The following is a 118,375-nucleotide window of genomic DNA, read 5'->3' on the forward strand; positions in this document are numbered from 1 at the left end:
GGGGTCCCCTGAAGCCAGCCCCTGTGAGAGGGAAGAGAGACCATGTCTGTGTGAGGCTATTTGTATGTGTGCAAACAGGGACAAGGTGAGCATATGTGTGTCACAAAAATGACTACACACAAAAATTGTATGCCCTGTCATAGATAAAACAATGAAGGGGAGATTGTGTATGTGCCCACATACTCAACAAATACTGAGCCCCAGCTATACACACAGACATAGTCTCTACCCTGCTCTGAGTGTTGCAGGAATGTGACAGAATGCATATGGATATCTGCGAGTGCTTTTGCTCCTGTTGGTATATTTAAGTATAGTGTATCCCAGATTTATGCAAACATAGGTGCAGCTGAGTGTAGGTGCGTGACAGGTGGACATGTGCTTGTGTATATGAATGAGAGACTTTGCTGCTTCCCCCACATGTCCTTCCCCTTTTCCTTAGAGCCTCTTCCCCCCCAAAACAACAACAACAAAACTGGTAAGAGGGATGGAACCTAAGGTGAGGGAAGCAGGTAGCCTGGGGAAGGGACAGTCATGGAAGTGGGGATTAACCTAGCTTAGATTGCAAAGCAGGAACACTAGCATTTGTCTCCCCCACCACGGTGACTCCCTAAACTGAAGTGGTCTACTCATGGTGTCCCCCTGGTCAAACAGGATGAAAGCATTCACATGCGACGTAGGACAATTAAGTTCGTGAACTTATCCTAGAAAAAGTGCTGAATATCACTACAGTCACCTTTGAAGTGACCCTTGGGAAGCTATGCACCGACACCAGTGCCTAGTCCACCCTTCAAAGCAATTTTGGAACTCTTTCTGGAATGGCCATCAGAGTTGTCATCGTATTACCTTTGATGTCCTGAATGTCATCAAAATGTCTTCCTTTCAATATTTCCTTTATCTTCAGGTAAAGAAAGAAGTCACTGGGGGCCAGATCAGGTGAGTAGGGGGGGTGTTCCAATACCGTTATTTGTTTACTAGCTAAAAACTCCCTCACAGACAGTGCCGTGTGAACTGGTGCATTGTCGTGATGCAAGAGCCATGAATTGTTGGCAAAAAGTTCAGGTTTAACTTTTTCATGCAGCCTTTTCAGCACTTCTTCCAAATAGTAAACTTGGTTAACTGTCCAGTTGACACAAATACAAATTCATAATGAATAATCCCTCTGCTATAGAAAGAGATTAGCAACATTGTTGCAACAAGTCCCCGAACTTCATTATCAGACCTCATATACTACATCCTCCTACAGACACAAAAGCTTCTATTTATTCAACCTGACAGGCAAGATTCTTATACACGTGTACATACTCTATTAGCAGGTGATAGATATATGGTCTGACTGCTGAATCTGGGGAGTATGTAACAGACTCTCCCAGAAAGCTGGTGAAATTGCAATTTCTTTTGGAAGAAAACATGGGAGGAAAATCTTTATGATCTTGGCTTGAGCAAAGAGTTCCTAGATACAACACCAAAAGTATGATCCATAAAAGAAAATAAAGATACATTGAACTGCATCGAAATTAAAAACTTTTGCACTCCAAAAGACACGATAAGAAAATAAAAAGACAAACTACAAATTGAAGAAAATATTGGTAAATCATCTGTGATCAAGGATGTGTATGCAGACTATATAAAGAACACATAACTCAATAATAAGGCAAACCAATTAGAAAATGGTTAAATATGTAAAATAGACATTTCACTAGAAATGACATATGAACGGCTAATAAGCACATGATAAAGTGCTCAACGTCATTAGGGAAATGCAAATTAAAACTATACGGAGGTACAGCTAGGATGGCTGTAACAAAAACGATAGCCAATATCCAGTATAAGTGACGATGTGGAGAAATGGAACCCTCAGCACATTGCCAGTGGGGATGTAAAGTACAACAAAGTACAACAGGCACTTGAGCAAACAGCTCGGCATTTTCTTAAAAAATGAAACTCCTAGGGATTTACCTAAGAGCAATGAAAACATGTGTCTACACAAAGACATGTAAATGTGAATGATCATAGCAGCATTATTTATAATAGCCCAAAAGTGGAAACAACCCAAGTGTCCATCAACTGATGAATGGATAAACAAAATGTGTTACATCCATACAATGGAGAACTACTCAGAATAAGAAAAACAAACTACTGATACATGCTACAACACGGAGGAACCTCAAAACATGCTACGTAAAAAAAAAAACTAGATACAAAATCCTACATATTTATATATTCCATTGATATAACATATCCAGAATATGCACATTTATAGACAGAAAGCAAATCAGTGGTTGCCTAAGGTTTGGGGTGGGAATGGGGATTAACTACAAATGGGAATGAAGAAGTTTTGGGGGGTGATGGAAATGTCTTAAAATTCATTGTGGCTATGATTAACTATAAATTAACCAAAAATCAAATTATAGTCTTACAATGGGTGGATTTTAGGTAAATTTTACTTCAATAAATCTGGTAAAAAATGCAAGTTCCAGGGCGTTCCGGGGATTCTCATTCAGTAGGTGTGGGGTGATACCTGGGAAATCTGCAGTTTTAAACAAGTACCCCCAATGGCTTCTGATGCATGGGGTTCCTTAGGCCACACTTAGAGTACCACTGGTCCAAAGCGGTGGGGGTGGGGGGAGCAGCAGAAGGAAGGCAGACCTGAGGGATAGGGACCCTTCTCCCCGCTCACTTGAGTATCCTCACCTCCCCCAGTGGGCCCTGCTGGTTACCTTTCCTTCTCACCAACTACCAGCAGGTTTCTTTGACATATAGATCCTACCCTTTACTCCCCTGCTCTCCACTGCCCTCAGGTACCCTCCAAATTCTTATCTGCATGGGCACTTTCAGTCTCCTTCTGGGGCAGACAGTGACCTGCCTGGGAGGCAAGTGAGGCAGGGTTGTGGAAGCGCAGGGCCAGATTCTGTCTATATATCCTTTTTTGATATTTTGTTTATCATGGATTTTTTGCATTATTTTTCATTTTAAAACATCACATTAAGATACATTATTTATCTAATTCTTGCCTCAGAGGTGAGGACCTCACCCTAGGCCTGGCCCGGCTTGGAGATTCACTTGGGAGCCCAGACCTTTCCCATCTACCTTTTTTCTCCCCGGCAACAAAGAGAGCAGAGAAGCTGACGATTTATATCAGCCACTGCGCTGGTGAAGCCCTGAGATTGGACAACAGAGCCCAGCAGAAAGGGACTTCCTACTCCTAACTAGGCAACCTACTCTCCTCAAAGAAGAGGAATACCTCAGTTCTCATCTCCAAACTATTTCCTTCCAGATATGATTGTTTAACCTGAAACCCAGGGAAATTTTTAACCGGTCTGTCTTTTCCACAGGTGAGGGCATTTGTACAAGCTGCACCTAGTGAGGTGAAAAGCAGCTGGGCTCTTTTTACACCCCCTCTCCCAATGCACTCAGACTTCAAAAACCATCAATCGTTCATTCAGCAAACACCCCTTGAGCACCTATGGAGTTTCTTCCTAATGTCTCTCCTCCAGGAAGCTTCCCAACCTCAGCACTCACCGCTCCTCTACTGAGCTCCCACAGTCATGTACAGACCCACTCACTGCCTTTCTCCTGTGGCAAATATTCCTGTCCAGGTCTGTCTCCCCTGCCAGTGCCGCCTGCTTTCTATGCACCTAGGACAGGTCGCAAAACTGGAGCTGAAAAATGTGAGCAAAAAATGGAGGGCTCCCCGCTTCCCCTCCGGTTGGCATGGGCCCCATCTGCCGTCCCCTGACCCACACAAGGCTGCAAGGCGCGGCCGACCTGGAAGAGTGCCGTGGGGCAGGTGCTTCACATCCCCGCCTCTAGGACAAGTGCCTGGAGTAGAAAAGATTTTATAACCAAGGGCTGGGCCCCAAGAGCTTCGGGTCTCCCTTCCCCGGCGGCACTCCGCTGTAGGAAAGCCGCTTCTGGGGTAGGGCTGGGGCTGCTTCCCTTTCGCACCCAGGACTCCAACCGGCCGCGACACAGCCGCCCCTCCGTCCAGGGCCACGGGGGGCTTGGAGGAATCGGATGCTTCAGATAGCCAAGAATGACTTTCCATAATTCCAGGACTCGGGCTGGGGTGGGGTGCCCGACAACCCTCGGCGGGGCCAGAGGACTTCAGGACTCGACAGAGGCTCCTGATGCTGTCAGAAGGGCCTGGGGACGAAGAAGGGAGCTAATCCACGGCCCTCACGGGGCTGGTGGCGCCGCCGGAGACCCGCAGTGACAGCAGAGAGCCCAAGCGAAAACCGCCCTCGGCGCACAGGGTTCCTCCCCCTGCTTAGCTACAGCGGCCCTGCTGGGTCGCTTTCTACACACCCCCTACGGGGGAACCTCGGGGGACCAGTTCTGCCTCCGTGTTTGCAAAGTTTGAAAGCGCCGGCACCAGCCCTCTCTCCTCCCCAAAGGTCCGCTGCGCCAGCAGAAGGCCAAGCTCGTGGCTCGGGAACCAGGCGCTTCCTTCGGGAGGGAGCCCCCGGTTCTCACCCCCCACCTTTTCCACAGCTCTCCGGACTGTGGTTAGTTGATGTCCACGGTGTGGTGCCCAGGGCACAGTCCCCAGCGCATGTCGCCGGAGCTCCACCTCGCTGCACTCGGCCACCGACAGGCTAACACTGTGGTCCAGCCGGTGTGCGAGCCCGCGCCAGCGACGCAAGGCCCCCTTGCCCACAGATGCCCGCAGGAGCCGGAGTGCAGCACTCTGGGCAGTCCCAGCCGCACTCGTTGTGTTTTTGGAACCTCCGGAGATTCCAGCGCACACCTAGGACCCGGGATGTATGGAAGTTGATGTCCCCTTGAGAGAAACCAACTCCGGGGCCATTGCAGGCCCTCCTGCAGCCAGTCTCTTGTCCTGGCTCTGGCTGGGGATTGGAGTTTAAGGTACTCAGAGCTCCCGCTGATCTTTCTATCCTTTCCAGGACAGAGATCCCCAAACCCCTTTCCAAAATGCAGTGGACTGGCTTGCCGCAAGGAGCCACTGAGTTAGTGAGCCTAGGCCCCTCAGACTCTCCAGCTGGGGCAGCAGACAGGAACTGGGGGCTGCGACCATGATCATATCTACAGGTGGACCCAGCCCAGCGGCAGGCACTTGACAACTAACTGCAGAGCGAGCTCTTCCTTCCCACAGGTTGAAAAAAGTTCACTAAGCCAAAGCAGCAAGTTCACTAAGCCGGCCTCAAAAAGCTGGGTCCTGGGCGCACACCTCTGCGGCACTCCAGGCAACTGGGTTCCCAGAGTCCTCCCACACCTCAGTTTCAGATGACACAGCCCTAATACCTGGAGCCCTCCTCCCCTAAGTTCCGGGAGGCTTGTACCCTCCCCCTCCCCACACACACTCCAGGCAGTCCAGCTAACTTTCAGCAGCTGGTAAGGAAGCCCCAGCTCTTGGAAGTCCAGCCCCGGCCCCCTACCCCCACCACAACCTCTCCTGGGAACACAGGGAGCACAAACAGAGCCCCGGCTTGAATTCACTATTGAAAACCAACTCGAGACAAATCCCGCGGGAGCGGTGCCTGCGGCACCGCGGGTTTGTCTGCTCCTCCGAATTCCTCCCTGGCACCCGCCCCAAATCTAAGGAGGTTGCCCAATGCCTAGACACCTCAGAGTCTCTGTCTCTTTCTCACCTTTTCCTGGCACGACCAGAACTCAGTCCTCAGACTGGAAAATCCACTCCAGGGCAGGTCTCAAATCCCTGGCTTTTACTAGTGCAGAGACATAAACACCCCCAAAAACACAGGGAGCCAGCCTCAATGCTTAGACATCCTCAGTACCAAAGGACAAGTTCCAGAACACAACAAAATCCCTGACACGCACAGACACCCCCCCAAACACACAGAAATGTACTCCGACATAATAGAAATGCAACACACACAGCAACAGAAATACATACGCCAAGAAATACCAGAAAGACACCTAGGAAAGAAACACACAGACATGTACAGGACCCTAAACTCACATAGACACCCAGGAGCAAATGGGCCTTGACTCCTGCACACAGCCTAACGCGATATTCACACACCAGCTCCCCTAATCCTATATGATATTCACATACCAGCTCCCCTCATCCTATATGCGGTAAGAGGCCCCCCGCTTGGAGAGAAAATTCCCCAGGGAAACACAAGGTCCCCAAGGCCCTTCTGGGAGGGAAGGGGCAGAAAGTGCTTGCTAGGCTAGCAAATGGTAAGACTCTGTAAAGTGGAAACTATTTAACAAAATCCGTGGGAACAGCACCCCCATTCCCACCTCTTAGGAACAGGGAAGTGGTTTAACTAGTTCTGCAAATTAACTCCAGATCCATAAGAGCGCCCTCCCCTTAGCAGGGAGAGGCCAGGTCCCTGAGTTGCTTGGCTGGCCTGGGCAGCCCAGGGAGGGCTGATGGACTCGGGCACACCCCAGGGTGCAGCCTCTGGAGACAACTCCCACCAACCAGAGCAGCTGCCCAAGCTGGGGCCAGGTCCCCCAGCCTCCACTGCCCCTCTATTGGGAGAGTGCCCGCTGGTCACCGAACCTGGCTACGCGCAGGAGATAGGCTTCCAGAGGAAGAAAATGGGTCTGCGTGCCCAGGGCCTGCACCATGTCTCCCGCGTCTGCCCGGGCAGATGCACGCCACTCCTTACCTTTCTTGATCACGGACTGGTCCAGGAGGCTCATTCCTGGCTCATCTATGGCCTGCGAATAGGAGAGGTGGTGGTAAGGGCGCCTGTGGACATAGACTCCTGTCGCTTCCCAAGTCCCTGCTATCCCTGTCCTATCTGCTCGCCCAACGCGCACCACTGTCGCCCGAGGCGGCGGGCGGGACCAGGATTCACCGAGGCTCAGCACCGTCTGCACGGCTGATCAGGGCCCTGGGAACCTCACCGTGCCGTAAGAGAATTTTGACCCTTAGACAAGCAACTCCTCTGCCTCTCTTCGCTCTAGGCACAGGCTGCACCCGCAGACCGGGAGTGGGCACAGATGCCCTACGTGGCCCAGCACCTGCTCGTTTACTCCACTGAGGACTGCCGCCATCAAGGCACCGCGCAGCGACTCAGTGCAGGACCGCCTTAATGGCCAGGCAGTGTCTAACCTAGGACGCGGGACACATCCTCGGGGTCACGAGCGAGAAGCGACAGGCCGGGAGAAAAGTCAGGTTCCCGCGTTCGTCGTTCTGCCTCCAGCCAGAGTCAGCCCTAAATCACCGTGGCTGCTCTGGCCCACCCCGGACCGCCCGGGCCTCACCTGCAGGTCCTCCAGGCCGGGCGGCGCCGCCAGCCCCGGGAGGCCGAGGGGCGCGTCGGCTAGGCCGTGCGCGCCGTCAGCCAGGCTGTGCAGGAGCCGGGGCACAGCGGCGGCGTAGTCGCGGCGCGGGTCTAGGCCCAGAGCGCGGGCGGGCGCCGCCAGCAGGCCGGGCGGCTCCTCGTGGGTGCGGGCGGCAGCGCGGGGCGCGGCCCAGGCAGCCTGTGGAGGCTGCGGCTGTGCCAGAGGCGCCAGGCCGCCGTACGGGTCGCCGGCCAGGTGGGGAAAGGCGGCGGTGGCGTCGGGCGCCTGGCCGTAGGGCAGTGGCGGCTGCGGGTAGGGTGGCGGGAAGTAGGGCGGCTGGAAGTCGGCGGCAGCGGCGGCGGCCGGCGTGTGGCAGAGTGGCGGCGCCGGTCCGTAGGCCGCCTGGGGCAGGGACGACAGGCGGGCCCCGCCAGCCGCGGCGCCCAGCCCGTCGGGGCGCTCCTGGGAAAGGAGAGGGACGCGTTAGGCGACCCACCGGCAGCTGAAAGAGCCCAGCCCGAGAGGACATTCCTCTTGGACAGCTCGCGAGGGTTCAGCTGGCATCCTACCCGCTTCCCGGGACTCGAGGTCAATTCTGAGTGACCCGCGGGCGCGTGAGCCTCAGGCTGAGGACAGCCGTCTCCTGCGCCCACCGTTGTGAGCTGGCGGAGTCCCCGTGGCCCCCTCCCTCCGAGATTTCGTTGGAGGAGGACGTTCAAAAGGTCCAGCACTCAGGCTTCCTGATGTCCCCGCGTCCCCGGACCCGAGACTACTCACCATGGGGGAGTAAGTGTGCACCAGCATGGGGCGTGTAGCGTGGGACGCGAGGCGTGGCGGCAGCGGAGCCCTTGCCCGACGGCCAGCGCTGCGGGAAGAGGCGCGGGACCCTTCCCAGCCCGCAGGGGCGTTACTTGGCCGCGGCGGGGTTCAACCCAGCCTGGAGCCCGGTGGACGTCGAGCCCTCAACTGTGGGCGCCCCCGGGAGAGTCCATGGGGGCCGGACGTGGGCTGGATGGGCGCTGATCGCACTTGGAAAAGTCGGTCAACGGGTACCCAGCGCCCGCCCTTCTTCCTCTGAGCGCAGCCTGCTCCATGCACTCCAGTTATAGTGGCGGGGGCGCGCCAGGCCTCCGCGGGCGCGCATTAAAGAGACACGCAGTGGCTGCTTTCTCCCTTCTCCCCAGCGACTGCTCAAGGGAAGGCGTGGCTTTGGCGCGACCCCAGGAGTGGGTGGTGGTGGTGGTGGGGGCTTGTGACGGCGTGGGGGGCGGGAATCCAACCCCTGAAGGTCTCGGCTGCCTTCTAGGCTCGAAGAATCCCAGCTGCGGTGAAACGGAAAAGGATTGAGGGCTGGGACACAGGGGCCCTAGGTTTGCGTCTGGGCTCTATTGCTACTTTGCCTTTGAGCAAAGCACCTCTCTTTCCTGGCCTCAGCTCCTTGTCTGTAAAACGGATATCAGTCCCTTCTCTGACCACCTCACTAGAGTATGGATGCAGAAGTTTGTGAGCTGTAGACTCAAGCCACCCGGCTCATGTGCACACTTGTGTGTGTGTGTGTGTGTGTGTAGGGGGCCATCACTATCTCTCTTAATGTTTCTGGATCTAAGAACCTCTGAGGGTGCCCACTAAACTCAGGCTTCTCCAGGCTGGTAACTCCCAGTGCCAAACTGGGGTCTGAGGAAGCTGGACACACAATCTGGCTAGAGAGAGTTGCCTGGGATGAGGTTAGGCATGAGTTCCACCTGAGAAGGGCTCAAGATGTTTCTGAAGCCACAGGTTGATTGAGTGGGGGCCTGTTGAGTGCATCTGTGTGTAACTGACACTGTGGACCTTATGCTATGGCGACACTAACACCTACAGGCTGTGTGTTCCATGGCAGGCACTGGCTGGCTGGCTCTCAAGCATGTTCCAGTCTCTGCAGTCACTTCGTCTTTGTTTTTCCCCAAACCCAACCCTCCCCTCCTAAGAAAGAGCGACAGGGGTTAAAGAAAGGGAAATGAGAAGAATGCTAAGGGGAATGAGAATTCAGAAAGCAGAAGGAAGGTGTTTAAAAATGTCAGAAGATGATCAGACCATTGCATAGTAGGAATAGTCACAGCAAACACTACAGAGTGTGCCAGACTCTGTGCTAAGTACTTTGTGAATATTGAGTTATTTAACCCTCTTAACAACCCCATTCTCAGGTGAAGAAAATGAAGCAAAGAGGTGAACTGACTTACTCAAGATCAAGCAGCTAGTCAAGTGGCAGAGCTGGAGTAGTCCACCTCTAGCCACCTCTCTCTGCTCAGAATTCTAGTCTGTGTTGCCTGAGACTCAGGTGCCTAGAATTCAGTCCTGACTTCAATTGACCTGTGATCCTGGTAAGTCCCCTTTTCTCTCTGATCTCAGTTTCTGCAACTTCAACAACGAAAATGTAGGGTAGGGCAGAGGAAACTAGATTTTTCTTAGGCCTCTTTCTAGTGAAGTGGAAGATGAGAACATAAAGGTAAAAATATTGAGGTAGAGGAGAAGGGGCAATAGAAGTGACACCATTAACCCATGGAATGTACATGGAGGAGACTTGAGGGGGTTTGAGAAGGCACATGGCAGATGCAGAGCTCAGGTCTGAGTTATCTCAGCCTGGGTGGGTGGGGGATTTGGGGAATGGGGAATCTAACAGTAGCCAAGGGTTCACCACTAAGAACCTTCTGGAGGGTGGAACCACCAGCTAGAGTGGTGGATGAAGCAGAAATGGGCAATTCTGCAGGCTTTGTGCCCAGGATAGATCCGAGGCAGGAATATGTTTGTCTGTGTCTATATATGGGGAGTGTGGGGGGTGTGAGTCTGTGATGAGGCCCCTCTTCCCCTCACTCTCAACTTCAGCCACACTAGAAGTCAGGTTCTAGGAAAGGTATAGTCGTATGTGTGTCAGTGCATGGCATGCGGGTTGGTGGACCCTTTTGGGAGAAGTCCAGGAGCAGCAAGGCTGATAATGCCCATTCTCAGCTGTGGGGATCCCCTGATGTCTCCAGCAGGCTTGGGAAAGCCACAGTGTAGGGCAGGCTGCCTGTCCACTGACTTCCTTGGGTTCCCTCCCCCTACTTTCCTGCACCCTTCTTGCTTTATTCTCTTCCTTTCTACTCTGGCCCCTCTTGAGTCTTCTTTTCTATTTCCTTTTTTACCCACATCCTTAATGCCAGTTATTTATCCTCACAATTGAAGTTTCTGCCTTTTCTTCCTATCTGTAATCTTCATGACTTAGTTCATCCCCTCTCAAAACTTTAATGTCTAGCTGTCCACTGTTATCTCCCAAATTGTCATCTCCAGTCTGTATCTCTCACTAGAAATCCCGGCCCATAGATGCAATTGTCAGCTGGATACTTCTTGCAGACATCGTGTTGTCACCATCTGAAACTTTCTAAGTCCAAAACTGAAATCAACATCTCCTCCACCCCCACCATCAACGCCACCCTGCTTCTCCTCCTGTGTTCTGTAGTTCCGCAAATGATACCACCATCCTGCAAATTAAAAAGTCATCCCAGACTCTGACCTTCTCCTCCCCCCATAAGCTACTCCTCATGGAGTGTTGTCATGTCTAACCCTTAAAACCTCTCTGCACCCCTCTGTCAGTGCCTTAAGCTACCACACTCTTTCTCATAGACTGACTGGTAGTTCTCAGTGGGGTCCCTGACCAGCATCCCCTGCAACACACGGGAACATGTTAGAAGTGCCAGTTTTTGGGCCCCACCCCCAAAATGCTGAATTAATAACTCTGGGGGAGGGGCCTGGCAATCTGTGTTTTAATGAACCCGTAAGGTGACTCAAAAGCAGAGTAAAGTCTGAGAATCACTGCCTAGATCATTGCACACCGGCTAAGTGGTCTCCTGCCTTCATCCATATGTCTTCTGATCCAATTCCAGTTCCATTTAGCAACAAAAGTGACTAGACCATGTTACCTCCCCGCTGAACACTCTCCTGGGGCTCTCCATGAACCATCTTCAGGGAACAAAGGCTTCAACACTTTAACCACCATTGCAAGCTCTTTGCCGCTGCAACTAATTTTGCTTTCCTGCCTCATGAACTCCTTCCCAAGAAGATGAAACCAGAAACAGAAAATGTGTCCTGCCCTGGGTTTGGTGCATGACATGTACTCAATGAATGCTCAGTGAAGAAGTGACGAATGAATGGATGAGTTTATGAATCCCTCACCGTACTGAGGGATCCTTTAGGAAGTGAGTACAACCCTGGGTAGCTAGACATAGAACCCATGCATCATCTCAGGAGGGTAATCTGATAAATAGTGATTTTGCTTATGGCTACGGGGGAGAAGATGTTCTCCATGGTCTGCTGCTGCTTTGGGGGGCTCCTAAAATCTTCAGGACCCTCTGGTTGCAGACTCTCTTGCCTTTCTCTTTCAGGGCCAAGGGACTCCTCACTCTCTGAAGCATGAAGGTGGACACTGCAGGTTGCCTACTCTTTGGGACAAATACACACATGTAGAAGCCTGGGATGGCATGGGGTACACATGCAGACACCCCTGAACACATGGGATACACAACACACACAGAGAGAATCATGGGAAACACACATACAACATGGGAACACACAGCACATATTGACACATAGGTGTACAAGTTGAAACACATAGACTACCATTTGGCACACTTGGCACATTGCTCTCTCCCCATGCTCAAATCTTTCCCTCTCTTTTCAAAAAGTGAGATTGCATTTGGACTTCATGTTAAGAAAACACTCAGGCCTGCCTCCTTTATTGTTGGCACAACTACACTCCTCCCAGCCTTTGACAACCTCCTACTCTCGTCTGGGCCTGGCTGAGTGCAGGATGGGGGAAATCTGGCACAAGGAGATGTTGAGGCGCCACCTCGTGGTTGGATCTCACAACTGCAGCTCGCGTTTCCTTTTTTCCCTGGCAGCTGCATAACCAGGAGCAAGCTTGGTCTCTCCAAGTTAGCCTAACCCTCCCCGTCCCCCCATTGCCCTGCATTCCGAAGCCCCAAATTCTCTGACCATCCCTTTCTAAAGTATGGAGCTCAGTCTTCCTTGTATTACGAGGTTTTCTACCAGGTTTATCAACCCCACTGCATGAGGGAGAGTACTTGGAGAACAGGGATAACAGCTGGTTGCCACTGTTTTGGAGTAGTCTTCTCTTTTCACTTCCGGTGATCTCAGTCACTCCCATGACTTTTAAGGACCGTCTATACTGATAACTTCAAAACTGTCACTCACCCAGACCTCTCTCTGAGCCCCAGATCACAGAAAGCAACTGCCCACTGGATATTCTGCAAGCAGCACAAATTCACCATTTACCAAAATGAGCCTATACTTTGCACAAACCTGTTTTCCAGTGTTCCCCATGACAGTGAATGGCCTCCTTAACCACTTAGTGGCCCAGATCAGGAATCTGGAATCATCCTTGGCTCTTCATCCTACTTGACTTTCAGTTAATCACCAAGCTCTATGAACTCACGCCTACCTACGTTTTCTCCATCTTCACTGCTGCTGGCTTAATAAGTTCAGATTTACGACCTTTCCTCTGAGCTCCTTGCCTCAGTCGTCCCTCTTGCAGCCAAAATCATCTTTCTAAAATGCACACTGGATCACATTCAATCTGCTCAAACATCACAGTCTTGGCATTATCTCAACCTAAGCTTCTTGACACACACAGCAGGACTTGTAAGGTCTGCTCCATGCCCACTGGTGTGACCTCATCTTCTACACTCCTCACACTCTCTGCTGCAGCAGTAATGACCTACTTGCAGTTCCTAAGCTTGCGTGCCTTTATACCTGCTGTTCCTCTGCTTGTCCACCTGGCAAGCCCTCCTCACACTCACGTCTCAGAGCAAATATTTTCTCTGAATTTCCCTGGACTTATTCAGACAGGCTGAGGAGCTCTTACGCTCCAGCCACACTTTGTTCAGATCCCCCCATAGAAGCAACTGTTCACCCCTTTTGGAGCTCTCTGTTGCCTTTCCTGTTTCCCTTCTAGATTTTAAGCTGCTGAGGGCAGGGCAGGGTCTGTCTTTTCGTATTTTTCAGGGATTTCACGGAATCCATGCTAAGAACATGACTTCCAGTATATCGAATAAATAAATGGATGTTCCTGTCTGTGCACAGCCAACCATAGGTTGGCATTCAGGAAGAGCAGGACTTGTAAGGAGTGAATGCTTGTAGGCTTGAGGGCTTAGGTAGAAAGGAGTCTGCGTCTGGTTCCTGTCTGACAGCTTTGGCTCAGGCCTGGTGAGGCAGTGGGTGCTCTGCTCTTCTACTGAAGTACCTAGGACCTTTCCCTCCTCACTTGACATAGAGCAGAGGTGAACAGCTGGTGGCCTGAAAGCCACATTTGGCCTGCCAATGTTCTGTTGGGGTAGCAGTGATTGTATTTTTTAAAAATCAACATTCAAAAATCAAATTTCACATAAGAATTACGATTTCTGCTTTCTCTTCAAAAATTGGAGGATACAGCAGTGCCACTTGGCAACAAACTGCTGCCATGGATGGGCAGCACTTCATCTGTACACCAGAGACCAGAGCCCCCACTAGGCCTGGCCACATCAATACCCACATCAGCAGCCTTGCTCTAGCAATTAAGGGGGTAGGCTGAGAAGTTGGATGGCCTATGTGGAGTCTTGGCTCTGGCATTTACTACCTGCAACACTCTGAGCAACTCCCCTACCTATGCCTAAGTGTCTTCTTCACCTGTAAAATCAGGGTAATGCCTGCTTCATAGGATTCTTGGGTGGGCTGAGTAACACTTGTGAAGTGTGCCTAGCAGAGCATGTGTCCAGCAAATAGTAGCTGAGAGCTGCTGGAACCTGGGAGAGAAGGTGCAGGACAGACCACACAGGAGCCATCTTGTCACCAATGAACATTTATTGAGTGTCCACATGTGCACAGCTTTGAACTTGGCGATCACAGAACGCACTGGGGGAGGGAAGGGGGGGAGCAAGAAATCATCAGGTGTGTGTGTGGGGGGGTCCCCCTGGGTTCATAATAAAGGTAGTTCCTGCTGGAGCCGCCAGTCGCGTCTCTCTGCAGAGAGGAGTCCTAAGCAGGGGTGGATTTAAAGCCAGGCACCATGACGGCAACGGGGTGCAATCACTAGGGAAACATGCGGCTTTTGGGGAAGTGTCCTTCCTGTTCCTGGCTCCAGCCAGGCCAGATGGCATCAGGGGGACAGGGATCAGATGCTCAGGTGTCCAAGCAGGAATAAGGACAGGCAAAATAAATAACCCCCCAACCCCCATCATCACTCTGCTGCAACACGACACAAAAGCTTAAGAGACCCAGGCCCAAGGGTTTCTGGGTCCCCTCAAGGAAGCTCAGGTGGACGGAGTTTTCCCCACCCCCCACCAGGCCTGTCTGCCCCTAAAAGGATGGGGCACTATAGACCCTGGGTCACTGAAGTTGATAGGAAGAACTGCAATGTCAATGGCCTGAGCCTGCTCTCTGCCCATGAGGGCCAAGGGCAAGAACCAAATGGCCAATTTAAAGGACGTGGACCTGGGAGGCCAAAGGGGCACCACAGCCTAGGGGAGCCCACGCCCTGGCCGGCAGGGCACATGGGCTGAGGCAGCCAGCTCCTGCCAGCCCTGTCCCACCCTGAGGCCTCCCTCTTGTGGGGGAGCCAGACATCAGGCACAATGACACCTAGTGCCCCCCTCCCTGGGGGCTGCTCCAACCTTCTGGGGCCTGGCAGGCACAGCCACGTTGATTTCCAAGACAATCCCTGCCCAACTGGGCCCAGGGGGCGGGACACAGTTCCTTACACTTGAAGGGTGGGCACAATGCCCTTGCCCTTGGAAAAGCCAGAAAGCTGGGGTGTGTGGGTGGGAGTCTGGAGAGGGGGGATCCAGTTTGGGGGCTTCAGGGAAGATGCCTCCTCCCTCCTTCCCTCGCTGCCCGCCCCCAGTGGACATCCCTTCAGGGCTCCGACAGGCATTGCTCCAGGGCGGCCATCCGATAGTGGCTGGCTGTCTCCTCACCTGCCTGCAGCCTCATGGCCTCCCGGCACAGCCGGTTGGCCCGTGCCAACTCAACCAGGACACCCTGATAGGCGGCTACCATCTCAGGTTTGACGGAGTTGGGGCTGACACTGCCTAGCAGCTGGAGCAGCTCCTGTGGCCAGCGGGAGCGCAGGGCAGCGGGGGCCAGCCAGGGCAGCAGTGGCACGCAGCCTGTGAAGGCCTGCATGCCCAGGAACCAGAGCTCCTGCAGATCAGCCCAGATGCCTTCGTAGTCAGGGGACAGGGCCAGCACTGCCTGGTCTGAGCCAGGAGTGGCCCGTGCCACATGGGATTGTGACAGGAAGAGGATGGCGGCCGCGAAGAAACCTCTGGATGCTGGTGTTCCCTGAAGAGCTGGAAGGCAAGCAGGGAGTGGGGGGCATGAAGCAGATGGGCCAGCTGCTTTGCCAGACCCCTACTTTCCCTTCCTGTGCGGGCACATTCAGGGAGCCGAGGTATAGTCTGGAATCAGCCTGCCTAGGTTTGAACCCTGCCTTTGACTTCACTATGCGACCCTGGGTAATTCACTTTTCTGGGTATCGTTTCTTCACTTGTAAAACGGGACCAATAGTGCCAATCTTAGAAAAATCTGCTGTGAGAATTAAATGTAATAATCTTGGAACATTCAATGTCATGGTCAGAACTACCTAAAGTCTGAGCAGTGACGTGAGCAGCGGCTGGGCCTAGGGGCTCCTCAACAGGGTAAGGAGGTTGCGCCAATTTGATTCTTGGGCCAGAAGAGGGCGCCAGAGGGGACTGGGAGCTGGTGACTCGGCTTTGCTTACCTGTGGGCTGAGGCTCACCCCTGCACTGCAGACTCTGCCCCAGAGGCTGTTAATCTAACCTGGTGGCATTTGTGGGTGAACCAGCACTGGGGTTCTACTCGGGCTATGGTGATACAGCTGGGACTGAGCAAGCGCAGGGGCTGGAGAGCAGGGGGTGCGCCTGGTCCACTGGGACTTGCTCATCTTCCAACTGTTGGGTACCCTGCTGGGATCCCCACGTAGGGAAGAGAGGCAGCTGAGGGTATGGGCTTGTTACACCCCGTTCCTGGGCGTCTGCTCAGCTCCCCCAACCTGACAGATGGGGCACATGGAACAGGCAGGGACAGAGGGACCCAAGCAGACACCCACAGTCAAAGTGGGAGACATGGAGGGCTGGCAGGGGCTGGAGGGGCTGCCCTTCCCCCTGCACACGGCCAGAGTAAGGCAGGGCTGGGGAGAAGGTACGTGCAGAAGAGCACCAAGCGCTGAAGCCTGTCACGAGGGGGTGAGGCGCTGAGCAGAGAAAAACCTCAATGGAGATAAGTCAGGTATCTGACTCAAGGCCCTGTTGGGGGCGGCTCCTCCACCTTGGAAACACTGGATTCAGATTCCTTGGGCTGCTGGGAGTAGGCCTGTACTTACACCCACCAGACCTTGCCTTAAAAGTCTTCAAAAGAAAGAGAATGTTATCATTTTGGAAAGAAGGGTGGGGTGACGGATGGAGACATACTTTAGAGTTCGTCTGGATAGGAAAATTCTGTAAAACCATTCTCTGAAAATGGTGACGTGCCCAGAGGCAGCAGGTCCACCCAGGTTGTCTACCCCATCCATTAGGTCTGGGTCCCCAGGACTTACCCGGAGAGGTGCTAAGGAGCCGGGCCATGAGGAGACCCAGGGTGGCCACGTTGGCAGCCAGAAGCAGCCTCCCCTGCTGCTGCACTAGTGCGGGCAGTGACGTCATCAGGGTGTTCATAAGAGACGTGAAGCAGGCATCTCGCCTGAGGAGAGAGGCATGGAAAGATGCGGGGAGGAGGGGGGTTAATACAGAGTCAGACCAAGCCCTGGGAAAACCTGGGATCTTGGGCTCCCAGCTTCATCAGGCCAGGGTTTGGCAAGAAGTTAGGCAACAGGGTGGAGAGTTAATTTTGGGCCCCATTCATGGCATCTGGGGAGCGGAGACTGGGTTATGGCTGAACCAGGTAGATGTGCCCAGAGGAGTTCCAGATGTCACAGCCTTGTGTGGGGTGGCTCTGTCTATTCTGAGACTCTCATTCTAACACTAACAGGGACCCAGGGACACAGGGAAGCAAAGCAGGAGATGAAGATTTGGGGCAAGTGTGAGTAGCCCCCTTTTCCCCCCGCCCACTTCCTCTGACCTCCTCCCGGCCTCACTTGATCAGCCCTGGTGCAGTGACCACGAGGTTGAGGAAGATGTGGCAGCAGGTCTGCAGGCCGATCTCCACACTGTCGGGCAGCACTGAGGTGTCATGGCCGGGGGATGTGAGTTCCCACTGCTGCAGGAAATACTTGCAAAGAAGTGAGGGGGCCCCCTCTTTGATCAGGATCTCCCGGGGCCCATCTTCGACTGTCAGGTGGCACCAGCCGGGCAGAAGGAGCCTGGGGGCGTGGAAGGGACAGAAGTGTGAGGGGTAGGGAGAGATTCCCTGTTTGGGGGCACCCCACCTAAGAAAAATGGAAGTAGGGGAAAAGGACACATCCTCAGAGGTACCGCACAAGAAGCACAAGCTTTGGAGTTGCATAGGCCTAAGTTTAAACTTGGGCTCTGCCACATAGTGTGAGTGTGGCCAAGTGACTTTAACCTCCTTGAGTCTCAGTTTCTTTATCCTGAAGATGTGGATGAGACTTACGTCATAGATTTGCTGTGTGGACCCAATGAGATTTTGGTAAAGAGTACAGAAAAATGCCTGGCACGTAGTAGATACTCAGTAAGCATGAGTTCTCTCTTTCTAGAGAAATCGGGGGTTGACAAGTGAGACTTGGCAGCCTAGGAGTCCTGTGGGAACAAGCCCCCCAACACAAACAGAAATAATCCTCAAGGCAATCTCATGCTGCAGTCAGGAAGCCCAGCATAGCGCAGTCTGGGGGGGAGAGGAGATGTCCCTCTGTTACACTTTTCTTTAAAACAGTGTGGCTGGACAGATTGTAACTACGAACTCACCGGAGAGCATCCCCTGGCCAGGTAGGCCCTGGAGTGGTGGGGGAGATGGCCAGGGTAGCCACCTGCTGAGAGAGGTCATCGGCTTCCTCCGCCTCCTCGTAGAGGGTCTTGGCATAGCGGACGAGGAAGGGCAGCAGCTGGCAGACCTCTTTGCGCAGAGATGAGGTCTCCTCAGCCAGCCAGGCACCCAGGATCCGCACCGAAGCAAACACAAAGGGCTCCTTCTGCTTTTCTGGCCCCACCTGTTGCCGTAGGATCCCCCTTGAGATGGAGCAGGACCACAGCCCCTACCCTGCCTGCACAGCATGTCGACCAGCCTTGGAATAACACAACTAGAAGGGAATTCTGGCCTGGGAGTCCTCCAGAGGCAGGCTCTGTGTACTCAGCACCTAGAACGTGGTAGGGACGCACCCAACAGGGGCCTGGCACAGAGCTAGCCCTCAGGGCATGTCTGCTGAGCTAACTGGACTTCAGGTGACAGGACTCTGCACTCACTGGGACTCAACTTGTATTCCCCCTGCCTCCCCACCTCCAAAGTATCTCAGGGCTAAAAAGAAACTCAGAGGTCCAGAGCCAAGTAACCATTCCCTTTACAGCAGCTCTGACCTGGGAGGCATTAGCTGAACCTCTTCAGAGGCCAGACTCCAGGTAGCCATGCTGCTTTTCCCTGCAGGGTTACAAGTTTGTATGTGCATGTATGTAAAACAATGCTATAGACTGAGCAGAACAGACGGCTTCGATTGTGTGTGTGTGTGTGTACTGGGGGGAGGGCTGTGAGTGGGAGGTTACTGTGTTGTGTGTGCGTGTGTGTGTACTGTGATGAGTGCACATATGGTGTGTGGTATGGTGCTTATGTGGAGGCACGGGGAGGGTGGGGAGGCTCGGTCACACACTACTCCCAGGGAAGTGCATCTTCACTGTCTCTCCATTACTCGGAGGTGCAGGAGTTTCACTTCCCCCTTTCCCCTGGCTCTGGCTCCCCCCCACACTGGATTTCTCTGTTGGCCATTGCACCCTCACCTGCTGCAGGTAGTGGATGACAGCTCCGATGGCTTCCTTCATGATGCTCACGAGCTGCACCTTCTGTGGCTCCTTAAGCAGTGACTGCTCACAGCGGGTGCATTCTTGGATCCCCAACTCCATGAGGGCATAGCAGGCAGTCACCACATCTTCTTTCACCTCTGTGCCTGTCTCCTCCAGTGCCAGCCGTACCTCCACGCACGCCAGATTCACCAGCAGGGCCAGGAACTTGCTCCCGGAGCTGCCCGCTGGGATCCAGTCGGAGCCACAGGCGTGCGCCAGGCGGGCTGCCAGCTTTAGTGCGGGGTTGCGCTGCCAGGAGCTCAGCTTGCTGCCCAGGATGCGTGCCAGCCCAGCCTGCAGATCCCGGAGGCATTCAGAGGGCACGGTTGTCGGGGGCAGAAAGATGGGCAGCAGCTGGCAGAGCTCAAACTTGCTGGCATCCTCAGCTTTCTGGAAATCTTCACTGAGGCCCCGCAACACAGCCAGCAGGTCAGGCTCTGCCTCCTTCCAGCACTGTGTCTCGGCAGCAGCCAGCAGCCCCACCAGGAGTGCCAGGGCCTGGTCAAAGCCATAGCCATGCCCCAGGTATGCCTGACACAGGGCAGACACGGTGCCACCAGCAATGAGGTGCCGGGGCCCACGGGGTGTGCCTGCCACAGCCGTTAGGCACTGGTAGGTGTCATCGATCATGGAACGGCGGGCAGCATCATCAGGGTCCCCCCGGGTTGTGAGGAAGGTACTAAGGATGGGGATCTTGTTCAGGACCTGGGGGTGGGCAGCCAGTTCAGGGTCACTGCAGAAGCAGGCCAGCAGGGCCACACCCAGGGCTCGGAGAACATGGTCGGGGCAGCCATCAGGTGCCTCCTTGGTGGTCAGGAGACGATTGGGGAATGTGAAACCTACAGCATCGAAGATCCGTCGCCGAGTTTTGGCATCGATGTCACCTGCTTTGACTGCCTTGGTCACCTGAGGGGGGGCAGTATGTGCTATCAGCAGGACGAAAAGAACAAGTGGCAAAGACTGTCCCCTGCACCCTGGGGAGTTCAATATTAGCAGGATTACGTTATGTAACGGGACTCACTCTGGGGTTGGGAAGCCTCCCAGAGGTCACTTCATCCAGTTCCTTCCTTCTCCCTGGAGACAGATAAGTATGACCTCTGGGATCCCTCATCTATGATTATTCCGTGGAAGGGAGGTCCAGGCCTCCTCAACTATTGATACTTGTTCTGTCGTCTTATCACTTGGTCAGTTGGGAAGTTCTTTCTGATGTCTAATCTAGATGCGCACAACCTGAGTTGAAAGGGGCTCAGAACTCAGTGTTTAAAATCCTCCAGGGATTTCGAGTCCCTTCTTAATTGCTCTCTCCGGAGAAGTCTCGGATCCATTCCCGCCACCTTCTCAGGGGAAATGGCTCCTGTGTCTCGCTGCTTTGCCTGTCAAAACATTTCCCCTAACATTGCACCTAAACACCTCCTCTGCTGCAGTGTGAGCCCTTGACTCCAGAGCCTTCTCCCTGTTGCCATGGCAAACAAGCAGCGGCTGTTCTCCCTCCTCCCTTTACCCACCCCCCCCACACCAACCCCTCCTTCCCAGCACTGCAGCTCTTGCTCTGCTGTCCCCAGCTTGGGTTCCTCCAACAGGGACAAGCCTGGAACCAGCTCCCTTACCCTCAACCTACCTACCGCCATCCCGGCCATCCCCTGGGACCCCTTCGCAGTCACTTCCAGTCCTGCTACTCTCTCCACCCCCAGAACATTCATCCCCAGCCCTCAAGTGCTCTGCACAGTTACTACCTGCTGCTGCTATCCTATGAGTCAGCTCCCATCTGCTCTGGGACACCCGAGAGCAGACCCAGCCAGCCTCCTGAGGCTCCTAGGGCCATAACCCTCATTCATCCCCATTCTCCTCTTTGCCCCTGTACTCAAGGGAGCAAGAGTCCAAAGATAGGCGTCTTGGTGCCTCCAGGGTTGCCTGCACAACCTATATATCCTCGGGGACTTACTGACCCCATTCCTAGAGGGCCCCACCATCCATCCCTTCCCACCTCCCAATTTTCAGTCAGCTCCTTACTAGCAGCAGGGCTGCAAACTGCTCGCTGTCATTCTTGGCCTCACGGAGGGCTCCCAGGTAGCGCTCCAGGGTGGGGTTTCGGCCCTCTGCCTGGTTCAGAGCTGGCTCGAAATCCGAGGCCATGATGCCCGCCTTGCCCAACTGTGAACACAAGAGGGACTGAGCATCCCACTGCAGAGGAGGGGCGGGGGCGGGGGTGGGAGTGGAAGATGGAGGGAGGGATTAACACACGGAGGGGAGGGTCAGGAGGGATGGGCTCCTCAGGACTGACCTCCCTTTAAGGGGCTGGACCTTCAAATCTTTAGGGATGAAGGGACCCTGGTCCAAGGTCACCTCCGGAAAGTGGGAGCGAAAGGACCATACATCCTGCTGCTCAGTTGGACAGCTCTCCTCACCAATCTCCTGGGGGTGGAGGGGGCTGGCCCCACCGTTCAGCTGCTCTCTGACACCAGAAGCCTGGTTTTATCTCCCTCCACTGAGGCACACAGAGAGGGAGTGGTGCGGACAGACAGGGAGGAATGGAGACGTACAAGGGTGAAGTTCGATTATCCGGACTCAGGCTGACAGGAGGGAAAAGGGCATCCTAGGTTTCCTTTCCCCTCCCTTCTTCAGAAGAGACAGGAGAAAAGCTTCAGCTGAAGTGAGGATGAAGGGCGCTGACCAGGGGAGGCGTGGAGTTCCCTCTGGGGACCCCACCCCTCCAGCCAGGGCTTTCAGTCGCCCCCGCAGGCTCCTTGCCTCCTCTCCTTTCCCTCCCTCGGGCAGAAGCTGCAGCTGCAGCAGCAGCAGCAGCAGCAGCAGCAGCAGCAGCAGCAGCAGCAGCAGCAGCAGCATTAACCCCTTGCGCCCCCTCTCCTCGCCCTCCCCGTCCCGCTACCAGCCTGTGGATGCCGGCAGGGGCTGGAGAAGCAAGGAGGGGTCCCAGGTAGCTCCCAGGACAACGGAGAATCCAAAAGCCGGATAATCGAAGCGGGGCTGCTGAGACGGGGAGATGAGAAAGGGAAGGAGGGTTCCTGGCGGTCACCACCTGTCCCGCCGCAGCCAGGTCACAACACGACATTGATGAAGTCACGACAGGGCGGCGATGAGATCACACTTCACGATGGCGCGGTGATGTCACGGAGAGATCACGGCAAAATCACGACATGGGACAGCCCCAAAGATGACAGTGCAAATTAAAAAAATAGCTATATATTGAAAAGGGCTGTGACAAAATGGAGTCTCGACAGGGCACGATGATGTCGCGATATGGCGCGATGGAGTCACGACAGGGTCCCCGGGGTGTGTCGGCGTCGATCAGCGCCGGCTCGGAGAGGCCCCGGCTGGAATGTAGGGGAGGGCCTCAAGGGGGCTGAGCTCACCAGGCTACGGCCCCGAGCAGCGAAGTCTTCTCTCAGCGCGTTGCTCCGGGAGCCTGGGGCCGCTGCTCACGCCGCGTTGCCCACTCCTGGCTCCAGGCTGCCGCAGCTCCACCCCCACCTCCGCAACGCTCTCGACCAATCCGCGGCGGCTTCACTCCAGGCTCTGGCCAATGGCACGGCGGGGCGCTAAGCCGTGAGGGGTGCTGCCGTTGCCGCCATCTTGCTTGAGGGTACTGCCCGAGTCTGGGGCCCAGGGCTCGCGCAGGGCAGGCGAAGGCGCAGACTGCCTCTGGAGAGCGGGAGGCGACAGCGTGAAGGCTCAGGTTCCTTCGCTCGTGCATAGTTCTACCCCTCCAGCACTGCCCCTCCTCCCCCTCGGGCTCGCGGCTGGGATTGAGCTTCCGGGGGTGGGGGGTGCAGGAGGGCTTGCTTAGCCTGAAGAGTGTATTTCCGGGTTGAGCCCGTGAGGTGGGAGGAGGCGGCGTTTCCGGCCGCGGTCGCTGTCCGGGGAGGCTGAGGCGACAGGGAGCTGTCCGGGTGGGGAGCCTGCACTACCTTCTTCCACTTCCTCCTCCTCCGGGTGAGGGGAGCGAAAGTTGGGGTCCCGACCCCATGGACCGGGAGGAGGCGGAGGCTCCCGAGAGCTGGGGCCCCGCTGTGTGGCCCTGAGCCCGGGTAGGTGGCCGGAGGCGGCTGGCTGCCTGGCCGAGGACCACGAGCTCAGGGGAGGGGCAAGAGGGACGGGCTATTTCTGAGGGTGCACTGGCCGGGTTTTGGGACCCGGAGGTGGCGCTCCTGGCCCGGCTAGGGCAGCCATCTGCTTCTGGCTTTACAAGTGCGGAGCTCAAGTCCCAGGCTGAACCCTGCTGCTGTCGGGCTCGGGCCTGGGCCCGCAGGTCCCTCCATCCCCTGACAGACAGCTCGGGCTCGGGGCGCTGCTGTCCTGCTTGCCTCGGCGTCTGCAGCCTCGCCCTTCGCTGCTGTCTCCGGTGTGTGGTGTTCCCACCGAGATGGTTGATGCAGAACAAGGGGGGCGGGGCTGAGCACGAAGGCTCCTGGACGGTGTGAAATCTGCCTTATTCAGGACTTGGAAAACTGCCCCCCAGAGGGGTCCTGTGGTGGCTGCAGGGAGCACAAAAGTGAAATGAAGTCAAAAGAGGACCCCTCAGGCGGGGTTCCAGGGAAGCTCTGCCCGCTCTCATCTCAGGGTGGTGGTGCCCAGCGGACAATAGATGCAGTAGGTGCAGAGCATTAAGCTGACGCTTGGTGCGTTCTTAGGTGGTTAGCAGACGGGAAGCCAGGACCAAACGGAAAAGACGACCTCCCAGAACAGTCTGTTCGTTTTTTTTCAGCTATTTGGGAAACAACGTCTGCAAATATAAGCAAAGCTATTCATGGCCGTCTGTTCCGTAACTTTCCTAAATATCAGACTTTTTTCAAAAAAGAGCTTTATTCTTGATTGCTCACACCAGCTGAAGAGGCTGTTTCAGACTTGCTCTGTGGTCGTTCAAACATGTCTTATCGCTGTGTACATAAATGGAGTTCCACGTAGGTAGCTGACAGACTGAACTGTGACACATTCCCCATCAACCTGAAGTATTAAGTAAACATTACCCCCTGCTCTGTCTGAACAGCTGCTGCAACAGAGAGTGCTTTTATTTCAGATGTACTGGTAACGCCCGACATGCCAGAACTATTGCAAGCTTTTCTTGATTTTCATTTGTCAAGTATTGTGGGGGTGTGTGTTGTCTTCCCGGGCTGTTACCCTTTGATTTTATAACCAGCCATTTGGATCTTGGTGAAGTGCTGTTGGTGAAGGTGAAGGGTCTCTAGTCCGCAAGCCTTTGACTGGACCCTAGCAGTGATTTGTGCGGTTGGGCCGTTGTAGGTTTCAGAGGAATGACCGGTTTGGTGTTCACAGGAAAACAGCTCTCCCTCTGTCTTATGCCTGGTTTGTAAGACGTTGTACTTCTAATCAGCTTGCTAATCCGTGGTGTTTATTACTCCCGTTTTCAAAACCTATTCATTTGTTCAATGCTCCTATCGCCCACCTGTCATACGCTACATTGATGACACATGTTGAGTCACCTTGAGCTTAAAATCCTTTTGTGGTAGGCAGAAATGTGTTGGATAAGACACATACACACACACACATACACACCCTTTCCATCTCGGGAGGCTAGAGAAGTTGCTGGATATACTTTCTAACGTAGGCTCTATTTCTTAATCTCATGAGCATGTCTCTGGTTGACCCACCACCTTTCCCTAACGTACAACTACAAAACAACTAGAAATAGGAATGGATGGATGTGAAGGAGAAAGATGAGGTCTTAAGGCTCAGTGAAAGCGTTTTGTTGGGGAGGCTGTACCTCAGTTTTGCAGGTGGTGTGTGTCTGTTGCCTGGTATTAGTCAGTTTTGATATCAGACCCATGGAATGCGAATCTCCCTATATGCTAGCCGTGGATGGGGTTGTCAGTCTGTGTTATTTGCCAGGGATGACAGGTACACATTTAGGACAGAAGACTTTTGAATTGCTTCTTCAGAACTCAATCAACCCTCATAATGTTGCCAAAATTTATATAATACTTTATATATTATAGGAAGTTGTGTAAAAGAGAAGAAACTGATGGGAAATCATTTTTTTTTCTTCTGGAAGGGACATAAACAGCCTCTAGAGTTTAGAGTCGCCAGCACAATATCTGGCACATGATAGGGCCTGGGTAAATATTTGTTGAATGTATATATGAATTCAAGTCAGGACTTGCATGTGATTCTAGGTGTCAGGGAGGTGACACTGAACTATAAATTGGATAGGTTTTTAAGATAATAGTGGTGGGGACAATCGCAAACTGGAGAGTGCATGTCTACTTAAAGACAATCACATTACATTTTTTTTAAAAACACAGCTATACAGGTCCAACGTCTTCACAAATAAGAAAGTGTGTTGGGTCAAAGTCACAAAGCTGTTAGTAGTAGAACTGGAACTGAAACTCAGCTCTCTTTTTCAGGCGGCTACCCTTTCCATTCTTCCACATAGATGATTTTACTGTTAGATTAGAAAATAATGGAATATAAAGTGTTCCAGTTTTATAGTGGATTCATTTCACATTTCTTGCTGTGTTTTTATGCTGATAATTACAGGTTATGTCAAAGCTCAGGTTTAAAATTGATGGGCAGAGATGAGCAGTAAAAGGCAAACTTGAAATATTTCCTCCCCCCAATCTATCACAGTCTCTAGCATTCCACATTTTCAGGAATCAATTACTAATTACTTGGCATAAAATTTTTTCTCTTTCTCTTTTTCTAGTGGACCGGTTCCGCCTGTGTGGAAGGCCATGGAGAAGAGGCTGGGAGTCAAGCCAAGCCCTGCTTCCTGGATTTTATCAGGATTTTGTTGGCAGACATCTGTGAAGTGGTTGAGAAACTTGTACCTGTTTTATACTTGCTTCTGCTTCAGTGCTCTGTGGTTGTCAACAGGTACCATTTTCTTTATATATTTAAGATTTTGAAAAAGGGCATTTTGTGTGAGACCTGCAGTTCATTTTAAAGACTAGTAGGAGGCAGAAAAGCAGTGTGCTAATTGACAGAAACGTCCTATTGGTGGACACTTAGTTGGATTTATTTATTTTTGTTTTGGAACTGAAATTTAAATTGGGAGAATTGGAATGATCATTTTGAGATTTGATGAAGGTGTAATGGAAAGAAAAAGGTTTCAGAGTTGGACAGACCTGGATCTGGCTGTTTCCACTTAATAACAATAAAACCTGGAGCAAGATAAAACCTGACTCAGAGCTTGATTTCAGAGATAATACAATTAAAGAATATAGTACAGCACTCTGAACATAGGTGCTTAGTAAATGATACTCTGCTTCCTTTCCTTTCCCAAAGGAATCAATACTTACAGGGAGAATGTGTTCCTTGCTTTTTCCATAGAAAGGGATTATGCTGATAGATTTCATAAAGTATGCTTTCCTCCTAGAGATTATTTTACCAGGCTAGAATCTCTTGCCAGAAAAGAGTTCCAAGAAGGCTAAATTTCAAAGAATATCCTCTTTCTGTCTTTTTTTTTTCTTTCAGTTCTTTTGCTGACATTGTTTTCTTTCAGAGTATGAAATGTGAGAAAATAGCGATTTAAAAAAGACTTCTGAGTATGCTGCCGTTCTGGGCAGTGACCAAAAGCCTTCTGTTGTGAAGACCACTCTCTGGGATAACTAATCAGCCTTTTGCTCCTATAATTACAAAGGTTTCTGTTGCTGTCCTAAAGGAATTGGTGGTCATGATCTTGAGAGTCAAGTAATTACTGTGTTTAGCAATTTCAGTAACATCGGCTTTGGGGCTTTTGTTGTCTTGCAGTGGTGGTTGATGATTGCATAATTGTAGCAGTGGAAATTGCAGTTGACAGAAAGCTGACCTAAATGTTTTTTAACTGGATGATGCTTTGCTGGGACAGCTATTTCAAGCCAACATTTTATGTAAGATCATTTGAATTAAATAAGTAACTGATTTAGTACCACCAGAGTAGGAAGACCACATTTTTTTGAAATGCATCTACCACACATCAGACCCCTGTTTATAAACATTGCATATCTTATCTCATTTAATCTTCATACCCTAAAACAGATAGTTTTATTCTCATTTTATAGATAAGGAAACTGAGGCCCCAAGGGGCAGAATGACTTGACCAAGGTCACACAGCAAGAAATGACAGAGCCAGGATTCTAAACCCAGGTTTGTCCATTCTGAGCTCATGCTCTTTTTCTTCTGCAACTGTGCCTCCCAGCCACAGGTGATCTTTTGGAGGACCAAAGACATTTTTTTTTACCCTGAACTCTTATAAGCAGCTTGTTATTTGAGGGATTCCAAGTACAGAGAAGGAAGAAGCATTTCCGAGTGTTACTGTATTGTTCAACCTAGTACTTGGCTAGACTTAGTCCTATGGGTTCATTGGGCTAGTCTTAGTATTCCTTGAGCTTGGTGCTTAAAAACAGCACTCTAGTGAGTAAATTGAGTGTAAAGGTGCAAAGGTGATATTGTTATAAGTGGTTCTGGTGGAGATTAGATTATACCACTGTCATTTTAGAAAAGTTTGGAGCTTTTACCATGGAAGAACCAAGAACCATGTTTGTTCAAACTGAGGGAACATGCAAACAACGCATGATGGACTTGTCATGTATTTTAATTTATCAGAACTTTCTTATTAATTAAAAAACCTACAATATCCTAACAAAAAATGAATAAAGGACATAGAGAGTACCATAAATAAATAAAAAATTAAAATTGTTTATAAAAATTAAAAAAATGTTCATTCTTACTACTAACCAAAGAGCTGCAGATTAAAATGAGAAAACCTTCTTAATCTATCATATTGACGAAGATGAATGCAAAAATATCTAGGGATGATGTGGTTGCTCTCATATTGTGCTGGGGAGTTTGAACAGAGTTTTTTGGCATAAATATCAAGATCTTTAAAAAAAAGTTCATGTCCTTTGATTTAGTAATTTCCCTTTCAGGATTATATCTCAAGGACATATTTGGATGTGAATGAGAGCATTCATTAACACTCATTTATTCTATGTTGCAAAACATTGCCACAACTGCCCAGCAATAGAAGGGTGGGGAAATTATGGCATATCCACGTGGAATATTATCTAACCTCAAAATTAATATTTTAGAAGAGTAAGTACATGGAAAAATGCTCCTGTGTTAAGTGATAAAAGACACATAACTACATATTCATTATAGTGCCAATTTTGTGAAAAGAAAAAAATATTTTTATATAACAGAAAATAGTCTGAAATAAGATACATAACAAAACGTTTACGTATTTCTTGAATAGTGGAATTATCTCTTTATGCTTTGTATTCCAGATGTTTTTTCAGTGTACATGTATAACTTTATTTTTTTTTTAAACAAGGGGGTGGAAAATCCTACCTGAAAAAGCAACAACAACACAGCAGAAACCTATTGTTGGTAGCCTGAGTCAGTATTTATCTACACATGAGTTTGTTCAGTTTTTACCTGTGCTCTTAAGTTTTCCTTGATAAAATACATTCTTGATTGTTTGCTGTTGTCATTTAGCTCATGTAGTGTATGGATTATTGCTGAAAAACTCATCAGAATCAGGCAGCTCTCCAGTTATTACCATTCCTGTTTGCCACTTAGCAGTTTACTCCCTCTCAGGTAGAGCCCAGGCACACTCTGGCTTACATATGATGAGCTTCTGTTTTATTCCTGCTTTTGGGTTCAATGCTGAAACCCACTGCTAGAAAACAGTGATAACAATTTGATAAAAGATTCTCTGTGTTTTCCTTGTGGGCCATTGAACCACTATTTTAATGTTATTGTTAAATGGCTTGAAAAATAGCATTTTGGACATGGGGATTATCAGTATTTGGAGACAAACGAGGTGACCCCCCCAAATTTGGAAATTCCTGCAATAGACTGTCAGCTTCCTGAAAGTAGGACTTTGCCTCTTTTACTTATGCCAGGTATTCCTAGCAAGAACCAACAGCTGGGCACATAGTAGATGCACCATGAAAATATTTGTTAACTGAGTAAATTAATAAATTAGCAATAAGGGTAACTGTGCTTTGAGAATTAAACTTTAAAGTCAACATAGTCCATCATTTGAGAGTTAAAGTTTAGACTCAACACAATCAGAGCAGAGGTATATGAAGGTACCTTAAGGAGACACAGTGCCTTTGAGACTAGAAGATCTGGTAAAAATAATAACATATTAACAGATCTAAAGAATGTGTACATCTGAAAGTTACGTGTGCATGTGTGTGAGGGATGAGAGGGTCTGAACCGGCCTTGGGAACCTAAAACGAGTCACTGAGGCTAATGTGGGCCTGAAGCTAAAAATTGGCTATGAAAACTTTTACTGATGCTCCCCTGCTTCTGGGAAGTGGATTACATAGTTGTTTTGAGTATAGAGAAAAAGGACTCAATTCAGGACCAGTTTTTGAGAATTCACTAGGAGTCTATACTTTAGGCTAGAGATAAGGGTGATAAAGATGAGTACAGTTTCTTCCCTGGAAGAACTCCCAGTTTAATGAGGAGATAGATACATAAATACTATGATGTCGTAAGTGAAAAGATAGAGAGATGCAGTGCCCAGAGTGCTTCTGAAACCAGAGAGGAAATATTCAGCTTAGAGGTGATGGGGGAGAACTGAGAAATTCTCTCCAGACAAGCTGATGCCTGAACAGATTTTTGAAGGTTGAATTCGAAGGATTCGAAGGGTATTTCCAGGCAATGGGAATGTAAGAACAAAGGCACAAAAGTGTGAAACAGCCTGGTATGTAGCAGAAAATCTGGAAGCAGCTTAGTATTGTGGAATATAAAGAGCAAAGCTTGAATGAGAGCTCCTGAGAGGTAGATGGTAGCCAGGTAATGAAGGATCTGGTATACTATACGAAGAAGCTTTGATTTTAATTTTTTTAGGTAGGTGGTCTGCAAATTTTCTTGATTACGTACTCTAATCCATAAAAAAGTTGAGGATGTACTCCAGTATATGTGTATTTATACATAATAACAAGTACCATTGTACTAATGTCTTATGTGTATGAGATGCCAAAAACAAAAATTTGAAGGGATCTACTAAAAACAAATACGAAGTTTTAATGTTTTTTTTCATACCCCAGTGATTGTCTTGTGCAACTCTTGAAAACACTCTGCTTTGGAGATCATTGCCTTAGGGAATTGGGAGCTATTGAAAATTTTAAGCATAAGAATAATACTGGTAAATTTCTGATCATTTTTGCTGGAATATGGAAGAATGATAATGGTGGGGATGGGAAGAAAATGGAAAGGGGAGGGGGAGGGCAGGGCTGGGGCTAGAGGTAAGGATATCTATTAGGAAGTGAATCAAGTAGTCCAGGAGAAAATTGATGAGGCTGTCTGTCTTCAAGGAACCTCTCGCACTGAAGAGAGAAATTTTACTCAATACGAATCTATTTAGCAGTAGTGTTAAATAGATGGGTAGAATTTAGGAGTTCTGTAGTAAGAGATTAAAGGAGGTCATTTTTTTTTAAGTTGAGATATAATATAACTATTAATATCTAATTCTAGAACATTTTCCTAACATCCCAGAAGAAACCCTGTACCCATTAGCAGTCACTCCCCCTAGCTTCTGGAAACCACTAATCTACGTTCTGATCCTGTGGATTTGCCTATTCTGGACATTTCCTATAAATGGATTCATACAGTGTGTGGTCTTATATCTGGCTTCTTTCACTTAGCATAATGTTTTCAAGGTTCATGTTGCAGCATGTATTAGTATTTCATTCCTTTTCATGGAATAATGAATAATATTCCATTGTATGGCTATACCACATTTTGTTTATGTACCTAGGAGTGGAATTGCTGGATCACATGGTAGCTCTTTAACTTTTTGTTTTCTACGGCAGCTACACCATTTTACATTCCACCAGCAATGTATGAGACTTCCAGTTTCTCCATGTCTTTGCTAACACTTGCTATTGTCTGTCTTTTTGATTATAGTAGAGGAAATTATTGAAGTTTAGAAAAATCAGGGAGGGCTTCATGGAAGAAATGGAACTTTGCTTGTGCATAATACATATCCAGTTTGCCGATAGACACAGTAAGAAACAGCACTGGTAAAACAATGAGATTTGTTTTTATTATTATTATTATTATTATTATTATTATTACGTATTCATTCAACAAGTATTTATTGAACCAGGCATGTTCTTTATTAGGAATCTCTAGCTAGGTCCTTGACTTAGTCTGCCCAGCCAGGAAAGCTTTCTGAAAGAGCGGAGTACATGTGCTGTCCCCATTCTCCCACTTCTGTTCTCTGAATCCAGTGAGGTCTTGACTTCTGCCTAAACCTTGGTTTTCGCTAAGGTTAACCAGTGACCCTCCTAGTTGGAGACCTTCACTTGTTTGTTGCCTTGCTTAACATCTGTGCTGCATCAGACACCTTTGCATACTTTTTTCTTGAGACCCTTTCCTCAGTTGCCTTAAGTTACACCTGCCTTCCAGGTGATGCATTGAGCTTTCTAATTATTCTTCCCTCACTCCCATCTTAGCTTGTCCCTTGAATGTTTTGTTCTTCAGGGTTCTGTTTCTATCCTTTCTTTCTTCAATCTTGTACGCTCTCCCTTGGGAAATCTCATTTCCCCCCAAAATTGTAACCTGTGTGCTCACTACTCCCAAATCTATAATAGTTCATTCACTTCTCTCTGGGCTCTAGACCACATAGTCACCTCAATGTCACACGTCTCCAACTGGATGTCTCATAGCTACCTCTAACTTAACATAGTGAAACTGAACCCATGATCTTTTACCCCCTCTTCCTTCTCTTTAATTTCCTAGTACTGTGAAAAGACCACCTCCACTTGTATTCTGAAGTAGAAATCCCTGAGTCATTCTGTACTCCTTTCTCTCCTCCACATTCAAATCATTGTTCGTGGCGTTCCATCTCATGTTTCCAGGCAGAGTGCTCCATTCCTCTCCCTATGTTGTTATCATTGTGCTTGATGTATTCGATTCAGGTAAACATGAGCTCCTTTGTTTTCCCTGAGGCCCCTGGTTTGAACTTGTTCTTATATTCTCATAGTGTCTGTACATCTCTGTCTTATACCATGTTATACCGTGAGGTTTTATGCTTTGTGAGGAGAGGTTCAGAGTAGGTCTTTCTCTCGAGTGTGACCTACTCTAAGGTGAGGCCTTTCTGGCATCTGCTGCTCTACAGTGTTGATGTGATTTCTTTGCTCTGGCCGAGCTGAAACTCCGAAATGCTCCTACCTCCTTCCCCCAGCACTGCTTGTCCTCTGGTGATTCTGTTTCCCTTTCAGCATCTACTATCTAATAAACTTCGTTCAGGTGGTCTTGCCCTGTGCCTTTACATCCCACCCCTCAGCCTGGCACGGGACCTTCCCAATGGATTTCTGGGGTCCCCTCTTTTCACTGCTCCTTCCTCTCCAGTGTCTCACCACTCAGACTATAGCCAAACTCAGATCTCTGCTTCTTGGGCTCAGTGAGATCCCTCTGTTCTGTTTGGGTTCCGGCTTTCTGTGCCCTGGTTAGGAAGTTGTCCTTTAACAGAGAACTAGGCGATTGTAGGGCTCACTTCAAGTCTTCCTGTCTTAGGGACTGTAGCTTTTATTGCTTGTTAAGTTCTCAAAACAGTTACTTTGTACATTCTGTCCAGTTTTATAGTTATTTATGGTGGATGTAGTCTGGTACCAATTATTCCAATAAGGCTGGGAGCAGAAGTCTACTATGATTACTTGCTTTTGTGTCTGCTTCATGAAACGTACTCATAATTACATACCTAGTGTCTATTACATAGTAGGTAGCAATAACATTTGTTGGGTTAACCTAAAGATAATACTAGAAATAGCACGACCTTGGAATATACATGTTAAGGAGAATCATTCTTTCCTATTTTACTTTCCAATCTTAGCCCATTAAGTGGGCACTTAGCTTCCTAGGAGGGAACAATATTTGGAAGGAAATTTTTGCTCTTTTTTCCCACTTTTTCTCTGGCTTTCTTCAGAGAAAGAGAATGGAAGACTGATTTTTCTGATGGGTGAGGCTGGGAAAGAATCCTGTTGTAAGGAATGGCTAGTCTTTAGGATTTGCATGTGTTCTCTCCCTGCCATACTCTCATTGGTCTGCCCATGCCAGAACAGCCTGCATTTATCCAACTGGGTAAGTTTAATTCAGCATAGGAAAATATTAGAAAGCATTAGAAAGCCCATTTATGATTGTCCATCTAAGCTGTGTTCTCCAGTCACCTGATTGCTTCTTACAAAGGTGATATTGGTCTCCATCTACCTCTAACTGCCATGTTTTATTTTTAAATTAATCCCCAATTCTGGGTGAGATTAATTATCACCCTCAAACCCCACAGAGACTGCAGATGGGACAAAGAAGCTCCTGGCGTGGCAAGAGGTCTTTTTGCCACAAGTTGTCATTCTTTTTGATCTCATAATTGCATGTATTTGCCCCTGGCAGACAGAAGGCACCTGAACTCATTTTCTTCCTTTACCCTTACCCTTTGGTAGTACTTTAAGGGCTGTAGCCCCTGTTGTGTTAGACCAAGTGGTATCTTTTTCCTTTGAGAGAATAATATATTTTGAACATGCATTGGTCTTCAGGAGAAAAGCATTTTCAGGAGACTTTTTAGGTGGCATTATGCCCCTGCTCTTCTTATATCTGTTGGGCACCTAATTTAAGGTAGATGACTAATGGACTATATCTCATTGCAATGAGCCTTTAGCAGGAACTTTTTCCTGCCAAACTGTCCTATATTCTTAACTACATTGCAGTACAGGAAAGTAATACATTATTAATCCTAAATCTGTCTCCTCGGATTGTAGGATAATGACTTGAGTACATGGCAGCTGGGGGAAGGTAGAGTTTTCTGGCTGTTAGCACAAACCATGCAAGCTTTTTGATTCTAAAATTCAGCTAGCCTTGAGCAAGTGTGTATATCTTGTTATATTGCAATTTAATTGAGCTAAGTAAGGCAAATCAGAATCCTCTAAAGTTAGTCTCTTTCCCAGTGAAATGAAGTAATTGTCTCATGCTTAATTACTCTTCAGTGAAAGATACTCATCTTAAGTCCTTCTCTTTTTGCCCTTTAAAAACATTATGCAAACAAAAACTTATTTCCTAACAAAATGAAGAGGGATAAGGAAATAGCATAATTGGGCAGTAAATCCAATTCAATTTTGAAAACTTTTTAAAATTGACTCTCCTCAGGAATTCTTCAAGGGAGAAAATAATAAGGTGGCAGAGGAGTTTATAAAAACAAAGTAATAATTGCAGGGCCAAAGCAAGACCTGTTGGCTTATACTAGAGATTGATAAAAATCTTAGAGACTGTATAAAAATCTTACTAATTGGAACAGCTTCCATTTCAAGGCATTGAGTGGAATTGGCAGGAACATGAGCAAGGACTATTGTGTGGTTAGTGTCTGGACATTTATTCTCAGGTGAGTAGTAGTGAAGAATTTGGGTCAAAATGCATAGCTCTTGGTTTGAAGGCCTGCCTTTTGGACTTCCTTTCTGAACCTTCATCCAAGAGCTTCCTTAAGAAAAGTCAGCCCATGTGGTTAAGATCCTTTAACCACTTTTGATTCCAGACACTACTGGATACATTTTAGAGAGAAGAATTGCCCTTGATCACCAGCTGAGCAAGAGACAAGAGGCGGAGTGGTCAAGAGCATGGAGCATTGATGGACTCGGGAGTCAGACAAGCCTGAATCTGAGTCCTGGTTCTCTTACATACTGGTTGGAGTTACTGAAACCCACCTTTCATCAGGTTCCTCATCTACAAAATGGGAATGACAGTGCCTCTCGTAGGATTCTTGTGAGGATTAAATAAAATGTTCATGCAGAGTGCTTAGCAGAACAGAGGACTCTGTTCTGCTGCCATGACAGCACCTGGCCCTCAGCTCTGGTTCATTTCCTGCATCACTGACGATGTGCCCATGCGGGGCAAGGCCTTGTGCTGGGCCAGGTTGGCTCTGTCTTTTGGTCAGGATAATGTTTTGACTGGAGCTGGATTTGGATTTTGTGTTAGAAGTTACAGAGTTAGTCCCTTCCTTCCTTCAAAATGTGTTTATTGGGTGCCTATGATCGTAGACATTAGAAATGCAGTGGTGAGTAAGACAGACCTGGTCTCTGCCTTCATGGAGTTGGCATTCTGAGATTCCTTTGTCATTCCTAGGGAACAAATTCTTTGTAAGAGGGATGATGTTACTGGTATGTAGAGTTCCACCAAGGAGGCTGAGACTTCCCTAGGGTCCCAAGGTAATTCAGTGACAGGGACCCACTCTTCCTTATAGAATCCTAGGAATGTAGGAGATTAGGCATGTTGATGTCTCAATAGAACAACCTTCTGCTTAGAATTACGTAGGTGAAGCCCTGTCTGCAATATAGTATGTCTCCAGCTTTCTTTCAATCCAGCCCATTCTTCCCACCATTAGTAACCCACATCCCTGAACAAGCAGTGTGGTTATCTGGAGATTTGGAAAAAGTGCTACAGCTGCATCCTTTGCCCCCAATTTGGAAGTGTGTGTCCTCTGGTGATTTCATGGGTATTAAATATACCCAGTCAGTCAACTCTTGAAAATCTATTCTGCATCAGAGTGCTCCTGCTTTTTTAGCATCAGGTTTGTTATGTAGGCCCTTAGGTGAACAGTTACAATGCTTAGCATCTGGCGAACAGCAAATTATGTAATTCTGAACTTCTCTGGTCAATCACAAAAGGAAACTGTAAAATACCCTAAGATAAGAAGGAATTATAATGTCCCTGCATGGTGCACTGACCATCACAGAAGCTGTCCTAGGAGATTCAAAAGCAGAGAAGAATGCTGGCCTGTCTGAAATTCCACCAACCGCAGACTCTGCCCCTAAAGATGGGTGCCCGGTGTAGCTCACTCCAATTTCCCCTTTTAAACTCTCCCAGCAAATGACAGTATTTTAAAGAATGTTCTCTTTCTTCCAACTGGCTTAATATTATGCTTTGATTCTAAACCAAGCAGCACATTTGAGTTTGAAATAAATGTGTGCTCATGGATTCTCTTTTTTAGGTTTTAAGGGGAATGACTAGTATTATCAGACCTGGGAGATGGGAGTTTTATATTGATTTGGTTTTACTTCTGTAGCTTTAATTTCAGAATCAAGTTTAAAAATTTAAAAGGACTGCCATTCTGCCTGTTAAATGGCTCCTCTGGGCTTTTTCTTTCTTTTTTTTTTTTTTTTTGGATACCGTGTTTATTGTCCTGAACTAAGGGCAACCTGAGTCAGCTGGAGGTTTATGGAAGTGGAATGAGTGAGTCTTAATCAGAACAAATGAAGCAGCCTTGTAGAGAGAAGCTGAAGAGCCATATTCCGTTTCAGAAAGCTGAGTAATCTGCATCCTGCTGGGTCAGTCTGTGGCTTTTGGCTTGAAGCAAAGCAGCCCCTGGCTGAAGCAGTGCAGGATTTTCTTCTACCTGTGCATTCCACTTCATCAGTCTCTTAACTGCTTGGTTTTCAAACTCGCTCCCAGCTGTGCTCTCCAGAGTATGCTTAAAGCTGCACCCTGAAATTTCTCACAGTGCACTTTTCAAATAACCATGCATTTGCAAACCACTCCTCTCTGAAAGGTTAAAGGGAGTGCTTGGCCTCTTAAGTTCAGGTAAGCAGACCGCGAGCAGGGTTATTTGCCCAGGATGGTCAAAGCAGAAGCAAAAGTTTTCTGTCCTTTCCATGGAGACTTTTGCTGTCAAGCATACCCCCTTTCCTTTTCCCAAGCTGTTTTGATTGAGCTGTTTCACCTCCACTCGTTCATATTCACGTAGGGTTGCTGCCTTGGCAGCATGGCTGCCTCTGTCAGTGGAGAGGAAGAAGTAAAGGGTGAAGGCCCTTTGTATTGATGTTTTCAGGAGTTTTCCTGTGTGCTTATGGAGAGAGAGAGAGAGGTGTGTGAGAGGGACAGACAGACACACATTGAGACACATTTGGATATCATTATGCCCTGCCCAGAATTAATGTCACCTTTGAAGCAGCAGAGGAATACTGGCATTTTATAGATGAGGAGAAGGAAAGACCAGTTTCTTTATGGTTAGAGAGAATCCATACTAGATAATTTGGTAGTCAGGAATATTGACCATTTTGCCCAAATTTGTATTTCAGTTAGTAGAATGTGTGAATTACAATCAACTTGAAAATGGAGCTATAAGAGAAAGACACATAGAAGTACATGTTATAAAAATGAAGTCTATTAAAAGCCACACGTCTGCAGTAAATAAGCCAAACAATACCAAATTTTCTGAATGTCAGTGCTGCATTATGTTGATGCCTTTAACTAGATTACACATTTCTAACATTTCTGATCCTAGGTTCTTTATATGTGTTGTCTTATATTCGATGCCTTAAAATATGCTTACCAAATTTTAATACCTTCTCTAGGATGTTTAATTCAAATCACTTAATGATAATTAATATCTAGGTATTATGTACATACTATAGGTACATAGCATTCAGGTCACACTGTCTTCAGGTAAATAAAACCGAGTTCCTGCTATCAGGGTTCACACTATGGAGGCAGAGAGAGAAGAGTTAAAACATAAAGTAGTATGACAAGTTCCAAGATGCGCTATGGGAACACAAAGAGTGGGGCAGGGAAGAGCTGAACCCTGTTCTGTAGCAGGCTGGTACACAAGTGATATTCTAATCTCCTTGAACTTCCTTCTCCCGGTTTCATTTGAAGTGGTTTTTACCCCCCAGAACTCTTTTTACTTCTTTATCTCAGAGGGAGGGTTGGAGGGAAGAGTGTGTACAGCACTGTAAAGTCTAGAGAATAAGAGCCCTAAGAAAATTATTTTTGTACAGATACAGATTGGCTCTGATTTCATTTAAATAAACTGGTTCTCAAAAATTCTAAGAATACTAACTACTCACAGTTTCGCTTTCATTTACACACAGATGAGAAAGCATCTGTAGCTCTGCATTTTATTTGCTATAAGCAAAAAGTGGTTTGAGATATTTAAGTATGCGAAGCTCTGTTGTATTGAGTCCTCACATGTCCCAGTTCAGCCCACTGCAGGTTTTTTTTTATGACACTTACATAATACTCCAAAAAGAGATATTTTTAATGGATAAATTGACATAAACTTTTCCTCTATTGGCCACATCTGCTGAAATAACACTTCATGGTTTGCTATATGATTTCCTTACTTCCTCTCAAGCTTACTGCTATTTTATTTAACTTACATATCTCTGCCGCAGCCCTCTAAATGGCTTTCTCTTTAGAAACAACAAAAGCAGCCAGCAAAAAAAAAGAGAAAAAAACTTTCCCCAAAAAACAAAACAGTGCTCTGATTCAGGGTTCACTGTGTGGGTTTCAAAAGAAGGTTGGTATGATTGTGGTGAATGCAAATAATTTATTAGCCCTGCAGTCAAAGACAGCAATCAACTGCAGGTTCATTACAATAACATCTACAGTGGGCTGTACAGGAAACTGCTAGATTCATGACATCACATCTAGGTGGTTTTCTCCACAGAAAAAAATGCCCTTTCTTTTTAGAACTATTATTGTCTGTACAGGCCAAAGTTTATGTTCTCATTCTATCCCTATGATTTTTGAAGTGCAAAGACAGTAAGACAGTATTACATAGGGAGGTGTGGGTTCCTTCACGCGATGGCTTGGAGGCGTGCTCTCCTTGCTGACAGCATTCTCCAGAGTCTTTTAGTCATAAGGTGGTGGGAGAAAAGGCGAAGCAGGAGATTCTGAGTATATCATAGGCAGCAATGTAACCCCCTAGTTACAGATTTTTTAAAAAAAGTTTTGCCTTCAATCTGCCTTTTTTTTTTTTAAAGGTCACTGCACTTCTGCCTGGGGTTCTGTAAGAAAGATGCAGTTTTTAGGTTTTTTTTTAATTTTAATTTTTTTATTGGGAAACTGTGTTTTTCCAGGACCCATCAGCTCCAAGTCCTAGTCCTTCAGTCTAGTTGTGGAAGATGCAGCTCAGCTCCAAGTCCAGTTGTTGTTTTCAATCTTTAGTTACGGGGGAACAGCCCAACATCCCATGGGGGAATTAAACCGGCAACCTTGTTGAGAGCTCGTGCTCTCACCAACTGAGCCATCTGGCCGCCCCTCTGGTGGCTCAGCGACAGTTTCTTTGTGGTCTTCAATCTAGCTGTGGAAGGAGCAGCTCACTGGTCCATGCGGGAATCGAACCGGCTCCCCTGTTGTTCAGAGCACGGCTCTAACCAGCTGAGCCACCCAGCTGCTCCAATCTGTGTTTAAATATTATAAAGCCCTTGATGACTGAATCATTTCTGAACAGGCGATTTTATGGAGAGCTATTTTTAGCTACACCAGTGTTTCCATTAAAACTGTCGTTGTAAAAATGGCTTTAGACTAAACCTTAACAGATAGGTCTTTTGAAACTTAGTAGCAACTGTATTTAATTAATGCAAACTTCTGATTAATAAGTATCAGAAGCTCACTGCATTAGGATTGTGATAGACCCGTTTCCATTTTTTCACTTACATGACTAGAACTTTGAGGTTTTTTTTTTTCTTTTTCTCATCATTACTCAGGAGACGGGCAGTTGAGTGGCTCTAGATGTCATCAGTGACGGATGGCTCTTTGCTTAGGGGAACTGGGAAGCTGTTCTCCACCGTTGGCTTTGTTCAAAAAGTTCCATGATGAAAGCGCATCTTGATTTTGAGTAAAGTGGAGTGTTCTGAAATAGATAGCTCAGGGAACTGAAATTTGGTTGGTCCTTTCATGAGGCAAGATTGCTGTGAGATTTGAAAGCATTTTTCAGTTTAGTGTTTAGGCAGGAAAGGCTGTTTCCTAGATGGTTATGTTAGATTCAGTTATGTCCTCTTAATCCATTTGGCGTTTCTTCACTTTCTCTCCTTGCACATCTCTCATCATACGTCCCAGCCAGTGTTCTCCCCAGTTTAATTCCAAAAGCTCTTTCTAATTTCTTACTGAACTGGAACTTTGATCTTCTCTCCTGTCCCTCCCTCCTTTTATCCAAGGAAATTACTTAACATTAAGGATCTGACTCAAATGATTCAAACTCAAGTAATTCTGTATTGGAACTGACATCTTTTGCTAGATTTTGTTAGTCTGAAAAAAATAACAAATTTATTTAAATATCCGGTAGAATTTTAAAATTAACAAATAATTCTTTGAATGCCTACTGTGTACCAAATAAAGAGACACAAGATAGAACCCTAGCACTTAAAGAGGGCAGAGTGTGTGAGGGAGACAAACAGATAGGATCCAGTGAAAGAAATATGGTAGAGGTATATGTAAAGTATGCAGAAGAGAGGAATCTCGGGAAGACTTTCTAGAAGTGATACCTGAGCTGAAATGAAATGTAATAGCAACAACAAAAGTAATGACAGCTAATATTTACTGAGTTTTTACTACTTGCCAGGCACTGTGTTAAGTACTTTGCATAGCCTGTCTCCTTTCATATCTATAATAACCCTGTGAGTTAGGTACTGCTACCATTGTTCCTATTTTTTTCACATGAAGAAACCAGGATATTTGACCCAAGATTTCACAGCTAGTGAAGTGACTGGATTGAGATTCAATTCCAGGCAATCTTGTTTTAGGGGCCGAAGCCTTAAACAGACTGTGGGCTGGGGGGTCAGAAGATGGAGTGAGATGGAATAAGGGTATTGATCTTGATATGGGGTTTTCTTTTGAAAACAAAATTTTAAACTCAGTTTTATGAGCCTTCTTTATGAACCTCACCTTGGAGATTGGATGTATTTTCTCATTAAACCAAGATTAAATGAGGGTGGTTTTCATAGTTCCTTTAAACCTGGGAAGGATAGTTATTCTGCCTTAATAATAAGGTAGATTAAAAGAATAGTTCCCCCTCTTTTGCCAATAAATATTGCTCTCCTGTAAGGAGATGCTATGGTACTATTTTTCTCTTTAACAATTTGCCACAGTCAGTAACTTTGATGCTTCTTCAGTGACAGTCTTATAGGAGAGGACTTCCTCTTCTGAGAGTATTAACTAGAGAAAGAAGTGCTATAAAACTCAGGTTTTGTGATCAAGTCGTTGGATGCTTTTTCCTCCATCTAGCACAGACAATCAAAAGAGTTAACGTGAATAGTGGCTAAGAGGTATCTGTTGGCCCCTAGTTGCATGGGGTGTTTGTTTTTGATCAGAATGGTCTTTGGGAAAAATGGAAACATTACAGTCAAGGGAAAGTAGTCAGAATATGGATCCAAAGCCCACTGATTCTTGTTAGCTGTTAGTTTCAGCAAATCACCTACACCATAGCATTTCACAAACTGTGCTCTTAACGAAGCGAGGCACACAGCAAAGGCAATGAGTAATAATTATTCTCTTTTTAAAGGACTGCTTTGTGAGGCTGCTGCCACCTTTCAATCTAGCCGGTGTGCAGTTGAGGGAAAAAGTGTTGGCACCTTTGAAAAGGAGAGAGGGCAATGGTTATTACCCTGACTTTTTCCAAACTTCATAATACCTAATTGTGCCCTTCAGAGGATTAGTTACCCACCTCTGCCTGGCTTTCTGAATATGCTAACCTCTGCATGAGGGAACTGGTGTGGAGTGTAAAGGGGAACCATTTTTGTATGTGTTTATTAGTGGGTGTGCGGGTGACAGACGTGCTGACTGTCAAAAGGAAGGTGAAGGGTGCCCCGGGGTGGTTTGTTTTTTAACAGTTCCTGTGAGTTGTTTTGGGGATTGATAATATGCGGGCTTGTCTCATTTTCATGTGGCAGCCATCTTGGCTGAGACCCACTGCTTCTGAGAGAATGCATGCTTTTGATGGTAGCTACAGAAAGACAGATGGTGTGGCGCCATAGCTCAGTCACTGATTGCAGCACCAAATTTAAGACTTCTGCCTACTGCTTGATAACAGTTCATTATAGTTATAATTATCAAAGGAAAGCTGTGAATGGATTCTTGACCATATTATAAAATTGTGAGATTTCATGAAAAAAAATTTAGTTTCAATGAATGTTAAAAGTGAGTGCACATTTTGCCTATAAGATGTCCTACCTAATCATGTATTATTTCCCACAGAAACTTGGTTCCCCTTGCTGCCATTCTTTCCCTCCTTCCCTCCCAGTAAATAATTTACCAACTGCTCTTTTTTTTTTGGAATAATACTGGTGGGGCATTCTCTCTACTCTCATTCCCACCATCCCAGCCCTTCCATTGGGATACAATTTGATGAATTCAGTTAAAGTGTGAATTCCCAATGACTTTAACAATATGGCTCCTAAGACGGGGCATTCTGTGTCTCTGTTTCCCTCTTGGTTGCCAGCCAGCGCAATTTCCAATTTAGCTGGAGAAGTCAAGCTTGTTACCTGAGATTTAAGAATGCCAGAGGCAACAGCACTGTCTCTAAATAATTCCAGTGTTTTTCACAGCTTTCTGAAAGTATTTGGTGAATTTCCTTCTGGCAATAATCCATATATTCTATAGACTTTTCCACTCTGCTGCTTGGAATTATGAAACCCGATCTAGATTTTGTGCCAGATTTATTAGAATCTGTCTGAGAGGTGGTAATGATAAGTAAGAATTGCTAGTTCCTGTTTTGGGGATCCTCTAGGTAATACATAAGGGAGTCCTATACTCTCTGCTATGCAGTGGTTTAGAAAGAAAGGGATTGGCTCTGCCCCCTGTTGTCAACCTGAGTGAGCTTTCTACATGCTCCTACCAACAGTGAGTTTCAGACTTTCCCGAAGGGTTTTTAGTCCAAGGTTCCACCAACTGTAAGCCCTTTTAGTAAGGATTTAATAATGCTTTTGCTTATGCCCTGGGCGCAGAGCCAGGCTATGGTGGCGTGGGCAGGGAGAGGAACTGAGCTAAAACTGGAGCTTATTTTCATCTTACCTTTTATGCAAGTTACATCTGGAATCCAATATTGACTCTACAAATGATTCCCTGCTTCCTGCTCTGGTGAACTCCCTTTCTCAAGAGTAACAACAATGAAAATTGAATCTTGGAGAGGTTAAATTACTTTTCATTGGTTAAATTACTAGTAAATGATGGACCTAGAGTTGAAACTAGAACCCGTGTCTTTCAATCATTTGAGATGTTTAATCATCTTTTAATCATCTAAGAGGAAGAAGTGATCCAATGGATGGATGAAAAAGAACTGTTTCCTCCCCATATTTTTATTATTGAACACGTAATGGAGGAACATTAAATATCTAATAAAATAAAAATAACTCAGTCAAAATCCCACTAACTAAACATGTAAACTAAGAGATCAGAGTACCTCCTCCTCTTTTTGGGAATTATTGGGATTAATTCTTTTAGTAACATAGTAGCCAGCTAATCTCCTCAGAACTCACATTTCTTTTACTCATGGTCACGAAGACTTCTGACCATTTGTCTTCTCCCAGGCTCTATTCTCTTAAGCTACAACAAAGGATCCAATTGTCAGATAAGATTCACATGAATCAGAGATCTTACCCATGACTAAATGTTGGTAATAATTTTAAGAATACAGCAATCAAGAGTTACAAGTGCAGTAGGGAGAGTCTGGAACATCCTGTATGAACCCCCAGGTTGTTTTTTCTCTCATTGAACATTTTCTCTCAGCCAGAGTAATGGATGAGATCTCTAACTGAGGCTTCCAGGTCACCTCATAAAGCAGGGAATGTTTGAGTTATGAAATGTTTCTCTTTTATACTACCAGATAGTTGTATAGCTTATGTGACATTTTTCAGGGAGCCATGGAAGCAAAAGGCCTTTGTAGGACAAACCAATCTTGTATTTCCTCCCACCCCCAACCGATGCTTTTATCACCTCTTTCAAAGATTTGGATTTAACCACAGCTGCTAGCAACAACCAGGGAATTAAGATTTTTTTTTGGGGGGGGGAAGGGTGGTCCTAGAATAAGCGTTTATTATCAGAGCACCGGTGGTCTGAGAAGGCAGTGGGTTAACAGCTCCAGAAACTGCCTTAACATTCTCAGACCGCCCGGGGGTACTTACGGGAAAATCAGGGCGCTCTCCCAGAGGCTGCATGACAGTCCCGGAGGTCTGTTCTCCTTTTATGATACCCCCCTCTGTCACCGTATTTTGGGAATTCGAATTTTTTGCTACCTTCCCTTCGACCTTGTAATCCCCATAAATCTCACCATTTTCCCTAAATCTGTTCCCCTGAAATTCCATTGGTAAGATATCCTCCATGATTTGCCTCAAAACATTCACTATTTTATACCAAAGATGGATAGGCAGCAATCCTGTCATCTTTTCCTCATCATATTTTTTCCATTGTCTCCTTTTTTCTTGCTATAAAGTGTCTTAACCATTATGATTTGTATGAGTCTGATTTGACATTCCTGTGCTTTTCAACTCACTCGCACTTATCACCCCTCCCTTCCCATCTTTTTAACTGAATCCATTTAGTTACTAAACCCTCTCTGTACTCAGACTTGTTAGTTAAGACATGAGTGATGGGGAATGTTCTGAGACCTGGCTTTTTCTTAGAGAAAGACACTTGTTTTCTCTCTCGCCTGCAGGAGATGGTTGCTCACTCTCCCATATTCCATGTACCACTGAGTTTGGAGGGGGAGCTGATGTCCTTATCACTCCTCACTGTCATTTCTTGAACATTACTCCTCCACTTTCATGTAAGAACTTCTGCTCTTTGAGGTTTATGCCACATCCAACCGCTAATCGTTACTCATCTACCAATTGTCATTCACCCCCCTCATATATTGTGGCAAATGAGCCTCATCGCTTTTTAAAGTCCTGTCATCAGCCTGGATGTGTTCAGTATGACCTAACAGATACCTGGCCTTCTGGTTTCCTGACTGTTCATTCGTACATACTTCATGCATATGCATACATGCATTTGTTGTGCCTTAATTCAAAAAGATTTTTTGAGCACCTACAGTGTAAGGTGCCAAGTCCTATGCTAGAATTGGAGACACAGTGGTGAGAGTTGAAAACAGAAAGCAAAAATGAAAAAACAGACATGGTCCTGTCATCCTGGAGCTTACAGTGTAGTGAGGGAGAAAGATATTGAACAAATGATCATACAAAGAAATGTAACTTTATTATAGTTATATTTGCTTTGAAGGAAAGGGGCAACAGGACCCACAGAGTATAGAAAGAGACCTGACTTAGCATGGAGATTTCTCTGAGGAAATGATGGTCTCTGTGACCTCATATGAGGAGTTAACAGGATAAAAGAGGGAGGCAAAAGAGTTCCAGATTGAGGGGGCAGCATGGTCCAATTAAAGAATGAAAGAAGGCTGGTGGGTTGGAAGATAATGAAGGAGGGAAAGCATCTTACAACATGGGGCCAGAAAAGTAGGCAGGGTCCAGATCATCCAGGATCTCTGTTGGTTATATTAAGGATATTGGCCTTTATTCTAAGAGCCCTGCGAAGCCTTGAAAATCTTGCTTATTTAAATTTTTAGAATTTATTTTTCAAAACAGTACTACATGTGCATTGTACAAATTTAAAAGGTATAAGAGGATATTCTTGAACAAACAAGTCTCTCACTTTAGTCTCCCAGCTTCCTGGTTTTTCCTCCTAAAGGCAGCCATGCCAATTTCTTGAATATTCTTCCAAAAGTAATCTATGCATAATATACATAAACATTATATTCTTTTTTTCCCCCCAACACAGATTGTAGCGTACTATACATACTGCTCTGCACCTTACTTTTTCAACATCATTATGGATGTGCATTCCATATCAGATCTATAGCTCTTGATGAATATATAAGTTATTTCCAATTTTTTTTTAATTTCAAACAACATACAGTGAATATCTTTGATACTATGTGTGATAATATATGTATCTGTTTGATAAATTCCACATTTAGCTATCTTTATTCTATAATGGCTGAATTTCCTTCCTTCAAAGCATTTAGATTAGTTTGCAGTCCTACATTTATTACTATGTCTGTTTAATCTCTGTCTCCCTCATCTAAATTACGAGCTCCATCAAAGCAATGCCTAGCATGAAACCGATGCTCAGTACTAATTGTTGAATGGATGAATGAATGAGGAGATAAGGATAATAGCTAAGTGGGAAATAAGGGCGCCTTATTAATTAAACTTTTGAGGTTATCTTTTATACCAGACAGAAATAATTTGCATCTCTATAAAAATAAAATCATTTGTAATTTATCAATCTTCTATAAGTTGACATCTAAATTGAGGCTCTATTCAGTAGTAAATAATAAGTCAAACAGAAGTACATTCTCTTAGACCAGGGGTTGGCAAACTTTCTTTTTTTTGCTTCCCTCGGCAAACTTTCTTAAAGGGCCAGATAGTAGATATTTTAGATTTTGCCGATCTTAAGATAACTGTTGCAGCTGCTTAATTTTGCCATCGTAGACCAAAAGCAGCTGTAGATAATAACATAAATAAATGAGTGTGACTGTGTTCCAGTAAAATTTTATTTACAATAAAAGGCAGCATCTGGAGTTGGCCCGTGGGTCATAGTTTGCTGCCTCTGGTTACTGAATCAGGAGTGATAGCTCTTCCTTCATTCCTGATATTGTTAATTTGTGACTATTCTATCTTTTTCTGTTATCCATCTGACTAGAGCTTTATCAGTTTTATTGAACTTTTAAAGAACAAGATTTTGATTTCATTGATTTTTCTCTACTGTTTTATATTTCATTAGTTATTCTTTTTATCTTTTCCTTTCTGTACTTATTTTGGGTATGATTTACTCTTCCTTTCCTAGCTTTTATGATGAAAGCATAGATCATTGATTTTTTTTTTTTTGCTGTTAAAGTTTGGTTTTTATTTTTCCACATCTTTTTAAATGCATATAATATATATGTACAAACAAAAAAAAAAGCTTCATTTTAAAAAATATAAGTAAAACCATAGTATATAGATTTTCTGCAATTAACGAGGTATCATGGGGATTTTCTATGGCTGTATATCAAACTCTACCTCATTGTTTTTAATTGCACATAGTATTCTTTAGTAACTATTTCCATATTGATAGACATTTAGGTTCTTCAGATATTTCACCAGTACAAACTATACTACACTGAAATTCTCACAAGTGAGAAGTTCTCCAGAATAGAGGTAGACAGAAAATTTTTGATAAATGTGTAATTTATTAAATATCTTCTTTTTGATGCCCAAAAGGAATAAACTACTTCTTTATGATTTACCACACTAACTATAGTTGAAGGCCCTTTTTTGTTAATAAATTTTCCTGTGCTGTTTCAGGGCTGAATTTTGGAGAAAAGTCTTTCTACATTAATTACATTCATTAGGTTTCTCTCTAGTGTGGATTCTCTGATGTTCAACAAATCTGAGCTGTGCTTGAAGGCTTTCCCACATTTCTTATAGTGATAGGGTGTTTGTCCAGCATGAATTCTCTGATGTTTAATACCGTGTTTCCCCGAAAATAAGACCTAGTCAGACAATCAGCTCTAATGCGTATTTTGGAGCAAAAATTAATATAAGACCAGGTCTTATTTTATTATAATATAAGACCGGGTTTAATATAATATAATACCGGGTCTTATATTAATTTTTGCTCCAAAACACTCATTAGAGCTAATTGTCCGACTAGGTTCTATTTTCGGGAAAACAGGGTAAGAATTGAGTTTTACAAAGTGTAAAGGCTTTTCTATGGTCATTATACCAATAGGGTTTATTTCCACTATTAGTTTTCTAATGTGCAGCAAAGGATGTATACCTGAAAGATTTTACACGTTTGCTGTGATGATAGTGTTTCTCTCCTGGATGCATTCTTTGACAACTATTAACAGTTGAGATCTACCTAAAAGTTTTCCGACATTCATTAAACTAACATGATTTCTCACTAGTGTGGATTTTCTGATGTTGCAACCCAGTGGAGTTATCTCTGAAATTTTTTCTGCATTCATTAACATTTAAAAGGCGTTTCTCCACTGTGTATTCTCTCATGATGAGTAAAGGCTGCCTTAAGAATTCCTGACCAGTATGAAGTCTCTGATGACTTGAAAGGATACAGTTCTTTTTGAAAAAGCTTTCGCACATTCACTGCATTTATGGGGTTTCTCTCTAGAATGAATTATGTGATGATTAATAATTGCTGAGTACTTCTTGAAAAATTTCCCACATTTAATACCTCTAGAAGATTGCTTGCTTACGTGAATTTTATGGTGATTTAAAAGAAATGAGTTGCTCATAAAGGCTATGCCACATTCTTTACATTTATGGGATTTCTCACCAGTATGATTTCTCTCGTGGCTAATAAAGGAGGAATTATATTTGAAGACTTTCCCACATTATGTAATGTGCTTCTTCTCTGTGGAGCTTCTGTCCTTTCAGTCTAGACCTATCTCAATCATGACACTTTTTGTTTGCTCTTCCAGAGCAGATCCTTCAGAAGTATTTTGCTTTAGGGCTGACATCTTTGTTTCAAACCAGTACTCCTGGACTGCATAGGTACCTGCCAGAACTTCTCATACCTTCACCAAATGCTGTGCCCCTTGCTCCACTTGGCAATTAATTTTGGTTTGGAAGAGAGAATCCCCATCCACACCAGATTCCCATAGTTTTCCAGCATCATGTACATGTCCACTGAATAACATCCCGGCATCTCCATTCAATCTGGGTTAAGGCCATAGCACATCCCAGGTGACAGTGATCCCTGGATCTAGGTTCTTGGTAGTCATGGAGCCATCTGTCTTCTGAATTGTTCTCCCGGGCAAGGGCAGAAAATCCTGAATAAGCCAATAGTTCTGGAGGTTGGACGCCCCAAATCAAGGTGTCGGCAAGGTTGGTCTTCGGAGACTCTAGGTAGAATACTTCCTTGACTTTTTGTAGCTTCTGGTGCTCACTGTCAATCTTTGGCATCCTATAGCTTGCAGCTGGTGCACTCCAATCTCTGCCTTTCATCACTTGACATTCTCCGTGTATGTCTTTCTAGATCACTGATTTTAGATTGCTATTATTTTCTAAAACAGGCATTTAAACCTATACAGGACCCTCTAAACATTGCTTTAACTGCATCCCACAAATTTTGATATGTTGTATTTTTATTTTCATTCAGTTCAAAATGTTTGCTAATTTTTCTTGTGTAGTTTCAACCTACACTTAGCAGAAATTACTGTTTAATAAAAGATTGAAGGGAGATGGCCGGGTGGCTCAGTTGGTTAGAACACGAGCTCTGAACAACAGGGTTGCTGAGCTCTCAACAACAAGGTTGCCGGTTCAATTCCCAAATGGGATCGTGGGCTGCGCTCCCTGCAACTAAAGATTGAAAACGGTGACTGGACTTGGAGCTGAGCTGCGCCCTCCACAACTAGATTGAGGGACAGTGACTGGGAGCTGATGGGCCCTGGAGAAACACACTGTTCCCAATATTCCCCAGTAAAATTTATTTAAAAAAAAGATTGAAGGGTTCATTATCCAGTTGTCGTCACTCTGAAGTCTCTTTCCTCAGCTCGGCCTCTCTGTTTGCTTGGGATCTTCCCTGTGCAGTCGTCTGCAGCTGCCTCTCCATGGAACCCAAAGTGGTTGTAGGGCTCTTTGTTTTCTTTTTCTCTGGGATCATAGTCCAGTGTCTTAAAACAGTTGTTTCATCTATTTTGTCTGATTTTCTAATGGTTCATGGTGGTAGGGCAAGTCCTATGGCAATTTCTCCCTTAAGGGCAAAAGTGGAGGTCATAGTACATTTTTAAAAAATGAAATACAATAGTGGCTTACAGCAAAATGCAAGTTATTAATGTTTTCACCTATGTGGACCTCTTCATTATGTTAAATACCAGAGACTTCTTCTGAGAATGATGGAAAGTTGATATAAAGGTAATTGACTGTAGTTACTAATGTAACAACTTAACTGATTTCAACAGTCTCTATACTCAGATGGTGGTTACCAAGATTTGTACCATTGGTTACAGGGTGGGAAGAGGGGTGAAGAAGTGAGGGTTATTTCTGTAGCTCTTCATAGCTTCACTTTTTTCACAGCTGCTATTTCTTCATCCTTTCTTATTTTTTTCTGACCTCCCAAATTGCCTCCAAATTGGCTGGAGTTAGGTTGGTGCCAGTGTACCTTGCTTTTTTTCCCAAGAACAATGGCAGATTGGTTGCCCTAGCGCTTGCTCAACTCAATAATCCAGAAGCCTGCCTTTATTTTCCTCTTATCTCTCAGTTGACTGGTGTCCACATTTAGTCTGTTGGACGTTTGGTGTTTCTTAGGAATCAGTTTGGCTTTGGCTGATTAGCAGGTTGTTGCTTCAGTTAGGCATAGGCCTTTTTTAGTTATTGTACACGCATACATGATTATCTACCTCTTCAGTGCTTTGAGTCTACTGCATATTTTCTATATGTAATTTTAAAATATGCTTTGTGTTGTAACCAAAGGGCAAGGGCTAGGGGGAAGAAAGAGGCACCTAGGGCACAAAATTTAAGGAGGCACTCACTCTCAAGGTTGGGAAAGCTAATCTGGCCACTTAAACGACTCTGAGAGTGAGCGCCTCCTTAAATTTGTGCCCGAAGCAGCTCTCTTGTCTCACCCTGGTTCTGGCCCTCTAGAACCCTGAGCAACAGTTGGTTACAGACACCTATATAACTAAGACCTTAAAATGAACTCTGTATAACAACTTTACTTTTGAACATGCTTTGTCTTTACTTCATCTTAGAAACAGAAGTGAGGTAATATTTCAGAAAAATCAATGCCATGCCTGAAGTAATTCAACAGCCCCCAAATTTATCCATAAGTAGTATTAGCTAGAATTTTGGACCGTGTTATATAGGTGAACCTACATACAGTAGGTCACTATTGTACTTCTGTTCCTTCATTTCTTACCACGACATGACTTGTCATTAGGAAGTTCATTCCAGCAGAATCCCTCATGATTAACATTTTGGTTAAGCTTGACTACTATTCTGGCTGATACCATGATATGCAAAACCTGCTTTGGCAAACAACTGGTTAGAAAGTGGATGAACCTCTAACCTACAAAAGATCAAGAGGACTCAGTTTGTGTTCTGGCCAGTTCAGTGGGGAAATATTCCAGCTTGTTCACCACCTACTCTTCTGGTCCCCTAATCCTCATACTGTCCCTGAGAAATGCCGTGGAGGTGAGTGGGAAGTCAGATGGTAGGACTCTGCCTGTCCCTCCACACACTGGCGCCAGAACAGCTCTTTTGGTTTGGTTTGTTTTTTCTGTTTCGTGAACTAGAGTTCTGTGTAAAAGGTCCACGTGGAAGAGACTCATTGAGATGGGGAACCAGCAATGAATGTGGAGCAGTACTTCCACAAGCTAAAATATCTTCATCCAAAAAACACTCTATTTTGCTTCTTCTGTTCCACTTACTAGACAGCTTTCCCACCCTCTTAAAAACCAGTTTTTTAAAATAGCTTTGGATGTTGGTGTTCAGAGCTTTTTACAGAATAGTAGTCTCTGTTTTCATTTCATCTTAAAATATTTTCATTCTTTGTTTTTAGATGCCAGTGAGAGCAGGTGCCAGCAGGTGAAGACACAGTTCGGAGTTGGCCTGAGATCTGGGGGAGAAAATCACCTCCGGCTTCTTGAAGGAACCCCCTCTGTCCAGTCTTGTTGGGTTGCATGCTGTCAGGACTCTGCCTGCCACGCTCTCTGGTGGCTAGAAGGGCTGTGCATTCAGGCCGACTGCAGCAGGCCCCAGAGTTGCCGGGCTTTTAGGACAGACTCTTCCAATTCCATGCTGGTATTTTTAAAAAAATTCCAAACTGCAGATGATTTGGGCTTTCCACCGGAAGATGATGTCCCACATATTCTGGGACTAAGTTGGAGCAGGGCATCTTGGAGGAGACAGAGACCTCCCAGAGTTCCCCTCAGACCCGCTGTATCTTCCAGTGACCAGCAGAGCTTGATCAGGAAGCTTCAGAGGAGAGAGAGTCCCAGTGAAGAAGTTCCACCTATAGAGGCACAGCGTTCTGAAGTGAATGACTCCAAGGAAGTAGGTGATCTGAATACCAATGGCTCTGAAGAGGTAAGCGTGTTATGAGTGAGGACCAGAGAACCTATTTCATCGGCTCTTACACGTGGCTCTTATACGTGGCACACATGAACAGTGAAGCTGCTGCCCGTGGGCAGCGTCCTGGGCTGAGGAGTGTGTGTCTGAAGCTGCTTGGGTGCTTCGTGGCTGCTCCCCAGATGAACAGGGGTAACGCTGACCTTAGAGATGTTCATTCCATGCGAGTCTGACCCTTGTTTTGGCACAAGCAGAAAGCTGCTCATTGTCTAGTCTAAGCTGGTTCTTGGCTTCAGGTAAGTGCTGTTGTGTGGGGGTCAGTCTCCAGCAACGATGCTGCAGTGTTTTCTGCCAGATTGCAAAACACTTGATTGATTGGTTGCAGTCAAGTTCCTCCCCCTGCAATCCCCCGCCTGTAAACACATCTCTTATGAGGTAGTTTCTATTCCAGTCTGAAGTAACCATGCCTGGTTCTGCAGATTAAGACAGGGGCCTGCTGGGCTTGGGAGGTGGATGTGGCTGTTAGCCAAGTGATCTCAGGGGTGAATTCTCACCAAGCTTTGTATACCGGGGAGATACCACCAGGAGAGTTTATTCTGCTTATTATGTTTCTTCATTGTTCATCTTCCTGGGCAAATGATGACAAGGAATGACTCACTCTGTGCTCAGTCTCCCTTGATTGCTGTGACTTATTTCTGAATTGTTTTGTCCTGGTGTCTCTGTCAGGTTGAAGCCAGAGTGGGGAGGTTGCTGCATGCCGGGCCCTGGGTGTGCTAATCATTGTACTATGTCATTTCGTTTAATTTTCATAGCAATATTTCCAAGTAGGTGTTATTAGCCCTGTTTTACTAGTGAGGAAACTGAGGCCCAAAGAGGTTAAACAGTTTGATCATGCAGCTAATGAACAACAAACCTAGAAATGGAACCCAGATTTATATTAAGAAAAAGCTTTCAGTGCAATATTAGAGATACAGTCTTCAGCTTAATATGCCCATAAACATTTATGGACACTTATTATCAACGTCAGGTACTCTTCTCGGCACCAGAGATACAAAGGTAAAGAAGACATGATCCATGCCCTGAGTGAGTTTACAGTCCAGTGGAGACTCAGACGTGAAGATAGGTATTTATAATAGGGTATACTTGTTGCATTAGGAGAGTTATACAAACACTACAGTAAGAACACAAAAGAGGAAGTGATCCACTTTAGCAGGCAGGTGGTGTATATGTGCAGGGAAGACTTTATAGAGGTATTGAACTTATTTTTTGAAGGATCTGTAAGATTTCACTGAGGGGTTAAAGGGAATAAAAATATCCTGCACAGAGGCACAATGTATGCAAAGGCTCAGTCAGCAAGTACTGGTTGCACATTTACTATCGTGTTTCCCCGAAAATAAGACCTAGCCGGACAATCAGCTGTAATGCGTCTTTTGGAACAAAAATTAATGTAAGATCCGGTATCATATCATGTCATGTCATGTCATATCATATCATATATATCATATCATATCAGACCCGGTATTATGTTATTATGTTATGTCATGTTATATTATAAGACCCGGTCTCATATTACAGTAAAATAAGACCAGGTCTTATATTAATTTTTGCTCCAAAAGACGCATTAGAGCTGCTTGTCCGGCTAGGTCTTATTTTCGGGGAAACACGGTACGTGCGAGGTAATGTGCTAAGCTAGACCCTGGGAATGTTATGCTAGTAAATAAGATAAGTGTGATTTCTGCCCTAACAGAGCTTACACTCTGGCAATGAAAACAGACATTACATTTATAATAATTCAATAATGGTCAGTTTGATCTAGGTTATGAGAGGATAAGTGCGGAGTGCTATAAGGGCATCTAGCAGGGACTTATCAAGACTGAGGGGTAAGGGTAGGCTACCCTAAGGGAGGAGAGTTTAAGCTGAGACTTGAAGAAGAAGTAGGAGTTAGGGAAAGAAACAGACCAAGAACATTTCAGGCAGAGGGAATAATAATTTCAAAGTTTGTCAAGTGCCCTAGAACATGGCATGATTAAGAAGTTGAGAGAGACTGATTTTGTTTGGCAAACAGAGCAAGAGAGCTGGGTAGCGGGTGAAAAGAGTCTTGAGGCCCTCTTAAAATATTGGTCTTTATCTTAAGCAGGGAATGATCAGATCAGATATGTTGCTGTGTGGTGAGAAGACTGGACAAGGGCGAGAATGTACATGGAGCAAACAGAAAGCTCTTCGGGCAAGGGAACCATTGCACTGCAGAAGGAGGTCGAAGGTGCAGGAAAGGTGATAGACAACAAATAATCCCGTAGAGCTGTGGTTCTCAAACTTTAGCATCAGAATCACCTGGAGGCCTTGTTAAAAACGGATTGCTGGCCCCAACTCCAGAGTTTCTGAGTCAGAGGACTAGAGCAGGGTCTGAGCATTAGCATTTATAACAAGTGCCTGGAGAGTGCCGATGCTGCTGGTCTGGAAACCACACTTCGAGAACCATTGCTTTATAGGGCAGGTGGGTTAGAATCCAGAGCACAGAGCACAGGATTAGCCTTAAGCAGGAGGCGAGACATCTCCTTCATTGTGATAGAAAGGAAGAAATGGGTGGGTTTTTAGGTTTGATAGAAGGAAACTGGTAGTTCTAAACTCATTTCTGTTTTTTCTGATGTGAGATAGATCAGTTACTGAGAGCAGAAGCAGAGGTAGGTGGAGTGGGGATAGGTGGGTAGAAGCAGGAAAATTAGAGGTTTAGAGAGTGGTAAAGGTCTGAAACAACCATTGTGAAGGGTAGGAGATTGCAAAGTAGGTAAGGAAACAGATTGCTGGGCAGCATTGAAGATGCAGATGCATTGTGAGAGTGGTACTGACCTTTACAGTTGTATGATTCTCCTCAGCAGCTCTCAGCAATGTTGTCAAGAAAGGGCTAATAGTTTGATTCATCCAAGATTGGAACTTTGCCAGTCTTGCATAGAAGGAAATTGGGGCATGGAAATTGAGGTTGTTGGCAAGAAAGTGATTGAAAGAGACAGTATAAGAAGATAGGAGATGAGGCAAAGATAGGCGGGGCTGACAGACATATGAAAGAGGAGTTTGGCATCTAGAGGTTTTGATGATGGGAAGCAGATGTAAGGGGCATAGGTAAAGGTGAATCCTGGAAGGACCGGAGGTCATAGTCAAGGTATGGGATATTTGAATTTAAGATTTGGAGGTGGAAAGGTTCTGGTGATTTTAGGATCTAGGGTATAGCTATGGAAGAGGGTTGCTGGGGTCGAGGGGGGAGAATTTATTGGTGACAAACAGCTCAAAGAACATGTTAAATGAGTTATCCGTGTAGACACGGAGATTGACTTTAATGATGATCATGATGATGGCAGTAGCTAATGTTTACTCGGTGAGCACTTACTGCGTGCCAGGTACCATTCTGAGCCCTTTACATGCCTTCACTCTTAATCCAAACAAGTCCTATAAGTACTTTTATCTCTATTTTACAAATGAGGAAACTCAGGAAAAGAAAAGTTAAGGAACATGGCCAAGGCAACATAGCTAGCATATGAGTACACCATGTTTCCCTGAAAATAAGACCTGGCCGGACCATCAGCTCTAATGCGTCTTTTGGAGCGAAAATTAATATAAGACCTGGTATATCATACCATACCATACCATACCATACCATATTATACCATACCATACCATACCATCATATCATATCATCATACCATATCGACCCAGTCTTATTATAGTAAAATAATACCGGGTCTTATATTAATTTTTGCTCCAAAAGACGCATTACAGCTGATGGTCCATTTAGGTCTTACTTTTGGGGAAACACTGTAGGAGTACTGAGACTTGAACCCAGACTGTCTGATTCCATCCAGAGTCAGTCCTCTTACTTGAGATAAGGAATTTTGAGAACCAGATGTCACAGCCATCAGTAAAGTAGGAGGAGTAATGAGTAAGTTGCAAGATGACAGTTATGATGAAGTTACAAGGTGACAGCTTTGATGAGAGTTGAAGTATAGTGCAGCAAGATGGCAAAGAGGTTTTTACAAAGAAGAAGAGTGATAGCTTGCAAAGAGCAGTGGGAAGGGGAGCAGATAAAACAGGACCCCGCAGGACCCCACTTTCAATCCTAAAGTATGGGAGAATGAGTAGCCATCATATTGCAGAGATACATGGGAAACAGCATCCTCAGGGGAGGGACGGCTTACAGTTAAGAACAGACGGGCAGGGACTAGGGTATGGGCACATGACCTGTGCAGTTGTCAAGTCTCCACCCCGAGAAAGGCCCTGTTCTTGGTTTAATGCTCTGCTGTCATTGTCTTGAAATTCTTAATAATTTTTGAACAAGAGACCCTGCATTTTCATTTTGCACCAGATCCTGCAAATTATGTAGCCTGTCCTGCAGGAGGTATACAGAACAAAGCATGAACTGACTGAGCATATAGGTGAGTTTTTGATAATGGAGTAGAAATTCTAGACAATTCAGTGGAATTTTTGGAAGAAAGAAAAGGTTTGATCTCACAGGAGAGGGAGTATAGATGATTGTAGGAATAACCATTTAGTATAATACATGTTTAACAGCTGGGTTTTCCCCAGAAAACAAAAACAAACCCTGAGTTACAGACTTTGCCAGTTTCCATGATGTAAATACTGCCACCATGACCAATTTCAAGCTACCAACATGAAGTCACTGATCACAGTTGGGAGAGATGGGTACAGTCAGCTCACGTGAACTGCCTCCAGCACACTATAGGATAATTATGATCAATAAAATTAGAAATGGACCAGTAAAATTAGAAAAATTAGAAAAATTAGAAAGATTTAGGCCTGATAGTCTCCTGGAAGATGGTGAAAATTCAAACTTGGGCCTTATAGAATTCAGGTGTGTGTTGGAAGCTAGGTCCTGTATTGGCTGGGGAGTTTTTTCTTGTTCTCAGCAGTGGGCAGAATAAGTTGCTGCTAGTGAACAGGATCAAGCTTTACGGTCTAACATAGAGGGTAGGTGGATGTGGGGGAGGAATATTGAACTTGAACTATGAGCCTTCAAAATGGCAGTGGGCCTTTGTGCACAGAGGCATTACATAGTTTGCTATTACATGTTGAGCATTGCAAGCGTTGCTAAAAAATGGGCTAAATGAAATCTTCAGATCCGAACAAGTTTTATTTGACCTCACGTTTGCTATACTTGGGAGCTTGGATTCTTATCCTGGAGGCCTGTGGATAGCTCTTGAGAGTGGCAGGATCACCTGTGCATTCAGAATGGTTAGCTGGCAGGCGTTTCTTTTAGGAGAGGACTTGCAGTTCAAACTTCTGCCTAATGCACAAGGGAAAGGAAAAGAAATGTATACACTGCAGGTCTTCTCCTTCTAATCAGGGATGACTGGCCAGTGGCATTTGTTTCTAGTGTGTACTGTTTTCTCTAAGGTAGGTCAGGCAACTCTGCATCCAGAGGGGGAAGAAATTGTACCATAAATTGCTCTTGTCTTGCCGGAAATGCCTGGTGAGCTATAAAGGCCTTGTGTTATCAGTAGCACTTTTCATTCATTTGGAAACATGCATATATTGTATCCAAGAGCAGGCATTGTGGAGCATTTGCAGTTCCAAAAGTGGAAAGGAATATCACCAATTTATTTCCCTTTCTCAATTTAAAGAAGAAGCTGGTACTGCTTGGTTTAATTACTGCATCCTTTCTATGGCATGAGCCCCTGAATTGTGAGCAGGAGGAGCATGAAGGCTTGTTGATTGGATGCTGGAACATTTGCAGTCCAAGCATTTCAGCTGCTGGCAATTAAATTGCTGTCAGTCTTGCTTTGTGAAAAGAGAAGGCGCGTTCTCTTTGAGCCCAGGAAATGAAGGTCCACTTCATTATCCCCACATACAAGGTTTGACTTTGGGAAGACTGAGATCCTCCTCTCTGCCGTCCCTGTCTCCCCGATTCCAGTGAATAATCACAGCATTTCACCCCCTACAAGCCAGTGGCTTTCTGTGGAAATGACTGAGAGGATAAATGAGCTACGCAAGCCCTTGCACAGCTCTCTGCCGCCTTGTTTTCACCGAGGAAAACTCTTGTGCTGACTGTATGTAAGGCCAGAGCTTACCTCTTACCAGGAGACAGAGGCGTGGGGTGTGGGCAGCAACAGAGGAGAGCCTTGCATAACCAAGGACAGAAACCCAAGCAGTTCTGTTTCCCTTCATCCGGACTTTGGTTTTTGTTTGTTTTGTTTTTCAGGGTTTTTGCTGGGTTGCTTTCTTTTTGTTTTTATTTTTAAATCTTTCCTTTAATCCGTTAGGCTTGTGAAATTTTTGCCAAGAGTTCATTTATTCTTCTGGCTATTGTTTCCTGACAAATTTGGAATCCCTCAGGGCCTAGTCCTCCCTCTCCCCGCCAAATTCTCATCCTCAGCAGCAGATACCAAAAATTTTGTAGCCCCAAGACCCCTTCAGCCTTCTGGCCTGTATAATTTGTATGGGTTTCTCACCCCTCAGTGACCAGTACTGGCTGTGTGCATATATTCACTAGCCCTCCCCCAACCCCACCTCCCCACCCCGTTCTAATCTTCCATGAGTGGCTGAATGCACTGAGAGAAAACCTGGGCAACCTGTTTCCTTATTGTGTGGGGGTGTGCAGAAATTCCTGCTATTGTACTTTTCCTTTTTCTAAAGTATTAGTGCCTCAGCCATAGTAGCTTTTCTTTCTTTCTGCCTGCTTCTTTCCTTCCTTCCTTCCTTCTTTCTTTTTTTTCTTTTTGTTTTTGTTTTTCTTTTTGTTTTTCTTTTTCTTTTTCTTTCCTTTCTTTTCCACCATACCGCTAGCTGCTCACTTTCTCCTATAACCTCCTAAGTATTCTGGTTCTTTTATCTGCTTGTCCGGTTTTTACTATGTGAAATGAAATTCGAAAATGTGTTTGTTGGCAACTTTGTGAGTTAACTTAGAAAGCAGGAGGTGATGAGGGTTTTGCTGTGAATCCATTAACAGATCCTTGCTAATTGGCTGAACTTGAGCCATGGGAAAAAGTCTCAAAAGCAGCCCTCTCTTCGTTGACACTCCTGCCATCCTTTCTCCTTTCTCCCTTCATTAGTGGTTTTACTTTCTCTAGAGAGACTCTGAGAAGACATCATTTTGTGATTAACTAACTACTGCACACATGAACCCTGCCATGTTCTCCAGCCTCATCTTTACAGTTACCCAGAATTGGATTGGGATGTGTCTTTAAACTCCATCAGCTTTGCTAGTGTAAGAAGACACCATCTTCGCTCTAGTTGGATTTTTGGTCATGACAGTGGTAGTTTTCGTTTTAATATAGTTGTGTCTCAAATCAGAATGTATGGAAAACTGAATTTTTGTGAATCGTTCTTTAATATTAAATAGACACCAGGGTAGCGTATGTCTTACCAAGGAGGGCCCCTACTTGGATTGTGATGATATGATCCAGATAAGTGTGAATATCCGATGTGTGGCCCTGTAGTCTCCTAGCCTGTGATGGAGAGTTTTTTTGTTATCTTGAATTATGGTGTTATTCACTGGGGTTTGCTTGCTTGATTTGGAGATGGTAGCCCCAGACTGGGAGTGAGGAGGAGGGAAAAGGAGGGAGAGAGAACTGGAGCGATGGAGAAAGAGAATATGAATAAAAACTTTTCATCGGGCCGGCCTGGTGGCTCAGGCGGTTAGAGCTCCATGCTCTTAACTCCGAAGGCTGCCGGTTCGATTCCCACATGGGCCAGTGGGCTCGCAACAAAAAAAAAACAACAAAAAAAAACTTTTCATCACTCTGAATAAAGCTTCTTTGAAGAAGAAATAGATGTATGCACCTGGGGCATGATTATATGACTTATGGTTGTTCAGGATTGGGTTAATATTTATGATTTCTGTGAAGTGCCAGAAAAGATTACCTAAGGAAATTCCACCCAAGTGTCCCCAACCCTATGTCATCCCCTAAAAATTTCACTATTACTTCCTAGTTTCTGAAGTAAAATAATTTGCTCCATATTTCCTTTTCCTGTTTCTTTAAACATAATAATAATAAGCTGTTTCTTTATAAATAAAAATCTATCTGCCTTAAAAATAATTCATATTTCTACTTCTGGGAATCTATTCTAAAGCAGTAATTCCTAAATAAAGAGCTTTGCACACAATGATGAGGTGCTGTTTATTTAATAAAAAAGTGGAAACAGTCTGTCTAATAATGAGAAAGTGAATATTGTGTAGCCATTAAAATTACATGTTTGATGGGTGAATGGTTCTTTTGTTACTCCCTTCTACTTTCCACTCCAGCCACACTGAATGTCTGCTCTTCTGTGGATACCACACTTTTTAAAAACAGCTTTATTAAAATATAATGAACATATTAACTGCATGCATTAAAGTGTACAATTTGATTAGTTTTGACATATGTATATAACCATAAAACCCATCACCACATAAAAGGTATCTATTACCCACAAAGTTTCTGCCTGTCCCTTTGTAATTTGTCCTTCCCATTCCCTCCCTTACCCCTAGGCAACCACTGATCTGCTTTAGGTTGTTATAGATTTTCTAGAATTTAAAAATAAATGGAATCATACATTATGTACTCTTTACGTACCATAAAACTCCTTTTGAGCATAAAGTCAGTGATTTTAGTAAATGTGTAGAGTTGTACATCATCACCACAATCCAGTTTAACATTTCTGTCACCCCCAAAATATCCTTTGTGCCTATTTGCTCAAAAGTTTCCTTGTGACATCTCCACTCCCACCCCCAGCTCCAGGCACCCACTAATCTGTCTCCATAAATTTGCCTTTTCTGGACTATTCATATAAACGGAGTCATGCACTATGTAGCCTTTTGTCTGGCTTCTTTCACTTAGCGTAATGTTCTGACATTGGTCATTGTTGGAGTGTGTGTCAGTAGTTGGTTCCTTTTATACTGAGTAGTGTTCCATTGTGTGGATCTGTCATAATTGTTTATCCATTCACCTGTTGATGGATTTTTGGATTGTTTCCAGACTTTAGCTACAGATAAAGCTGCTAGGAACATTTGTGTGTAAGTATTTGTATGGGCATGTGTTTTAATTTCTCTTGGGTGTGTATACCTGGGAATGGAATGGCTGGATCATATTGTAGTTATGTATTTAGTGTTTTAAGAAACTGCCAAACTGTTTTCCAAACAGTTGTACCATTTTACACTCCCACTAAAATGTATGAAAGTTCCAGTTGCTCTACATTCTCACCAGCACTTGGTATGGTGAGTCTTTTTAATTTTAGACTGTGTGATAGTATCACATTGTGCTTTTAATTTGTATTTCCTTAATGAATAATGATGTTGAGTATTGTTTCATTTTCTTATTTGCCATCCTTTTTTTTTTTGTAAATTGTTCATATTTTTCCCCATTTTAAAAAATTGGATTTTCTTACATATATTTTGCATGTAAGTCATTTATCAGATATGTGATTTGCAAATATTCTCTCTCAGTCTGTGTCTCGTCTTTTCATTCTCTTAGCAGTGTCTTTTGAAGAGCAGATATTAATTTTGATGATGTCCAGTTTATCAGTTTTTTTTAAATGGATAATGCTTTATGTGTTACATCTAAGAAAGATTTTCTCCTAAGTATAAGTTTTATAGTTTTAGGTTTTAAATTTAGGTCTAGACTTCTTTTGTACATGGTGGGAGCTATGGATGGAAGGGTTTTGTTTTGTTATTGGCATATGAAAATCCAATTGTGTGTGCACCGTATTTTTTCCATTCTTTCTCCACTGAATTTCTTTTGACTTTTATTGAAAATCAGTCAACCCTATGTTCATAAATCTATTTCTGTACCCTGTTTGGTTCCATTGATCTATTTGTTTATGTTGACCTCAGCACCACACTGTCTTGATGATTTTGTAGTAAGTCTTTAAATTGGACAGTGTAAATCTTACAAGTTTGTACTTTGTTATCAAAATGGTTTTGGCTCTTCTAGGTCCTTTGTATTTTCATATAAATTTTAAAATCATCTTGTCAATTTCTTTTAAAAAGCCCTCTTTGATTTTGATTGGGATTATGGTGGGGTTGTAGGTCAATTTGGGGAGGATTGACAGCCTAATAATAATAGTGAGTCTACTGATCCATGAACACAGTGTATCTTCCCATTTATTTAAGTCACCTCTAATTTCTGTAAGCAATGTGTTGTAGTTTTTAGAAGACAGATCGTGCTCATCTTTTGTCCAACTTATCCCTAAGTATTTTGTATTTTTGATGCTATTATAATTGATATTTAAAAAAATTCAGATTCTATTTGTTGGTGTTGTATAGAAGTACAATTACTTTTTATATATTGATCTTGTATTCTGAAACCTTGCTAAATTCACTTTTTCATTTTGGTAGCTTTTTTGTGGATTCCATAGAAATACACACACACACACACACACACACACACACCTATATGTATGTATATGTCTTGTGGTCTGAATAAAGACCATTTTACTTCTTTTCTAATCAGGATACCTTTTATTTCTTTTTCTTGCCTACTGCACTGTATTGGACTAGGACATCCAATACAGTGTTGAATAGAAGTGGTGAAAGCGGACTCCTTGCCATGTTCTTGATCTTAGGGGAAGTCATTCTGTCTTTCACCATTAAGTATGATGTTAGCTGTGGGGTTTTTTTTTTTTTTTTTTTTTTTTTATTGGGGAAGGGGAACAGGACTTTATTGGGGACAGTGTGTACTTGCAGGCCTTTTTTCCAAGTCAAGTTGTTGTCCTTTCAATCTTAGTTGTGGAGGGCGCCGTTCAGCTTCAAGTTGTTGTCCTTTCAGTCTTAGTTGTGGAGGGCGCCGTTCAGCTTCAAGTTGTTGTCCTTTCAGTCTTAGTTGTGGAAGGCGCAGCTCAGCTCCAGGTCCCGTTGCTAGTTGCAGGAGGCACAGCCCACCATCCCTTGGGGGAGTCAAGGAATTAAACTGGCAACCTTGTGGTTGAGAGCCCACTGGAATCGAACAGGCAGCCTTCGGAGTTAGCACGGAGCTCCAACCGCCTGAGCCACCGGGCCGGCCCAGCTGTGGGTTTTTTAAAGATGTCTTTTATCAGGTGGAGGAAGTTCCTTTCTATTCCTAGTTTGATGTGAATTTGTATCAGGAAAAATGTTGGATTTCGTCACATGCTTTTTCTTCATCTATTGAGATAATCATGTGGGTCATTGTTTTTAGTGTGCTAATATGGTGAATAACTTGATTGATTTTGAATGTTAACCCAACCTTGTATTCCTGGGATAAACCCCACTTAGTCATGATATATTATCCTTTTTATATATTGTTATATTTGATTTACTAAATTTTTGTTATGAATTTTTGCATCTTGAGGGATTCATGAGGGATTGTAACCTGTAGTTTTCTTATCTTTTAACATCTTTGTTTGGTTTTAACATCAGAGTAATGCGGTCTTACAGAATGAGTTGAAAAGTTTTCAGTCTGCTTTAATTTTCTAGAAGAGCTGTATAAAATTGGTACTTCTGTTATTTAACTATTCAATATAATTGAAGCCATCCGGGCCTGGAGAAATTCTAAACTCCAAATTCAATGAATACGATAGATACATAGCTATCTAGGTTATCTATATATCTATAGTAAGCTTTGACAGATTGTGTCTTTCAAGGAATTTGTGCATTTTATCCCAGTAGTCAAATTTATTGGCATAAAGTTGTTCACAGTATTCCCTTATTGCCCTTTTAATATCTGTAGAACCTGTAGTGATGTTACCTTTCTCATTTCTGATACTAGTAATTTGTGTCCTCCCCCATACCCCATCCTTCCTTCTCCTTTTCTCTCCTACTAATCAGACCAGCTACATTTTCTCAAAGACCATTTTTGGTTTCATTCATTTTTCTCTATTGCTTTTCTAAAATTTTCTGTTTCATTAGTTTTTGCTCTAATCTTGATTATTTCTTCTGCTTTATTGTTTCTCAGATTCCATTTGTTCTTTTTCTAGTTTCTTAAGATGTAATCTGAGGTGATTGATTTGAGACTTCCTTTTCTTTCTTTTTATTTCTTTTTATTTATTTATTTTTATTAGTTTCAGGTATAGGAAACAATGTAATAGTTAGACATTTATCATTTATATCCCTCACCCAGTGATAATCCCCCCTCCCCCCAAGAGACCTCCTTTTCAAACATAGGCGTTACATAGGCATTTTGTGCTATAAATTTCCCTCTAAATTCTGGTTTAGCCATATTTTACAGATTTTGATATTTTATGTTTACAGTTTCATTCAGTTCAAAATGCTTCAAAATTTCCCTTTGACTACTGCTTTGACCCTTGGTTATTTAGAAATATGTTATTTAGTTTTCAAATATTTGGGGGGATTTTCTGTATTGTTTTATTGATAGGTAATTTAATGCCATGGTAGCCAGTGAGCATTGTATGACTTTAATCCCTTTAAGTTTATTGAGACCTGTTTTATGGCTCACAGTATGGTCTAGTCTGGTAAATATTGCACATACACTTGGAAAGAATATGTATCCTGCTATTATTGTTGGGTGAGTGGTCTATAAATGTCAGGTCAAATTGGTTAGTATTGTTCAGATCTTCTATATCCTTATTTTCTATTAATTTCTATCAGTTATTTAGAGAAGTAATAAAATATCACACTGTATTTGTAGATATATCTGTTTCTTCTTACTGTTAGACCAGCTTTTGCTTCATGTACTTTGTAGTTCTATTATTAGATGTATACATGCTTAGGATTATTATGTCTTCTTGATGAATTGACCCCTTTATCATTATAAAATTATCCTCTTAATCTCTGGTAATATTCTTTGCTCTCAAATCTGTTTTGTCTCATAATAATATAGCCACTCAGACTTTCTTTTGATTAGTATTAGCATAATATATCTTTTTCCATTCTTTTACGTTTAACCTATTTGTGTCTTTATATTTTAAGTAGATTTATTATAGGCTGCATATAGCCAGGTGTTGCTTTTTATCCAATCTGACAGTCTCCACTAATTAATTGGAGTGTTTAGACCATTTAATGTGATTATTAATGTGATTGGATTCAAATCTACCAACTTAGTATTTATTTTCTGTTCTGTGCGTTCTTTGTTTATTTTATTCCTATTTTGGGGGGTATTTTTATATTCCATTTTACCTCTTTTTGTTGAATTCTTAGTTGTGGTAAGCAGGATAATGTCCTTCTTCCCCCAAGGATGTCAGTGTCTTGGTCCAGGAACCTGTGAATATGTTATGTTATAAAGCAAAGAGGAATTAGGGTTGCAGATGAAATTAAGGTTGTTAAACAGCCGACCATAAAATAGAGACATTATCCTGCATTTTCCAGGTAGGCACAATTCAATCACAAGGGTTCTTAAAAGTGGAAGAGGAAGATACAACTATGGAAGGATAGAGAGATGTAACATTGCTTGCTTTGAAGATGGAGGAAGGGGACCATGAGCCAAAGAAAGTGGGTGGCCCCTATAACTGGAAAAGAAAAGGAAACAGATTCTCTCCTAAAGTCTCCAGAAAGGAACACAACCCTGCCAACCCCTTGATTTTAGCCCAGTGAGATCTGTGTTGGATTTCCATCCTACAGAACTGTAAGATAATAAATTTGTGTGGATTAAGCTGCTAAGTGTGTGGTAATTTTTTACAGCAGCAATAAGAAAATTAATACATAGTTATAATTCTTCTATAATTGTTGTATAGTTTTACTGGTAGCTATAGAATTTATAGTACACATCTTTAGTTTATCAAGGACTACCTTCAATTGATATTTTACCTTAAATTGATATTTTACTATCATTTGCATAGTATAAGGACCTTACGGCAGTATGCTTCCTTTTTTTTTTCCCAGCCTTTTGCTGTTGTTTTTATACATTTTACTCCTACATGTGATATAAATCCCATTGTATATTGTAATTTTTGCTTTAAACAATCAATTATCTTTTAAAGAGATTTAAATAATAAAAAATATAACAAATTAGTTACTATTTCCAGTGCTCTTTATTACTTTGTGTTGATACAGGTTTCCATTTGGTATCATTTTTCTTTGTCTTGAAGGACTTCCTTTATTATTTCTTGTAGTGTAGGTTTGTGGTGATGAATTCTTTCAACTTTTGTATGCCTGAAAGGTCTTTATTTCACTGAACTTCATCTTTGAAAAATATTTTCACTGTGTAAGTAATTATAGGTTGGGAGGGTTTTTCTGTTTTTGTTTTTGTTTTCAGTACTTTAAAGATACTGTGACAGTGTCTTTTAGCTTGTGTTGTTTCTATTGAGAAATCTGCTGTAGTTTTTATGTTTGTTCCTCTATACATAATGTGTTTTTTTTTGCTCTGGTTAGTATTATGATTTTCTCTTTATCATTGTTTTTAAGCAATTTGATTATATTATTCCTTAGTGTGGTTTTCTTTGTTTCTTGTGTTTGGAGCTTGTTGAACTTCTCAAATCTTGGTTCAAATATGATTTTGTAGTTTTCATCAAATTTGGAAATTATTGACCATTATTACTTCAAATATTTTTCTGTATTCCATCTTCCCTTAATAACTACAGTTGAAAGCGTATTTGGACACCAAAATCTGCCCTGTAATTTGTTAATTTCTTTAAAGTCTTTTCTGTGTGTTTCATTTTGAATAGTTTCTATTGTTATGTCTTCAAGTTTACTAACCTTTTCTTCTGCATTGTTTACTGTGCCATTGAATCTCTACAGTGTATTTTTCATCTTATACATTGTAATATTCATCTCCAGGAGCTTGATTTGGGTCTTTTTTTTTTTTAACATGTCCTCCATGTCTCTACTCAATATATGCAGTCTTTCTTACAGCTTCATGAACATACGGAATACAATCAATAATTTTCCTTTTTAAAATAATTTTCTTAATATCCTTGTCTGTTCTGTCATCTGTGTTATTTCTGAGTCAGTTTTATTTATTTATTTTAATATTTTTAGAGACTTTTTATAAGAGTTTACTTGAACCAAACTGCTAACATATGCCAGGAGGGTAAGATCTCAAATGCTCTGGAGAATAATAGTTTTGCAGTTTCTTTTATGCATTTGAAATTAAGCTGGAAATGTAAGGAAGATTACTTGGAGGTGGGAGAAAGCAAGGTGGGGATTGGATTACAAGGTAGTTAACAAAGTTTTAAATACTTGATGTTTTTCCTCAATATAGGATTTATTTTCCTGCTTCTTTGATACTTTTTGATTGGGTGTCAGACATTGTAAATTTTTCCCAGTTGGGTGTTGGATATTTTTCTGTAGGTATTCTTTTTTTTCAAAAAAACTTTTATTTATTTTAAGTGTGTTCTTCCAGAACCCATCAGCTCCAAGTCAAGTAGTTGTTTCAGTCTAGTTGCAGAGGGCGCAGCTCACAGTGGCCCATGTGGGGATCGAACCAGCAACCTTGTTGTTAAGAGCACTGCCCTCTAGCCAGCTGAGCTACCGGCGGCCCCTGTGTAGACATTCTTGAATCTATTATGGGATATGGTTAAATTATTTGCAAACTGTGGGATCCTTTTGTGTCTTATTTTTAAATTTTGTTATGTGGGCCTAGAGCTCCATTTAACTTAGGGTTAATTCTTTCACACTATTGAGGCAAGACGTTTCTTAGTACTCTGATGCCCCATGAATTATGAAGTTTTCTATTCTGGCTTTTTGGAATAGGTATTATTTTAGCCCATGTTGATAACTCTGGGTATTGTGCCCTGTACTCATTTTGGGTAGTTCTTTCTCTGGCGTTGGGTAGTTTCCATACACACATGAGATGGTTAATACTCAGTTGAATACTTTAGGGGATCCTCTGCAGATCTTTACAGTTCTGTCTCTGCAGCTCTCTCCTCTCCCAGACTCCCAGCTACATCTCTTCAACTCAGGGAGACTGCCAGTTTCTCTCTGGATTTCCTCTTCCTGAGCTGTGGCCTAGAAACTTTCTCTAGACAGTGAGCTGGGGCAGTCATAGGGCTTGTTTTATTTGTTTTTCATTTCTAGGAATTGCTTTTCTTCATGCCTGATGTCAGTGTCTTGAGTGCTGTTTCACATATTTTGTCTGGTTTTCTAATTGTTTCAGATGGGGTGATAAATCTGATCCCTATTACTCCATCTTGACTAGCAGCAGAAATCTACCTTTTGGCATTCACTTGCTGAACTACTACTTATTCATCAAGACTTAACTACCAATTATTCTTCTAGGATGGCTTCTCTGATATTCACTTCCCCAGATTGGGCCCAGATGCTCTCTCCTAAATGTTTGTGCAGTAGCCTAAGCTGATTGTCTTTTCAGTCTGAGAGCATGGTGTTTATTGTTCAAATTCAGTCCTTCCAGATATATCCTTGGTCTTATCCCCCTGCATCTTTAGTTACTCTTACATTGTTCTCTCTTCCTTTTCATCCAAAAATTTGAAGCATAGTCTACACTTGCTTTTCCTTCTTCATTCCCTTGCATACAGTCCTCCGCCTTGTGAAATTTGGTTTCCAAGCTGCTCTTATGGGGGGGGTCACCAGTAACCTCACAATTGACAAGTGTAATATATTGTTTTGAGTCCTCATCTGATTAAACCTCTGCATTGTTTCATACAGGTTATAGTTGTCTCCTTTTTCTTGCTATAACTCTTTCCTGTTTTGTTCTTCTCTCTGATCATTCCTTTGTAGTCAGTTTTGTGGGTCATTTCATTTGCTCACGTCTTAAACATTGGTATTACCACATATTCTATTTTTGAGCCTCTATTTCTTTTACTTACATATTCTTCTTGAGCAAGCTCATTTACTCCCATGGCTTCAGCTACTATCTTTGGGAACTTGATTCCAAGTCTAGATCTCTATTTGAATTTCCCAGAGGTACTTCAGATTCAGTATGTCTAAAACATAACTTGCATGTTATTTCTTAAAGCCACTGTGTAGTCTATTTTAGTTTTTGACACTGCTATAGTTAGTCCCTCTCAAACTAGAAACATGGGAGTCATCTTAAATTCTTTTCCCTATGCCTGAGATGCATTTCAACTTCACAAATACTAGATCCTTAATATTTTAAAATTCATCCCGCAGGGGGAATTTTCAGTAATGGTGGCAGAATAAAGTGGTCTCCTGAACCCCCTCCCTCCCAACAGATAATAATTATAAAATATGTAAAAAGTATATTTAAAGAAACTGGAAAGGATCCAAAAGCAGACAGAATCTAGAGGAGAGTTTACTTTTTTTTTTTTTTTTTGAGGGTTTACTCTTGTATAACTGCAACTGGAAGTGATAAGAACTGTGAGTTTACAGCTTTTTAAAATTTTTGCCTGAGGGCATTCACCAACCCCTACTTCAGAGAGAAGTAGCCGTGGAAAACCTCAGTCTTACTTTTTTATGGTGGCAAAGAACAGATTTTAGGATAGAAAAATTACCCAGAAATGTAAAGGGAGGAGAAAGCTCCTTGAAAGTAAGAAAGCTGTAAAGGAGGGTGAAACCCATAACCTAACTATAAACCCTGCTAAAATCCCTGGCTGACCCTCTAAATTACACCTGCATGGGGAGATTCAGGAGGGCCTGGTGAGAAAGCAAGCAGGGGTCAGAGAGGCAGAGTTCTGTCTTTGAAAGACAGACCGACACCAGGTGAGCGCTGTGAGTTTGTTGCCTTTTAAACGACATAGCTCAGGTGGCAGAAATCTGAAGTCTTACTGACTTGAGGTGTCAGAGGACGGAAAATTAGGGAGTATTCTCCAGAAGTAAAGAAAGCACAGTCAGAGCAGGCCCCAAATCTGAGCACAATCTATGGCCAAATTTTTGGCCAATCATCAGATTACATAAGAAGACCTGCAGGGGGCCAGGCTAAAAAAGCAGCTGCAAGAGTTACACAGACGTATCAGTTGCTGCATGTTGCAGGGGAAGCAAAGTTTACAGTTTAAGTCCAGATAAGTTACTTGCCTACTAGAAAAAAAAATACCCCAAACAGTCCCAAGGAAAATATCATAGAATCCAGAGTCACTACATGTATTAGATAAAATGTTGTCTAGTATTCAAATAATTATTAGACATGCAAAGGAATAGGAAAGAGTGACCCCCATATTCAGGGGGCAAAAACACACACACAGTCAATAGAAACCGACTCTGCGTTGATTCAGATGTTGGAGTTAGTAGTCAAAGACTTCAAAAACTATAAATCTTGTAGAAGGAAATACCGGAGACTATTTTTTGGGATCTTATTGATGAATGAATGAATAAATAAATCACTAAAAACATGAAACATAAAAGGAAAATTGATAAACTGGAGCTCATCAAAATGACAATCTTTTGCTATTTAAAAGACGCCATCAAGAAAGATGAAAAGTCGTGGCTCAGTTAGAGTGTGAGCTCTGGGCAACGGGGCTGCCGGTTCGATTCTCACATGGGCCAGTGAGCTGTGCCCTCTGCAACTAGAATGAAGTCAATGATCTTCCGCTCTGCTCCTGGGTGGCCACATGGCTCAGTTTGTTGGAACGCAGGCTCTCAACCACAAAATTGCCAGTTCGACTCCCACAAGGGATGGTGGGCTACGCCCCCTGCAACTAGACCTGGAGCTGAGCTGTGCCCTCCACAACTAAGATTGAAAGGACAAGAACGTGACTTGGAAAAGTCCTGGAAGTACACACTGTTCCCCAATAAAGTCCTGTTAAAAAAAAAAAAGACTGGGAAAACATATTTGCAAATTAAATACCTAACAAAGGACTTATTTCTAGAATACATAAAGAGCACTTGTAACTCAGAAAACTAATGATAAAGCAAAGGATTTGAGCAGATTGTCCACCAAAGATGTCCAATAAGTACATGAAAAGATGTTCAACATCATTAATCATTAGGAAAATGCAAGTTAAAACCACAGTAAGATGTTACTACACACCTCAATAATGGCAAAATTAAAAAGATTTCCTACACCAAATTCTGGCAATGTCGTAGGACAACTGGAATGCTGACTCTGGTGGTGGGACTATATAGTGACACAACTTTGGGTAATTGGCAATTTATTAAAAAGCTAAAGGTACACCTTCCATATTCCCAGGCAATCTACTCATAGGTATTTACCTAAGAGAAATGAAAGAATATGGTCATACAAAGGCTTGTAGAGGAATATTTATAACAGCTCAATCTGTAATAGCCCAAACTGGAATCAATGCCAATGTTTATCTGTTGGTGAATGAATAAACAAATTGTGGCATATTCATATAACAGAATGCCACTCAGCAGTCGTAAGGCCAGAATTATTAATACACATAGCAACATGGATGAATAGCAAAATAATTTTGCTGAGTGAAAGAAGCCAGACAAAAAAAGAGTACATTCTGTGTGATTCTATTTATATAAAATTGTAGAAAATACAAACTATAGTGAGAGGCAGCAGAGCAGTGGTCTCCTGGGGAGGAGTCTCCTCCTGGGGAGGAGGAAGGGTTACAGAGGAGCGTGAGGAATCTTTGGATGTGATGGATATGTTCATTATCTTGATTGTGGTGATGGTTTCATAGGTATACACATACATCAAAATTTATCAAATTGTACACTTTAAATGTGTTCAGTTAACTGTACGTCAATTATACATTAATAAAGTTGTAAAAAATGAAGAAAGATTTGAATAAACTTAACCAAAGAAAATATATGACTGGCCAATAAATGCATGAAAAGATGTTCAACCTCATTAGTCATCGGAAAAATGCAAATTAAATCATAGCGAGATACCATTAGAATCACAAAAAATGAAAAGACCAAGATAATCAAGTATTGATGAAGTTGTCATACATTGCTGGTGGGAATACAAAATGATACCGCCACTTTGGATAACAATTCAAGTTTCACATAAAGTTAAACATACACTTACATGTATATCAATAAATACCTCTAAGTATTTACCCATGATAAATTAAGACATGTTTACAGAAACATTTGTATTCAAACATTTATAGCAGCTTTATAAAAGCTGAGGACTGAAAACAACTTAAATCTCTATGAATAGATGAATGGATAAATAAATTTTGGTATATCTATCTCTATAATGGTATACTACTTGGTAATAAAAAGAAATGAACTACTGATATACACAATCATGGATGAATCTGAAAGACGTTATGTTGTGTGGAAGCAGCCAGAAACAAAAGTAGTATGTATAAGATTCCTTTGATATGAAATATGAGAAAGCCCAAACTAACTAATGGTGACAGAAAACCAATCAGTGGTTGCCTGAGCCTGAGGATGGAGGCAGGAATTTGCTGCAAAGGAACATGAACCAACTTTTGGGGCTGATTAAAATGTTCTCTCTAGATTGTGGTTACATGATGTTTACACTTGTCAAACTCATTGACTTCCACATTTTAAATGTATGCAGTTCATTTCATGTAAATTACACTTCAATTAAGTTGATTTAAAAAAATCCATACTACCGCCTTTGTTTAGCCACTCATCATTTGTCATTTGGATGAACCCCATGCCCTCCTAAGTGGTATTCCGGCTGTTGTCATACTTCTTCAAACACATACTCTAGGCAGCAACCTGAACGATCCATGTAAAACAGAAACCTGACCCTGTCACTTCCATGCATACAACCATCTAATTGCTCACCATTACCTGGCTCTGTAAAATAGCATATACTGTCTTTTTTTGTCTGGCCCTTTACTGTCTTTCCAGCTAATCGTCTCTTCCTGCCTTTCGCTTTGCTTATGACTCCCAGTTCCCAACACGCCATGTTAATCTCACATCTTGTGCCTATACTCATCTCTCCCCTCAGCCTTTTTTTTTTTTTAACTGGGGAAGGAGAACAGGACTTTATTGGGGAACAGTGTGTACTTCCAGGACTTTTTTCCAAGTCAAATTGTCCTTTCAATCTTAGTTGTGGAGGGTGCTGTTCAGCTTCAAGTTGTTGTCCTTTCAGTCTTAGTTGTGGAGGGCGCAGCTCAGCTCCAGGTCTAGTTGCGATTGCTAGTTGCACCATCCCTTGCAGGAGTCCAGGAATTGAACTGGCAACCTTGTGGTTGAGAGACCGCGCTCCAACCAATTGAGCCATCCGGGAGGCAGCTCAGCTCAAGGTGCTGTGTTCAATCTTAGTTTCACCATCCCTTGCGGGACTCGAGGAATTGAACTGGCAACCTTGTGGTTGAGAGCCCACTGGCCCATGTGGGAATCGAACCAGCAGCCTTCAGAGTTAGGAGCATGGAGCTCCAACCTCCTGAGCCACCGGGCTGGCCCTCCCCTCAGCCTTTTGTCTAGTGAACTCAGCTCAGCACTGTCCTCCTCCAGCACACCTTTATTTGAACCATCCTTCTTCTTACGCTCCCTTTCTCAGAGAGAGAGTTAGAATTAAATACTCTCAGACTGTGTTTCTTTGGTTCATCATAACTTTTATACCATTAAGGCTTATTATGTTTTAAGTTCTCTCTCCACTAGATTGTGCGCTTGTTGAGCATAGTGATTACGATTTTTTCATATTTAGGATTCAGAAGGCCTGTTCCATAATAGGTGGTTAATAAGTATTTGGAGAATAATTGAATATAAATGTTAAGTGAGAAAAGAAAATGAAGTACTATACATAGTATGATTATTACTATTCTGTTTTAAGCAAAAAACTGCATAGAAAAAAAGGACTGGGAACATTTATATCAACATTTTAATACAAGTTTGTATGGTGAGATTAGTTTCTTTAATATTTTTGACAGTTTTGCATTTAAAAAGATTTTATATATGATTATTTCATGAGACATAACCTAAAAAATAGGCTTTATAACTTTTGCTTACTCAGTTGAATTTTTGCATTTCTTTAGGTCCACAAGGCAGTCACCGTATCCAGTCCTCTGACTGGGGAGATTCCTGTCTGGTCAAAGAATGTATTGGTCCAACCTGAGACGTCAGAGGATCTGGGTACTACGATTAGTGCTCAGCAAGTAAAAAGCCCTGAGAAAATCGAGATTGCTACCCCTCTGCCAGTGGCTCCCTCCTACAGTTATGCTACCCCCACCCCGCAGGCTTCTTTCCAGAGCACCTCTGCACCACACCCAGGTGAGGCCCTTTGCTTCTGCCCATGGGGATAGGATGGGAAAGTGGAACATTTGATCCAAGTTTCCCTTTTAGTGGAAAGAAAGGAGGGAGGCATGACTTTCAATACTGTAGGTTAAGAGAAAAAATAATCCTGTAAGTGTCCCCGTATTGATAGGATTTGGGGCTTGTGATCCTTTTCTCAACAGGGAAATTTTTGTGGGAATTTATGAGGCTCATTTTCCCAGAGCCAGATTCCACTGTGCCTGGGACTTAAAAGCACAAGATTCAATTAAGTAATGTTCAAGGAATCCAGCAAACAGGCAGTGGGAAGAAGGAGTTGGGTCTGTGCACCGATTTGCTTTCTGAACCGCTGGTTGTATGTCAGATATTTGTCTCTGATTTTGACAGCATCTTTATTTTTTAAAGCAACCATAGAAAGGAAATTTATACATAGAACGTTGCCCTAACAAGTCTGTGCTTCATAGTGCTGCACTAAGGTGTGAGAAAGTCATGGTTAATCATGGAAACCAAGCTGATGTTAATTTCCCTGAAAAAAATCAACAGGGTGAATCAAAGCCAGTGAAAATGGAGTTTTGCCAGATTTTAATTTCCTTGGCTCTGGTGGTAACATAACAGGAAATTTTAGGGTTTCAATCCTGTGGCATTAAAGTAATTTTTTTATTCAGACAGAATGCCTGTAATTTTTGGTGCTACATTATATTTTTGTCCATTATACTTTCTCTGAGTATAGTGGTTTCTTCCCCTCCCTCCCTCCCTCCTTTGTCTCCCTTCTGTCTCTGTTTCTCTCTCTTTCTCTCTCTCTCTCTTTCTCTCTCTCTCTCTCTCTCTCTCTCTCTCTCTCTCTCTCTCTCTCTCTCTCTCTCTCTCTCTCTCGTCACTTCAGAGAATTCTTGTTCCACCTCCTAAAGTGTGCTAAATGGTGAAGCTTCCGTAATGGATGGTTTTCTTGCTCCTGAAATGCAGTGTTCCCAAGCAGACAGATAAATCTCAAATTTCATCTTTGTCTAGGAAGCCCTTCTCACCTTCCAGTCTTAAAATATGGTTGGACCAGCCAGTTATTTGCTTTAAGCTCTCTAGGTCCTAGTTTTCATACCAAATAAACAATTATTGTCAGAGAAATAAGGTTTATATAATCAGTGGTTTTCAACAACCTACAAATATTTTTGGTTGTTACAACTATGGAGGAGAGGTGCTACTGACATCTAGTGGGTAGAGGCCAGGGATACTGCTAAACATCTTAGAGTACACAGGACAATTTCCCCCACAACAAACAGTTGTCTGGTCCAAAGTGCCCAGGCTGAGAAACCCTAACGTGCATGAAATAGCTCGTGAGTAGTATAAAGACAGTATATACTAGCTGTTAGCTGATGTGGTGTTCCAAAAATGCTAAAGTACTTCAGAAAGTAAATCAGTTTCACCAGAAATGGTCTGGGAAGACGTCTTGGAGAGAAGACTGGCTTTGAGCTAGAAACGAAGCACTGTATTTAGAGTAAAGAAAGCACACACCCTAATTGAGGGAAATAGCTTTAGCAAGAGTAGCCCATGGCTTCTATGGACACAAGATGAAAAATGACTATAACTAGAGGCACAGTTGGGTAGGAAGGGCGAGATGGTATGATCAGATAATAATGGTTCTCTAATACCAACTTACGAGTTTGGCCTTAAACATGGTGTGGGAGAAGGGTTCTTGAGTAGGAAAGTAACATGGTGGGTGAGGATTTTAGAAAAACTAATGATGGTGGTTGTAGAAAAAGACAGAATGGATTAGAGTGGCGAGAACTAGCAGAGGGAAGAACAATTAAGATTCTTGGAATAATCTAAGCCTGTGGTTGTAGAAACTAGAATGGAAAGAAACTAAGGCTGGCCTTCTGATTGCCTTTTCTTCTAGGAACTATATATATGTATTTTATTAGAAAGTTATCAACATAAAGATAGAGTTGAACTCTTAATTATTGATCTCTGTAGAAAATACTATATAAAGAGGGTTTAGGGATTGACAGTAGTTAAAATACAGTGGAGAAAAACTCAGAGAGAAAGGAAGGAAAGTAGAATAATATGGTGTTATGGTAACCAAGAGTTTTAAGATGGAGGCAGTCGGCAGTATTAGATGCCACAGAGGCGAAGGATGAGGGTTGAGAAACAGCTTTAGGTTTTCTAAGAAGCAGTTTGTTAATGACCTCGAAAGATGATTTGCAGTGGGAAAATGGGGGTAATATCAAATTTCAGGGGATTAGAGTGGATAAATAATGAAGAAATGAAGGCAGTAGCTGAATATTGTTTATAAAAGAGATTTGGCCACAAAAGGAAAGAGAGAAATGAGATAAGTTGGATCTAGTTTCTTATCTCTTATATATTTTCTTTGTTTCTAGTTATAAAGGAACTGGTGGTATCTGCTGGGGAGAGTGTCCAGATAACCCTGCCTAAGAATGAAGTGCAATTAAATGCATATGTTCTCCAAGAACCACTTGAAGGTAAAACATCCCCTTACATTTTGATAATGTTTTAATTTTTAATGATATCTGCATACCTCAGCTCCTTTATTCATCCCAGCAATCTTGTGAGAATAGGATATAGCATATACTTGCACAACTGATGCGAAAGGTAATATCATGCTTGAGAACATAGGATTTGATGTCAAGCCTGGGTTCAAATCCCAAGTCAGCCGGTCATTAGCTGAATGATTTTAAGCAAATTATTTAACTTCGCTAAGTTTCCTTTTTTTTTTTCCTTAGTAAAATCAGGTTAATAATTCCTGTTTCATTAGATTACTTTAACAGTGAAATGAAATGGTATATAAGGCACTTACTTCAGTGCCTAGCATATAGCTGATGCTCATTAAATGTAAGTTGTATTATATCCATTTGAAAGAGGAAGAAACTGAGACTCAGTTTGACCTCTTTATTTTGGTCAACCAGTAAATAGCAGGTACAGAACTTGTAGAGAAGTTATTCAAGACAGACTACTGCTACTGTAGATTTGTTACTTAAAGAGACAGATCCAATGTGATATACAAAATTCAAATTTATAAAATATAAATTAGGGGATGATTAATTCATTATTTAAGACAATTTTTGTAATGTGAGTTTCCTTTTCACCTTTGAAGTATACATTAACATAGCAAAGTCTGACTTACGAACACATGCATATTCTTTTTTTTTTTTTTTTAAGATTTTATGGGGAAGGAGAACAGGACTTTATTGGGGAACAGGGTGTGCTTCCAGGAGTTTTTCCAAGTCAAGTTGTCGTTCTTTCAATCTTAGTTGTGGGCAGGGGGGCCGTTCAGCTTCAAGTTGTTGCCTTTAAGTCTTAGTTATGGAGGGCGCAGCTCAGCTCCAGGTCCAGTTCCCATTGTTAGTTGCAGGGGGCACAGCCCACCATCCCTTGCGGGACTAGAGGAATCAAACCGGCAACCTTGTGGTTGAGAGCCCATTGGCCCATGTGGGAATCGAACCGGCAGCCTTCGGCGTTAGGAGCATGGAGCTCCAACCGCCTGAGCCTCGGGCCGGCCCCATATTCTCTTTAAGACTCTCTCTGACATGAAGTGAAGCATAGTTTGATGGACAGTGATTGCATTGGGACTATATTACTCTCATTTATAAGGTCAGTTAAGTAGAATGCAATACTATATTCAGGATGGGGCCCTTCCATTTTAGGTACATATGTTTCCAATACAATATTTCTACTTTGTGGACCTAATACCAAATAGTGTATTTATGCAAAAAGTACTTTTTCAGAACCTAAATTGCCTTTGTTCTTTATTTCTGCCCTCAAATTGAGTTTTCTTTATCAATTCATTTCACCTTCCTCTAGAGAAGCGTTTTCCTTTTTTCCTCTGGTGGTAAATTAAGGTGAATGAGTTTGGTGGCCATTGAAGATGGAGGTGAGGGCAGAACCTCCATGAGTTGTACTTGCTTCCACTCTTTGTGAAAGATATGCTGAGCTCTACTGTATTTTCTTTCTAACCCCTATTTGCATGTACATTTCTGTGAGTTAATATTGCCTTGTAGATCAGTATTCCAAAACACATCAGTTCAGAAACTGGTTCTTTCCAATTCTCCTCTCCCCAGCTACTTCAACCTTTAATCAGACACACGAGGTGGATGGTTTCAAACTTTCAAATGTTGGGGACAATGAGGCAGGATCAGCTCTGCCTGTTCTTCATCCCCCTGATCTCCTGTGGCAGCCCCTAAAGCACCTCTTAGGATCCTTCTAGGGCTTGGAGGCAGAGTTTGCAAACCATTACCCCAAATCATTAAAACCAGCATTCTGCCAAAGAGACCTATACTTACTCATTCCTGCCCTTGGGTAAAGATCTGGCTGTAAGGCATAATTTATCCCGAGCTTTTCTGTCTGGGGAATATTGTCCTTTTGAAAATTTGTATTGTTAGCCTTAGATATTATAAAATTGTCAGTTCTCAAACTGTTTTCTGTGTGGAAAAAAATTTCCAACCACAGGTGGAAGGAAAGTAGCACCCGTCCTGCTTCTACTTCTTCCCTGCCCTGTACCTAACCTAACTTCTAAATATACATTTGTGAGAGCTTCCCGGGGCTGACAACTGGCCAAAAGAAAACTAGTATTTTGGAGAGGAAGGAAAAGTAATCGATTTTATATTTCAGGCTTATAAAAGAAAATCAGGTCTTAAGATGAAGGCTATCTTGGAATTAGGTTCTATGTAATAACTTTAACTTTTGAACTCTGAAATAAGAGATGACCATTCTAAGTATTTTAGGTCTCTGATTCTTCCTTTTAGTTTTCACTTTTGGGTAGTAACTTAAAGTAAATCTTCCTACCAAGTCCCATTCTCCCCTAGCCATGCAGTTTATTCCAAAAAAAATTTAAGACCACTGTTACTGGGGAGAGATTCCATTTCTAATAGTAGATACAGGATTCTATCCGTGCTATCCCCAGTCATATAGTCTGAGCTATGAGTGAGGACCATTTAATGCTTCATTTGATTTCAATTAATTTCATTGGGGCCTGTTTTAAGTGGGCCATTCTCTACCACCTTCTGCAGGGTATTATTTAGCTCAGCAGGAATGAAGTAGCTCTTTTAACCCACCAGGCTGTGATGACCTCGGTGAGACAGGCATTGTTAGAGCTCTGTAAAAAGCTATTTTTGAACCATGTTATTTAGAAGTTGTTGCTGTTCTTTGTTGCAAAAGAAGTTTTGCAAGAAAATGGCCTTTGTTCCCAATGAGTTCATCTGCAGTAGTTGGTAGGGCATGTATTTTCACTGGGATGCGACCCATAAGAAACCTGGTATTTTGAGGGAGGATTGGCCCTGAGCAGGATGGGTATTGGGGCAGGAATGAGCATTTCTGGGAGAGTGGAAGGAGCCCTGACTGTAGCTGAGTCAGCAGAATCCACCCTTTTCAACAGAATGTTTAGTTTCCCTATAAGCATTGGGCTAAAATCTTAAAAAGTAAGGCCTTGTCAAGATTCAGAAGAGACTTGTTATTGGCGGGCTGTGTGGCTTCTCTGTGCGTAGGTGTGTGTTTTGATGATTTTTGTAACTGCCCTTCTATAGGAGAAACCTACACCTACGACTGGCAGCTGATTACTCATCCTACAGACTACAGTGGAGAGATGGAAGGGAAACATTCCCAGATCCTCAAACTATCCAAGGTGAATTTGCCTCCTGTCATTTGCAGGCTGGGGCAGAGGTGTTGACCATTTTAAAAATTTATAATGTAGAATTTTCTGTTCACACTTAAGTCAGGAACAGTCTTTCAGAAGTGAATCCTCCAAAAGTCTTGACTGGCTGACATCCAGTATTTGTTAGTATATGATTCTCCAATTTTCATTTATGATGAGAAGACTATATAAGCATGGTGACGAATAGCTGAAAACACACACTAAACAGCTTTTAAGGGTAACAGAAGGATTTTAGAATTTGGGAGATAAACTAGGTTATTTGTGGCCACATGACTATGTAAATTGTCTCAGTTTTTTTTGAGATTCAGTATAGTTAATAAGAGTCATAAAAATGTTCATATTCTTTGGCCAAGCAATTCATTTCTTCTTTCCTTCATTCCTTCCTCCCTCCCTCACTCCCTTCCTTCCTTCCAACTGTTCATTGTGCAATAGTTATGTGGCAGGTATTGGGGATTTATCAGTGAGTTGATCATAACCTTAGCATTCAAGGACAATAGTCTAGTGAGTGATACTGACTGGAAGCAGCTAATTATAACATGGGATACACTAGGTCATTGCAGTGGGTATTGAAGCCCTGGGGAGTTAAGAGTAGATTTCTTGGAGTTTGCCTAATTGGGTCATGAGAGGTGACTAACTTTTTGGGTAAAGATAATACCCTCAGCAGGGGAAGCAACAGGAATTGTATGTGATTTAGCCTGATGAGACCCTATGGTCTGAGCAGAGCAATGGTACAAGTCAGTTGGAGAGATGCAGGAGTCAGATTGCACAGAGCCTTTGTAAGGACTTTGACTCTTTTTTTTTTTTTCTTTAGATGCTATTGATGTTTATTTGAGAGAAGTGATTTTCAAAAAATTTTTTGACAGAGAACAATAGTAAAGAAATACATTTTAAATTGAGACTAGTACACACATACATACATGTATACATACACACACTCCATAAAACAATACTGTTACATGTGACACAATCTTGTATTTTCTATTCTATGCTAGTTCATTTTTTTAAAAAAATGCTGGTAACCCACTAGTTGAGGACTTTGACTCTTCTCCAGAGGGAATATGGAATCTTTGAAAGGTTTTAAGCAGGAAAGACATGTTCAGATTTTCAGTTTAGAAACATCACCCTGACTGCAGATTGGAGGAAATAAGGCTGGGAGACTAATGAAGAATCTGTTAGCAAATATAGGTGTGAGATGATAATAGCCTGAGTAAAGAAAAACTAAATAAAATAAAACCTAAAAACCACCTGTTGAGCTTATACCATGTGCTAGAAACAGTGCTAGTTGTTTTACGCAATTTTTTCATTTAATCTTCATAACAACCCCAAGATGTAGATATCAATATCTGTTTTACAAATTACAAAACTAAAAACTGGAATAATAAAGTGGTTTGGCCAAAGTTCATCAAGCTGTTAAGTTGTAGATTTGAACTGGAACCTTGTCTCTAAAGCCCATGCTTTTAACAACTGTGCTGTGATGATCAGTTGAAAACTGAGGTGTTGGCAGTGTGAATGGAGACAAGTGAGTGGATTTCAGAAATATCATGAAGGTCGACTTGATAAGCTTTGGTGATCAGTTAATTGGGTGGAGATGTTAGGAGAGAGAAGTCGAGGATAATTCTAGCCTTTTGGCTTAGGCCTCTGGGTTAGATGTTGGTGTGAATGTGGTGATATTCATCGAAATGAGGAGCAAGAAAGAGGAGCAAGTTTGGGGGAGGTTTGCAGGTGATTAATTCATTTGTGGACAGAGTCAGTTTGAGGTCCCTGTGAAACATTTAAGTGGAGGTGCCCAGTCAGTAGCTGGGGGTAAGGGTCTGGACGTCACAGTACAAGTCTGGGCTAGAGAGGTAAATTTGCACACCGACCTCAAATAGGTGACAGTTGAAACCATGGTAATAGATGAGATCATCCAGAGAGAGTGTGGGGAGTAAAGAAATAAATGGGCAGTGATTGGAATCCTGGGGAACATTGTCATTAAACGTATGGAAGGAGAAGGAAACTGAAGGAAATGAGGAGTGGGCAGGAAGGAGAACGCCAAGGAAGGGAGAGCATTGCAACAAGAAGGAAGTGATCAAAAAATGCTATATACAGTCAATTAGCAATTACCCAAATAAGGTAATTCAAAAGGAAGAAGAAACCCATTTGGCAGAAAGATGTTCATCATAGCATTAGTCATAATAGTAAAACTTTGGAAACAATCCAAATAGCCAACAACGTGGAATGCTTATGTGAACATTTATTCGTGTACTATTCCTCAGCCATGAAACTGACTATTAGAAAGACTTATAATGGGGAAAGTGTTCATGCTAAATTAATGGAAGAAAGAACAATAAAAAGTATGAAACACAACTTGATTTTAGCTACTTCTTGAATGCCATTGACTTGTGAGCACCTTAAAAGTAGGGATCTGACCTTATTCATCTCCAAAACCCAAGCCTAGGACAATGACCGGTACATAATTGGTGCTCAGTAAATGTTTGTTGAGTGGAAGAACTGTTTAAAACTATTTTTTGTATGCGGTTAAGGATTGAGAGGAAATAAGAGAAATATGATTAATCAGTGTGTTAGGACAGTGGGATTTTGGGTGATTTTTAAAAAATATTTTAATATTATGTTTATACAGTCAGTAGAAATCAGGAGGGAAAAATATTCAGGTATTTGAGAGCTATTTGATATTTTTACAAAATGTTTTTCTTTGCAGAGATGATTGTTTTCATTTCATAACTCTGGGAAGTAGGATGGCTGGGCCCTTAATGTTCTTCTTAAAAGGAAATGGGAGTACAGAGATATTGAAATCCCCTTTGTTGTTCTAGAGTCAGCTAGTAATAAGATTCACATAAAAAGCTATGGTGTTTTAGTTGGTGATTCATTGTTTCATCTCTTTGGCCAGTTTATTTTCTCCATTTTGGAAACAGTGCAAGAAGAGGAGCGTGCAAGAATAGGCATGAGAACGTTCAGATATATGTGCTATTTAAGTATAATTGCTGGTGGGTTTTTTTTGTTTGTTTTTTTGCGGTTGTCTAAAAGATCTTCTGTCCCTTCTGCAGCTCACTCCAGGCCTGTATGAATTCAGAGTGATTGTAGATGGTCAGAATACCCACGGGGAAGGCTATGTGAACGTGACGGTAAAACCAGGTGTGTTTCCCAGCCCTGACAGTCTGTATTGCTCTTCTGCGGGATTCCCAAGGAGATGGAGATTTGACTTTAGGGGCTTTTGATTCCCATTCTTTTTTTGCAATATATTTATTGGCAATTCCTAATTCAATGTAGTAAGAGGTTAGGGTGGCAAAGTATATACTTTGGTTCTAGTTGGAACACTTGGCTGGGCAAGGAAACATTAGTCACATGGCCCACAGTACAATATGTCCTGAGTAATAGTCTCCTTACCTGAGAACTACTCCAAGTGGGTCATGCTGAGAGAGGACCATGTGTTGTAATTAAGAGACACGAGAAAGCCAGGAACCTAGGGAAGGCATGTAGAAGAAGAACCATCCACGCGGCTGCCCCTTTCTGATCTCTACAGAAATGTGGGCCATTGTACACAGACTTCCTCACTGAAACCCTGCCAGTCCTCTTTCACCTTGGATGCCAAATTCTGTCATTCTTTTTAAGTGATCCAGCACCAGTAGATTACAGTGCGATAGCAAGGTATCTTGTTTTGCATTTTCAGAGACATTTGGGGGAAGTTGGCAGGTGGCACATACGTTCGCACAAATTCTTAATACTGTTAATCTGTCTTTGTTGGTCATAGATTTTCTTTTCCTTCCTTGAACCTTGTAACCCAGGTCATCCTTTCTCCTTAAAAATGTATTGAGCATAAAGACTATTTGACCATTTCTCAAAGAAAAGGCAGCTGGACTCAGTTATTCTGGTGGACCAGAGTGGGTTGTGACCTTTCCATCACTCTGGTCTAGTCACCTCACACATAGCTCCCGGATGGTCGAGAAATCACTCATTATCTTTTCAACACGGCCTGGTGCCAAGGGGTAGTTTTCTGCCAAGGCCTTTGTTGCACAAAGCCTATTTGCTGTCTGCCTCTAGTCAGCTTGCCTGAAAGCAGTCATTCGCTGATTTAGTACTTTTCATCAACTAGATAGCACATGAGCATTGAAAGAATGCACAGGGCATGGTCTTAGGAATAGTGAGGTTTGGAAGAAGAGGCGTTAACACTCACAGGTGTCTTCTGTTAGAATGCCAGCCTGCTCTTGTAACTTGTGCATTTGGCGGTGCTTCAGCCATCAATTATGTAATGGAAACATTTATAATCCACTAAGAGATGGCCTGCTCCTCCTAGAATTTACAAACCCCTCTTTTAATTTCTTTTGGGTCATTTTTTGCAGAGCCCCGGAAGAATCGGCCTCCTGTTGCCATTGTGTCACCACAGTTCCAGGAGGTTTCTCTGCCAACCACTTCCACAATCATTGATGGCAGCCGTGAGTACTTATCTAGTCATGATGTTTTAGAAGAGCATTCACTGTGGATCCTGGTAGAAGATTTGGGCAGCTACGTCTGCGTTCTGTTCAGGCTTCTTGACCACATTATGGCATGACCAAACATCTGAAGCAACTGATTAGGAAGTAAAAACCAGACAAGCCTTATTTAAAACTCCATGTGGCTTGTTTGAAGTAATATTTCTATTCTGAGATGCTAAGAAAGTGGGATTAGGCATATATTTAGCATTATTTTAGTTGAAACTTGTTGGTTTTCAAATTTTCTTAGATTGAGTTGCCGTTCTCAGTTACGGAAACAAGTTCTCTCCTATAACAGCAAGATCAGTAACTGAGAGTGTTTCCTGAGGAGCTCTCACCCAGCCATCACTGCCTATCAAGATTCTTGTCAGCCTTCTCCTGATGAGACTCACAGAATGTGCTCCACGCCCCTGCCTGGGATCACCAACATTTTACCCTTCAGAGTAGTGTCACCTGATGGGTGTCACCTGAGAGGATTTCTGGGTCTTTGCCAAACGTTGATGCTGGCTGTGCGCAGCAGGTTTCAAGCCTATCACCCACCAATATTTGCCTGGTTTCTTTGAGACCCATTTAGAGCTCTGTTACCCTGACTGCCTGAGCACCAACAGAGGTTTTTGGCAGAGGCAATCACTGCCTTAGGAGAAGAATCTCTAGCAAGGTTAAACAATTCACGTAGATGGTTCTGACAAGAGGAGGATAGAAGAATAGGCCAAGAGGGAAGAGACAGAACAGGAGGAAGTACTTGTGCAAGTGGGAGAAAAGGTTCATAGAGTACCATTTTATTTTATATTTTTGAATAGATCAAAGTTAAATAATATGTAAAGGTATACAGTGAAAAGAATCACTAGCATCTCTGTCTCCCAACTATCCAGTTTTCCTCCAATCAGTGGTATTATTTTATGTATCTTCCCGATATTTTATGCATATATAAGAAAATACATACACAGTCATTATGATAAAACATTATATACACTGTTATGTACAAAGCATGTTTGTATATATTGAAGAATTTTTCTGAATCAATATATGAAATACTTCTTCATTTTTTTTCCTCTTAACGATTAGCCTTCCATTATATGGACATATAATTTCATTGTTTGAATGTATATTTGTTTTTGATCAATCTCTACTAATGGCCATTTAGATTATTTTTGGTCTTTCACTATTACAAATAATGTTACCCTGAGTAATCTTGGAAGCATGACATTTAACGTGTGTAAGGATATCTGTAGGATAAATTACTAGAAGAGGAATTGCAGGAACAAAGATAAATTTTGCCAAATTGCTCTTTATAAAGGTTGTATCAATTTATGCTTTCACCACGACTTGGAAAGGGCCTCTTTGTCCACACGTTTATCCATACACTGTGTTATGAAGCTCTGGTCTTTCCCAATCTGATAGGTTAAAAAAATCATATCTCAAGTGTAATTTAAATTTGCGTTTCTTTTCAGTGAGGTTGAGTATTTCATATGTTTAAGAATTTTTGATTTTCCTTTTTTTTTATACAGTAGCATTTTAACCAGAGGTTGCCTGTGTTGGAGTCTTTGGAAAACTACACAGTGGAATATTATTCATAGAGAGGCAGAATGACCCAATATTCCTAGGAAAGAAACACTATGGAGAGATAGTCTGTAATTTCATGAAGTTTTCCTAGCCTCAAATCTCTGGGTAGTTGCCCTGGTTTGTGTAAACTGGATAAGTGCTGAGACCCAGTGCTCTCATGTTGTAACTGATGTTTCTCTTTGGTCAAGAAAGCACCGATGATGATAAAATTGTCCAGTACCATTGGGAAGAACTTAAGGGGCCTCTGAGAGAGGAGAAGATTTCTGAAGATACGGCCATATTGAAACTTAGTAAACTCGTCCCAGGGAACTACACTTTCAGGTAAATCAGGATCCTTCAAGTTTACTTGTGGGTTTTAAATTCTTATAGGAATAGCTCTGACAGATACCAAATTCATTGCAGAGTTGGTTGATAATACAGCCTTTGGTTCCATTGGTTCTCTGATCCCTATGGTGACTGTGGTCACGACTATAATAACTTTTTAGGGCAAAGGTCCTTGCATAATAGGTCAGGACCCACCATAGTTAATCCTTTGCACAGCCTTACCTGGCAGATCTCCAAACTTTGTTGTTTTTTTTTCATTTCTGTCATTAAGTGAAAGGTCCAATATTCCTTTGCCTTTTCTCAGGAAAAATGTAGGAGTAACCTACTACTATCTTGTCTCTTCCCTTTGGGAAATGCTTCTTCAGCTTATGACATCCCAGAATCTTTACTATTGACTAGTGGTTTATACTACGAGTTGTAGGATTGTTCTCTATTAGGGCTTTTTGGAGAATTTGATTCAAAGACAGTTCTTTTGTACTGACAGTATTTGAATGTGATTAATAAGAGTGTTAGGCTGACTCGAGTAACACTCCTTGTATATGACAAAGCACTTGTGAGTATCATACAAACACCATATGTTTATGATACTGTCCTCATTTTACATCTGAGAAAATGAAACTCAGTGTATTTACTAACTTCTCTGAGGTCACAGAGAACTGAAATGCAGATTTTCTAACCCCTATGTCAAGGGCTCATTCTACTCTCTTCCTTGACTTGACCCATACTGGACCCATTCATTTATGCTTCCTTGAATGCCCTTCTCAATCTGTTGGGAGTTCTGCCTAACCTTAAGAATATACTCAGTTTTCTAAGAGGCTCTCGGAGATCCCCAGGGAGGAGGGAATATGGCTCTCCTCTTTCTTTGTTGCACTTAGTTCCTCTGGGTGGTGCCTGCCAAGTTGCAACAGCTTATTCATGGGTGTCTGTCTTCCCCACTTGATCTGAGATTAATCCAGTTTTAGACACTGTCAGAGACATAGTGATGAACGTTCTAGCATAGCACCTGCCATATAAATATGCCAGTTCTGACTGAGCAGCCCTTACATTGACTCAAGACTTGAGGCAAATGAAGGATAGCTGCCATTCAACAAGGTTGGAGCCTTCTCATTGGCTAAAAAATGGAAATGTGAGTTGGTATTTACCTTAGATTTCTAATGTAGGAATTGTAACATTTATGGAATTTAGCCTGAGCTAGGTAGGTCTTTTTAAAAACAGTAACAATAACTATTCTTTCTTGAACATTTACTATGTGTTTGACACTGTTCTGAGCTCTTTGCATGCAGTGGCCCATTTAATCCTTATAGCAGGTATTATAATTACTCTTATTTTATAGATTAGAAAATTTAGGCACCGAGCGGTTAAGTAACTTGCCCAAAGTCACACAGGAAGTCTGAACTTTTCATAGAGTTAAGCTGCAGCATTTTGGATGGATGAGGTATTGGGAGCAGTTCTTTTTTTCAAAACCTCAATCTATGAAATGACAGAGTTGGGTGTGATTAGCATTAAGGTCCAATCTGATTTCATTCACCTTTTCTTCTCTCTTGCTTTCACATGGCATTAGCCTCTTTCCCCAGACCTGTGGGCAGCTGCTGTTTGGTTCCAGGATTCTTGCTTGCAAGCCAGGGACTGTTTGAGGTAAAAGTCAGAATAATGGCCAGCTGCCATTTTTCTACCTGCTATAACTTGCTTTTGTTCTGAAATGGGAGCCAAATAGAATATGTTTAAAAAACAAACAAAAAACTGTGGGAACGACAGGGAATTTGGAAAAAGAGGAAAACTTCTGTGGATTTTTTTTCAGATTTTTGTTGATTTACACATATCTGTATGTCTGATGTTTTTGTGCTTTTTTGTAAAGGCTGTCATGCCAAAAAATCCCTTCAGACCTTAGGAAAAAGGTGAGCCTTCGGGATAAAACATCACAGATGTCTGGCTCTGTCTGGTGGCTGGTGGTGAGATTTAAACAAACGACATGTCTTTTCTATGCGTTTCCTCTTTCTGTCAGCAAAATGGAAGGAGCCCAAACCTCCTTGCTTGCTTATGCTGACATTTTGAGGTGGCAAGAGAAGCTTTAGGCTGTTCATCTGGAAGGCATCATTTAGGTAAAAGCCTGCTTTTATAAATGAACATTTTTTTTTCCTCTTGCAAATCCTGTTTCACACTGGCACAAACTGTAGGACTGTTGCGTAGGAGAATTCATTTCCATCTCAGACTCCTGTCTTACCAGAGCCACCCCTTCTAGCCCCTCCCAGAGGCTGTCTGCCTTGGTAGTCCATTGTTGTGATATGCACGCAGCCGAAACAGGATGATGGAAGGAGAGCCCGCTGCAGTCAGAGCTTTCTCTATTTCGTGTAGCGTCTTTAAGCCCACAGGAATAGCAGCCAGGGACTATCTCTTCTTAAGACTTGGTTTCTGGGCTTTGGAGTCAGAGGACTGGGCTTGCATCTTAGCTCACCATGGTGCCCTGGGCAGGTTATTTGGCCTCTCTAAGCCTCCTGTAAAGTGAGATTGATGATTGTCGTGAGGGCCAGATTCGACGATGCTTGTACAGGTCCCAGGACACAGACACATGCAGGAAGCAGCAGAACGGTGCTGGAGACACATTGCCTGGATTCAGATTCCAACTCCACTACTTTCAAGTTTGGGCAAGTTACTTTACCTCTTTTTGCCTCAGTCTCCCATCTATGTAAGGAGTAAAATGAGGGTAGGACTCTGCAGAGCTGTTGTGTGGATTTAATGAGTTCTAAAGCACTTGGAACAGTGCCCAGCACAAGTAAACCCTCAGTCAGCGTTAGCTTCTAATATTCCTCTGCCTTTCCAAGAGGAATGGTAAAAAATGGTTACCAGTTAGTAACCCTGCCACCTTGGTATTTCTAGCCTTGATTTGCAGTCCTCTCATGTTTATTCCCCTCCCTGATCGCACTCCTCTCTCTGCCCTGACAGCTTGACTGTTGTAGACTCTGACGGAGCTACCGACTCCACCACTGCAAGCCTGACAGTGAACAAAGCTGTGGATTACCCACCTGTGGCCAACGCAGGCCCCAACCAAGTGATCACCCTGCCCCAGAACTCCATCACCCTGTTTGGGAACCAGAGCACTGATGACCATGGTATTACCAGCTATGAATGGTCACTGAGCCCCAGCAGCAAAGGGAAGGTGGTGGAGATGCAGGTAGGAGAGGACGGTTTCTGCCTTTTCATGCCCAGGGGAACTAGAGCTGCCAGACTGGATCACCTGTCCAAGACTTATCTTTACTCCATTTTATTTACCAAAGTCAGATTTGTATGTAGAACATTAGTGTTTCTTAAAAAAATCCAGAAAGCGTAAGGGGCCTATAACTAACACACTAGCAAAAAACCTTTACCTTAAATGTTTAGTGTCAGAGGAAAAGACTAGAGAAATGGTAGCTGTTCTAGGATGATTCTAGAGAGCCTCACTATTTAGAAGCCACACGGGTGCAAATCTTACTCGTTGGAGTAGGTTGCCTGACTAGATGGTAAGCATCTTCTCTCCAAAGATACGTAAGAACAGACTAGATCTGTCACCAGGCAGGTAACATACATACAGCAAGAAAACTGGGTGGGGGCTGTGGCAAACCTGAGAACTTAAGCTCCTCAGGCCCAGCTAACCAGCTTGCCATATGGAAGTGTGGTCCCAATATTACGGGATCATACAGCTTTTCAAGAGGAGACAGAAATTTAGACCTTTGTGTGAAATTTTCTAACTTTTAAGACACTACAGGCCAAACAAAATGTCTGCAAGGTGGATTCAGCCCTAAGGCTGCCAGTTTTCTCCAACACTGTTCTAGAGTAAGTTCCGCACTGGAAGTTTGTCCTAGTTATTTATCATGTTCCTTCTGACACTCAAGAATCTATGTTTCTAGATTTGAGGCATAACTGAAAGCTCACATTTCACCTGGCTTTAGTTTAAGCATTATGTTGGGTTTCTCTGCTGTTGGGATATCTGACAGAACTGTAAGGGGACAGCATGGCGTTCCCTTGCATCTCGAGTTACTGCCGTGTGTTATTGAGGAAGCTTTGTTAGGATCACTCTATGGCCATTGTAGGAAGAACAGGTTTTAAAATTGTTATTTTATTGTCTGTTCATTGTCTGCTTTCTGGCTTGGGTCATAGAGACTGATCTCTGTTATCTTTGCACATTTTCCTGTCTCCCCTCCCTTGTGAGAACTCTGATTTCATTTGAAACTGCTGCTGTGTCAGGGAGGGTTGTTACCTTTAAGGGGAAAACTTTTAACAAGATGTCCCACAGCGTCTGATTTCAGCATTCACAAATTGTGCTGAACGAAGAGGTAATAGCCCAATACCAGCTAGGTTTAGAAAACTGGGTAAATCACTTAGACCCGAGCAGGTCGTAATGTGTGATGTTGTGATTCTGGGAGGCTGCTTTCCCACTGTCTGTATTTATACATTCAGGGAGTTAGAACACCAACCCTGCAGCTCTCTGCCATGCAAGAAGGAGACTACACTTACCAGCTCACAGTGACTGACACAATAGGACAGCAGGCCACTGCTCAAGTGACTGTTATCGTGCAGCCTGGTAAGTTCCAACCTTGAGTTGCAGGCTCTTCTATTGGCTGGTCCCTTTAACCTTGGGGGAGAAGAGGGTTTGGGTTCTGAGCTATATGAGGGTATAAGTGGAGGCACCAATCCATGGAGCCCCCGGCAACTTGTGTTGTGCTGGCAACTTCTGTTGTCCATTGCCCTGGTACTTTCTTCATAGCTAGAGAGAAAGAGTACTTCACAGCCTCAGCTTGTGCACTTGCCCTTGGCTGGTTATTGTGCCTTTGAGGGGACCTAGCAGGTAGAGTCTCTGCCATCCCAAATCCGACCGTGTCCTTTAGGGCAGCTTCAAGCTCACTTCCTCAGGAAAGCCCTGTCTTATCACTTGGACCCTTTCATTTGAACTCCTGTAGCATTATTTTTCAAATTTAGCATGGCATTATAACTCCTCTAAGCTCTGCCACGTCCTTTCAGAATGTTCTTTGTGTGTTTCCGTCCTCTTTACTTCATTGTGAGCTCCCTGATTGTACCAGGACATACACGTCCCATAGTATCTGCCATTCTGTGTGTGGAGAGGCAGAGTCTCCTCATGACTCGCAGCACATATGTCCCAATTGGACTCTCTCCTTTCCCAGCTGGACTGCCTGCTTTTGACCCCCAAACCTCTGTCTTCTAGAAAACAATAAGCCTCCACAGGCAGATGCAGGCCCAGACAAAGAGCTGACCCTTCCTGTGGACAGTACCACCTTGGATGGCAGCAAAAGCTCAGATGATCAGAAAATTATCTCCTATCTCTGGGAAAAAACACAGTGAGTACTGACACAACCCCTTATTTATGCAAAGGTCCTACACCTTTGAAGAGCAAGGTTTTACTTGTTTTTAAGAGTTTACTTGCTCTTCTTGGCTTGTTTGGGGTAGGGGGAGGGTGACTGAGGAAGAAGGATTTTCAGTGCCAGACTTCCTATCATAAGAAAATGATACGAAGTAATTTTTGTAAGAAAAAAGGAATGCTTACCACCAGCTAGTCCCCAGATAGTACTTTGAGGTCCTGGTGCTTTACAGGTACAATCCATCTGCTGATATGCATAGTTTACACTTGAGAGGCAAGATGGAAGGGGTAATGAAGCAGAAAAATACTGTTGCTCAAAATTAACTAGGTAAGGAGGCTGTCAGGGGGGATTGGGCAGAGTAGCTATTAAGAAGAATTGAAATTCATGTACAAAATGAAAGCACTACTCTGTTGTTGTTTTCTTGAAGACATTATTTACCAGTTATGTTAGTAACCAGAAGCCAAAGGCAGTATCCAACATAATGCTAAGTAAACTGAAATTACCTAATCGAACCATTCCTGGTTCTCAACGGTTTCTTTCAGTTCCTTTAAATCATAACAACTGGAACTCAGATTATATATGCAGGATTCCGAAAGATGTGAAAGAATTCCAAGGAAGAGTTAAAAGAGTTCAGAGTTAAAAAAGAATTAAATTTCTCTGTTTCCAAAGGTAGCAACCATAAGACTGGGTTTTTTTGTTTTTGTTGTTTGGCTAGAACATTAGAGATGGTTGGGAAGGGGCTATAATTTGACTAAAGAACCCACTTGACTTATGATCGGTGAGTTGGATTCTAGAAATTACTTTCCTCACCTCTTGTTTCTGTCTTTTGGAGAACCTAATCTTCCTCAGCCCAGTGTGTTTTAGTCATAACTGTTGAAGATACAGCCGATAAACCTTTTAGTTAAGTTTTATTAATGTTTACAGTGGAAATAGTGCTTAGCATAGCTTCTCGAAGGAGAATCTGTTTTAGGAGGAGGTACTAAGGTCAGAGGTTATACATTTAAACAGCAAAACAAAACAAAGCAAAACCGGGAAGTCTGCAGATTTCACTGGTTGTCCAGTAGTTTTAAGGAAAGCTCTGGGGCATTTTGTTCCTTAAGCAGAAGTGCTGTGGTATGTGTAGCGTTGTGCCTGGGTGTTGGCACAGAGCTCACCCCCAACTGCTGGCTGCTGTGTGAGACCCCAGGGAGAAGGAAAGAGGCGGTGTGTACTGGGTCTTCTGTGGCCTCTGTGCAGGAGCTGGAGGGAGATTTGCTTATAGAGCCACTAAGAAGAGGATGGTTTTGCCCTGAGAATTCCTCTGCAGCCTTGGCCCATTTCCTTTTCCTGACTTTTTAGCAGGAAGGAATTTGGCAAGTGATTAAGAAATTCATTTTGCTTCTTTGCTGGCAAGAGCTGAATCAACTACTGAGCCAGAAATGCTTTTCAGAAACATCACTCTGAAATCATTCTTTTGATGAGAAACCTGCTCAGAGCACTTTCTTCCTTTTATAAATTGGAACAGCAAAGAATTTGAATGTTCTAGAAGCTCATATAAAAAATAAGGCTAGATGTGTTTAAAACTGGTGAATGGAATTTTCTGATCAGCAGGTAGCCTGTATTTTGGGGCCAAATGACACTCTGTCCAAGTGGAATATTTTTCAACTTGTCCTCTCAAGATCTGGGAAACAGTAGTTCATGTCTTAACCGAGGCAATAATTGTCTCCTCCTGCTGATTCGGACGGGAGAGCAGCAGACAGGTACAACTCCACCCTCTGGTTCTCTCTTTGTCCAGGGGACCTGACGGGGTGCAGCTTGAGAATGCTAACAGCAGTGTCGCTACTGTGACCGGGCTGCAAGTGGGATCCTACGTGTTCACTTTGACTGTCAAAGATGAGAGGGACCTGCAAAGCCAGAGCTCTGTGAATGTCATTGTCAAAGAAGGTACCCACCTGCCTCAGGTTGCTGCAGCAGCCTCTGGTCAGATACCTGAGGGATCACCATCTTTTGTTTCGCTGCAGAAACAGATTAGAGACAAGGGGTAGGAAAGAAAGTTGGGGGTAAGAGCAGCTGTTATTTATTTGCTTTTCTAAAACAACATTTAATTGAGAGTGAATGTAAGGTGAATTTTAACTTCTTGTGTTCCTTTCCTTTCCTCCTTTTCTCCCTTCCTTCTCTACTGAATAGGGAGAGAATTAAGGTTTTTTTCCTTTGCATTTTTATTTTGCCTCTGCTGCTAAGACCTGGGGTTTCTGTGGCTCTCACTAGCTACAGTGACATCTGCTGTCAGACTTTAGAACAACTGTCCTGCACTGTAGCTTCCTGTGCTGGTCCTAGGAGCCTGCATGCTGAGGCCAACATGAGGGCGAGAGTTGGTTGGCCTTGCTCGGGCTTGCAAGCACAATGGTCAGTGATGGAGTTGAGAGAGGGCTATAAGCTGATAGTAGGGAGAACTGCCAGATGTGCAGATGTAGCGTCCTGAGCTCAGTGAGCACTACACACCTGTGTAAACAAAGCTGTGGGTGGGGCCCAGGTGAAGAGAGGGCTCTCTCTCTCTCTCCTGTTTCTCTATTAAAGTACTAAGGAAGGAATTTAAAAAGGTGTTCAGAGATTAACATTTTAAGCCACATTTTAAAGAGAATTTGTGGTATCAGCTGGATGAAACTAAACTTCGAGGCTTTAATCCACTGTAGGTCTTTGTTTGCAACCATCATACACCTCCAAGGCAGAGAAATGGATTCCCTTCAGGGGGTCTGCTGTGAGAATACAGGAGGAAACTACACTTGTCTCCACTGTTGTAAGGTGCCAGCAGAACATTTCTCTGGGTGGGTCTGGAACGGTAGGAACTGCGGCAGTGCTGGCTTTAAATCTAGTGTCATTTGCTGGCAGAAATAGGCCTTTGAAACAGTACTCCATTTAAGATGCTTTTGATGTTTAATTCCCCATAAGTATCACGAAGAAGCATTTCTTTTCTTCCAGAATGTGATATTATTTCAGTGATCTCTCTTTGATTAGAAATGAACAAACCACCTGTAGCCAAGATAACTGGGAATGTGGTGATAACCTTGCCCACGGACACAGCACAGCTGGATGGCTCCAAGTCTTCAGATGACAAGGGAATAGTCAGCTACCTGTGGACTCGAGATGAGGGGAGCCCGGCAGCAGGGGTAAGTGTGCCAGATGCTGAGAGCAGCACAAGGTCAAGGTGGTGAGATGGGGCGAGTTCCTTGTACCAGACCTGGACTGCTCTCTGAAATCCAGGGAGCTTAAATGACTTGCCTAGGGTCACTCTGCTAGTGTGGCATAGAACGTCTTTCTCTTCCCCGATCCCAGCAGCCATAGGCTGCAGTGCCATTACAGAGCGGGGAACTGCCCAGAGTTCACTGTCCAGCTCAGAGGGGGCTTCATGATGACAGAAGCAGCAGCTCAGTCCACAAAGGAGTATGGTTTTGTTCTGCAGCATAGCCATATTGTTCAATCCCACAGGAGGTGTTAAACCACTCTGACCACCACCCTGTCCTCTTTCTTTCCAACCTGGTCGAGGGAACCTACACATTTCATCTGAAAGTGACTGATGCGAAGGGTGAGAGTGACACAGACCGGACCACTGTGGAGGTGAAACCTGGTGAGTTCATTGAGTAATGAAAATGAGTGGAATTGCTGAATCAGCCAAGCAGGGCCTCAATCCGGAGACCCCCAGCATGGACAGAGCCAGATGGTACAACCAGCTCTTTGAAAAATCTAGAAAGCCCAAGCTGAAGGATCGTTAGAGACTGTCTGTTCCAACATTACCTCTCCTACCCACACAGGAATGTGGCCCTCCCCCTGCTCATCTCAGATGGAGAAACGGAAACTAAGAGAGGGAGGGGCTTGCTCAGCGTCACACGGCAGTTGTGTCAGAGCCAGGCCTTTGTGGCCCTGTCCAGCATGTTCTCCCCTCCATGTGACTGATGAGAGAGGGCTCAGGGTACTTTGGGAATCTGAGCTCAGGAATAACTTGAGTCGTGATGTCTCATCAGCACCCAGATGCAAAAAACAATTTATTTTTATAAGTTGAGGCTCAGGCTTTATCTGACAACCCAGGGAAGGTAAAGTAACTGGTGTCCTTTGCATTTCCCAGATTTGCAGAAATAAAATTTCCTTCTTAAGTAGAACCAGGTTTTTATTTTGCTTTGAGGCTAATTTGGTATTAGAAAGGAAGTGAGTGTGGAGTGGAGTAGAGCTTTATAAATTCCTGAGTATCTGATGAGAAGATGTTGACTTTAAACCTGCTCTTTATTATCTAGGCCACGCTCCTGTGTGGATGTCTTAGATGGGAAGGGATCCTTGCAGGTCTGTCAGTCCTTCCTTCTCCCATCTCTCTGAAGGACAACAGACAGACACTATAAAATCTCTTCTGTGTTTAAAATCAGATCACAGATAACCCACTAATTATGTAAAGTAGACATCCGAATGGGCAGATGATACACTCGAATATGTGGATGAGGTGTTCCTAATAATCACTCTGAACTTCCAAATGTAGAACAGTCTTTAGGACATAAGCAAAAGGAAAGCACAATGGTCTCCCAGTTCTGAGTTGTAAAAACATCGTGCAGCTCTGCTGTGGCCCTAAGGAAATCCTTGTTTCTTGGCTGCCTGGATTTCCTTCGTATTTACTGTTTTCAAACCTGTAGGGCAGGTGCATTCCCTTTGTTGATAAGATTGTTGAATGGACATTTTCACTCCTATAGTAGACAAAGTACAGCAAGTCACGAATCAGATGTAGATCAGGAGAGATTGTTAGATAACCTCCACTTGGCCTGGAGAGTTCAGCAAAGCCAGTTGGGGACAGGCTTTTAAAACAAACCTTGAAGTGTTTCTCTCTTTCCCCCTCCCTTCACTAAACCCCGCTGCCTCCCAGCTTTGGCTTGATCCCCAGCACATGCATGGTAATTCTCAGGTTGATACAGGGACCAGGCATCCTTTTGAAGGTCTCTCTAAGCCACCCCAGACGCATTACTCGGAATTCGTTATCGCCCCTTTCCATTTGAAGGAGGTCTGTTGCATTTCTGAACGCTGTCACAACTTTCTCTCCTGTACCAAAATAAACGCACCGTGGCAGGTCTGTGTTACCTCTCCTGCTTCTAAAGCCATGACTGATGCACATGCTTTCCAGATCCCAGGAAAAACAACCTGGTGGAGATCATCTTGGATGTCAACGTCAGTCAGCTAACTGAGAGGCTGAAAGGGATGTTCATCCGCCAGATTGGGGTCCTCCTGGGGGTGCTGGATTCCGACATCATTGTGCAAAAGATTCAGCCGTACACGGAGCAGAGGTAGCTGGGCCATGAAGGGGGGAGAAGAGGAAAGACCAGGGGTCACCTGGGCTTCGTGAGCCAGCCGAGAACTAGTGTGGGTAGACAGGGAAGGGTGGGCTCTCCGACCAGGAACCACTCAATGGTGTCCATTTCTTGAATGAACTCTTGTCTTCTCGTATAGGTCACATGCTCTGTACTAGACACTGCAGCAGGGTACCAGGGTGTAAGGTCAGAAGCGGTCCATTCTGTTTGAAGGCCATAGTCTAGGAGGGGAAATAATCAAGTAAACATACATCACCAGTACAGAGTGGGTTTGATAGAATGTGTGGTATCTTGGAGGCACAGAGGCAAGGGCAGTGAATTCTTTCAGGAGGGTTGGGGTAGGGGGTAGTCCAAAGATTTTCCAGAAGACATAGAACTTGCGTTGGTCAAGCATAGGAGGACTAGGAGGAAATTCCGTATGGGGAGACAGCATGAGCTCTGGCCCTGTGGTAGGAAAGTACAGTTTCCTCTGGTTCAGAGCCTCTCGGGCCCCAGAGCATGGTGGAAGAGAAGGCTGCTGTGTAGACTGAGAGCAGTTATATGCGAGCCAAGGAGTTCAGTTTCAGTAATTTGGGCAGGAGGACTCAGCCTAGTTTGTTTTATGTGTGTGAAGTTTTTGTTTTTGTTTTTAAAGCAAGGAAATTAGTTTTTTGTTTTTTTTAAAGGGAGATCAGTAGTGTGGAGGCTACACAACAATAGGGAGAGACTGAAGCCTGGGAGACCAATCAGGAAGCTTTGGGACTAGTCTCGTGCAAAGGGAGTAAAACCTGAATTAAGGTAGTGGCGATAGAAATGGTAGAAGACATTAAAAAGCAGTTCAGATGTAAATTAATAGGGCGTGGTGAGCCTTTGGGAGAGCGAGAGTGAATGAGGTATGAAATAGAAGCCTGAAGAGATGGTGAAGGCCGCTCACTGAGATCCGGGATACAGGAGCTTGTTTCGAAGCAAGGATAATGAGTTCAGTTTTGACTATTGAATTTGGGGTTAATGGGGAGATGTTTCATCAGGTAGTAGCAAGTATAGGTCGGAACTTGGGGTGGAGGAAAAGCCAGAGATAGGGAGTCACTGCATGCAAGCACGAGTCAAAGGCATGAGGACACGAGTCACACTGTGTCAGGAGGCTGAGGACAGAGCTCTGGAGAACATTGTATTTAAAGAGGCGGCAAAGAAAGGATTGCCAGCAAAGGAGACTAGGAAAGAGCAGGCAAAGGTGGGAGGAAATCCAGGTGGGACTGGTCTGCTGGGAGGTAAGGGAGGAGTGGGCAGTTGGGGGAGTGGGGGCGGGGGAGTGTGGGGGCTGCCACCAAAGGATTCAGATGCTTACAGAGAAGCGGGTGTGGTGAGGACACAAAACAGGCTGTTGGGTTTGTGATTAGAAGATCATCAGAATTATAGCGAGAGCATTCTACTTAAGTGTTGGGGGCAAATTCATGCTATGGTTTGAGGATGCAGAGACGGTAAGTATAACACCTCTTTGACGAGGTTGGTGCTGAAAATAATATGGGAGATAAGATCACAAAAACACCTTTTAAAGATGGGAAATTCTAGAGCATTTTTATAGACTGAGGGGCAGGTGCAGAGGAAAAGTAGATGGTGGAGTTTGGGGGGGGGTTATAAATGGAGGTAGGTCTGGGGTTCTGGCCATGGCACAGCAGGAGCAGCATTTTGAAGACGGGAGGAAAGGAGGGAAGACGCTATTATGCTATTATGGGCACCTTGGGGGTAGAGAGGATGAAATCGGAGAGCGTTGGCACCAACATGCTGCATTTTGTCTTTGAAACTGGAGGCAAGGCCCTCTGCTCTGAGGAGGGAGGAAAGAGGTGGGCAACCTGAGGAAAGTGGTAAAGCTTGTAGGTGTGGGGGGCAACAGCGCCAGGAATGGGTACTGCCTTTGAGCAATATTGGGGTCTCAACCAAGGTTAGAGACTAGGTGAGAGCAGTGGTTCTCAAACCTAGCTACATAACAGAATCACCTAGAGCTTTTATGAACGTACCTACCGTTACCCGAGCCTCACTCACCCCAGAGATTCTGATTCAGTTGGTCTGGGCACCTAAAATCTAAAAGCTCCCAGTTAGGGTTCACTGGATCTGAGACAGCATAGTGATTAGGATTTTTTAAGCTCTGCTCAGCAGCCCAGTTGTCGGCAGGGAAAGTGGCTGCTGGGCTAGATCCAAGCTGTGGGAACTGGCTGGGTAGAAGCAGTGGGAAGACATTAGCCGGAGTGCTGGTAAGAGCACCGTGGAAGGGTCTGCTCGCAGACTTGCTATCACAGCACCAGGCACGAGGAAGAGAGAAGCATCGCGATGGCTGGGCTTCTGGCTTGGACCAGGGTGACTCAGTTGAGGAATTCGGGAGCAGAATGTGACTGGAGCGTGTTACATACAGTGTTACAGTGGGAAAGAGCACAGGCCTTCCACCAGACAGGGTACTTCACGTCTCTGAACCTGTTCTGTCACTTGTGAAAAATCTAGTACCCATTTTATAGGATTGTTACTGAGGCTCCAATAACATAATGTTTGTGTAGTCCCCAACACACAGTGAGTACTCAGTAATTACTATACGTTTATTTTGAGACATGTTGGATTTGAGGTGCCTGTGGAAGATCCGGTGTATGTATTCAAGCAGGCATTTGCAGATGAAAGATTTGGTCACTCAGGAGAGCCATGGGGAGAGGAGATACGAGGTGAGGGTTATTGGCATATAGATAGAAACTGTAAGCATGGATGAGAAACTAACGAGATGTGGGCCACACATCTTGTATGATGAAGATTTGTTTCTTGGTTCTGGAATTTATGATACCTCATCATTGGCCTCCCTGCTTAGCAAGCTTTTGGAAAGTCGTTTATGACAGTGCTTCTGGAACTTTCATGCCATGCCACACATGGAAAATACTACTATTTACATGGCACTTTGGGATAACTAGACTTAAACTGTAAGCAGCTGGCCCAGGGCCTCTGGGATAGTCAGGTCCCACGCAGCCACCCGCGTGCTGAGGCCCACCTACAATCCCAGTGTGCCGACCTACTGACCGGGAAGGTCCCGTCTGTGACACTAACATGAAGTCAGGAAGCAGGCTAACAAAACTGGAGGCCAAGCCATAGAGAATAGGTTTTGTGCCACCCAGTGTGAGTGCAAACATGGTCTGCCTCGGACAGAAACTGACAGAACGCAGCCGGACTGCGGGTCTGCAGTCTTGTGACCTTGCGTCAGCCACACCACTGCCGAGTCTTTCCTGTCGCTGTCATAGTAACGATCATTTGGGCTGTTTTGGCCTATGCATAGTGCTCCGGTGCCGCCTAATAGTTTACACTTTACAAAGCATTGTGGTTTGTCTTATAAGTAACCCAGGCACAAAACCAATAGCACTGCAGTTTTACCTGTTAAAAGGCTGACAGCTGGGATGTAGTCATAACCAAACCCCCATTTTCCTGGTCTCCAGGTACCTGTTTGGAATGGGTCCTCTTGTTAGCCGCGGCAGCTTAGGGCAGTTCTAAAAGCACAGGCCTTTAGGAAAGTCAGACGTGTCAGGGTTGGGGTCTGGCTCTGCCATAATTAACTGTGACCTTGGGCAAGGTACTGAACCCCTCTGAGCCCCCGTGTTGTCCTGTGTAAAATGGAGCTGACGTGGACACCACCTTTCTCACGGGCTTGTTGTGAGAGAATGTGTAATACTTCGTACAGCGTCTGGCACAAGCAGACGGTCCTTAGCACAGGGCGGCTACTGTTGCTCTTGTTGACAGCTTCACTCATTCAGACTGTTGCATGTCTCTGCAGCACCAAGATGGTATTTTTTGTTCAAAACGAGCCTCCTCACCAGATCTTCAAAGGTCATGAGGTGGCAGCGATGCTGAAGAGTGAGCTGCAGAAGCAGAAGGAGCACTTCCTGATATTCAGAGCCCTGGAGGTTAACACTGTCAGTGAGTAATTGTGGGACGTTGGGAACCGGGCCTCACCTGTCAGCTTCCCCTGCGCTCGGGCTCCGTCCTGTCCTCCAGGAACATGGAGGTCATCTCCCCTCCACCACCGTCACCATGAAGGAGTCCCGACTCATTGCACATGTTCCCAACCTGGGGCCCTGGCCCGGTGACAGCATTCAGAGGGGCTGTGTGTTGAGTGGGGAAAATGACATCTTTCTTTTCATTAACCTCTAACTGAAATTCCTATTTCCTTCAATTATGAAGGTAGGTGACACACTTCGGTATTATTAACAGAACCTCTGACTTTGAGGCAGTAGAAATCACAGGTAATTTCGTATCACACACGATGAAATGTCACTTCTACTTATCACTAGTTCAGACTTATCAGTTGTTAGACCCACTTCTAGATCTTGCTACTAATGTTTTAATAAAGGCACACGTTTATTATTTTTAAAAGTTATAGTCTCAGATATTTCAAAAACATGTTCAATGTAATTGCCTTCCTTTGTAATACTCTGTATTTTATTTTGGCAATTAAACTATTCAGACAAGGGGGTGTCTACGGGACATGAGAGATTAAGAACTGCTGTCGAGAAATGACACGTACAACGCAGTCTGGAACCATTCCAGTGGCCTTTCCAAGCTCTTGGGGTGGGTCTTCAGGAAACGTCACCACAGACCACTGAGCAGGGTGTCTTCACACCTGCACGGGAGCTGGCAGCGGCTGGTCCCCTCTTCTCCCCCGGCTCTGACTCCTGTTGACTTTGTCCCTTTCCCGCTGCTTCCAGCGTGCCAGTTGAACTGCTCTGAGCATGGCCACTGTGATTCGTTCACGAAACGCTGCATCTGTGACCCTTTTTGGATGGAGAATTTCATCAAGGTGCAGCTGAGGGATGGAGACAGCAACTGTGGTGAGTTTTCTGCTTGGCACTGTGCCAGCTGATTTGGCACGGAGTGTGGCTGTGAGTTGAGTGGGTGGGTGTTGGTGTATCCGAGGCAGCTGAGCAAGCGAGGAGAACTTTGTGTATTTTGTGTTTGCACAGGATTTTTGCTGCCTTCCTCCACACTTGTTCCAGGTTAGAGGAAGGCTCTGAAGCAGTTGTTAAGAACCAGGCTTAAGTCCCACAGCTGCACACTGCAGCCTGTCGGCCAGCCGCAGTGGCTCCTGTCCTGTGGAGTGCCTGCGTGCGACAGCCTCGTGGGAGCCCTCAGCTTTCCGTCCCCCTCCCACTGCCCCAGGGTCTCAGTGGAGGGCCTGAAAAACTGGGCAATTCAAAAGGTTTAAGGTCTCACCTTCCTGGGAGCCCTGGGGTCACTCTTGTCTACAGAGTGAAGCCACCTCTTGCCCAAGGTGGGAGCAGCCCAGACTTCCCTCTAGCCTCTTTCTCCACAGCCCTGACCACAGCCGTTTTTCTTGACAGAGTGGAGCGTGCTGTATGTTATCATTGCTTCTTTTGTCATTGTTGTTGCCTTGGGAATCCTGTCCTGGACTGTGACCTGTTGTTGTAAGAGGTAAGATGGATTCTCCTTGGAAACTCATTCAGGCTTCCAGTCACGCAGTCACTCATCATAGGGGTATCCAGTCCCTTGCACAGGGACAGCGCTGAGTCCTGGGGTGCACCCGTCCCGTCGCTGGTGTGGCTTGGCCCACCCAAGGCACACGCAGAAGGGTTTTCCTCACCTCGACACTGCTGAGGGCGGACACACACTCCTTCTGCCAGGGGCTGGCACCAGTGATTTGGAATCTGGGCAACGTGGCCTGGTGGGAGTGGGTGGGCCTAGATGTCGAGCTGGGTCACATCTGTAGGGTGTGTGTCCTTTTAACACTCCACACCTCAGCCTCACCACTTTAACACACGAGTTCTTCATTTTTTTTTGCTTTCCTTTCTAGTTGGGATTCACGAGTATACATGTTTTCACATAGCTGTATACGTAGGTTAGTCACGATTAGCATTATGCGTTTTTCATTTGAACCTTCCTATCTAGTCCTGTATAATCGTAACATTTATTATATATTTTTCATTGTTAATATTCATATTTCCCTTGCCCTTTGCCCAGAATTGGTGAGGATTATTTGAAGAACAGATGACAGTTACCATCTTCCCTTGGCTGAGAAGTGGGGCGAGACAGCCCACCCACTAAGCAGCCGCCCTAGACAGGGCCGTGCATGCCACCTGGCTGTAACCCTGTGGTGGGCTACCTGAGGTTCACACACAGCCTCTTTCCTGAGCAGGGAGGGGATTGTGTTTTTCAGGCAAAAAGGAAAACCCAAGAGAAAAAGCAAGTATAAGATCCTGGACGCTACAGATCAGGAAAGCCTGGAACTGAAGCCAACCTCCCGAGCAGGTAGTGACCATGGGAACAGGATTGGGGGCATCTAGATTTGTGCACTCTCCATGAAGAGCCACTGTCACTATCCCCTCCTAAATGTGTCACTAACAGCTGTTTGTGAGGGTCGGCGTGGCCCTGCGCTGGCAGAAGCTGCGTGCTGGCCGAGCTCATGCCAGGGCTTGCTTCTCAGCTGGCCTTTCTTTGCAGAGGGGCTGGGCCACGTGCTTTCCTTTGTCTGCTCGTAGCGCTCAGGGTTCCGGCCTGGAGCTTAGCCTTTGAAGCTGCCCCTGTAGTCAGGCTCAGGGACTGGTCTCTCACGCCTGAGCTGTCTGTCCTTTCTGGGCAGACAAGGTGAGAGCAAAGCCAGTGTCTGCCAGCTGAGCTCCTCTCATCCAGCCTTTCTTTCTCTCCTATCCTCTCGCCTGTGTTTGGCAGACAGAGGCATAGGCTCCACCATTGTCTTACAGCAGCGGAGGGTTGTGCAGGGGCCTCCCACCCAAGAACTGCCGACTGCGCGCGATGCCTCCTAGCACCGTCACTAGATGGCTTTCGGTGGTGGGGCAAGGAGGGTCAGGATGGTGGAGCCTTCCTTCCTCAGCTGGGCTCAGTCATTGAGGTTTCCATGCATCGTGGATGCCGCAGGACAGGCATCATCTGTTAATGGGAACTGGACTCTGTAGTTATTCCTAAACCCTCAGTAGAACTACTACTACTACACAGAGTATTCAGCATCTCTCACACTTAAAGCTTTGTGTTAGGAGAAGTTGTAGAGGGAACATAGAGAGTTGTAAGACACAAGCTCTCGCCTCAGAATTTCAGTCCAGTGAGGGAGAAAAGACTTATCAGAAGAAAAGAAACGCTCGAGGGAGTCTGGGCTCTGCACCAGCCAGCTCAATTAGAGAACGCTGAGGGGTGGTACCTGCAGGTGGTGGGGCTTGTAAACCAGAGAAGTGCAGCCAGAGCATCCATCCCACACCTGAATACCGAAAACGGAGGTCTGGAGGTGAAAACATGCACAGCCCACCCTCCACACAGCAGCCAAGGTTGTTTGTGTGTTACTCTGACAAGGTTTTCCCACCCCTTAAAACCCTTCAGCGACTTACTTGGGTCTGGTAGGCATGGCCTTGGTGAGCTTGGAGCAGTTTGCTTTTCTGAGCTCTTCCTTCTTGCTGATTTCTTTTCTGCTGGTTCCTACCTTCTCAACCCTTCCTTAACCTGCTCGTTAAAGTGCTCATCTTCCTCCCACGTGTTTAAGCATTTCCTAGTATTATATTAGTTATGTACTTGTCTGTCTTCTTACCGGTCAGTGAAATCCTTGAGAGCAGGGACTGTATCTTATTCATCTGTGAATATGGGTGGAGACCACTGTATACCAGGCCCTATGCCAGACACCACTTAAATTATGGTCAGCCAGACAGACTCTGCTCTTATGTGGCTTATATCAGACAGACATTAAATGTACACATACACAACAATGTGATAATGAAAAAGGTCTTTATAAAGAATAATCCTCAAGCTGAGACCTGAGGGACGAGTAGGAGTTGGCCAAGTGAAGACTTTGGGAAATAGCATTCCAGGCAGAGGAGCAAGTCGGTGAAGGCCCAGCTGCTGGAAGGAACAGAGGACATTTGAGGAAGTAGAGGGTGACACGACATACTGGACATGGTGAGCACGGGGCAAGTGGCATGCGGCTGGATAGAGAGCCGGACCTTGTTGTGGGTTCCTTCTAAGAGCAGCGGGGAACTACAGATAGTTTTTAAGGGGGTGAATGGTGCAATTTTATTTACATTTTAAAGAGACAACTATGGCTGCTGTGTGAAGGAATTTGGGAGGGTCGAGAGTGGTGAGCAGACATTCTATAGAATGTCTTTATGGTAGAGATGATGGGATAAAGAGAGGCAGGTGAGTCCAAATACACTTTGGGAGAAGATGCATGGTATGTTGGCTGAGGAGTGTGACAGAAAAGGACAAGTAAAGGCTGGTCCCCAACCTCCTTCTTTGAGTATGTGTGGGCTGGCTGATGTTCCCCCTTGAAATGAGAAAGACTGGAAAAGAAATGTTGAAGATCGAGTGTTTGGTTTAGGGCAATTATGAATGGGGTTGAGGAAATGAGGCTGGAAGATGGACAGGACCAAATTGTGGCAAGATCTGAACATCAGCCTAAGAAGTTAAGCACTTATTTTGATAGTAATGAGAAATGACATCTTGAAAGTGCTGGCTTAGGAAAATTAGTCTAATGACAACATTTAATTGATTGAAAGGAAGAAATTACAGGTGAAGGCGAGCAAGATTTCTGTGTTGGTCCAAGGAGGAGGTGATGATGGCTCAGACAGCATTGTGTCCTTGGGGTGGCAAAGCGGGAGACACAGAGAACGAGAGCACTGTTGAGGGAATTAGGACATCTGGTGCAGTGACAGTGTGGGAAAGAGAAGATGAATTAAATTGGACTGGAAGTGTCAGTGTGGGGATCTTCCACATGCTGGTGAGCGCCACAGAAGTGGGTCACATGCCTTCTGGGAGAATGTTGAGGGCTGAGATAAGAGTCCAGGGCTGAGCAGCCCAAGAATGGCTGTGGAGGAGGGAAGAGGGGCATCACCAGGTAGTGGCCAGCAGCGTTTGCTTCTGCATAGGAAAAGCATGAGAACTGACGACACTGGAACAGTTTCTGGTCACCTAAAGAGCTAGAATAGCATGGTCGACAACAGCTGCTGTGAAAGTGCCAGTTATTTAGGAAGTGAGTAGATGGTGAGGAAATGGAGGCCCTAAGTATTTAACAGTCCTTGAGTTAGTTGAGCAATGAAAAGTGAAACAGGACGGGGGTTAAAGGGCACGGGCTTTCTCAGATGGGGTTCCAGCAAGTCTGCGGGCAGATCCAGAAAATACAGGTGAGGGGCCTAAGAAGGAAGGAGGGAGTGGGGCATAGGAAGAAAGGAGAGAGGGAGCCAAGTGGAATTAGGAGACCTCTTCTGAGGCAGGGAGGGAAAATCTGAGTGGTGGTACAAAGAAGTGCCGGGTTGAAAAGGCAAAGTGGGAAGGGAGCCTGATGGCAGTATGGCAGGCAGGCTTCTAGTGACAGGACAGGGTGGCAAGGGAGCCCAGGGTGGTCATCTGTAACCAAGATGAGACTCCGCAGGCCCTTCTCTTGTGGGGTGTCTCAGTGGGAGCACGGGGACAGTCCCTTGGATTTGGTATTGCACTTACTTGTTCTGGGCTCTGCGGATTAGTGGTTGCAGCCCAAAGCAGGGTCACTAGTGGGATGAGGGGAATGGGATTCGAGAACGTATTGTGTAAGAAATTCAGCTTGAAGAGTAAATTTAGTGGGGCATGACGTACGTGAAAGTGTTTGCTGGGAGCCAGGTTAAGCTTGGATGAGGAGTGACTGTGGAAATACGTGTAGAGCAGTCCCACCTGAGCGAGCCGCTGGGCAGGATGTGGGGGAGCCCGCCTCAGGAGAGGTGGTTTACATTCAGCAGCTGTTGTTTTTGGTTTGGTTTTGCTATTCTGTCGATTTAAAAAATTTTTCTATTGAAGTATATTAGATTGAACCATATCGAATTACTGGTGTCTGACCTATAAAAATGGCATTTTTTTGTGGTTCAACCTAATACGTACAGAAAATTATTAACACAGCTTACTGTATTTTCACAAGGGAATATGCCCGTGGAATCAGCCCCCTTGTGCTTCTTTCCAGTCACTGCCTCCCCCCGCCATTTATTTCATGTATCTTGGAGTAGTTTATATAAAGGGAATCATTGGGTTTGGCTCCTTTCACTCAACATTCCATTTATGACATTCACCCGTGTTATTAGGCATAGCAATAGTTCGTTCACTCTCATTGCTGTGTAATTTCCATTGTGTGAATGTTTTTATTTGTCTGGTACAATATTGATGGGCGGCTGCTTTTTCTCCATTTTTGGCTGTGATGAGGAGTGCAGCTGTTCAGTGTCTCTCTTCCATGTCCTTTAGTGGACAGACGTGTGGATTTGTTAGGTGTTGGCCTAGCAAAGGAATTGCTGAGTCATACATGTGCCTGTTGAGCTGCCACTGACGTTACCAGTTTCCCAACTTGTGTTGCTTAGTGGGTGAAATCCACCCAGTTCTTCAACCAGAGTGGGAGCCTGTGGCAGGAGGGCCCAGGGTGAGTGCTGTGTGCTGTGGAGCCAGGAGCACATGTCTCCCCTTCAGGCTCCTGTCCACTGCAGCTGTGGCCTGGAAGGGCTGTGGGGAAGAAGGGAAGCATCAGTGGGTACTAGGAGGAGACAGCCCCCACAGGGCACAGACAGGCAGGGCCTGAGTTTTTCATCTACAGCGGCAAAGCAGGGGTTTTGAGGGCCTTGAGCCTCCACTGGGCCTGGTTCTTATGTTGGCCACTGTCCCCCGCCACCGGAGAAGCCCAGGATACTGACGTTCTCTGACCCTGCTGCTCTGGCCGCTGAGGATCAGTGGGGGACGTGACTGTCTGCAGTCATGTCCCAGAACTGTACCCCTGACATGGTCAAGGTCTGTGCTGGGGGGTGGTCCCGAGTGACAGATGCAGTCAGAGCCTGGGTGCCCTTGAGCATCCCAGCCTTCAGTCCCGTCTGGCCAGGAAAGGGCAGAATGGCTGACAGTCTTCTCAGGCACTCTCAGTGTTTCCTGGGGATCTGTGTGGGCTCACAGGAGGGAGAGTCATTGCTGGATGCTGAGGGTTCAAACACACCTCACCTGAGTGGTCACCTTTTTAAGAAAGGAGGTGGGATAGCTCCTGGGGATGGGCAGTGCCAGGGCCCAGGTTCTCCCTGTTGGCAATTCCCATTTCTAGTCCTGCTGTCTCAGCCTACCTTTGCTTTCTCTGGAGTAGTATTTGCACCAGCCAGAGGGCAGCCATCTTGCTGTTAGGTGGGATCTTCCCTAAAGCCCTCACCAGACCACATGGTATGGCGTGGCCTCTGCGCATCTGGAGGCGTAAGTAGTGAAGGTGACTTCTGTGGCTTGCAGAATCTTAGACATGGTTTCTGACCTCAGTTGCTTCTTAGGGGTCCTTGTTTGTGTGTTTTGATGAGCTGACGGCTTGGGACCGTCTCTGAGAGCCCCTCGTCCAGTCAGACTCCCCCCTGCAGGAGAGACCTCCCAAGCCGTGTGCCTGCCCTCCCACCCCGGTCCCCCTCAGTGAAGCCAGAGCACGCTTCTCTGTAGAGTGAAGTCGCGTCCTCACTCAATGTCGGGAACTCTGGTGAGCACTTCACATCCATGCTGAGGCGGGACACGGTGAAAGCTCCTCTAGAGCCTGAGTTCTTGTTTGTTGTGCTTTCCTGCCTCTCGTAGAACTCTTGTTCATAAAGGGAGATGATGAAACATTGTCCATTTAAAAGAGAATGTCATTGGGTGGCATTAACCAAAGCTACTGGAGATAAACAGTCAGCACCGAACTGTTGGGCTCGTTTACTGACTTCGCGGTTCCATCTAGCCAGGACGCCTCCTTGCTAGAGGCAAGGAGGGGACAACGACTTCTTGTCCTTGTGCTCCTCTTCAGGCTGGGCGGAGGGCACCGGGTGTGGAGCAAGCATGCGGAGGCTATGCTCCTGACGCTGGGTTCCTTGTCTTGTCTCCTTTGCAGGCATCAAACAGAAAGGCCCAATGCTGAGCAGCAGCCTGATGCACTCCGAGTCGGAGCTGGACAGCGATGATGCCATCTTCACTTGGCCAGACCGAGAGAAGGGCAAACTCCTGCATGGTCAGAATGGCTCTGTGCCCAATGGGCAGACCCCGTTGAAGGCCAGGAGCTCACGGGAGGAGCTCTTATAGCCACCTGATCTGTGTCCTCAGGGTAGGGGTGGCAGGGCCCGGGTCCGGAGCATGCCAGGCTGGTTCTCATACCTCCCATTTCAGTGGGCAGCTGTCCTCCCATCCCAGCCTCCGCTGGTCACTCCCGCCAACACCCCCAACGAGAGCTGCTGGTACTTGAACCCAGAGAGACATTCTCGGGAACCCCTGAACAAAGCTGTGAACGAAGAGGTTTCCTCTTTAAACCTGTTTGGCAGCCCCCCACCCCCACCCCAATATCCTTACCTCAGGGCCTCCTCTTTTGCAAACACTCCCCTCCTCGGAGGGTGGACAGAGCCAGCCCCTGGCTTCCTTTCCAGCTCCCTGTCGGCAGTGTTGCTGCTCCCAGGGCACCTGCACAGCGAGGCCTGGCTGTGCCTCCCACCCCTGGCTACAGAACCAAGCACCACCAGCTTCCTGGCTCTAAGAGCCTGCCGGCATGTTCTTTGTTCTCTTCTTTGGGATGCAGTGTGTCCTCCCTAGGTCTAGAGGAAGTGGCACCCCTTTCTCACCACTGATGCCGGGCTGGTAGTGCAGAAATGGTGTCTGGCCCAAGATTTGGGGAGAACTGGCTGTTTCAGGAATGGAGAGGGTCCCTCTGGCTGCTGGGCTGTTGTGTCAGCACAGCTAGGCTAGACACAGACTGCCTCCTCCTTCTCGTCCTGACCAGTGCTGGCTACTTCAGGGCTCAGGCCACCACTCCCTGTGCCCAGAAGAGACAGCCACAAACGGACTGGAATGTGATGGCATGAGAGCACATGTGTGCGACTACCCCACTGCGGTTTCCTCTGTGTCTACGTGTCTTCTGTGTCCCTTGCATGTGTGTATGTGTGCTGGAGTGTGTGTGTGGGGATCACCTCCTCACAGGGCTCTCGGCTACTCACAAGGCAACCTCGATCTGGAAAGACTTTCAGCTCCTTGGAACAGACTTCCTGAATCCCTCCAGCCCTCTCACCAGTTCCTCAGCCACAGGTGTTGAGGCGTGGGAGCTTTGGGGAGTAACTTTTTAAAAAGAAACTTACAGTTTATACTACTGTCTGCTGTGAGATGATTAAACATGCTATTTAATTGTACACGAGCCTGCTGCGTGTGCTTCGTGCTCCATCGCTGACCTGTATCACGGGTCCAGCCACCTGTGCGCCCAGGATGTGATGGCCTCCAGTCTAGAAGTCCTGGGCTGTGGCCAGTGGGGCTGGCTGCTGCTGGAGGAGTGTGTCACTTCTGGCCTCTGCCAGCCAGCTGTTCCCCTGGCCTTTCAGGGAGGGGAGTTTGCTGTCCTTTCTTACCTTTTGTTAACACAAAAAGGGCCCACCCCCACCCCCAGCGTCCTAATGCCCAAGGTGTGGGCCCTTTCTAGAATGGCCAGAAGAAAGGCCAATAGAGGGCATCCTTGCATTTCTGAAAACCTACTAGGTAGTGTGTGCACAGAGGAAACTCACCAAGAAGCAAAACTCAAAACCCCTAGGGCTGGAAGGCTGCAACCTTGGCTTTCCTGCTTGGGGAGAGACTGATCTTGTTCTTCCAGCGTCCCTTTCGCCCATCTGATAAGTGGAAGGAGCTGAAGGTGGTCATACAGTGAGAGCTGCTCTCTGAAAACAGGTATGGAAAGAAGGTGCGTGCAGTCAGGCCATCAGCCCCTGGAAAAGAGAGTTTGAGGAGCATGGATCAGGCCCTTGACTCTTCTGTGGAATTTGTGTTGACTGGCTTAAGGGCCCCTATATATACCAGGAACCCACACCCCAGATATTTTTATATTTTAATATTTAACTGATCTTTTATCAGTGCCTCAGGTTTGTATAGCCATGCCATGCCCTCGGCAAAGGGGAAAACCAACCTGAGCAGCTCAGCTCCAAGAGACTTGCATACCAGTTGGGCTTGGGAAGACAAAGGGATAAAGTTCTCAGACACCCAGTACCACTTAATTACCACAGGCAGAGGCGCTTGAACTCGGTTGTGGCAGAGATCAATTCTTCACCAAACCAGGGTCCATTTCCAGGACACACAGCTCACATCTCCAACCTAACACACAATGTGGGCAGAAGAGAGGTGTTCCATCTTCAGCCCTGACCTGCCAAAAATTTCTGTGTGACTCGCTCCCTTCCTCCATCTGCTGACCAGAGCAGAGGCGTGCTTAGGGGACTTTGAGGCCATGATAGAGACACAAGATGGAGGGAGCCTTGTCCCTGAAACACCAACTAGAAGAGAGCTGCCCTACCAGAATGGCTGTTGAATTGTTATGAGAGAAACTCTGTGCTAGCCAACGCAGTTTTTAAAAAAACTTACGTTAACATTATGTGCCCAGGCTCTTCTTTGGTGACAGGCATCAGTATGTTACCAGGGTTGACAATGATGCCTCTTGGCTCAGGCCTCCACAATAGTCACATGGGATGTACGCTGCCCTAAGCAGCACAGCGATGCTGACAGCCATTGCAGCCAGAGAAGAGCTTTGAAATCGTGCCTCCCTTGCCCCACCTATCCCAGTGCAGCTCGGTAGAGGTAGTAGAGATGTCCCCCAAAACAGCGAGGGCAGCGGTCATTAGTAAAAAGGAGGTAGCTCTGGAAGCTTGCAAAACCAGTTCACCACCTGCCACATTCCCCCACCACAGTGGGAGTACCCCGTAACACAGGTGAGCTGGTCACAGATGGGACACCAACCATCCCAGTGGGTATGCAGCATTTCCCTTAACGGAAGCAATGTTGCTCTGTGATCCCAGAGACGCAAATAGTGCAGATAAAAGAAAACTTTTGCTATAACACCATCTACTAAAAAACAAAAGAAAGTGTTCTACTTATCAACCTGCTGAGTTGTTGAGAGCAAAACAGTACCTAAACAGGAAAAGAGTTCACTACCTCACATGCATAGACAAACCATCAAAATACCACGAACAACCAATGTAACTTGGAAGCACAGAAAGAAAATGAAGTCTCCAGAAACCAAACTGAAAATCATGGAAGACTGATTTAAATGACAGAATTTTCAAGACTGCACTTATGAAGACACTCGGTGATATACAAGAAAACTCATAAAGGCAGTTCAATAAGCTCAGGAATACAATTAATGAACAAAAGGAGTACCGTATTTGCGGCGTATAAGACGACTGGGCATATAAGACGACCCCCTAACATTTCCACTCAAAATACAGAGTTTGTTATATACTCGCCGTATAAGACTACCCCCATTTCCGCACACCTTCCACACACCAAATAACTTTCAGTTTAAAATTTGCATCATACTTCTTTCTTTTGGCTGGTGCCATGATAGGGATGATAGGGGTTTGACTGGTCGACATTTTCTATGCTGTACTGTACAATGGTGCAGTATTGTGGTTGGCTGTTGGCTGTATACAAAGCCTGATTTGATTGGTCCCTGCTCCCTGTTTGCCCGCCCTGTCACTATAGCAGTCTGGTCCACCCTTGCATCAGCATCTCCCTGGGACCTCACTAGTGCGCAAGTGCGAGCTCTTCAACATTCTAACAGGCACCATGATAGCGCAGAATCGCGAATCTTCAATGCATATGTAAAGAAATATACGGTAACCCGAATTTACCACACTCGCAAAATCGCACACAGCCGACCATACACCCAGTATGGTATCGCGATTCGCGATTTTGCGCTATCATACTGGGTGTATGCTCGGCTGTGTGCGATTTTGCGAGTGTGGTAAAATCGCATAACAGCAAAATCGCATAACAGCCGAGCATACACCCAGCAGCGCTGCTGATGCCTGAACGGTATGTGGAATGAAGTGGGCGGGCATCGGGAGGCCACTATGGCACAGGGCAAGCACTATGGGCAGTCTATCTGAAGTGTACCTGGCGTATAAGACGACCCCCCCACTTGGAGGCATATTTTTCGGGGCCAAAAAATCGTCTTATATGCCGGCAAATACGGTACTTTACCAATGAGACTGAAACTATAAAAAAGAACCAAACATTGTGGAGCTGAAAAGGGCGTCAGGATGGCTCAGCTGGTTAGAATGCGAGCTCTGAACAACAGGGTTGCCAGTTCAATTCCCACATAGGCCAGTGAGCTGCACCCTCCACAACTAGACTGAAGAACAACGACTTGGAGCTGATGGGCCCTGGAGAAACACACTGTTCCCCAATATTCCCCAATAAAAATTTAATAAACAAATAAATTCTGGAGCTGAAGAACTCAAACAAGATGAGGAATGCATTAGAGAGTATTCAGGATAGAGCAGACCAGATGGAAGAATTAGCAAGCTCAAAGACAGAAATCTAGAAATAACCCAGGAGGAAGAAGAGAGAGAACTAAGAATTTTTTAAAAAATGAAAGATTTCTATGAGAACTATCTGACTACATTAGAAAGAGCAATATAAGGAGAATAAGTATACCAAAAGGAGAAGAGAAAGAAGGGAACAGAGAGCCCACTCAAAGAAATTGATGAAAAGTTCCCAAGCCTAAGGAAGAACTGGACTTCAGAACAGAGGAGGTGAACAAAACACCTAATTACATCAATGCAAAAAAACCCTCCAAGGCACATTTTATTCAAATTGTCAAAAGTCAATGACAAAGAATTCTCAAGGCAGCCAGCCAGGGGAAAACAAGACTAACCTACAAAGGAAAGCCCATTATATTATCATCAGATTTCACAGTAGAAACAACATAAGACAGGAAAGAGTAGAGGGAAATATTCAAAGAGAGGACCATCAGCAAAGGATAATATATCCAGCAAAGTAATCCTTTACATATGAAGGAGAAGTAGAGGCTTTCCCAAACAAAAATTGACAATTTACCACAAGATCTGCATTACAAAAATTGTTAAAGGAACTCTTCTACCGGAAACACAAAGACAAAAGTATACAAAACTTTGAGTAAGATGACTTAAACAAAAGCAGGAAAGTGGAAATCTACTTCAGAATAGGATATTAAACACTTACAAAGGTTAAAGTGGGGTAAAAGGGATCCAAGCATTAAAAAATAACTATAATGATCGTACAACATAAAGACATAATCTATGACAATAAAATCATAAAAGGGGAGGAGGAGGAAAATGACTGAATGGGTATAGGTGAATGAGGATAAGAGACAATCAGAAGAAAAAAGATTATTGTATATATGAAATATTTTCACAAACCTAATAGTAATCACAAAACAAATCCAGAGCTGAGACTCAAATCATAAGAAAAGAGGAAATAGAGCAAAAAATCATAGAAAACTGGTGAACTAAAATAGCAGATAGCATAACAAGGGGGAAAGAAAGAACAAAGAAATCAAAAAAGATAAAATGGCTACAGTAAATTCTCATATGTGTATATGATTAGTCAAGCTAAATATAAATAGACTGAACTCACCAATCAAAAGGCAGAGTGGCTGGATGGATTAAAAAACAAAACCTAACTATATGGTGCCTGCAGGACACTCACCTCATCTTCAAAAACAAACGCAGGGTCAAAGGGGTAGAAGATGGTAACTTCAAGTTAGTGGTATCCAGAGAAAAGCAGGTGTAGCAGTACTTAGATGAAATAGATTCCAAGATAAAAATGGTTAACAAGAGACGATGGCCATTTTATAATGATAAAGACAACACATCAATATATATGCACCCAACCTGAAAGCACCAAAATACATAAAGGAATTACTAACAGACATAAAGGGAGAAACTGATAAAAATACACTCCCAGTAGGGGACCTGAGTACCCCAGGACAGCAACAGATACGTCATTCAGGCAGAAAGTCAGTAAGGGAATATCAGCCTTAAATGACACATGAGACCAAATGGACTTAGTTGACATTTATAGAATTTTCCTTCCCAAAACAACAGAATACACATTCTTTTCAAATGCACATGGAAAAATCTCCTGGGTAGCCCATATGTTGGCGCACAAACTAGTCTTAATAAGCACTTTTCTGACAAAAACGTTATGAAACTGGAAACGAACCACAAGAAAAAAGCTGGAAAAATCTCAAATATGTGGAGATTAAACAACAAGCTACTGAACAACCACTGGTTCAAAAAAATAAGAGATCAAAAGATGCAGAGACAAATGAAAATACGAATACCAAAAATTTGGGTATGTAGCAAAAGTGGCACTAAGAGAGCTTATAGCATTACAAGCCTACTTCAAGAAATAAGAAAAATATCAAATACATCTAACATTAACCTTAAAGAACTAGAAAAAGGAAGAACAAAGTCCAAAGTCAGCAGAAGGAAGGAAATAAAAATCAGAACAGAAATAAATGAAATAGAAAACAAAAGTAGATAAAATTAATGAAACAAAGAACTGGTTCTCTGAAAAGATAAATAAAATTGACAAACCTCTGGCTAGACTCACTAAGGGAAAAAGACTCCAATAAATAAATTCATAAATGAAAGAATGAGAAGTTACAATGGACACCACACAAATACAAAGGATTATACAAGAATACCATGAAAGGGTATATGCCACCAAATTTGATCACCTAGAAGAAATGGACAAATTCTTAGAATCATACAACCTTTCTAGACTGAATCATCAGAAATTGGAATAGAGTGATCACTAGTAAGGAAATTGAAACAATAATCAAAAACCTCCCCAAAAACAAAAGTCCAGGATCAGATGGCTTCAATGGTGAATTCTACCAATTTTTCCAAGAAAATGTAATACCAGTCCTCCTCAACCTCTTCCAAAAAGATGAAGAGAAGGAATACTTCCTAACTCATTTTTTGAGGCCATCATTACCCTGATACTAAACCCAGGCAAGGACAACACACAAAAATGACAGGCCAATATTTCTGGTGAACAACAGCAAAAGTCCTAAACAAAATACTAGCAAACTGAATACAATATGTTAAAAGGATCGTACATTACAATCAAGTTGGATTCATTCCAGGGATGGTTCAACCGCAAATCAATGTGATATACATTAACAAAACAAAAATCATGTGCTCATATCAATAGATGCAGAAAAAGCATTTGAAAAGATACATCCATTTATAATTAAAAACACTCAATAAAATGGGTATAGAAGTACCTCAACAACATAATAAAGGCCATATATATCTTCTTTTACTTTTATTTCTGATTTTATTACTATTTTCTTTTTTCTCCATTGTTCACTCTTTATTGAATGATTGCTTCATTCATTCTTAATCTTGTTTCCTGAAAATGATTTCATGAAAATGAAAAATGATTTTAAATCTATACTTTTTCCCTCTCGGTTCTGCTTTAGCTGTGTTCCTAGATTCAGACATAATGATTTTATTAGCCCATTGTAGGTGTTTTGTTTTCCCATTTCCTTTTTTAACTCAAGGGTTTTCCATCTTCCCTTTCCTTGTCCAAAACTTTGTTTTCAGGCTGTTTTGAGTATAGTAATATCCATAATATTTCCTTTTTTTTAATTGTTCTTTTTTGTCAGCATATAATCCATTTTTTTTGCATTGAATTGTTTTATCAGGTACTACAAATATTGCTTCCCCAGCTTTTTCTTGGTTAATATTTGTCTGATAATATTTTCCCTTACCCTTGTTAGATATTTTTAAAAGAATTCATACTGAATCTTTCAAATTTTTACTCATTTATTTATATCAGTATAGACTCACGAATTCCTATTTTATGCATTAGGTTATAATCTGATATTCTATTTTGATACACAAATTGTCCTAGATTTGACCAATGGAAGCCTCTTCTGGCTGGCTCGTACGTCCTTCTAACATATCCCTATCATTTTTTAAGCATTAAATTACTCAAAACAAGATGTTTCAGGATTATTTTGTACCTTTCTGCCTCAATCTTGGAATCAGCCATTGAACCCTAATGCCTTAGCATTTGGTATGCTCATTGCTAGTAAGTAAGGTAAAATTGTTTCTATACCCTGTCATTGGATATAATAGATCCATAAACATATACACATATTCATACAACTATATATAACTCTATCTATCTGATATCAATTCTTCTGATTTCAATTCGACACCTCGGGGTTCCTTTTAGCATTTTCCCTTTTCATGTTCGTTAATCATTTCTCAAACAACGAGAATTGTGACTCCCAATATTTTCAATATATGTACTTATTTTTCAATTATTTCACTTATTTGCACAATGTACGAGGTGTGATCAAAAAATACAGTGAATACTGCTGCTGAGAGCCATCCAACAGAAAGGCAGGAATCTTCAATATGGGAAGCAGCACGATGAATCTTAATAACAGTGTGTGACAAGTTTCAACTTATTCGGTACAGTCAGTCGGGTGCAAGCTACGGTTGAGAGAAGGTGTGTTTTAAAGTATGTTGTAAATCATTCTCCATCACAACAATGCTCCATGTCACACATCGCTTCTGGTATACAGCAATTTCTGTCAAAAATATTATGGTGGGTCCTTATCCATCTTAATTATTGGATCTGGCACCATGCAACTTCTGGCTCTTCCCCAAAGTAAAAATGACCATGAAAGGTAAACATTTTGAATCGATTCAGGACACCAAAACAGACACAACAGCGCAACTAAAGATACTCAGGAAAGAGGACTTCCAGAACTGCTTCAGGAAGTGGCAAGAACCATGGGATAAGTGTGTTTGAAGCGAGGGGGAGTATTTTGAGGGGGTAATGTGTCTTTTACTGTAATATGTATTTTTTTTAATTTAAACATTCCCGTATTGTTTGATCACACTTCGTAGTTAGTCTCCTAACCATTCCAGCCACCCACTGCCTCACTTGCTCTGCTGCTGGGCTGTTTCACTGTGGCAACTCTCACCAGTGGGCATCCATGAGCTCCGGCACACCAATTCCTCCACGCATTTACTTCCTCAAACACTAATGTCTCTATGCAGGGAAGGGCAAGTGAAAATGAAAAAGAAGGGTGAGAGTCTGTCTTCGGTTAAATTTAAAATGCTTACATTCATTTTAACTTAGAGCTTATTTCTGCTGTTATTTCACAAATTCTACTTAACTACCTCCTCCCCTCTTGCTTTCCATTGAGTAGCAATGGACAATTTTCTTCTGTTTAAAAGGTAATACATTCTACTTTTTAAAAAAATATAGCTGAGTAGCATTCCATAGTATATATGTACCTCATCTTCTTTATCCAATCATCTGTTAAAGACGCTTAGACTGTTTCCATATTTGGCTATTATGAATAATGCTGCAATGAACAATGGGGTACACATCTTTACTTTATATTTGAAATCCCACTATGTACCAAGCACAACTTATAAAAGTTATTATTACCCCAATGAATGAGAAAACTGAGGCACAAAGAAGTAATTTACCTAAAGCTATACAACCATTAAGAGGAAAGACTAGGCTCCAAGACCTTGGTCTTCCCACTCTGTAACAATGCCTCTTATTACTTTTTCAATGACGATAATAACGTATGATGATGATAGATGAGAGGAACTGGGGATATCATTGCTTAATTATTTCCTAAAATGTCACCTTTGTACCATGGGGAACCTTTCTATTTGCATGGAAAATTCTGAATTTAATAGAAAACTGGGATGCATTTACAAAAATGTGTTTTACTTTTGACTTTTTGGGGGAAACTGCCTGTTTTATAAAATTTGGAATGCTGCAGGGCAGGTGGATATATAAACAGTTTGTATGGAATTTGAAGTTATGTTGTACAACATAAAGATAGCTCTAGAATATAAGGAAAATGCCATTTAGTCTCACATTCCCAAATTAAAAATGTATATATACTTAAAAATGGATATATTCTTTAATCTCACAATTTCAAAATGAAATC

General features: G+C 44.0%; 3 protein-coding genes across 8 annotated transcripts in view; 1 reads left to right on the forward strand and 2 right to left on the reverse strand.

Moving 5' to 3' along the window:
* The window catches only part of TFAP2E (transcription factor AP-2 epsilon), a gene marked incomplete at its 3' end in the record, with an annotated part of 16,530 nt that extends 8,230 nt beyond the window's left edge, over positions 1–8,300 (reverse strand). The window contains exons 1-3 of the mRNA XM_081056029.1: positions 8,002–8,300; positions 7,204–7,686; positions 6,603–6,654 (exon numbers count right to left, since the gene is read on the reverse strand). Coding sequence (XP_080912155.1) covers positions 6,603–6,654; positions 7,204–7,686; positions 8,002–8,028 — 562 coding nt within the window. The 5' untranslated portion in view covers positions 8,029–8,300. The remainder of the gene's footprint in view (positions 1–6,602; positions 6,655–7,203; positions 7,687–8,001) is intronic.
* Positions 8,301–14,076: 5,776 nt separating this feature from the next.
* NCDN (neurochondrin) lies at positions 14,077–22,765 on the reverse strand. 4 transcript variants are annotated; one of them, XM_081057548.1, is made up of 7 exons: positions 22,625–22,765; positions 21,264–21,404; positions 19,191–20,159; positions 18,171–18,412; positions 17,384–17,608; positions 16,847–16,989; positions 14,077–15,581 (listed from the first exon to the last, which is right to left on the reverse strand). In XM_081057548.1, exons 2-7 carry the CDS (start codon positions 21,384–21,386, stop codon positions 15,145–15,147), a joined length of 2,139 nt encoding a protein of 712 aa, XP_080913674.1. In that variant the 5' UTR covers positions 21,387–21,404; positions 22,625–22,765; the 3' UTR covers positions 14,077–15,144. The 4 variants fall into 4 exon arrangements, with proteins under 4 accessions (XP_080913674.1, XP_080913673.1, XP_080913675.1 ...); XM_081057547.1 differs by having other exon boundaries at positions 22,291–22,728; XM_081057549.1 differs by lacking the exon at positions 22,625–22,765 and adding an exon at positions 22,145–22,233.
* A 76-nt stretch (positions 22,766–22,841) lies between these two features.
* On the forward strand, positions 22,842–109,768 carry KIAA0319L (KIAA0319 like). Of its 3 annotated transcripts, none has more exons than XM_081057545.1 (21): positions 22,842–22,947; positions 25,933–26,102; positions 51,543–52,069; positions 73,730–73,964; positions 76,334–76,435; positions 79,493–79,590; positions 82,665–82,752; positions 83,958–84,050; positions 85,838–85,970; positions 88,914–89,142; positions 90,405–90,528; positions 91,168–91,300; positions 93,096–93,244; positions 94,316–94,467; positions 94,787–94,925; positions 96,456–96,615; positions 100,415–100,557; positions 101,346–101,468; positions 101,979–102,069; positions 102,812–102,903; positions 108,485–109,768. In XM_081057545.1, exons 2-21 carry the CDS (start codon positions 25,961–25,963, stop codon positions 108,670–108,672), a joined length of 3,141 nt encoding a protein of 1,046 aa, XP_080913671.1. In that variant the 5' UTR covers positions 22,842–22,947; positions 25,933–25,960; the 3' UTR covers positions 108,673–109,768. The 3 variants fall into 3 exon arrangements, with proteins under 3 accessions (XP_080913671.1, XP_080913670.1, XP_080913672.1); XM_081057544.1 differs by lacking the exon at positions 22,842–22,947 and adding an exon at positions 23,090–23,299; XM_081057546.1 differs by lacking the exon at positions 22,842–22,947 and adding an exon at positions 23,096–23,204.
* The last annotated feature ends 8,607 nt before the right edge of the window (positions 109,769–118,375 follow it).

This window comes from Rhinolophus hipposideros, assembly GCF_964194185.1.
Source record: "Rhinolophus hipposideros genome assembly, chromosome: 8".
Lineage (NCBI taxonomy): Eukaryota > Metazoa > Chordata > Mammalia > Chiroptera > Rhinolophidae > Rhinolophus > Rhinolophus hipposideros.

Bases quoted from the DNA above. Each gene is read 5' to 3' on its own strand.
- NCDN (XM_081057547.1), bottom strand. From the start codon at position 22,323: ATGTCGTGTTGTGACCTGGCTGCGGCGGGACAG. The intron at 20,160-21,263 runs GTAAGGAGCTGA...GCCCCCCCTCAG, and splicing joins AGTTTGCAGCCCTGCTGCTA to GTGACCAAGGCAGTCAAAGC. The intron at 17,609-18,170 runs GTGAGTTCGTAG...CCACGCCCCCAG, and splicing joins TGGCCAGGGGATGCTCTCCG to GCTCCTTCTGCCCGGCTGGT.
- KIAA0319L (XM_081057545.1), top strand. From the start codon at position 25,961: ATGGAGAAGAGGCTGGGAGTCAAGCCAAGCCCTGCTTCCTGGATTTTA. The intron at 52,070-73,729 runs GTAAGCGTGTTA...GCATTTCTTTAG, and splicing joins ATACCAATGGCTCTGAAGAG to GTCCACAAGGCAGTCACCGT. The intron at 90,529-91,167 runs GTAAGTTCCAAC...TCTGTCTTCTAG, and splicing joins GACTGTTATCGTGCAGCCTG to AAAACAATAAGCCTCCACAG.